A 144,179-nucleotide genomic window follows, 5' to 3' on the forward strand; every position below is an offset into this window, starting at 1 on the left:
GCCGGCATAGATTATTTATCACACTTATGAAATACGCATGAACGTGCTGCTGAAGAGATATGCCACACACTGCACTAGGAGAAAGATATAAATATGTGTTTTAATGCAATATACAGCACACTTTCTGAGAAACATTGCCTAAAAAGCCAGAGTGTTTGCAATTGTTTTGTAGGGTAACACTAATCCAATAGATGCAAGTCACCAACAGTGCACAGGAACATTAATACTTTGATATTAAAAATGCCATGCCACAATGAAAACATGTCTAACTGGCTACACAATGTAGACCGGTGTAGACACATAATATCATTACAGTAAAGCATGCCAGGCCACATTTAGACATACCTAGACTGGTTGCGCCAAAATGCCAGTCGAAGCATTAACACTCATCAAGAAGAGAACACACATAAAAGCCTGTGGGCTCTAACAACACGGCCAAACTCTTTAAAATCTGCAAGGAACTGGTCAATCCTGTTGCAGTCTTTGCCTCTCCTGTTCCCTCCCAGACCCACTGTATGGCTCTGTCATCTCACTTCTCTGCTAAAACTCCTGTCCTTCATCTCCTCTTCCTCCCCCTCTTCCTCTCTCGGCCCCTCTTTGGCCATCTCTACCTCTCTTCCTCCTGTCTCCTCTTTCTCTATGACAACACCTGACAAGGTTTCTAGACAAGTCCGATCTATGAAAGTGCCACCCAAACAGGTGCTCCCCTGCTCCTCCAAAACCATCAAGGACCATATTGACAACCTCGCTCCAGCCTTGGCCGATTTCTGTAAACACTCTTTTGCCCCTGGAACGTTGCCCTCTCCCCTTAACCACTCCCTTATGCACCCACTCCTCAAGAAGCCATCTGCCGATCCTGCCTGCCCGGCAAACTATCGCCCAATCTCCATCACCCCTTTCCTGGGCTAAATGTTGGAAAAGCTGGCCATCTCCCAGCTTACTCTCCACACAGAATATGTTGGTTGCCTCCATGACCTTCAGTCTGGCTTCAGAGCTTCCAGTGGCATGTAAACTGCTCTCCTGAACACCTATAAAGATTTGTATTTGTATTTATTACTCCTATATAGCGCTTTATACCAAAGCGCTGTACAGTTATCTGTACAAGATCTGCTCTCTAACCTTGATTCCAGCATTCCTTCTGTCCTCATCCTCCTTGATCTTTCCTCTGCTTTCAACACAGTCAACCATGCCATCCTGATCAATCCTGATCAATCGACTCCATGAGAACCGGGGCATCATGCATCAGGCCCTTGAGTGGCTGACCTCCTTCCTCTTGGACAGACCCTCCCAGGACCAACTTGGTCCCTTTCTCTCCACTCCATCCTCTCACCATGATTTTTCAACTTGTACTTGGCCCCCTTGGCCCACCTGAACTCTACCTTCTCCTCTAACTTTCAGTGTTATGAGGCTGACACTCCGCTTTCCTTCAGGCTCCCCTCATACTCCTCTACTCTCTCGCTCATTCCTGACTGTCTAGGATTGGTGTGCCTTCAACGATCTCTGCCTTAATGTCAGTAAAATGGTGATCCTTCTCATTTGGACTCCTGCCCCTGCTTTCCCTCTCTCACTCTGACTGCCCGCCTTGGGCCCTTCCTGTCAGGCAAACAACCTTGGTGTCATCTTTGAATCCACTCTCTCTTTCTCTTTCTATCCTCACATCTCGGACGTCGCCAAGAAGTCCCACTACCAACTGCTCCTCCTCAAAGGAACTCTTCCCTTTCTCACTTTCCCCCAGAAGCTCACAGTCTCCAGAGCCCTGGTTCTCTTTACGCTGGACTACTGCAGCAGCCTCTTTCTCAATCTGCCTTCCTCTACTCTCCACCCTCTGCAACTAATCCAGAACAGGACTGCAAAACTATCCTTATCCTTGGCCTCAAGCCCAGGGATCTTATCTCTCCAGCCCTGAAATATCTCCACTGGCTCCCAGTTGCTGAAAGGATCGAGTTCAACACCCTTTGCATTGTCCACAAGGCTTTCTGGGCCTGGGGCCCGCAATACATCCAATGCTCTCTTCCAAAATATCTTCCTTCTCAAGCCCTTCACTCAGCTACCTACAACTCTCTAAGGGTTAAACACTTCTCCAGGCAGAGTGTGGGGGTAGATCTCTCTTCTCTGCAGGTGCCTCCCTCTGGAATAGCCTCCCTGCCCCTCTCAAACTTGAGCTGGACCTCCTGAAGTTCCAGAAACAGCTCGAAACTTTCCTCTTCTCCTCTGCTTTCTCTCTCTTCCTCCCCTGCTGGCCTACCTGACCTACCTGTCTGCTGTACCGACTGGTTGCTTGGCTACCCTCAGGGTCTCACTGAGTCCAGAATCTTTCTTGATCAGTCACCTTTGCACTGCCTCTGGGCCTACCAAGCACTTAGGGGCTGTAACTGTAACCCTACAGTCCCTTGTTTGCTTTGCAATACTTGCAGAGCCATGCTGCCCTGGCTGCACTTACTCCGAGCATTGCTAACCTGTTTTTCCCTCCCCTCTCCCTTGCACTTCCTCCCTCCCTTTCACCTTGGACTTCTCGTTCTCGCACTTGCACGATCAGAATGACACAAGGCTTAGTAAGATCATTTGTCTTGTCCTCCATCTATCTTCCCTCCCTTTTCTTGTAGCGCCTAGAAACACTTGTGTACCGGTCCGTTATAAATGACTTATATCATATAATTTGATCACAGATGGCCAGGAAAATATACAATGCCGCAGTAAGAAACGGCTAGACTGGCAGCACCCAAATGGCAGTCTAGCCAGGTAATTCACTTAGCAGGACTGCTTTATCAGAAATTCCCAGTTAAAAAAAGAGTCATACCAATGACTAGACTGGCTGCACCAAAATGCCTCTCTAGGCACTAATACCACATATCATGCCTGCTTAACCTGGACATGGACAGCGTTATGATTTGTTGCACAATCCTGCCCCCCACACATCCGCTCTCCCTACCACCCCTACCCCAACCTCCAAAATAATCTCCTTGGCCCATAATTACCTCCATGTCACTCTTCCTTGTCCAGAGTTTACGTATGAGGCTCTTTGCCGCATAGGTAAGTACTGGGATGAGGAAGAGTGGGACTAGGAGTAATAAAGAGTACAGGTAGATAAGTCAGGCATTACCTCCATGTAACTCTACCTCATCCCAGTACTTGTGTATGAGGCAGAGTGCCTTATACACAAGTACTTTCTCATACACACTGGGACGAGGAAGAATAGGGCTAGGAGTAGTGAGTAATCAAGACATTAAACACAAGTATTGGTGAACACCATTGAGGTGACTGGGATTCAGCACTGCCCCTGAAATTTGGGGCTATGTTTGTTGATTTGACCTGGCTGACCTTTAGAGCAGTTGCCAGGCAGAACAGGGCACATATGTTAATTGGCACCTGGGTTTCCCTATTAACAAGAGCCCAGCTAATACTAACATAAAGCTTTTCACTGTTAGTACCTGCTTTCAAATGCCAAATGTTTTATGCAATTGCAATCATGATGTGGGTTTAATACTTACATGCCAGGGGAGTGATTGGAAGGGTAGAGTGGGAAAAGGAAACCACTCATTCTGACAGCAGTCCATAAGTGGGTGCTTTCAAACTTAAATGAGCGAGTTAACTGCTTGTAAAATTGAAGCTGCACTAGAATAGTCTCAATAAAATGAGGCAAGTAGTTCGGCAGAGGTCAGTCTGCAGTCGAGGAGTGAGGCGAGAGGAGCTGCATCAACTTTACTGCTCGAACTTTTCTGTGAATTTCTGTGGAGTGGCCCTTTAAGTTACAAGCTCCACCTGTCTACAAAACCCCTTGATGTGCACGGAGCGCGTGCAGAGTTCGGCAGAGTTCAGTCTGCAGGACGCAGGCGAGGAGAGGTGAGTAGACGATGCTAAACACCGGACCACAAACCCGCTTAAAAGTAAAACATAATCGAGGCAAAGTCCAAGAGGTGTCGCAAATAGACCCTTTACAAATGGCCTCTAAATTTCAGGATGACAGGGGTGACCTTCAGTTGCCTCAAACTAAAAACACAATGGTAAATTCACTGATAACTTTTCCTGAAAATCAATCGGCTCCCATACCTGCGTCGCCAGCTATGCAAACGTTAAACGGATGCTTAGAAGAAACAAAGCCGCATTAACCCCGGCAGAACAAACAAGCAGGGGGGGGAGTCCAATGAGGCAAGGGTATTGTGACTATCCGTGTTAGCAAACAAAAGCATGAATAAATGGGCTGACTCAATTGCGGCGAACGTTTCCACGGCCCCGAAAGCAAATACGAGTACAAACACTCTGCTTTGCCAAATGCTGAGGCACGAGTTGGTGAAGCCACCCCATAACACAGATGAGGCAAAAGTAAGCTCTGGCCGTTTGCCGTATGCGATGAGCCCAAAGGCACTAACAAGAAAAGAAATGCCTGAAGTTGGAGTACGTGACCAGAGTGAGCTGTCACTCCTCCAGTTGCAGGACATAACAGATAAAGACCTCCTAGAAGCCTCAGTGGCGATGTCCCCATCGAAGCAAAAGCAGCTCAACCAACCTCTTTTAACAGCTATTGTAGAGCCCGGCGTGCCAGAGTGTGGCAAGACCTTGAAACACGGGACACACCTGCATGAAGGTCGGCAGCCCAGCACGGCAGAATCAGTCTCACTACAAACAGATGATAGAGGGCCAATTTTCTATCGAGTAACACCAACGAGTATGAAAAACAGTTAGCCATCCTAACAACGACGGAACGGCTTGCCATGATGTCGGCAGCAAAAATAAAATGGAGGCTGGAGAATGAAGAAGGACTAGAGTTTCCATCACTCACAAGAAAAGAAAGCATCAAAGAATTGCTCGAACAGGACCAGGCTCGGAAAATCCTAAGCAACCTGGCATTGATTTCTTATTAGCGACATCAGCGCGTGAAGCGCGCCTAATGCAGAGACTAAAAGGAGACTTTGAGCTCATGAAGATGAAACTAATTGAAGCTTATCAAAAGCTAAAAAAAAGGAGAGAAGTGCCAGCTTGGACAATTTGGAGCCATGGACCCCCCATAGCCTCCATGACAGAGCATCCACACACTCTGCTCGAATTAGCTCACCACTAGCAATTACATCAAACGGGGATGAGCCTTTACACAATTCCAACATCAATCCAAGAACAAACTTAAGCTCGAGTGTCATGGAGAAAACTCTTGGGGGGGGGGCCCACAAGAACACAACCAGAGGGAGTCACGTGGAAAAAATACGCACGATGCAAAATCAGAAGAAGGATTACCCAAATCGAATCTATCAACAGCAGCGGCGATACAAGTTCACAAAAATGTATTAACCGCCACCTCACCAGCACTCATACCGTTTACCAAGTTATATGAAACACTAAGTGATGGATTAATTACACAAGGCGTAATCTTAAACAATGTCAACGAAAAACTAACAAAGATGAAAACTGTAAATACAAAATTGCTAAATCGCTTGGACAAAGAGTCAGAACTTACAGCAGCCTGGCAGTCCAGGTTAAGCGACCTTGCAATGCGTGATAATTATGACAAGTCAGCCCTAATGGAGGCGGTGATGGAATGCATGAAATGGCTCCAGCACAGAGAACAGCAGAACATCCACCCACTGAGCTGACCGAATTTATAGTGGCCCCGAATATACAAGGGCACTTGTTAAAAACACCAGGCAACCTCAACAAAAGTACAGACGACGCCAACAAACAAGCGCCAATGGGAAACAGAGAGTTACATTTATGGAATGAAAGTCAGCAATCTGCTGACGGAAAAGCTCTGAAAACAACGTTTGAGGAGATAAGCGAATGTGTGAACCAACAAACTCAGATTGGCAGTAAAGCTGTACCATTAGAACGAGAGAACGCCCCAGTAGCCCTCCAACAAAAGACAACAAAGTCCAGCAATGTGGAGAAATGTGCAGGCATGACTGGCTTGCCGGTCAAAAATGCGAATCCAACGTTTGATGTTTTCAAAGGGTCGGCAAAGACTACTCAAATCATCTCGAGTGAAGCTCCCAATGAAAAGACTGCAACAACAGTGAAAAAAAAGAAAACAACAAAAAGAATGATGCAAAAAAACAAACCACTCACACAAGAAAATTCATAAGAAATATAACGACGCCAGCAAGACCCTGTCTTTTTGCACGTGGGCCACCAGACCCCACGGAGCAGATGAAGAAGAAACTAAAAATGAACAACGCTATAAATTACGTTGGCGCAGCCTGCAAAGAAAATCCAAAAAAACGTCCTCAGCGAGACTTTGGAGAAAGCTCAAAAAACGCTACAGCCTCTTCGTTGGACCTTGCAGACCTCTTGACATAGTCAGTTCTGTAGAAGAACACAGTATACTCACACCTTACAGAAATGGCAGTAGTTCGAGGAAATCCGTGGAAGCAAGGCTGTGCTCAAAAAAGGAAACTTGGTGACTGCACTAACCCTAGTGCGGGGAACATATTGATTTCCCCAGCGTCATTAAAGCTAGCAAAATTTGCAAAGACTCAAAGAACGGAAATAAAATCGGCTATGTACCATAGGATTGACCAAAAACCAAGGGTCGATCCATTTCGTATTCTGGATAGAACGGGTCTCAACCTAAATCCTAAATTAATAATAGCACAAAGAACAAGAAGAAATAAAAGAGGTAACACAGAATCATTAGAGGTCGCTCACGACTCACCATGCAAACTGCGTCTTGAAAATGTTTTAGCTGACGAAGCCTCTTTGAACTTAAATCAAAGTAATATTATGAAATTACTTCAGAGTGTTCCGTCACTTCGGACAATAATTTCACACGACATAGAGATTGTCGAATATGTGACCGAAGCTTGTACTGATATAGTACTGCTGCATATCAAGTCACATGTGGTATGAAGAGCAATACTAGCAGCCACTGAGGGACTGTTGTTCTTTGGCTTTGAAGTCAAGATGGAAGTGTCATCATCAAATCTACATCTAGAGTGCGATAATTTAAAATGATTAAAAGAGAAAGACAAAGAAACAAACAGATTGAACCTTAGAGAAAAGATGCAACTTCCAGCTAAAACCTCTAATAATAGTGTCAAAGAAGATGCATTAAAAGGAGCTGGAAAATTTGATTGAAGACTTGGGAGACAATCCAACTAGCAATGAAATAGTGACGAGGAGGACCGGTTGACCGTTATATCTTGGAACACAAGGGGGTTCCAACACCTCTTTAATGAATTTCCCATTGAACTTGAGAATAACATGATGATATGCTTGCAAGAGAGCTGGCTACGTGAAACACCTACAAGAGACGGCTATCTAATCTTGTTAAACCAGGCTGTCAAAAATATTAAGCAGGGAAAAGGCTGGGCTGTGATAGAAACTTCCAACCCGAATCTCTTTGTACAAAGCACATTATTACAGTTCAAGCCACATGGAGCCGTGAAAACAAAACATATGCTGGTGGTCAATATGTATTGGAATCTGGCCAAGATCTCGACAAATCAGTTCATCAAGGCAAAGACAACTATAGTATATCAATGCCAACTGCAACACACAGACCTAAAGATCCTGCTATGTGGTGACTTAAACCTTGCGGAACTAATTGACACAAACCAGCACACGAATACCACATATGGCTCATCTCAAATTTAACGACAAGATGCAAGCACTGGGTTCTAGCGATGGAAATGCGTAACTGCGTCATGGCAAATGGAAACGTAGCCGGAGACTCACCACCACAACCAACGTGGCATAATGAGGGTTGCCAAAAAATATTAGATTATATATGGGTTTCCTCGAATTTATGGAGCCAAATTGCGAATTTAACAGTAATCGCAACGATAAGAAGCGACCACAATGCCCTAGTGCTATCTTGGTCAATTGAACAAAAAACTGCGGAAAGAATACTCGGAGGACAGCTGGAAATTAATCAAGGGGGAAATAGATTGAGACTAACCGGAAACAGATTGCAAATATGACTAACATATTGCGATCTACAGACGATTCTTTAGAAGCCCAGATAATCTATACAACCCTCTTGCTGCAATTTCGAACACCACAGGCGGGTCTAAACAGAAATAACTATCAAAACAAATATATTTGGAGCAAAACGCTACATAATGAAAACAAGAAGTTACGAAAAAAAATAAGAATGAAAAAATCCAGGAGACCTGACAAACAATTATGATCAAAAAAAGGAAACAAAAATATCGCAATTGGCTAAAAACATTTTCATCGATGAGAGATCAAGAACGTGGAGAACAGATGTTGAAACTAATTGTGACCCATAACTCGAGGAAAATCTGGTCTATTTTGAATAATGAGGTGATATCTCAAAGTGCTATGCTAACAAATGGCGTGTCCGAGGCCATCTGGACAAAACACTTTGCTAGGGTGTTTAATACTGTCGATGGTTGCAAGTCAAATTTAGACAAAGTGATCCAAAAGGAGTGGGACGACATAAGTACTTCAATTTCTGAACTACAAAACAAAACTCCCGAGCAGCAGGTCCGGATGGAATCAGTAACATCATGCTAAAAGCCAACAGAATAGAATGGTCAAAGTTCATTGAAACTCTTTTCTGGCACATTGCAAAGGTCAAATCATTGCCTTGATCATGGACAATGGTAATAATAGTGCCAATTCATAAAAAGGGTAATCGTGAAGAACCTAACAACTACCGGAAGATCTCGCTATTGGACACGATTGGCAAAATGATGGCATCCTTTCTGCAACAGAAATTGGCTAATTGGGCAGCAAAGACAAATCGACTGGATCTGAGACAAACAGGGTTTACAAAAGGAGTGGGCACTGAAGTGAACCAAGAGGCCTTGAATTTACTAAAACTAGAAACCCTGAGACAAAAAAGAAATCTATATTTGGCTTTTATGGACATGCGCCAAGCATTTGACTCAATCAACTGTGAGCTTTTATGGAACAAACTAAAAAGCTGGGCATGTCCCGAAGACATTCTGCAGCCAATAATTGCATTGCATGCAAATACATCAATTCAAGTGCGTTTAAACAAGAAGGGCGATTTATCAGAACCAATCGATACAAACACAGGTGTAAAACAAGGCTGTCTTTTAGCCGCACTAATGTTTAAATTATTCATTGCAGATATGCCAGCTGCTTTAAAATCTGTGAAATGCTTCCCGCCAAAGGTAAATGGCCAACAAATAAGTGGAGTCATGTATGCAGATGACATAGCTCTCATTGATTCAATGCAGATAGGACTCCAAAGGCTCCTATCTGCCTTAGACAACTATATGCTCCTAAATAAATTACTTATCAATGGAGCAAAGACGAAAGTAATGTTAATTGGGACCTCTAAAGGTAAAAGGAACAAAAACTTTAAGTGGTCACATACCACCGAACCCATTGAAAAAACAACTGAAATACGATATTTAGGAATTCTTTTTAACACTTCCAACTACATTTGCGCTTCAAGCTGCAAAACTGCACAGACTCTATGGCAAGTTCACGTTACTACCTGTACGTGAGTTCTATCAACTGAAAGTAACACCAGCCTTAACTTATGGTGCGGAAGCAGCCTGGAACCTGAACCACAAAATTTGGCCCTACTTAGAAGGTTTATTCTGGAGAAAAGTGTTAAGGCTCCCCAAGTATATTTCCATCATCAAAATTCGAAACAAACTGGCTCTAGACTCATTACAAGGAACAGTGATATGGAAGTCAATGTCATTGCTAAGGAAGATGAATTTAAGTACTCCTGAGCCGGCGTATGACATTTTCTCAAATTTCAGAACAGAGCAGCATAGTGTTTTGGCAAAAGAATGGGAAGCAAAACTTAAAGCTACACTATTCTGTGCCGACATTAAAATGGAAACACTGCTCGGACAGCCACAAATTGCAAAGAAAAAAATGAAACAATGGCTTTGGATACTGAACCAAGAACGATATATCAACTTAGCCTCAGCAGTTTACTTAGGCCGGGCAGTGAATAGTGTAGACTCGCTCCCTTCTTATCTAAAACAATTTCCCTCGAGACACCACCGTGATAGGTTCATGAAACTATGGTTGAATGCCTTGAGGAACAAGGAGCTACTCCACATGATACATGCTAAAGACACGGACGATAACCAATGCAGATATTGCAACGCTGAAGTAGAGTCAAGTAAACATCTAATAATTGAATGTGTGGAACTGAAAACTCAAATAACATTTTACTTGGGAAAATATGCCCTGGTAAATTTGAACATGGAAGACTGGTGGTTGACAATCCTTGGAGGGAAAAATGTGAAGTTGACTTGCGCTATCGTAAATTACTTGGACAAGATCTTGACCGAGCAAATCTAGATGCTATCGAGTTGAAATTGAATGTAAGTTCTTGTATTAGAAACCATAAACTGAACCATGAAAACGAAAGAGAAGAAAATACTGTTAAGTGATATTCAGATGAATTGCGAGAAGAGAACATTGTAATAAAAATGTGTATGATCAAACTAAAAATGTACGCAAAAAAAAATACCCCCAAACAAATAAGTTTGCCCCTCCCCCACCGGCCATGAAGTTAGAACCTCTCCCAACATTTGAAGGGTTAGCCCCCCAAAATGTAGGTTTTGTTGCGCCCCTGAATGCAAGCACACACACCAATCACCATGTACACACACACACCCAGCCATCCATACATATAAGTGTGCATTATTTCAGCATACAGTCACACCCAGGCAGCCATCCACATATTTAAGTGTGCACCCTTTCACCATGCATTCACACCAAGGCAGCCACCCGTACATTTAAGTGTGCACCCTTTCACCATACAGGCACACACACCGAGGCACCCACCCATAGATTTAAGTGTGTACCCGTTCACCATACACTCACACATGCACACATCATGGGGTTAAGTGGAGCCCTAATACTTCAAAATGAAATTGGGCCTCATTACAAATATGCCAGTCTGGAAACAACGGTGCTTGTAAGTTTACCGGCACTGTTGTTTCTGGACCGGCATATTACAGCTCTGGGGGCGGTTGCCGTCCCACCCGGCATGTCAGACCTGCCGGGCAGAATGGCCCCCACCCGCAGAGTTTTCATGGAAGCACTGGCACAGTTATTAACGGTGCTGGTGCTTCCGTGGTCCCCATTCCCAAAGACTCTATGGAAATTGAGACTTACCATTTGCCGGGAAGTTGGGCACCAATAAATCATTACGGGTCTGAGGGCAACCTGCCGGTTGCACCGGCACGGTTACCGCCAAACCCGTAATGAGGCCCTCTGATTTCCGTTAAGGACCAAACCATAATGGAAATCATTTCTTTGTGAAGGCAGAGTGACTTCAAAAATAAACTATTTCTTTTTGAAGTCATACGGCTCCCCCCACCCCATGACATGGAGGCCTCGAGCCTAGCGTCTTCCATGCCATGGGGAGGGCCGAGCCCTCGGACTTCAAAAAGAAATGTTCTTATTGTAGTCACTCTGCCTTCATAAAGAAATTATTTCTGTTACAGAAATAATTTCTTTATGAATGAAGTCTGAATTCAAAAAGAAAAAAAATATTTGAAAAACATATATATATTTTTTTCTCCAGTGGGGCCCTCTCCTAGGACATGTGCTGGCGGGGGACCCCGCAGCGCGGGGGCTTTGGGGGCCCCTGTTACGCCAGTGCTTCTAGGTAGTCCTGTATTTGCAGGTAGGCTACTCTATCAATAATTTTAAGTAAGAAGGAGACTGTGGTGATAGGTCTATAGTTGGTCGGGATGGAAGGGTCTGGAGTTTGTTTTTTGAGCAGTGGGAGTACCCAAGTTTCTTTAAGATTATTAGGGACTAGGTTTGTCTTGAATGATGCATTGATGAGCTTCGAAATGAAAGGGGCTAGGTCTCTAGCTGCATCCTTTATAATTTGAGCTGGGCAGTTGTCTCCTTTGCAGTTGGAGGGTTTTAGCGAGAGCATGATTTTTTCTGTCTCAGTGATAGACAATTTCTTGAAGCTGAAGGGTGGGGTGGTACTGTCAGGTGTGACTAGAGGGGGTTGCTGCTCGGGTAAGATCAGTGAAGCTTTCTTTTTAGCTATTTTGAGTTGGAGTGAGGTGATTTTGTTCGATAGCGCACTTTGTATGTCGGTACACTAGGGCTTATCCTTGGGAGTGTTATCAACCTGTGGTATCGGTGATTCCATTTCCAGAAGGATGGAGAATAGTTCCTTAGTGTTCAACTTCGCCTTAGAAATTCTGTCATTAAATATATTATTTTTTGTGCTAAATATTTAATGCTTGTACAGTTTAGATACATTTGTTAGCTTTGCTTTGTTCTCGTCAGTAGTCGAGTGGCGCCAAATAGATTGAAGCTTTCTTTTTTGTAGTCTTAGTTTATTGAGTTGGGGCGTGAACACAGCATTAAGGTGAGATTTCTTTTAGCCTTTGCAGAGTTTGACAGGTGCAATAGAGTCCAGGTCCTTGGTCATGGCACTATTGAAGACATCCATTAGTAGAGTGGGGTCTGTGTTGCTAGTTATGTTGTTAATAGCGGGGAGAAGAAGTGGGAGTATCTTGTCTTGCTTCTAGTGGGGAGTGGTGGTGCCATAACTATTGTTTTAGGGCAGATGAGGTCTAGAGTAGAAGTGAAGGTAACTAGATGGTGGTCAGTCCAGGATTGCGGGGTAGTATTAGTGATGGTGATGTTACAATTCAAGTCGGCGACCCAATCGAGGGTCCTTGCTTTAATGTGGGTAGGAGCGCTGACTTTTTGAGTCAGTCCATGATCCATCAGTAGAGCAGCGAATGATTGGGCATGTTTGTCACCAATGCCGTTAAAGCCCAGATTGAAGTATTCCAGTAACAGGATTTGTGCATGGTCTTTGGTATTATTGGCTAGGAGACACGTGAGGCCGTCCTCGAAGGTGCCTAATGGTCCTGGCGGTCTGTATACCAGGTGGATAGTAAGTGTGCGGTTATTGGATAGTGGAAGTTTAGCTGTAAGTATCTATCAGGATTGGTAAGAAGGAGAGGTGGCAAGTCTAATGGGAAGATTAGTTTAGGAGATAATGGCTAATCCACTGCCTCTGGCGTTTGGTCTATCAGCTCTAAGTATCTGGTAACCATCTGGTACAGCTACCATAAGGGCGGGTCCTGCAGCCTCGTGGATCCAGGTTTCAGTGATCGCCAGCAGGTCTAGATCTCATTGGTAAGGGTGTCTGCAATATCAGTGGCATGGGCTACCAAGGATCTGGCATTGATAAGCGACCCATATAGTGATAGAGTACTTTTAGGTTTGGTAGAAGGAGGATATTTAGTTGTTAGTGTCTTGACTTTTCGGGGAGTTTTCAACATGGTGGCAGGATGTGCTGGGGTCAGATTATTGGGATTATTGGAACTGTTATGCTGTGCACGTTTCATAGGTAGTTCTGCGAGTTGGGCAGCATTGCGTGTGAGGCGTTTTCTAGCACAATTTGTTTTTGGTTCATAGAGGCGGGGCAATCTTGATCTCAGTCTCAAGTTTCTATCCTTGGGTGGGCATGTGGCCAATGAGGCGAGGGCCATTATGGCAAGGAGGCCTAATATAAATTAGGTTATCTGAGTCCTCAGGATTTTGCTCATGATCATAGACTTGACAGGGGCAAGTGAAGTTCAGGAGGAAGACTATTTGGAAAGCCACAGGGAGACAATTTCCAGTAGAAATGAAGTTGTCACAGGGTAGGCTAGTGTACTTTCAGGTGTGGACAAATGGACAAATGTCACTTGCCCAGGAGTAGGCTAAATTAATTTCAAAATAGGCTAGTATCAGTTGCACAAGAATAGGTTACAATCAAATTAAAAAATAAGCTAGTATCAATTGCACAAAAATGGGCTAACATTATTTTCAGGTGTAGGCTAGTGTCAATTGAGTGAGCTACAATCGGTTTCAGAATAGGCTAGTATCAGTTGCACAAGATAGGCTACAATCGGTTTCTAGGTAGGCTAGTATCAGTTGCAAGAATAGGCTACAATCAAATTCAAAAATAAGCTAGTATCAATTGCACAAAAATGGGCTAAAATTACTTTCAGGTGTAGGCTAGTATCAATTGAGTGAGCTACAATCAGTTTCATTATAGGCTAATATCAGTTGCACAACATAGGCTACAACCAGTTTCTAGGTAGTCTAGTATCAGTTGCAAGAATAGGCTAAATGATTAGGGCAGTCTACGTATGTACAGGCAAATGTAAGCAGCAACTACTTTTTGGATCAACAACAAGGCAGTTTAGAGCCGTCTCAGTATGCACGGGCCAGTATAAGTAGCAAGCACTTTTGTGAGCAGCAATGTAGGAGGCATATATAAGCATAGACAGAAAATACTGGTTTGAAGCAACAATAAGGCAGAGTAATCCAATCAGAGTGTGCATGGAACAGAGTAGGAAGCATATACTTTTGGTACACAAATGAGAGATAAGGCAAACAGAGTGCACGGAGCAATATGGACAGGCAGTGGGGCGGTATAATGCACGCTACCTAGGCACAGCATAGATTTGATTTTTTGCTTTGGTATGGAACATGATATCCAGGCGTAGTACGAGACGTGTGCGGGCAGCGAGTAGGGTACTGTCCTCAAGGCTGGTAGTGTAGTACAGTCGTGCGGCAGCAGGTGGGATGGCAATGTGAGCGAAAGTTCGGGGCTCCAAGGGAAACTGTATTAGGGAGGCGGTTAAGGCGTTTGCATGCTGTAGGTGGCCTGTAGGAAAGCGTGCACAGTTGGCAGAGTGCATTTGGCCTACAAAGGTGGTTGGAGTTAGACTGGCCAAGAATGGTTTGTGCAGTAGATGACAGGAGGCTGCTTACCCTGTTATTTGAGGATGTCGTTGAGGTGGTAGCAAAGTAGCGGGCTTCTAGGCTCGGGAAAGTCCCGGACAGGTCCAGACAGGTGTGGGCTTTATAGTCATTGGGCCTTGCAGGAGGGGGGCCCGGCTGACGCCTTCCGGCGGTGTCAAGCGGCCTATGAGCAGGCCTGGATTGGTTGCCTAGCAACCATGAGACAATAGAAAAACGAAGCTCGCGTCAGCCCTTTTCTCTACTTCCACAAGGCTAATGGAGAATGGGACTGCAGTGGAGGCTCGCATCTGCCGGGGATGAGCCTTGCAGTGGCCAAATTGGGGCAAAGCGATAATTATCACTGAATCAGCTGAGTGGATGCTTCTGTGTGCTCCGGAGCACTGGAGGGGCCAGCTGCTCCTGCGGCTTCCGTGATCCGGCAGGAGCGGATTCCTAGCTGCTTCTGCAGCTTTGTCTACTACTGACCAGCACTGAGACAACAATTTCTGACCCCAAGCTGCCATGTATGCCAGCCGCCTGATACCCACAGCTGTCGCCTGTCTTGAACCCTGTTGCAGAAGCTGCAAAATGCCCTGAAACTGACTAGACCCAGTTGAGCACCAAGGAAATGTACAGCAAAAGGTACATTGGGGTTCTGTCCCCTTGGTACTTCTCCGAAGGCCCCTAGTGACATTTTATGACCCATTGATCCCTTTGTGTTGAAACCGAGTATCCTTGAACTATTGTGATTAATTACTATACCGACAATATCCAGAGTGCATCCCTTTTCCTTCTTGGAAACAGTCTGTCCTATACAGGGTGGGTAGTATTTTGTAGTGTGCTAGAACTGTCTGTTGTAATAATAAAGTAGATCTTTTTATACAACCTTGTCTGGAGAATCCCTTTTATCATTGGCTAATAATTGCATGGTCACTGTATCGCAACTAACCAACGATCCACGACCTTGCGAAGATACGCCTGCCGTTCCGTCCATGTTACCAAAATTGGACAAGGAGGTTTGTAATTGACTTGTGTTTCTGGTGTACTAGAGGAGTGGGACTGATTGTTTAGAAACTGATATTCATCCCTGGACCACTGCTGCCCCGGAAGTTGATTCGTCACACCTGTATTTACTAAACAACTTGACAATGTAAACTGCGGCTGTATACTTTAAGTTTGAACATATGTACACCATCCTACAGTGGGGAAGCAATAAACAATCCCCATTACTAAACGGGCACAGATTCCCTGTGAAAGCAGTAGGCGTGGTCTTCTGGGTGTCATGTAATATCATGAGAGACATTCTGCAAGTGACCATGCACTTCTTGCCCTTCTAAAGAGATCCCTCACTGGATTCATGCTGCTAGAGCATTCAAAATACTGCCAGACTTTATCTTGCTACCTCCCAAACGTAAACGAACATCTTGCAGCCTTGAGTGTACTCACATTTCAAGGAGATGTCTTACAACGATAGGCACATCGTATTAGGATGTGCAGTCAACTGGAACAATCAATTCCTCCAATATGAAGAACATGTCTTGTACCTATGGTCTGAATCAGGCCAGGGATTGTGTGTTTCACTCGTCTACTTGAGATGGACACTATTCTCAAGTTTTAACAATTGAAAAAGTGGCATAGTCTTGAGCATTTAAGCAGCAAACAAAGCATTTCTGTTTCATTTCCGCGAACTTCGAAAAACCTGTGAAAGGGATGGTAACTCGTCTTCTATATATACCCTTTGAGCATTGATATATTTGACAAGTGCTGCAGAGACTGGGGTGAAGGTATGACCTTGAAATTCTCGGAATGCCACTGGGAGTCTATACTGGTACTTAATGGAAAGTATTGTTAATTTTAATTTCCATGTGATTACAAAAAATATATATTGCCTACACTACTCTCCAAGGAAAATGCAACAATGTAACCCATAAAAGAAGAAGGAATCCTGGAGTTGTAGCACTGGCCCTGGACCCTGGCTGCATATTTTGTAGGATGTGATTAGATTAAGCGGGTGTGGGATGAGAAGTTTGGGAGGGTAAGTATAGTGACCAATTCTGAGGTCATGGCCAATCTTGCTTTGATCCAATTCAACATGTACCCTCAATGTGGTATGGACTAGTTCAAAAACATGTGGGCAAAGAAACAATTTCCTGTAACAGTAACCCCACCAAAATGTGGTAAACGCCCGCTGGTATTAAATTCTTGTCCCATTGCTTGTTTGCTTTGCTAATATTTGCAAGGCTGTTGCTGAATTTGGGGCTGTGGTTTTACTGCTACGTTTGGAAATGCCTGTTGCTACGTATATTCAAAGTGTTTGTCGGGTGTATTGAGTCTGCTGTGTTTGTGGTGCATTTTAGGGATACTGCATCTGGTATTGTGGGTGAAACATGCGTGCAGAATGTGCTACCCTACCTCTGTAGCTATGAGGTGCTAATCCATATGGGTCATTCCTCTATTCCGACATCCTCTTGCACAATGTCCTGCCATTCCATATGTCCAAAATTGTCCTCCAAAATTCCCAAAGGCCCCAAAACTAGGTCTGCCTCTGTCAAATCCTCCTCTGACTGTGTGTCCAAATCCATTTCCCCTACCCCTTTGTGACTTTCCCCTTGCTCTTGGGTAATACATCTGTTCTCCTCTCCTACAATATATCCCATTGGTCCTGCTTTCTGGTAACTTTGCTCATATTGTTCTTCTCCCACATTTGTAATCACTGTCCCTTCTACCGCAATCTTTACCAATTTCTTTTGCACCAATTTAGCTTATTCTTTCTCTCCCTCTCTTCTACTATCTTCCTTTCCTTCCACTTTTTTTAACCTACAAAAATGGACAATGTGCGATTGTGTTTCGGGCCACTATTTCATCTAAATCCATACCACTTTTTGCAATTCTGCCTGTACCTCTTCGGGAAGACCCTGGCATATAATATGGTGAAATGCAGGGACAGTCTTGTCCCATGCTTCTCTTGTTTCAAAACTCACATTTCCTTCATCTTTCATGCAGGGTCCTCATCTATTTGTGATTTCTACATCATATTGGCGCTCATGTCTGATGTATATAGAGCCCGACAGACTATCCAGAAGGCTTGCTCTGGTGAAGGTGGATGTCTGGGGTTTCGGGCGGTTGACGCAGGTAGCTGGAAAGTGGGTCAGTGGTGCAGGATTGCTAAAGACAGGGCCTTTGGCTCATGATATGATATGATATGATAAGTCATTTATAGTGCACCTGTACACAAGTATTTCTAGGTTTGACAATACAAAGGAGGGAAGACAGAGGGAGGACAAGACAACGATCTTACTAGGCCTTGTGTCATTCACATTGTGCAAGTGTGACAGTGCAAGGTGTGAGGGGAATGGAGAGAGGGGAAGTGCCAGGGAGCGGGAATGGGGAAGTACAATCAGAGCAGCATTGCACTGAGTAAGTGCTGCCATGGCAGCGCAGCTATGGGTAAGTGCTAGGAGGCAAGGGACTATAGGGTTACAGTTACAGTCCCTAGGTGCGTGGTAAGCATGGAGGCAGTGCAGGGGAGACTGATCATGGAGGAGCCTGGTATCCAGTGAGCCTCTGAGGGTAGCCCAGCAACCAGTCAGTTCAGCTGACAGGTAGGTCATCAGGGGAGAAAGAGAAGGCAGAGGAGAAAAGGAAGGTCTTGAGCTGCTTGCAGAACTTTAGGTGGTCGAGATCAAGTTTGTGAAAGGAAGGACGGCCATTCCAGAAGAGGGCACCTGCAGAGGAGAGAGATCTACTCCCCACTCTCTGCCCTGAGACGTGTCTAACCCTCAGAGAGTTTGAGGTAGCTGAGCGAAGGGCTGTAGAATGAAGGTATTTTGGAAGAGAGATGGGTGTAGTGCGGGCCTCGACCCCAGAAAGCCTTGTGGACTATGCAGAGAGTTTTGAACTTGATCCTTGCAGCCACCAGGAGCCAGTGGAGAGATTTAAGGGCTGGAGAGATACGGTCCCTGGGCTTGAGGCCAAGGACAAGTCTCGCAGCCCTGTTCTGGATTAGTTGCAGAGGTCGAAGAGTCGAGGAAGGCAGATTGAGAAAGAGGTTGTTGCAGTAGTCCAACCTAGAGAGAAACAGGGCTCTGGAGACAGTGAGCTTCTGGGGGAAGTGATAAAAGAAAGAATACCTCTGAGGAGGTGCAGCTAGTAGTGGGCCTTCTTGGCAAGGTCTGTGATGTGAGGAGAGAAGGAGAGAGAGTGGAGTTGAAGATGACACCAATGTTTTTGCCCCACAGGAAGGTGAAGGAAGAGGGCCTAAGGAGGGTGGCCAGAGTGAGAGAAGGAAAGTGGGAGCAGGGGTCCCAATGAGGGGTCAGTTAGTGCTAACATGCCAGTTTATGGATGTTTCTAAGAGCCCTGAAACTAAAAGCAAACTGGAGTTCAGTTTATCCGAGAGGGAGCCATTGTGAAATGGTATTTACCCTGACCCCCAATCACCATGGGAACAGTGACTCAGCAAGATTTTTAGATGGGCAGGTGAAATATTGTGTGATTTGAGACAGGTGAAAAAGATATGACAAAGAGAAATGGAGAATTTTGAATGACATTAATTACAGTGTTGTATGCAATTGAAAGGTCCTTAGCCCCCTGGAAAAGAAAGGATTTTCCTCTGGGACGGGAACACAGTGGCAGACAATTGTTGGATTTGAAACATGTCTATGTCTTGATGAAGGCCTATGGAAGAACTATGGAAGTGCTTGTGCTTGAGAGTACCCCACTAAAGAAGGCTGAAACACACCTGTGACGACAGTTTGTTGAGTGTTTTGTATTGCACATTAAACTAAGTGGGGTCTATGATAGGAATTTATTTTGCATACAATGAAAGAGTGCTGTAGATGGATACATCCTGCAGGCTACCTAACAACTTATATGAGCATGAAATAAGGGAGGCTGCTTTTGTCCTTTGGGAATAAGTGATAGTAGGGTCAATCTAGACAAGTGCAATAGTAGAAATAAACACTGTTTTAAAATGTGTCACGTACCAACCCTAGCACTTTAATTAAATGAGTTTTGTGTTTAAAAAGTGAGTAAAAGAGAATTTCATTGTTTAACTGTTTTTTTAGTGTGACAAAATTGTGCTATTTATATTGTTTTGATATTTGAGAAATGTGTTAAAATAAATTTTATCATTTTTATACAAAAAAGGCATAGTGTACAATCTGAATGTGTATGTGGAAAAGTGGAGAAAATTAATTTTGTCAGGATAGGTAAAAGTAAATAACAATACCTTCCAAAAGTAGTGTGTTTTTTTAGTAATAGGTATATTGGTGGAGGGGGTACTGTCTCTCCATGCCCCCACTCTTTTTGAATGATGTATCTGGATACATCACCCTTAATGCCTTCCACATATTCGCCCTACAGTTATTAAGTGGTGATGTGTCGTGATGGTTGCCATTTGCTGTTACTCTTGCATATCCTGCTCTCCTCCAAAGATCATCTGCCTGCTCTCCCAATATTGAAGCAACCTTTTCTTGTCACCTACAGCTAAAGTAATCCCTGCAGTTCTTTTTTCTAATTCATAAATCACCTTGCCTATCGAGCCAATCCCGTACCTTTTTGTAACAAAGGAAACTGCTGACCCTTCTTTCTGTGTGTGGATCCATTCCCTGCTGTCTTCCCTGTTACCACGGCCATGCAGTCTGATAGCCGCCAAAGTCTATCACTGTAAAATTATCTGGAGATAACTCTGTGCCTTGTCTGTCTCTCCTCATTCTCGCTCTTTCTAGCTCTTCTTGTGTCTTTCGCACTTGCCCTTCTAAACTATGCCACTCCTCACTCTCTTTCTGTAGTGCCAGTGCCCTTCTTGTGTTTTCTTTTACCTGTCCTGCCACTCTGTCATTGTCTTCCTCAGGAGGTAAAACTGGGGATTGGTATATCCCACAGCTGGCAATAAAGGGAACTGTCGCGGACACGGTCGATACTGGAGTGCATTGCAGAGGAGAAAGAGCCTTAGGCAGCACGTGCATTTCATCATGCTTCTTTTCACTGCCATCACACTTCCTTTCCTCCTCTTTCTCAAACATTCTCCAGAGCATGAGACTGCTTAACCTATGTTTCGATTTTTTCCCTATATATGTTGCCGTCAAATGAGTATACATGTGCTGTAGCACCTCCTTTGTGTGTGTTCACTCTATGGGTCGTGTCCTAAACATCCTACCCGCTGTCTCACCTGCCCACTGTGTGTTGTATTTTACGATTTTCTTCTGATATTGGTGGAGTGAATTACACATGTGGGCTAATGGCAAATCCATTATATAACACAATATTTATTGCTTACCAATTATAATGCACACTGTTCCAGAAGCTTCTTCCAACTTATCTCTTGTTCCCCTTAAATCAAATGACCCCTTCCACCTTTTATTCTATACCCAAAGCGTTTATACAACACATTCAACTGCCACCTTTGCAGACTTATCATCATACTCTCACAAAACCTCTATCACACAAATTACTTAATCCCTCCTCCGTGGGGATATGCCACTATTTCGAAACCAACTAAACACTTTTATTTACAACAGCCTTGCACCAGCCCTTAAATTGGGACAACACAATATGAACACGATAAATAAAATAATACCTTTTAAAACCAAAAACCAGGTCCTCATCTGATCCCTATTCTACACAACATGCTCTTCCCCCTCCTTAGATACAAACTTCTATACTGTGCATTGCTGCCTTCCATCATTATATGAGGAGTATCCTCTTCTACTATATCTCTTTATAAAACTACTACTCTAAATCAAGTGGCCTCCTTAGATCACTGAGATATTACTCCCTAGTTCACCAAAGCTATTCTGTTTTCTCTTCTTCTTCTCTCAACATTTAAATAAACAACAAGTCATACATATATACAATGCTGTCATTTTTCATGCATAGGTACACTCAAGTTCTAGGATTTCCGAGGTCCTCTGATGTCAAACCTCCCTCAACTGCCTGCACTTACTTGGATACAGCGTTCCGCCCGCAAGATCTGGCAGGACTCTCGTAGAACTCAGCTCCTGCCAACCTCTTCGTTTATGTGCACAGATTCTGGTCTTGATGGACAACACCCCTGTCCAAAATGTGTGACTAGGAGCCTTCGATCCTCCGATGACTGTAGAAATCTTGCTGGGTCCTCCAAATGAATTCACGCTTCCAAACATGAACTTATCCAAAAATAATGGAGCAGACAAAAGTGCAAAAAGAATCAGCTTTAATTACTTTATTAATAAAGTAATTTGGTCGTTAGAAGGTACACAAGGTTCTCAAAAAACTTCTATCACATCACCGGTTATAAACCAAATAAAATACATTGTCATAATTAAAAAATAAACACTACTCCAACCTGCTGATTGGCTATCAGGAAGCAATCACCTATATCATTCTATATATCATAAATGCTCATTGGTCAGTCCCTCATCTCTGGATCTGCCAATGGCCCTTCCCTCTAGAAGAGACGTCACTTCATGAACATAATCAGGACACTCTTTGTTTGGCTGCCAGCACAATGTGCTGGCACCATTACGGAAATGGTGCACCATTGGTCAGTTGTTACTCATACGGCCTTGGATGTTGCATTTGCCCACAACAATCCAATTATATTTCAATGTGTAGGGTGAGATTGAAATGCTGTCGTGGGCAGAAATAACAAATGTACTCACAACTCAGGCCCTAATCTCCCAGGCAGTTTGGCAACTTTGGGGAGTTTGTCATGTGTGCTCTCGCGGAACACACTATGCAGGTGCATGATATAATTGAATCAGCATTGTTACTATATAGTGGTGCAGGGACAATAAGCAAGGCCTACTTCACTCATTCATTCATCTTGCTACTGCGCTCTCTGTGTGCACACTAAACCTCTTCTACCATGGGGGCGCTGGGTGTTCATCTTGCTCTAGTATCTTTTGCAATGTTATTGTGTGCATCTGGCGATCAAAGATTTGCACGTTTTATTCTGCCATCAATATCAACAAACGAATTGCTGCATAGCCAGGCTGAAACCCAGGGAAAGCCAATTTATGCAGTTTCAGCTCCCTATTACGTCCTCCCTTCTTTCTCAACCCTGGCATCCTCTGCCTTCTAAACACTGTTGTGAAACAACAAAATCTCGATTCAGCAATGTAACCTCAAGGCTGTGTATTTTAACAGTGAATCCTGTAGGGCCTTCCTCAGTCAAAATGACAGTCCTTTTGTCATAAGCAATATACTTGTATGTACTCTAACTAGCTATGCCTGTCACTATTTACTATGTTCCCTCTCTCTGTATTCAGCAGCCTAACCTTTCCTATAGTGTAACACTAATTCCCTACAGTGTAGCAAAAAGTAACTGCATCCTACTTGTGTTATATTTCACTTAATAATTATGGTGGCTGCAGCAGACTTTTTCTGCCTCCTTATTCTATATGTCCTTTCTCATTTGGGGACTGCCGGGGGCGTGACCTTGTGCGTCACTGTTTTTGTCGGCATCATTGCAATTGGCTGGAGCTTTAGGTGTTGTGACTATAGTATATGAAAGAAGGTGCAAATCAGAGATGCTGACAGGCATATTCTGATTAGCTCCAGGGCAAATGGTTTTGACTCAGGCACTACGAGTCTGTTTGATCAGTCTGATATTCTAGGCTTGCTGTTAATTGAAATAAAAAATGCAGAGAAATTATGTATATCCCATCAAATGTAGAAAATAATTAATGGGTATAATATTATCCATGCGAATGATGTGGTTTGTCTAATAATCCTAGGCAAGCATATAAAACCGTGTGCATACCACACCACAGTGTATGCCTAGGTTTTACAACCCACCAGACAGGGATCACCTGCTAAGTGAGGTCTTTTTCTTTGTTCTCCTTTTCGAAGGCTGCACAAAAAAAGACTGATATATTTCGGTCGATTTTGTGAGGCCGCAAAAAGCCAGAAAAAGCACATAGGTAAGGCTTTTTTTTTATTCATGGGGTTTCGCCTCCCACCACGAACCCTCCTTTCCTCCTTACTACCCCGCTGTCCCACCTACACACAAAAACACAGACAAACACACAGTTTCATTTCACCCCAACCCTTCATTTTTAGACAAACCCACTTCCCCCGACACTCCAGCGACTCCTCTTCCGGGTCTCACCATGCCTGTCAGCCCCTGTGCGCACCCGTGTCACTTAGGACTGTTTAGTGTTGAGTGATGAGCCATGCCACACAGATCTTTAATCACTCACTGGTGACATGTATGTCCAGTGCTTTATTGGAATGCAATGGGGAAATTGCATTGCTCGAGCTATGGCAGGTTCTCCTCCATCCACATGGATGTGGCTTACTGGGTTCCATCCATTCAGGTGAGATGTGTCCCACGGAACTCCAATAGAACAAACAGCTGGAAGGGGTACCCTGCGGCCAACCCGGCCAGCACGTGGATGTTAATCAAACGTAAATTAAACAGCATTTATAAGTGCAACAGTGCCTTTGGGTTCACTAACCTTCATATTGGACTGTTTTGGGTTTCATTCACCCCACTTCCCCACCTTCTCCTTTAGAAATAGCTATATCACATCGCCTGCAAATCTCTCCTTTCAAACTGCACCGAGTGCCGTTGTCACAAATCATTGCAGTTCAGGTGAGCGTTCATGTGTTTTTGCTGTCAGAAATCTAGCGCAGTTATTTTGCCTTCTTGATGTAGCTCGGAGCTCAGGGTAGGTAATCAAAGCCAGGCCCTTCTGCGTCTCTGGCTTGTGGTGTGGTCTTTTGACTTCCTGTACGGGCACATTTACGACCGCAGAACTACATCATAAAACCCACTAAGTATGTCTTTGATCAAAATGTACTGAACATGGGTGAACCTTTTTAAACGTCAAAGAGTCGGTGACATAAAAAATGTTTTTATTAACAATATGAGTTGCCATTTTCAGCATGACATTTGTTGAACATCATTAAAGATACATTTTGAAATGTTAAGAAAAAGCACAACGGATTTGCTAAAAAATATTTTGCTGTTACAAAACTTTAAATTCGTGTGTTTGTGTGCGTTTGTATGCTTGTTGCGTTGGGTAAGGCTAGACGAACTTATAGAAAATTGACCAATAACTAATCCATGCACGTGGACCCACAAAAATGATTTCAATGGGAAATTGAAAGAAAAGTTGCACATGCCCCAATGCCTTGCTGCCAAGCCTCAGTGTGGCACTGGCATATGGTACATGGCCCTCTGGGGTGCCTGTAGAGCCCCCGTTTTGTTACCCCTGGGTGATCTCAAACTTTCCTGGATCATTTCTAGAAAATGTTCAAAGCATTTTATGGGGCTTCTACCCACTCATAATTCAGTAGTTCAAAAAGATTCAGATTTAAGACAAGGGGCCCCAGGAGCAAGACTGGCAGAAGGCCCTGGTAAGGGGGAGCGTTGGAGCAGAGTTTAGGGTGCGAGAAGTTAAGTGGTGTTATAAGTGTAATACATGTTCCAGGTTTTTTTTTAAGTGGTATTTTCTACTGTTGGAGTTGCGTGCTTAGAGCTACAACTCTGACAATACACAGTCTAGTCACATCACCAGGCTTCGCTGATAGTAAGTGATTTGTCCAAGATCACTCAACTTATTTCGAGTTGGAAATTTGCTCTCCTCTTCCATCCATTCAACCCTTACAAAATGACCTGCTTGCCCGCTCACCTTGCAACCCCTTCTGCTGTCCTCTTCCTCTTCCATCCACTCCTTTGTTTCCTTCTGTAAACCCCTAATCTAATGTACCATCCATTTGCTACTCTCTACAGCTTCCATCAGTGCCCCATCCCTATCACCTTCCATCAAACCCCCCATTCTCTCTAAGGAAAACTATTGCCACAGTTATGATGCATGAAAAGTGTGTACTGCAGACCCCTGAATAAAAGCCAAAGAGGTGACTCTGAATTAATCATGTGCTAAGAGTAAAAGTTATGTACCTTTTATTAAACGTATAGGCAATTCGTGAGCTATAAAATGTACAAACCTTGAGCAAAAAAGAAGCAAAAAAAATAGTGTGGCAACATCATTCTACCGATCTTCCCCTTCCATCTGCTCTCTCCTTTCTATTCTGTCCACTCCCCATTCACCTTCCAGTGCAAGGACTAAGAAACGTAACCCCCAGTCGTGATGTAGTCTCTGCTTCAGTCTGCTCCAACAATGCCTTTCTGAACACTCTTGCTACTCCTACAAATGCCCACTTCAAGAATACTGAAGCATGGAATGCGATGTGTTCTGGTGTACACAATTACATTTTGAAGCACAAAATGTAATTTTTTTGGCATTTTGTTAAGGGTGGGAGGGAGTGCTAGTGTGTACGAGAAAGAGCTGGGGGCAATGTAAGCAAATATCCTGAGGGTGACATACACAATTGGAAACAATCTCTGCTACGTTATATGGTGACTATAGAAGGGTCACTATTACTATATATTGTGCAACAATAGTCTATTAAACAATTTGGCTCTTTTGGAATAGATTATATTGCAAATGAAATAATTTCATGGGACACCTCATTTTGTCAGGTAAGGCACAGTGATATTACTTGATTTGCCCAGTATCACACACTTTGGCTAGGTGGCAAAGCCAGAATTTGAGCCTAGTGTGAAATGTAACTTCTTCACTGCATATATTTCGAGCTCAAATTGGTACACATGTGTTAATATTTGCTTTTGAATACCCAAAATAATGGTCCTTTTCATACACATTACGTTAAATGTGGACAAATCGTATAATAAACCAACCTGACAACGTACACTTATCATTGTAGAAACATGTTGATCAGAAAGATTAAGAGGGCATTTTGTTTTGAACCCTGATTTACAGTGAGGAGACCACTCCTGTTTGCGCCTGTTGCGCAAAAGGGTCCTTGAATGCAATTTTATTTCTTTCACCATGTTGTGGAAAAGTAAATAGTAAAACACAGGAAAAATCACCTTTGCGCTTCACATTTCCACTAGGTGTCTGAAAAAGTGTAAATCCCTTGTGTAATTAACAATTGTGGGAGCTATCTACAATGTATACATTTGGAATCTGCATGCTTTTACCAGGTGTAAAAGTCAAGAGGACTCGATAGGAATCCATTGATTTTCCACTGCATAAAATTCGACAAAATCCTGTGGTGCACGTTGTGGTAAATGCTTTTATTACCAGTTTTTCCACTCTGCAGGACTTGGAAAATGACCCCCATATAATTGCAGCTTTATGTTCTCCTTCCTGAAATCAGGCCTACAAGTCCCAGCATGCAAAGTTATGAGAACCTAGTGAAATGAAATACATGGCAAAGGTCATCGTTTCAAACAGCTTGCAGTTGGTTCTGTAACCCCATCTTTTTCTAATCACTCACCGGTGACAAACAAAGAGCTTATTGAAAGCTTGAACAATTTAAGAATGAAAGGAGCAATAGCAATAGTTACTGGCAGTTACATTTTCCCATCTCTAATTACATCCTGATGTAAATAGTCTGATGCAAAAAGATGAGACCTCGCTGAGCAGTCCCAGCACTAGTGAGGGGTTAGTGTGAGATAGCAGTGCAATATTGGTTGTCACACTCTACTAACCCCGATAATCACAGATGAAATGCTGTCTTTTCCCACATGTATTTCCTTAGATATAGGTTTAACTAGCTTCCTTTCGTCAACAGAATAGCAGTCGCTGATGAAGGTATCATCCCCAGATTGGATTCCGGGAGTAACCGCTATGCAAGGTCACTTAGTTCTGGGACTGTTGAGAATGCTGCATTCAACCAAACGGTAAATGCTTTTTTATTTTGCCATGTGTGCGGCTAAAATCCAAGAAGTAGTAGAGGTGACACGTTGTGTAAATGCAGTGCTGCCTGCAGACTGGCAAACCTTTTGCCCGGCGCTCCTTGTGCCAGTGGAGAGCAGGGGAAAGAGGCTATGTGCAATGGATTGTATGTACATGGGCAGCCTCGTGAATATTAATGAGATTACTTTTGCTGTGTGCGATATTGTGCACATTAGCGACTGCAGAGACAAGACTGCCATTCCCACATTTGTTTTCACAAATCGGCAGGATTTAGAATCCCAGCACAATGACTAAAAACTGTGCTCTGCCAACAGGCACTGGCAAAACCAACAGTATTTGCTTTGGTGCAGGCATGTGGTAGGTATTTGCCAGGCACTACCTTAAGGGTACAACCTGCCCAAAAAATGGCACAAAATGGAAAGTGATGTGATTACCTCGGTATATGATAGCAGAGTCTGGCAGATGTGTCTCTAATACCTATACACAAGCCAAAACTGTTGTCTTTGTAAATGCTTGTTTTTAACAGGGCTTTGGTGCAAAGAAAATACATAAATCAAGTGGTTGAAAGTACACTTGCTCAAGTCACACCACTGGCTCATTTGCAGGTGCAGTTAAGCCATCAGCTCTTGGCAGACTGATTAGAAATGATATACATTATGATATGATAAGTCATTTATAATGCACCTGTACAAAAGTTTTTCTAGTTTCTATAACACTGCCAGGCCAAAGTTTGATGTTACTGCTTGATAAAGGTAGCTTAAAGAGATCCAAGGAGGATGTGCTTTGGGTGGTGAGGTGTAGATAGTGTGTGGGAATGGGCATTACAATTAGCCTGGCCATGGGCAATCAATGGGTGGGTAAATATCCCAAACAACACCCACAAGCTTTGTGTCCCTCCCCATATGCCCTCTCCTTTCTAGCTATACTCCAATCCAATAGTTTTGGTTGATTGATGGCTGTAGGGATATATTCATACCTCTTGGCTGACTATGAAGAACCCCCGGATCTAGCACACCTCAAGGGAACGCAGTGAGTTTATTCAGAATACCACTGGGTTTCCTGAAGGTGTGCTAGGTCCGGGGGTTCTTCATAGTCAGCCAAGAGGTATCCCAATGATGGCAAGGAAAGATTGTAGGATTATGGGGCGGTAGTATAGAGGACATGCTCACACTATACCACAAAAATAAGATACCATTAAAAATTACTGCAAATATAAGCTAACCAAAATAGGGTGATACTGGACTATCTCTAATGGTAAGGCCAGTTCACAGCCAAAATACCACAGTAAGAAAATACTGCCAAATACAGAATCTGGCCCAAACGACAAAACCTCCCACATGGCATAAGTGCTATTTAACAGCCAAAAATAATATGAAGACAGGTTTGAGCATGTTTAGTTTTAAAAGACTACTGCCTGCAACGACAAGGCTCCCCACAGCTATATCCAAAAGTATTCATATGTGTATTTATTGGAGTGAAGAGTCAACCCAGTCTGCTCTCATGCACTTCTCCAACTTTCACTCTGATGCTCACCACTTGAACCTCTCTTCCATGCTCATCCTTTCAGCATTGTCACCCATTCCTCTCTCCTCCTCACTCGCCATGACCATGGGTTTCAAAAATCTCCTCTTGCCTAGATTACCTTCTACCTGGATGGCAGCTCCTTCAAAATCTCCTGAAACGCACAATCCTCTGACCCCTCCGCTCTCCCTGCAGGCAGCCCCCAAGGATCAGTCCTTGGACCTCTGCTCTTCAACCTCTATACCTTTGCCCTAGGGAAATTTACACTGACCCTTGACTCTCACTATCACATCTTTGGTGATGACACATTTTTTTTGACGTTTCCTCCTTCACCTCAGCCATCACAGAATTAATTACCAAATGTCTAGCTGCAATACATTTATTTATTTATTATTTATTTATTTATTCAAATTTGTTGAGCGCACATCAGCCCAGAGGCATCATGAATGTCTCACTGTGAACTCTTCAAAATATAAGTCGTCTTATTCGCGGCTTCCAAAGCCTTCCCTATATGACCCTCTCCTATCTCCTATCTCCTTCTCGTCTAACCTTTTCCTATCTTGCCCAAGTCCCACAACAAGCCCACAATGATGGGGTTTTCTTTGCCAGCAACCTCTGACTGTAAAAGACTCATCACTACCACTGCCTCTGATGCTTGTATAAACCGTCTGAAAATGTGTCCATTTCATACTCACCAGTCTACAAAAACTCAATTTTCCCCCTCCTAGTCAGCAAATTGGACTTCTGCTCATGTCTACTGCTTGGCCTTTCGCTCAACTCCCTCGCCCTTTATCCCTCTAGGCAAAGTCCTCAACTTTGCTACCTGCTCTCTCTGCAATGAACCTAGGTCCTATGTGACTTTTACCAACCGGCACCATGCTGATTGGCACTCCATACAGAACTGCTCATTTTCAAGCTCCATATTCTAACCTATAAAGCTTTCAACGTGGCTCATGACCTCTCTGACAGTATCTCTGTATTTTCACCATATCATTCCCTCCATTCGTCATTTGCACTCACTCTCATTGTTCGCTAAACGGGCATTTCGGCACTTCAGCATCTCTCTCCCTACTAGCCCCACTCCATTGGAACCCACTGCCCATCGCAATCAAAACCAGTTGACTGTGGATCTCGTCAAAGCTCGGCTTAAGTTTCACTTATTTGTTAAAGACGACGCCTCACTTCCCCCTCCCCATCCTCGTCACCTGACCTAACCACTTCCTCCATTGGAACATAACAATGTAATACGTTAATTTTTTATATTTGTACAGTACTGCACTTTAGCTTTAATCACTTGCCCCCTAGGTTGTAACCTGTCATATGTGTATCGGTTATTTTGTTTGATTTTGTTCCTGGGCTATGTCCCACTTTTTCCACACGCTTATAAACTGGCTCCCCACTTCTTCTCACCTTTGTGCTACTTTAGAGACACCTTTAAGGTGATTGCCTAAGCAATTTTATTTATTATTATTATTATAATTATTATAATTATTATTATTATTATTATTATTATTATTATTATTATTATTATTATTTCTAACCGGCTTATTGAAAGTTACTGCCGATGGAAATTAACATCACTGTTTTTCAAACAAATGCACTTCAGTACAATACAATGGATGCTAGTGGGTCACTAACTAAGAGCCTGAATAAAAGATGAGGACAACAGCAAGAGTGTGGCCTCACCACATTTTTATTTAACGTATATATGTCAAAACCCAATACGTTTTTGAAGCAGCTCAGAACTTTTCCTCCTAAATTATACCGGAACCATAGTGCATTGTTGTCCAATGCAGATGCTGTACTGGTATTAAATGTCACAAAGTTCAAACTGCAATGGGTTTCTTTTAACACAGTGGCTCATTTATCAACCCAGAATGCCCCATATATTAACATTGCCAAAATTATGTGCTTCAACTGCAAAACAGACACATGTAAATAGTTGAAAGTTGGGGCAGGTTGGTTGAAGTAATAAGGGTATTTCAATATGTGGGTTTCTATTTAGAGGACAAATGAAATAAGAAGAAATCACAAAATACTGTAACAAACATGGCAACCCAGTTAATGGGTGCCTTGTAGGACTTAATGGTCATCAGAGGGTCTATTCATCAAGGCCACTGAAGGAACGCATAAAGAAAAAATGATCTCTGCCGTTTTCTATGGGGCTGAGGTTTGGTGTCATACCAGTGATCTCGTTGGGCGTGCTAGAAGGACATGTATGGCCATACGGACACCTGTCCAATACATGAGACGAGAACTTGGCATCATTCTCTTGCACACTTTACCGAAAACCAGAGCAGTAATCCAATACTTTAAAAGGAGGAAATCTGAGAATGTTTCTTTAATGCGGAAGCAAACATGCATTATTGAGGCTAGCAATAATGATACAGTGCCAGGCTAGGTTAAGGGATATGAAGACATTCTTTCCCAAATATATTTGAATTCGGATTTTGTACTTTCTAGAAAGCCCTGGGTAAAAGAACAAAAATATAACATCAGTGAATGGGATATGTTGTCTAAGCACACATATGCACAGCCAAAAAGCTTTGTACCGGAACATTTGACAGCCATCTCCAATAATCTTCCGTCGTATTTTAGGATTTTCCCCAACTCAAGGAACGCATCAGAATTGCTTACTATTGTGTTGCAATCTGTGTGATTGAAGAGGTATTTCCCCAAGACTATAGCATTTGTAGACTCCGCCCGGCCAAGGCCAAGACTGAAACCGTTCAATACTTGTTGCCTGAATGCCGTGCTTTAGCTCTAGAAAGTGATTTGATAGACGATTTTGGGGTTTGGGCATTTCAGAAGGTCCTGAAGAGTTTTGGCAACTTTGTTTGGAATGTTTCAAGATTTCCTTGTCTTTGTCTATACTCAGTTTCTGCCTCGTTTCGAATCCTTTTGTTGAGTAATGATGTGAAAGGATTTGAAATAAAGAAGGGATTGGAAAACCTGTATTTTATATGTTTTTACGCATGTGAAGTTTGATCGTTTTATAATTAGAATTGTTTTTTATATTGCATTTATTGACAAACAGGACGGTATGTCTCACACAGTAGGGAATAACAGAGTGCAGAGGCAGTCCAAATATAGGGAATCATCACATAACAACATTGTTTGAGTGACGTAAACGGTGTGGTGAAGTGGTAAAAGTGGGAGCATGTATCAGGAATAGGGACTAGGGACATAACATTATTAACATCAATAGCCTGAGGCCAGTATTTACATCTTTGCACATTTCATAGAGTGATATTGAGGACAGATTTGAGGGGAGGCGGGATGGGTAGTTAGTTTGGATCGGAAGGTGGAAAGGTTTGGAGTGGCTCCTTCCATTGCTAACAGGTGGAACTTGAGAAGTGTTTTGAAATATTCTTTTGAAGTGACGGTTTTAATGGCTGCGGGAGAGCATTCCTTAGGATTTGGGCAGGTAGAAAAGGTGGGAAAGGGGGAGGACGCACAGGGTGGGTGGGGAACTGACAAGTTGTTAAAAGAAGAAGAGTGGCGACTTCAAGGAGGAGAATAAAGTGAGATGCAGTTAGTGAGGTAGTGGGTGGCAACGCCATTGATGGATTTAGAGACGAGTAGCAGGAATTTGAAGAAAGGAATTTGTATGGAGAGCTGTACAGCACTATGATGGTAGCTTTAGTTGGAGGAAGATATGCGTAGGTAGAAAAGAGTGTGTGTCACAACTCGAAGACTTAACTGAGGGGATCAAATGAGTAAGGGAAGTGTACAAAGAAGTAAGCCTGCACAGTAATTCAATTTCCTGAGTATAAGAGTAGTGAAAAGTGTTTTAGTTGACTGATGTTTGAGGTGTGGGGGAGTTTTTTAAAATGTTTAATAGCTAGAGTCTGGCTGCAGTGCAAGTTGCGATGATGAATGGGAAGATAATCTGGTCACCTTCAAAGAGAACCACACGGTTTCACCTAGGTGAATAGGGTGAGGGGGTCAGGGGTAAAGAGATGGGGGAGGGTAGATTGGGGTTGGTGTTGGAGTCACGGAGTAAGATGACTTCAGTCTTTGAAGAGATTAGCGTAAAGAAGCGTAGAGCCATCCAGAGTTAGTAGGGGTAAGGGAGGGCAAGGATAAGAAGATCTGTTACTTTCTTAGGGAGTAAGTGCATAGGATGAAGAGAGGTGGTTCTTCAATTGATCCTTGAGGAAAGCCCACTGGGGGAGTGTCAGCAAGGAGGCGCTCAAGTTTATGCTCAACTTCATGAGATGGAAAAGGACCGGTTAGAGATATAAGAGGATACCCAGCTGTGTACAGTGTCCTTCATACAAAGGGGGGGGGGTATTTGGAAGGAGGTAACAGTGACAAATGAAGCATAAAGGCTGAGCATGGAGGAGAGGTGAGTGTGAGGAGCAGTGTTAAGAAACTTGTTGACCTGAAGAATAGGTGTCTCTCTGGAGTGTTTGAGGTGGTAAGAAAGTAAGTGCACCAAGGGATAGTCGAAAACGTGGTTGAAGATAAACATCACAAGGATTTTAGTTTGATAGTGAAGGAGTGAGAAGAAGTGGGAAGAATATGGGAGATACAAGAAAGTCAATAGGGAAAGTGGAGGGATAAAGGGGGCCAAGAAACAGAGAAAGAGAAAGAGAGAGAGAGGGAAATTAGAGTAAGGGGTATGAACAATGTTGACAGGAAAATTATAGGCAGAGTGCAATGGGGTGGTTTCAGTTGGGGACCACAGGATCGTAGGTAACCTAATACACGAAGTTAAATCCACATGTCCTAGTCAACCAAAATGCCATTTAAAAACCAAGATCCTAGGTGTCCAAAAAAGGCAATTGAAAAACCTTCATGTTTCTAGCCATATTTGTATTTTCTATGTATTTTTGCCACTGTTATTTTAACAATAAGCCCCATCATGTTATCAGTTAAGCAATGGCCCAGGCTCAGCAGTTATTTTGGGCCCCTGGCCATTACCTAACTGGCAGTGCCCTCAAACTGAGGGGGTTTATTGCTATTACCACCCCAGGATGATTTTAGGGTTTCTAATGGTGCGTTTTTCTTAAGTTGTTTTTTCTTAAGTTGAGAAGTTGCAAGGTTGCCGTTGTCAATATAAAAAACAATAAAATTACAAACCACCATGTCCACCATGGATGTAGGGAGAAGGGAAGCACATATAGTCCCTTCTCCCTTTACATGTTGACCATTGCTACTGAGGGCCAGGGCTGGAACACCAAGTGTTGCGGCGAGGGACACAGAAGCTACAGTGAATTGGGAAAGGTGTTGGGGTGGGCAGTGGAATTAGTGAGAGGGAAGGGTCACGGAAAGCAAGGGCTTAACAGTCAGGAAGGGGCTATGGTGCCCTCCCACTTCTGAGGAGGTTCAGAACATGGCAGTACCATGAGGTGTAGTCCATCTTCTGAGCTTCCCGGGTTCGCTGGGGGACCCTATGGCCCCCCCTGACGGGTGCTAATTTGTGCATATGTATTTAGACAACGTTATAGTGTTGTATCTCGCATAATTACAAAGTTATTACAGAGCATTCCAGGCTGTGAATGTAGCACAGATTGTTCCACAGTGTATCATGGGACAATTCAGTAGCATTTTTCAACCACCTGTAATGCAATTAAACGAAAGCTATGGCTAATGTTAAGTTCATAAGCCTGTTTATTGTTTCCCAACATCCCTCTGTAAAGAAACTCCAGCAGCACATGAGCAGTAGAGAAAGGAACCTTAGTTGCCAAAATGTACCCAATGTTTACCCATTTCTTCATGCAAAAAACATAACTGTTGCTTTTCGCTTGTCCTCCTTACACATTTCTGTTGTTGTTAAGTCCTGTCCTTTTCACCTATTTCTTACTTCCCAAGTTGCTAGACCTTTTATATTTGCTCTTGTTATCCCCTGAGTAGACTCTTGTTGTGCTTTTCTTCTTGGCTTCCCTAATAATCAATGTTCTCCACTACATACAGTTCACCATTCTGCTATCTGCATTCTCTTTGGTCGCTCTAGTGGTGTCTCTATACATTCTGCTCCGACTTTTCTAGACTGGCTGACCATTGACTCATGTCTGTTATTTCACTTTATTTGTGTTATTTTTAAATGTCTTCTTGGCCTAGCCCCTCCTCATTTCTGCACTCTAATTTATTTGTATGCTCCTCTCCGTACTCCCTGATCACAGTCTCAGTTTATTTTTACTGTCCCCATCCTCTTTGTGCCGAATCACGTTTTATTTCTTGTTCTCTTCCTCCCCAAAAATATTGGAATGAACTTCCCCTTAATATCTGTTCTCTTTACTCTCTCCCCATCTTTCGTTCTCATTTGAAGAATCATTTATTAGTTCTCTCTCTTTCTTAATTCGATTATATTGATTGTATATTATTAATTCCTTCAACAAGTGCTGGTGGATTTATTTAAGGCAATATGGACACGCATTTTCTACCATCTTTGCAATGCCTTGGTTAACATGAGTTTCTTACACACCATTCGCTGTGCCATAGATCATGCATTAAGACACAAACTTCTTGTTTGGTTTAACCAAGGTTTGATCGTGGCCCTATGTGATGACACGTGTTTCAACACTACTGTGTCGTTCTCAAATCAGGGCATGTCTGTGGATTAAATCATCCGACATAAACGTAAAATTAAACAATACGAATTTCAAGTTTCAAAATAAAATAAAACAACCCTAACATTGTATAAAGTAGGAGAAATAATAAACAAGAGAAAAGAACATTGTACAGATCACAGTATTGTAGAAAAATCATATATTGTGTGTTCATTCATAATGGATAGAAAAGATCACAGATATTCGAGAGGGGGTTAGGGAGGGTCATTGAGGTTGTAGGAAGAAATCACAAAACAGAGGAGAAAAGAGAAGAGACAATAAATGAATGCGTGAGGAGTACTGGGAATAGTTGTTGTCATTCTACCGTAAGTAAGGCCTGTAATTATTCTGCTTTTCGTTACATTTAAGTAGATTGCAATGGCTATTATGTGCAGGTGCCAGTGATAAAGTACAGTAAATGACAGCCTAGTACCGGTTAGACGTTATGCTATTGCCTAGTACATTGCTTGGATTAATCGATTTCAATAGGTCCAGAATATCTTTTTATTAAAGAAGGGTCTTACCATGTGGCACTAAAAGGGATCATAACTCCACCCTTCACGTGGTCCACCCTGATAATAGATTTCTCATATCATGATTTCCAAAACACAGGCTGATTATGCATTAATGTATGCTTCTTATAACATTCAGACATGTAATGTAATCAACACAAAAACCAGGTGGGACTCTTACCCATCTTTTCCTTTTAGTAGGCAGAAGGATTAAGGTCCTATGCACATAGAGTCCAAATGCGTAAAGATGCATAACAAATAACAGCGTATACTGGAGTTTAGAAATATTTAAATGTTCAAATTGTATTAAAAAAAATACACAAAATGATTCAAAATCCAATTCAATAAAAAACCCCAGTGTGATCCCAATTCATTATACACAATTCATAAAAACAACACATTAATACACAGTATAAAACACCTCAAAAACTCAAAATTGACTTATTCTATTAGTTATCCACACTTGAATCTACGTCACAAGATATGACCGGGGAAAGATTACATTAAAGGTAGTCCTCCCTTTCTTGATGCTCAAAATGTTTCAGTTCTTGAACCTTTCGTGGTGAACCTTCTTCAGGAGCTCTTCATTCTGTCACTTCTCAACAAGCTATATTGACTTGCATTAATTTAGAGCCTCTTCCTTATTTACTACAAAAGAAAAAAATGGGATACTCATTAGCACTTAATGCTAACATTTTAGGAGTGACTGGACCTTATCCTGGCACTCACATCACTCACCTTTCTGGTGTAATTACCTGTGGGGGATGTCTGGCGATCACTGGTGGGTTGGGCATCCACAACTCTGTATGGTCTCTCACTGCTGGTTCACCTACAGTAAAGAACCATAAGTAAATGTATGGTCTGTAAATTGGGGTAACATAATATCAACTCCTAGCTCTCTCTTTATTCACAAAACTCCCAGTCCGCCCACAGAGGCATACCTCTATAATTAGATGGAGTGCAGGTACTCTTCTGCTTAGTCTAATTTTCATAAATATCTGCTGTGGTTCTTGCATGTGGCGTGACCCTTCCTCTGTTTTTTTCTGTGGTCTGCTTCGTTCATGCATCTAGAAGTGGAGGACATGTTTATATTTTAACAATGCCGTGGGGGTGTCTAAGGTGCATGTTCCTGTTACCCTTTAAGACTCTGGTACTTGCCTTGATAGTCTATCGGTGTGTTTTTCTGCTGACTCGCTGCTCTATCAGTTGTGCCCCATGATGGTGCACCTCGCATTCCCTAGTACCCAGGGTAGCAGTTAATACAACACAGTGTGTGTCTATACATGTAACTACTCTATGGTCCTGCAGACTTCTAATGTGGCCATTTTAGTAGGGGGAAAAAGAGCACGCCACGGAAACAGTGGTCAACTCTATTGTACTCTCAAGTGGCCCCAATGTTATTGTATACGACCCACAGTCTGTTATCTCTTAAATTATGTTAAGCCTTACATATGTTCCTCAAATTAGGACACAATAAGCAATGCAGAATTCAATTCAGATTTTTATAGACTGAAAAGCCACATGTCTGTGGGGTCTCATGGATCAATCTTGTGACTGAGCCGGGCTAGTGCACGTCTCATAGTGGTGCTCCCTAGTACCACCAATTCGTGGCTATCTCCATCCACCTTGTTGACCCATTGTGTAGACCCTAATAAGGCTCACTCCTAAATAGCTAATGTGGGTCTCAAAAGCAGCCCTCATCATCAACAGGTGAGTTTAAATGTTATGCCACTCATTGAGGCCTCTGCTGTAACTTTTGATCATAAAAAGTAATTATGGTTCCCCTCAGATCAAGATCTCACATTGGATCCATGAATTTGTTGCAAGATGGTCCATGAAAAATCATCCAGTTATGTGTTTTCATCATAAAGTGTTTAACCATAGGTGCCACCTCAATTTTATTTTTCAAACAACTTTGGTGTTCCATAATTCTTACTTTCACTTTTCTGTTGTTCTTCCCTATGTAGTCAAGTCCAATAGGCCACCCCTTTCATTTTTGCTTGTAGGGGGGGTCTGTGGTGTAGCAGTGTAGTGATAATGTATTGAACACCAATCACAGACTACCCCCTCCTCCTGTTTTTTTAAGACTTACGGCAAAACCTAGCTCATATATGCTGATGTATACATTCACGCATAATCAAATATCCCAAACCCTAGTGTCCATTTTATACAAAACCTTAACTGATTTATTCACATGGACCCCTCCTTTGTGGAAAGTGTTTTAACTAAAAAACATAAATCACATCAAAAACAATACATGGTGAAATTCATACTCATATTCCATCAATCAAGGGTTAGTATAGCAACAAATCCTAAGAAACAAAGATTTTTTCCGATGTTCAAATAGTACACACACATCTAATCTCAGAGAGGGCAGAATGTACAAAGAGAGGACCAAAAAAACATGCTCATGATTCCCTTATACTTTGGGACAGTGCATTCTTATACAACCATTCTTCTATTGTAGGTTTCTCATGTATATAGACCCTTCTACTACACCTTGTATCACTCTCTTTTGTCTCTCTTAATTTCTGTGGGATTATAAGTGTCCGTTATCCCCAATATTTGCTTCTCAAAGGTACAGATAGTGTTATGTCGACACTCTGCATTTTGGCCCGTTATTCCAAGCATAACCCCATCCTAAATAAGGTTTCCCCGCTTTCTTCCAGATAGTCTTCGTCAGGACACAAATTTATTATTCTTCCACTGGTCGTGACTTTTCTAACCCATATGTTCCCAGATGACCTGAAAAACTAGACACAAAACACCATAGTTTTAGGACCCATGTTAGTGTATTCACACTTTGTATTAAAATTGAGCTAAATGGTTTTCCTATTGACCTTATCCAGTAGGCTTGACAGGGGAGGACATTTCTTGTTGACCACGTTCACCTTAAGCTGACTCTTCCTACATAACAAACCATTGAATTCATCAGAAGGGGAAGATACCCATCATTGAAAATCATAACAGGTATAACATTCCTGCAGTGCATGCTTAATAAATAACATGCTGCAGACTCTACCTCTGGCTTGTAAATGACGATTTACATGAGGAGCTGCATATATCTCTTCATTGCTGTGCTGCAAAAACGAGATGCAAGATTTCACTCTTGTTCACTCACAGGACATCCTGCATGGTCTCGACCTGTGATAAACAAACCGTGGGATTGTTTTAATTTCTTGGTCCAGAAAAATCAATATTCTTTTATAAAGGAGAAGGGACCTAACAGGCTCCCACTCGGCTAAGCAGCAGTGTTTTTAAATCACTGCCACCGTGGAACAGCAATAGGTTTGGTGCTGTGAAATACAGTCTAGTAGTGTGGCCAAAAGTCGTGTCATCCATTTGCACATGTTGTCTTTTACCAACTTGCTTTTTTTACACGACTTTCCAATTCATATTGCCATGGAAAAGCATTATCATCAGAAGTGTTGTAAAGTGGACTGTCTCGTCACATGGCTCAATGAGGTTTCTAATCAACGTATCCTCCACTGCAACCACGCAGGACATATAATCTGTTACCCTCAAACAACCTTGCTGTGGACTATGCTGTGGACTATGCTATCGTGATATGGCACAATTACATTTCTATTTAATGTGTCCTACATGTCGGGCATACATTCTCTTACCAGTACAGTGTCTCAGCGCGTTGCACCTGGAAAACCTCAGGGCGTTGCACACAGAAAACCTCACTTTGTCTTACACACTGCGGGATCACTCGTTACTGATGCAAGTTTCACTATTGACTAGCACGTGTTAGGAAAGCAAATGAAGGACTCCATCAGGCATGTCACATAGTGCGCCATTACTAGTCACTCCCTTCTGAAAATATCTTTACAGCATCACGGCACTTTTTACCTACAGACCCCAAGGCTCTACTTAGAAAACTGAGCCCTTTTCCTTCTGTCGCCTGGCTGTATTACCTCCTATATTTGGGATTAATGTGACATGTACATCTTTTTGTAATCATTGGCCCAAAGGACACTAATAAAGGACATTCATACAGTGTCATGTCTCAAAACCGTGGCCATTATTTTGTCAGGCATTCATGCATGTTGTGAGGCATATTTATTTAGTTTGGTCGTCCTCTTACCAAATCAAATTATGAATGGAAAAATATGAATGGAAAATTAGAGGAGCAAAAGCACACATGACATTTTTAAAGGTATCAATGTCCCTTGCAAGCTTACACTTTTTATTTCTGTATTTGAACATTTTACAATTTACACAGTTTGAATGTATTGGTGCTATTGGTTACAGTTTCTTAGTTCATCGGCCCCATTTTATTCAAGGGGCTCACATCATAAAGGCATGAGTACTAAGATTGCTGATGTATCGGAAATGCCCCATTAATGACAGGTTTTTCTTAATGTGCTGACCAGACATATAGTGTGCTCTAGTCCAAAGTCTGTCTAGGTTAATGGTACAACTCTTCAATATGGTTTAGAAAAACAAACCCCTTTCTATGATTGTATTGAGGCCATTTATCACACTGTCCAGCTTCTGGATCCATTTTTGTTCCAATGTTCTGAGTGCCTGGTACCAATGTAGGTCTGTGTAGCTCTGCTTTTGTTTGCATAGTGCTCCACAAGTGGTTTATCTACTACTTTATTTTTCAGGCATGACCTGTGTTTGCAGATCAGATGTTGGACTTCCCTCTCTGTCTTAACTAGGTACAGTAAACCACAAGGGCACTTGATCCCATAAATGGCCCATGTGGTCTTGCAATTCGGACATTCTTTTGTCTCCTATTGTATTTCCTTAAGGGCAATCGTTCTCATTTTACTGGTAAGCGCACATACCGAGCATCGGCCAGAATACACTGTCCCGAAGTATAAGTGAATTATGAGCATGTTTTTTTGTTCCTCTCTTTGTACATTCTGCCCTCTCTGAGAATAGATGTCTGTGTACTATTGGAACATCCACTTTCAACCTCAATGCATCTTGGTCTTTGACCAGTTGTACATTCTGTTGTTTCAGAATATTTACATTCTGACGTATTTCATCAAACTCCTTTGTGAGTCCATCTCTTTGATGATGGAATGACTATTTTCACTTTCCAGTTCCCTAATTTTGTATTTGAGGGCCACAATGTCATCTAACAACCCTATGTTATGAACAGTCAGGTCATTCAATTGGGAATGCAGGTGACGAACAGTGTCTGCACCCTCAGTGCATGCATTATGCAGTGCAGCAAACTCTACCTCTCTATCTGCACTGGCATGCCTTCGTGTTTTAGCTCAACCTGTGGTTGCTCAATGAGCCTTTTCTGTTGTAACTCAAAACTTTCGCTGTGATGCACTTTATCCCCAAGCTGTGTGAGTTCTTTCTGAGCCTGTTTCCAGGCCTCAGTTTCTTTCAACACATCAGCTTCATTCTTTTGCACTCGCTCTTCCACTAACTGCAAGTGGAAGTTTAAATAAGCTATCAGCTGAGCCATTTGACTCAGTTCTTCATGAGCAAGATGGGTCATATAAAATGCCTCTAATGCGTTGTGCAATATCCCACCTTCACACCAAATGTCAGTGTTCAGTGAGGTGACCTGTTGCACCATTTTAGTTTGCTAGCTCCCGGCTTTGCTGACACCCCAGTCTCCTTGAATGAATAGCTTGGCCAGGAGGTGCTTCCTTGCATCACACAATTCAATGGTAGTCATTTTAAAGTGGCCTTTTGCAACTTTTGTAAAACTTTCTATGCGCAGGGGCAAAAATCCCCCTGTTCCTGTTTGATTTCTACAAACTATGCCAATTCAAAAATTCATTCTTACTCAATCTCCTTTGTGTTTTAGCACACCAAACCTATCTATACCAACTTTGCTGATGACACGCAGGTCCTCCTCAAACTCACCGGCAATAACAAAATAGACTCTGACAATATCCCAACCACATCTACAGCATCATCAGGTATGGATGGAAACTCATCACCTCTGCCTAAGTGATGACAAATAAGCCCCCGATTGGTCTCATTATATTGAGACTACCCTTAACCTGGGGATTTCCTTCCCACCCCCACTGAAGGAGCTTTGCAACACTCTGCATTTGCCTTGTGGTACTTTGCGCTGTACTATACATATATTATTTTTGCACTGCTGCTTTATCTGTAACCTGTGTACCAAGAAATGTACCCAGATGCCTCAGGGCCAGGCACGCAATACAAATAAATAAATAAACTGAAATAAACTAAACTAAACAATCACACATTTATTTAGCAATGGCCTTACTGACGACTCATATCGAGTCACACAAATCTCCCTCCATGCAAACAGTGCGCCAAGAACCAGGCTCGGGTATAGGAAATATATTTGTATTTATTTGGAAGATAGGTAACAGAGATCACACTAAAACGACACACACCACCTTCTTTGTGGCTCACAATTAAACTTCTTTCTACACAAATAAATAAATCACGCAAGTTAGTTAGGAAAAATACAAATTACAATACTTTACTTTATACAGATTTCACTTCAAGAAATAATCAAACTGGTCAATAAATACAAGCAATTTACATATGAAGTGCTGTGCAATTTCAGTTTTCCTGCACAGTTAGGGTTTAGAGATTGGTACAAATGCATATGGCAATTATGATTTCACCCACACCTTTGGTTTAAAATAAACACAGGGTGATTTAGCAGTTTGTTTTCAGACCCCCCTTACTGAAAGGTTGGTGTTGGGGAAGTTGGACGGCCAAAATTGGGATGATTTGATACTTTGGATTTCAGAGCCCCCCTCCACTTAAAGATCTGTGTTGGGGAAGCTGGACAGAAATAATTGTGATGACTTGAGAATTTCGGGTTTCAGTACCCCTCTACTTAAAAGCCTGTGTTGGGGAAGCTGGACAGAAAACAATTTAGATGTTTTGTGAATGTTGGATGTCAGCCCCCCATCCACTTATAGGTCTGTGTTGGGGAAGCTGAAGAGAAAGATCGGCCAATTAAATTACAGAATATCATTTTCAGTGCACACTGGGAATGAGCTTTGTTAAACTAGAATTTTAACAAAAATCATCCTAATGTGTTCCACCAAATGGGGAATTAAATAAATAAATATTTTAGTTAAATAGGCTAAAGATCTACATCATTTTACCCCCACCAACCCCACTATTATTTAAGGTAAGCCAATTCCCCCACATTTAGTTTCAATAGGCTCAATTCTACTCACAATTAAAGACTCTATTTAAAGTCCAGGAAAGCCATCTGCATATCTGGACCCTCTTGGAGGAAGGAACAGGGGTCTGGTCACTCCACTCTCAAGGATGGTCCCCCACTCCTCACCACAGTGCCCAGTTGGCTTTTTTGGGCCTCCCCAGCAATGGACAGATACGCATTGGGACAGCAATTTTTGGCTGGTCTCATTGGATGTGTTTTTTGTACATGTCAATACAACACCAGTATGGTCTATTGGGATGCACATTCTTTCTTGATACAAGATCTGTTAGTTATACTCAACAGAATGAAATGATTATGGAGTTACTTGAATTCCGTCTGCAACATAAAGTTTGGTCAGAGCAGAATGATTGATTTATAAACCAAATAGTTAGTTGGTATAGATATATTGATGACCTGTTCCTGGTTTGGAATGGGAGTCAAGAGTCTTTACAAGAATATATTAATATAATGAATGGTAATTACATGAACTTGAAACTAACTTGTTTGTATAAGTACCAAAGAAAATTTGGTTTTCTTAGACTTAGAGCTATACATTAGAGCCAACAAAATTGAAAGTAGACTTCACAGAAAACCTTTGTCCTCTAATTCGACCCTGCATGACAAAAGTCATCATCCAGATGAACCCAAAGCTAGCATACCTTATGATGAGATGACGCAAGCTAAACGAAATTGCTTGACTGATCAGGATTTTCAAAGAGAAGTAACTAACATGAGTGCGCGGTTTCTAGAAAGAGGATATAAGAAGAAAGACATAATTAAGGCCTACAACTGTATTTCAGACAGAGAAAGAACAGGTTTACTGAAAAAGAAATTGCCTAATAACCCAGACAAAGAACCAATTAGGTTTATCAGAAAATTCTGTAATCAAGCTAATGACATTAGACAGATTTTGAAAAAAACATTGGCCCATTCTTTGTGCAGATACTGATATAGGGGAAACCATTTGTAATCCTCTGGTAAGGCTAAGTCATTGAAAGACCTGATATCTCCCAGTATGGGGGATGATAACAAATATCCAGAAAATTATCTAAATCAGATAACAGGTTTTAGATAATGCAATGACTACAAAATGTGCAAATATGCAGACAAGAGAAGTGCAGTCAAGTATGGACACAATTTAAACAAAATATGGAGAATTAAGCAAAAAAAAGTAATTGTTTATTTAATGAAATGTGTTGTCTATGCTATAATATGCCCCTGCAACTTGATGTATATTGGGTCTACTATTTGTCATCTCAAATTGTAGATTTTACAGCACTATAGTGCCATCCTTAATCAAGATGCCACCTATCCGTTAACCGTACATTTGGGAAAAGAATTCTAGTGATGCCACTGGGATTAGATTTTTTGAACTAGCCCATGTACCGCCCCATAAGAGGAGTGGAAACAGGGAGCGAAAAATGGGGAATTTGATAAAACAATATTCGGGTCCGCAACATGTTTCATGGCCGTGTGGCAATATTGAGCCATTTTTACTAGACCCATAATCTTTCAGAACATGCAATTTATCCCCCACATTCCTAATTTTACCCTTCACCAGTTTGCCTACTCTCAAATTCGGAACATGTTCAGAGCAGCAAGGAGCACATTTTAGCTGGTCATTACAATTCCCTAAATTGCAGGTGGAGGGATTTTATAACAACAAAATTTCCTGAAAATTATCTAAAAAACGAAACATACATATAAACATCTTTCTGGGAAAATACGAACATTGTAACAGTCCCTTTAAACAAAGGGAATATTCATATGTGCACATATGAGGTTCCCTTCCTTCATGCCATTTGCCACTCTGGGCCAGTGTTTTTATCAGTGTTTTTGGTGTTTGAAGTTAGTTCATCCTTGATTGCAGCCCTTCTTTTCACACCTTCCCGACATTCCGATCTTGAATCACCTACAACATTTGGCCTGCATAGAACTACCCTCAGAGACAGCATGTCTAGTGAAACTTGGTTTTCGACACCCTATGGGCGGGCCAGATTTTATTGCGGTTGTCTATAGTGGGGATCCAAGTGAGGCTTTCAGTGAGGGAGTCTTTTGTGAATTTTGCCGAGAGACCCACCATTTGTCTTTGGCTGAAAGGAACTCACATATTGCATTTTCTAACATCAGCCTTGCTTCTTTGATATACGGTGTGTTTTACTGATCAGGTTTCACTTTTGATTTTGTACTTAAAGTACAGGGCTGTTTCTTACATTCATTAATAAAATGCACTTTAAATTATCTGCTGTTCGTTCTTCTGCTGAAAAGTGTGTCTGAATTGTCACAGTGCACTACCTTTTGATAGTTGGCAGCTTCAGTGAAAATGCTGCATTTATTTCTCAGCCAGTAATGTGATGTGCTGTTCCAATCTGCACTTGGATTACATTTTTTGTTTTAACTTTCTCTGGATTTCCCCTGCAGAACAACACCCACACAGTCTGCCTTGGTCCTGTACGACATTTTTCATGGACACAAAGTGAGATTTTCTTTTTAAATGTTTGCTGGTTTTTGCATGTGACGCATAACTACATTAAGTTTTGTCAACAATCACCATGTCATTTTCCTGACATCTTTATGTTACCTGTGGTCAATTTTTGTCATGTCTTGCTTTGAATTGCAAACCCATATTCAAAGCCGTTTTGGTGTCAGTGGTTAAAAATCCTTTTTTCATGCGAAAGTGACCTTTGAATTTCTTCCACCTTTGTGAATTAAAATGCTGCTTTTCCTTTTGTAATGACAAGTCAGACTTTTTCACATGGCCCTTCCTTGTGTTACTTGCAGAAACCCCACAATCTGCCTTAATAGGCCTTTTTTCAGTGTGAAGGTTTTGTGATATATACTGGCAGGTCATTTCTTCCGTGAGCCCTTCAGTTCTGTTGGTTTGGGGCCTTTGATTACACCCACAATACACGTGAATATCAATGTGTATATAATATGTTTCAGAACTAAGAGTGAAAAACAATCTGAAGACAGTTTAGGATTTGTTTGTAATTTTGCAGCACATCTGGAAATTAACAGAATAGATTGCTATGTTAAGCCTTACTAAATATCTAGTTAGCTATGAATTCAAAGTACACTTATAATCTGAAATCAATGTCTGAGCTGTAAACATAGTGGATCACATGATAGTGTTGCAGGTAATGAACTGGGCAAATAGGTAGTATATTATAGTTCTATTTTTTTGCCACTAGTCAGTGTGGATAGTGTAAAGCAATAGGCCGATGGATGGTACAGGGTATCAATGAGTTTGTGTTCACTCCCTGGATTGATCTCCTTAAGAAACATTGTTTGTAGGTCTATGAGTAACGAGCAAGGGTTAAATCGTTATGACATAGCATATTGCATATAACCTAACAGTCGGTGAGATTGCAAAACATGTTCATACCTTTTAGCCGAGATCTTTGTGATAAAAACAATTTGTGGATTCTACAGTGCTTCCAAACCTTTGATTCAAAGCGCTGTGATAACTTCTCCTCTAAATGGTACTCATTTTGTCACTATCGAAAGAATAAAAGGCTGAGTTGACCTACTGCGAGTTGAAGCCATGACATTCTAATTAGATGCCTCAGTTACCTGAGCTATCTTTCCAACTAATGCTTTTTAAAGTCACTGGAAAATCTTTTTAGAGCCAATATATGATCCATTCATAAAGTAATAGCAAAACCGGTTCTGGGGATTAAGAGAATCATTCTGATGGGCCTATAAAGATGGATCAGTGTTGCCTGTAGGATGCAGGACGTTGAATTGGAAATCCACTATGTGCGTTTCACTGCTCCAGGGAAGAAATCCACCTGCATCTCCATCCCCCTCAGAGTTTTGATTCAGGTGGAAGGCACAGATTACTTATGATTCTGCCAACACTTTTTACTTAGAAAAGGACAATGTCTACAAGGATCCAACGTAACGTGTTTACATGGTGGCTTATACAAAACAGAAGAGTGATGACTCTCGTGTTCAGAATGAACAGAAGACCAGATCACTGCTTTTCAGCCTGCCAGAAGATTACAGAAGGACAAAGGCCATATGCAAATCAGTCTCGGTGCCATCTCCAAGCGGCCAGTCCATCCGAAGTGGTAGGCCATACACCTTTTGCTTGATACCACAAGCAACCCCAGACATGGTCTGACCACACTGTACGTCATCAGTGAGGTGTATCTTGGGTCTCTAGTCATGGCAAGCGTGGCACCCACATTTGGGCAAACCCATCCCGCTAGGGTTGAAAGGCCATGTGCAAATCATGCTCTGTCTCACCGTAACGTGTGAGTACAGCTGAAGTGCTAGGTCACACCCCTTCTGCGTGGTACCACAAGCAACCCCTGGCATGATATGGCCTCATTGAGCCACATCAGTGAGCTGTAGCTTGGGTCTCTATGCATGGCAATCTATTCACCCACATCTGGGCACTCCATTTCCGAATGTAAGATGCTCTTTAAAATGAATATGACGCCCCTACTTCCTGGGCATATTATCCAAGGGCTCTAGAAGGGTATATAGATACAGGAATGTGTCTATAGTGTACACATTCAGGTGCCTTTTGCAGTTGGGGGGCATGTTTTTGGAGCAAGTGAGGAGATTTAGCTGGAGCATGTCATTATTGCAGCAAAATAAAATTCATTAATTGGCCCCAATGACTCATAATATGCCCCTTTCTATGCTTATTTCAAATAGGGTGCAATGGTTCCGGTCCCTGATTACTCCTTAATTCCCGGAGGAGTGTGAGTGAGCTGTTTAGGGTACATCTGCTATTGTAGGGGCAAAGGCCTCTCTCTTGTCTATTAGATGTGAAGAGTATCATGTTGTTCCTGCTAGAATGATCTTCAGTTTCCTAGCTTTGTCATCAGGGACCTTATTGTGTGTTCCACTCATTGGCCAGAAGAGATGATGTGATTAGTGCATGATGCTGTTGGTTTCAGCTTGGTCACAGAGTCTTTGGTAGATGTACTTTTCACTGATATTTGCATTGATAGGGTGGAAGCCCAATGGATTGTTAAAGGTTAGGTGTGATCTTCTGGCTAAAAGTAATCACATTTGAAGGCTTCCAGTGCAATAACACGGAGAGATGAGCTGAGGAATTACTGGGAGAGAAATTCCTAGTTGTTCTTTACTGGTGATATAGATGTTTGGGTAGAAAACAGTAACAACATCCATTTTGCAATAGTGACTTTAGGATTTGAGGTATTTATTCACAATACCTGATAAATATTATAAGGCTAAGATTTGAGCACAAGCAATTTCAGCTACCTTATGTAATCCAGAGCTGTCCTTAATGTTTTAACACATTGCAGATACATTTGAAAATGACAATGTGGGCTAAATAAAATATAATTAAATACCACTGACAAACAACTATAAAAAACAAACCAAAAAAATAAATAAACATACATGAACACACCGTTAAGGAATTGATGAATGCACACAGTAGTTGGACAACCTGCAGTGCACAAAACATTGTGCACAGTGGTTTGATTTGAGATTTAAGATGGCGACCACAGATGTCATAAATGAATGTATCCATTGATTGCAGCATACCAACTTTGGTGAAAAAAGGACAATGCAAGTGCATTGCCGAAGAAATGCAGCAGATACTTTAGCTGACAAAGTACATTGCATACGCCTGAGATGCGCAGTATCAATTGCAGGTAACGTAGACTCATTTCAAATGCTAGTTGAGCTAGACAAATAGAAATGACTCTGAAATAGTACGTTAGCATTACCAATATTAAGAATGCTCTTCCTAATGTAGTTCCCTTCTCTTCATATTTCATTGTCCGGTTCTATACCTTGGTTGCATGTTTTATTTTCCTAATCCAGAACTTTAAAATACTTGTAACTAGTACTGCACAATTTAATTTAACGCAAAAGTCAAATGGGTGACTTTTAACACAAATTTGCTTTATTTACGAATCGCTCCTATTTCAGGCAAAAGGGCAACAACAAAAATCAGTGTGTTGCTTGGATTGATTTGTTAAGCAAAAGTGTTTTCTTTTTTACGAAAGCAATCCATGCATTGAAGAAATAAGCATTTCTTTGAAAGTGAATTGTCATAAAAAAATGGATGATCTAATTTAATGGTCCCTTTCTGTTCCAAACATATGAATATTTATGGCCTTTCCAGTAAACACTGACACACAAGGCAAACATTGGTCACACAGATCTTCAAGTGCACATAAAATCCGGCCTGTTCTTCATCTTCCAGAGGGACAGCTGGCGAAATGATGTAGAGCGCATTATATTTGACGTCAAGAACATCTCTATATGACGCAGGTTACATTTCCAATGCTTTGAAGCTCTCAGATAGCGCCGTTCAGGGTGATTTAGTGCTAAGTGAAGCAGACAGCCTGCAAAGCAAGCGTCCATTAATCTCCCGAGTCTGAGTCCAGCCACTGGAAGCTATTTTTATCAGTAGCATCGGCCCTGTTTTGGCGCGCGCAAACTCAAATATTATGACTGATCGCTTTCCTCAGCTTTGTGGCTGTGCATTCTAACAACTGTGCGCTGAAAGACAATGACGCATAACTACCGTGTTATTTTAATCGATGTATTAAAATAACTTCGAAATTGGGCAAAGACAGAAAATAGACTTCTGTGACGTGCCATTCACCTCTTCACAGAAAGCACACTGATACACAACAACGGAAGTACAACCATAACAAAGACGAGCAAGTTGCTGATTGAAACAAACAAAACAAAAAATAAAGCATTCGCAAAAGCAGGGTAAGCGGTAAATCCCGAATTTCACGTGGCACGTTTCATTATTGGGTGCTATCAGAAGGAGGCCTACTTTAGGCTACTTATTTAAACAAACGTGATGTAATATGAGAGACTTATAGCACTCATATTGAAGACTCGATGCACAATGTAATTGTTTACAGACATTCATATGCACACAACTGTTTCCTGGGCAATGTGGGGCTGTCCCGAGGGTCCTTGGTTTGAGGGCACAAGATCGCTCATGACCTTCCACCTCCTGGAGATTACCTTTGAGCAGAGGCTGTTTTCGTTTGCCTTCTTTTGTTTTACATTTAAAGTACAAAGAGAGAAACAGAGTGGAGCAGAGGTTGGTGAAATACCTTTTTATCAAGTCTTTATATTATCAGCTGAACATTTTAAAACTGAAGCGTTAAATGTTAGAAGCCTGCAGATACAGCAGTGTGTTGGAAATGGGCAATTGTGAATGACTGTTGTCAGTGGCAAACCCCATAAGAAGTGTGAATGATGAGTGTTTGGCAATGGGCACATAGCAAGCTGCATTCGGTGTGAAGCAATGTCCACAAGCAGATTACCTTATTATGCATGCATTCTCTTTCACTGTGTAATTTAAAACATATATAGTTTTAGGTCCATACAATCGTACATTAAAAACAGGAATACCAAAATGACAGTAGTGTTCCCCTTCAAAATCACACATCTCACCCTCAACTGTTTCCAGCAATACAATTAAGTCAGAAGCCAATGTTCCCGCCTCATTGTAAGCTCAAGCACAACTAAAACACACCGCAAGAGGAATGGCATGCAACCCGACACACACACAAGAAATAGAAAAAGCAAAACAAAAAGAAAGTTAGGGTGGGCAATTGGTTACTAAAACAAGCTTTGAGGTGTGGCTTAATTTTTGGGGGTGGTTGCCGGTGCCCAACACCGGCACTCTTTTTTGGGCACCGGAACTCATGCGGGGCCAGCGCACGTGCAATTGCTTTGTTTGTTCTTCCACTTCGCTTTGCTTAGATTATAAATCATTATGATTTCTCATTCTGATCTCGATCTCTCTCGTGCTTGCAGGTAGCAGGCCATGGCTGGCTGGGCCTGGGAGGGGCCAGCAATAGCAATGAACAACAAACTGTTACAAACAACAACCAATGAAAACTACCATTCTGTTGTTACTATGCAGTATTTTATACATTAGTATATATTAACACAGAATGTGCTGTTTTCATTGGCTGTTCTTCTGAGCCAGTGAAATTATATGGTGACGTGTTGTTATTGACACAGGAGGCAGCACGGCGCCACCTTCATTTCACAAATTACTGTGAAGTGAAGGTGTCGAGGCGTGGCGTCGTCAGTCCTGACTTGTAAGAGAGAGAGCCTCCGTGGTGCGGCCTAGTTGCTTCCTGGGTCCCCCTCTGCCTGCTTTTTCATTTATGCGGGTGCCAGTGTGCACAAACCCTGAGGCCCCGACAGGAGACCAAGTCCCTGCCGGCAAAGCAGGTAAGTCACTTGTTGTTGCATGCGGTGCAGCCTGAGCCTGTCACAGTCAAGTGATCAGGCAAGGTCCAGGTCGGGGCCCGGGTTGTGGCACGGTCCCCTGGTGGTGTCCTGACTGCCCAGGAGTCAGGACCCCACCAGGGGCCCATCCATGCCCGGGCTTCTGTCTGCGTGACCTGTGTGCAGTGTGCTGCTGACTGCAGTCAGTGGCAGGCCCAGGCCAATTTCTGTGACCAGGGGCTGCCGGCTGCCGCAGACTGATTCGGATGACTTTGCTGCGGGCGGCCGGGACCGTGGATTGTGCCCAAAAGTACGTTTTTAACTGTAACCTTCTGTGGGGCCGGTGGCTGGGGCCGCCCCATGGAAGTTAGGTTTTAAAAGAAATAACTTATTTTGAGTGGCGGCTGTGGCCCATCACTTCGAAAGTGCCCAAATATACGTTTTTTCTTTTAAAATCGTACCTATTTTTGTCATCATCAGGCTCAGCATGGCCGTGGCGGTGGCAGCCCCACGGAAGGTAGCCTAAGTGATTGAGGCAAGGCAGGGCACGGCCCAGGACCAGGCGGGGCACGGGTGGCAGCGTGGTCCCACTAGTCTGTCACAAAAGGAATTAAATGTCATTTGCAACTTTGGCCACTTTTTCATTGGTGCCGAGCCCGACTCGAGACAATTGTATGCCCCAGTCCGACCATGGATAGCATTCATCTAAGTGAAACATGAACTGTGAATTTTTGCCTGGGTGTTTCCATTCTTACTTTTAATGTTATCGTCCTCATTAGTTCACAAACGAGCTTCAGTGAGGGGACCCGGAACGGTGCACGTATTGGGCCGAAACCGAACCGGCTGCAATTTGTGAGAAAATCTCATGCAAAGACGAACCTCTGAAATCCCATTTCAGGCTTATAGATACACACATGGAAACTAGACAGGGATAAACATGGTGCACGTGTCCACTAATCTGTCATCATAAATAAAAGCACTAGTTGAGTATTCGTGTATAATTCTCAACTGTCTTTTGCTGTCATTTTTGACATAATTCCAGTGCATATTTTCTATCCTGATGTGTGGTTTATACACCAGATGTGGCCACTTAACCTGGGTACAATACGCACCGAGTATGTGCTCCGAATGAGAGCACATGCAATCCTCAGATAGGAATCCCCAGATAGAGGTGGGTGTCTGTTACACCCCGCAGTTTAGTGAAGTATGTCAAGAACATGTCAGTGGGAAGGAGATGTCCGAATATGCATTCTCCTCTGGCTCCTGAATATTGGGTGACAAAACATATTTAGTTTTTTAATATGTGATAAGGTGGAAAGAGGCCCTAAAGCAGAAGTAGCACAGGCAGTTAATTTCACAACAATGTCTTGCAGAAATTACTTTTTCCAAGTTATACAACACCATGCTCATGCTTGAAGGAAGTGTGAAGGGTGATGCATTTATGAGATGTGATGACTGATAAGGCTTGAGAGTAAATTGATTACACAAAACACCTGGATGAGGTGACTGAGGAACGGGCTGAGGGGGGAGGGTGCTCTTCCTGAGGGAACCGATTAACAATACTTGGTGTACTTTAACAGACTGTCAGATGGGGCAGGAGGGCTACAAAATTGACAAATAAGATAACATCCACAGGTTTGCAGCATAATCATTGCGAGGACAGCAAGTATGGTCCAGACGTCTAACAAGTGTGGTCTAGAACCTAGAAGTGTGTTCAAATGACCTCTTTTGCCTCTGGGTTTGCCGGAATGCTGGAACCACTACTCCTACCATAACAAGTTTTTTCCACCTTTAAAGCATTATACTTTCTCAACCCATGTGTGCTCTTCCCCATCCATACCACTACTAGCCTGTGCCAGCAGTGGCTGCAGCGCCATAAAACATGTGACATGGAGCAGCAGCAGTGTGATGGGCTGGTGGTGGGCCGATCTATGTAGGTCTAGTACTGAACTGGCGTGGCGGCGCGCCCGCGCTGAGGGTGAGGTGGCACCCACGCTGAATGCAGCACTGCGACTACTCTGAATGTAGCACCGCGCCCGCACTGCGGGTGGCGCCACGCCCGGCATTATGGGTACAATATTTTTTGGGCACTGGCACTTATTTTTTTACAAATTAAGCACTGGGTAGTGTCAGGATCCAATGTAGTGTGGTAGATTATTCCGAGTTACTGAGATAGTTTGTTAAAGCTGCCTTATATGGCCTATATTCCTGCTTTATGTTCTCTTTGTGAACGCACTTTCCTCATTGCCAGAGAGAAGCAACAAGCTTTCAACCCAGTCTTGTATTGCAAGCCATTTCTCCAACTTCCTAAGTTTTAAGGTTTCTTTCGCACCTGTGACCACCCTGTTCAGCCATCTCCTCATTTGGGTGGATTGCATCACCGACCCATGGAAGTTATTAAACCATCAAAATTCAGGGGTATATCTATACCAGTCACGAGCTGTGTCCTCTCAAACAACGTTCCCAAAGGCCCTAACAACAGCATTCATTTCTAAAACAGATTATTTGAGATATAGGGGCCACCCAATCATTATTATCTATTCTCGTTGTCAGCTCAACTTTGCAACATTCCCTGCACATGCCCCCTGTCGGTTTGGATCATGAGCCAGTATTCTCAGAAGCATCCCCACCTGTTAGGGAGAATTCTCATACATGTGCTAATTCCTTTCACCTTAGAGACCCCCAGAAAACTTGCTGGATTGTTGAGGACTTGATTTTCTTACCTGGAAAGAGTGTGAGCCTTTTTTCCAACTCTTTCATGTATTTTGATGTGTGTTTTACACTTGTGTTGTTTGATTATGGAGTTTTAGATAACTCCATAGGCATCATCTTTTCATGTGTGTTACACAGCACCCTCAGTGCAGTGACACAGGGATGTCTTTTAGACTTTCCAAAGGTTTAAATACCTTCTCTGGGATAAACTACTGTTTCCCAGAGAATGTAAAGTGAAATTGACTTTACTAGTCTTTCCAAATTCCTAGACCCAGCACACACATCTTACAGTGGAGTGCTGGAGGGGTGACATAGTATCCCCTGTGTCTAAATACTCATGTAGCCATGTAGCAGTCATATGCTACCCTTTCCTATTGAAAAGGCTGGTGGCAGTGGTTTTACAACAAACAACCATGATTTTTCCTGACCGCGAACACCGGTAGCTAAAAAATCACGAGAGCCATTTTCTTAAGATGGCACCTTATGCCCCTTTGTTTAAACGGTCCCGGTCTTCTTTTTGTGCCATTTCTTTTTGGAAAGGTCCTTCTGGTGTTTGTCTCTGTGCACCAAACCAGGTGTGGTCCCTTTGTTTGTATGCCTTTGGCGGGCTTCAGGACTGAAGACTGCCTCTGGTGTCTGATTGTCTGGGATGGGCAGGAAGTGACAGAGGTTCCTGAAACCCCCTGTGCTTAGTCTCCTAAGTAACACAAATGCACACTGGCAGAAATTGGCTGGCTGACTGTCCAGCAAGGACAGCCACCCTGCTGAGTGAGTGACAGCTAGGCTGGAATGAAAGGGAGAGAACTGTTTAAAAGGCAAATCTCTTGGACTGGAAAGCAGAGACGACCACTGGAACGAAAGAACCAAAGACGAGCTGGAAGAGGACAGCTGCTGCAACTCCTGGGCTGTTGGTTTGCCCGGTGAAGCCCTGCTGCAGGTCCAAATTGCCAAGTTCATTTCGACAGAGAAGCCCCTTCAAGGACGACTTCTTCGTTTGAGTTGGTTGGACCAATCAACTCATAAGCCACGTGGATACCATTCTCGAAGCTGGTTAGGTTTAACCAGGGGGAAGGACACCAGCTTGTGTGCTTGAAGAACAGCTGCTCAAACTGAAGTGACTCCATTTTGTTTGCGTTTTCCGCCGATCCCCTGCAGTGCAGGAGTCCCCCGACATCCTCCCTCTTGTCCCCACAACTGAGGCTCAGGAACAGTGAGATCTGCAGGAACTGCCAGGAACCAACAACTTCAACTGCATTTGTTTCTTCATACTAAGGTACTGTGCCAACCCGTTTGAGAGGACGCCACTCTTGCGGTGAAAGTTCATGAAACGTTCCCAACTTACAGGCCTATTCAGCTTGTGACCCAACAAATGATTCTTTTTCGCCTAAACTAGTTCGGAGAACTTTTGCAAAGGCTTTACCGTTTGATACCAGAACTGCTCTTTCCTATCCACAGCACTAGCCCATTGACCTTGCCCTATGCCTATTGACTTGAATTGAACTGGTGAACTGAAACTATTTGCACTGTCTAACAAGTATATGTGATCTATTCTACTTACCTTGTGCCTTTTTGCTCATTTCTAACTGCCAATTGGCTCCTAATTCAGGGGAGCTCAAACTGTCTTAAAATCTTAGAGTTTTGTATTGAAATGTATTGGTATATAATATTAAGTTTCCTCCTTCTAGTGAAATGTTTTCTAAATGATTGTGTAATAAATTAATAAGTGTTTTACCAAGAAACCTTGAGTATAAGTGTCTACTTGAACCACTGTGATTGAAAGTCCTCTATGTAATGACTTGTACTGCTCACATTCTGTCATGATGCCTACCCCCGGAGCACCAGGCCAGGCCCAGCACCCCCGGGAACAGGCATCATGCCCCCGGGTAAAAGCCCAGCGGCCCCTTATAGAGGCTCTTTGGACAAGCAAGATTTGAGGGTCCTGTTCAGTCGGTGTTCCGAGTTCTGCGCATCACGCTCGAAGAGGCCACAGCAACCCAGACCAGACCAACGCCTCCGTGGGAGTCAGGTGAGCGTTACAGAACGCGAAGCCTTCCTAGAAATTCCCACCCAGGCGCTATGGAAACTTCTGAGACTGATCAGTTGGCCCAACTACTGGGGGAATTACGGGCCGAAGTACACGCCGCTCGTCAAGAGACTAATGCTCTCAGGAGGGAAGTGATTGTATCAAAGGAAAGAACTGATGACCTGGCTAGACAGTTTTTGCAAGGTCAAGCTGGACACACTCCTCTACCCGGTTCCGGGGGGAATCCCGCTCCTGTGGTTCCCAGTAACCCTGTGCAGATTAATCTACCTGGAAACATGCCGCTGGCCCCACCCGAACGCTTTGCTGGGGACCCCAAACGATTCGCCGTATTCATGAATCAGTGTCGTTTGCACTTCCTATGCAGACCTGGGGCCTTCCCTAATGACCAGACCAAGGTAGCCTTTGTATTGTCATATCTCAGCGGCTGTGCTGCCGATTGGTCAGTTCCACTAGTTACTCAAGATGACCCGATTCTCCGTGATTTTCAAGGATTTCAAGCAAGCATGGAAAGGTTATTTGCTCGACACTCTCAGGGGCAGGCTCTGGATGACGAACTCCTATCCCTGCGACAGGGCAATCAGGACCTCCTATCCTACATTGCAACCTTTAATAGACTAATTGTGGAAACTGGGTGGCCAGAGGATAAAAGAATCACGTTATTTCATCAAGGTCTACGTGGAGAATTTAAAGATGTCCTGGCCCAAGTTGTAAATCCGCCCCAAGAATGCACAGAATATATAGACTTAGTGGTCCAATTGGATCACAGACTTCAGAACAGAAAAGCAGATTGGTCCAAGTTTGAGACCCACGCTAACCCCAAGGGTGCTGATGTGTCTGAGCCTATGCAAATCGGAGGGGTTAAAGGACCTTTAACTCAAAAAGAACGCGAAAGAAGACGGCAGATGCAATTATGTCTTTATTGTTGGTCCTCTGGACACTTTCTACGAGATTGCCCGGCAAAACCGCCCAAGAAGGTGGTAGGAGCCGCTGATAAAAACCATGAAGACTCTGTTTCAGGAAACGACCATGCCCGACAAGCGTAGGGGTCCACTTGCCGAGCTTGAAAACTAACTCTCAGACCTCGCATTTCATTGTGCCAATGGTCCTCGTAGATCCGGAACAGCCTAAGCGGTTGCATGCAATAAAGGCATACATCGATAGTGGGGATATAGGAAATTATGTGGATCGTGAATTGGTCTCTAGGATTAACCTCCCTCTGTGTCCTAAAACCAGCAAAGATGTCATCACCACAGTCGATGCAACCGAAATTGCCTCTGGACCGGTAACACATTCCACTGCTGAGGTGACACTTGTAGGTCCGGACGGCCTTCGGGAGGCAGTTGTGTTTGATGTAATCAAGGCTCCACAGTTTCAGGTTATTCTCGGAATCCCTTGGTTAGAGACACATAATCCTCGAATTGGTTGGCGAGCAAAGAGAATAACCTTCCCGGATTGTGCACAAACCTGCTACCCAGAAAATCTGAAGATTAGTCTAGAGCCTGTAACCTCTGTCTCCATGCAACTACCTCCGGAATACCAAGACTTTCAGGACGTCTTCCAAAAGGAACAGGCCAACACGTTACCTCCCCACAGATCGTACGATTGCCAAATCGATCTGGTGCCCGGTGCACAACCCCCTTGTAGCAGGATTTATGCCCTTACTGAACCTGAGAATCTGCATTTGAGACAATATTTAGATCAATACCTAGCCAATGGTTTCATTCGCCCGTCAAAGTCTCCGGCATCCTCGGCTTTGTTCTTTGTGCCCAAAAAAGAAGGCGACCTTAGAACTTGTATCGACTACCGCGCATTGAACCAGATAACTGTTAAAAACCATTACCCTCTGCCTCCGATCCCTGAACTCCTTGACCAGGTGAAGGACGCTTGCGTATACACCAAGTTAGATCTCCGGGGGGCTTATCATCTGGTGCGAGTAAAAGAAGGCGACGAATGGAAAACGGACTTCCGTACAAAATATGGATTATTCGAATACCAGGTGATGCCTTTCGGGTTGTGCAACGCGCCTGCTGCCTTCCAATTCTTCATGAACGATGTCCTTCGGGAACTCATCGATGTTTGTGTTGTCGTATATATCGGATGACATTCTTGTGTACTCCTCTTCGGAATCTGATCACAGAAAGCATGTCAGGGCCATCCTCGAGAAATTGCGCCAGCACAAACTGTTTGCAAAGCTGGAAAAGTGCATTTTCCATACCACCGAGGTTGAGTTTCTTGGATTCATCCTGACACCTAAAGGGGTCCGAATGGACTCACGAAAAGTGGATGACATCCTCAAATGGCCATCACCTAGTTCGGTGAAAGGTGTCCAAAGCATGCTTGGTTTTGCCAATTTTTATCGCAGATTTATCCAGGAATTTTCACGTGTGGTACAACCCATCACTGCACTCTTGTGGAAAAATAAATGCTTCGAAAGGACCGAGGAAGCCGAACAGGCCTTTCAGGAATTGAAAACTAAATTCACGTCCGCACCTATTTTGAAGCACCCGCGTCCCGATCTCCCACATATAGTCGAAACCGACGCGTCCAGCTTAGCCATGGGAGCTGTCCTGTCTCAGAGAGACCCTGAAACCAACCAACTGCACCCCGTAGCATTTTGGTCCACCAAGTTCTCGCCGCCTGAGGTAAATTATGCAATCACCGACAAGGAATTATTAGCCATTAAGTCCGCCTTTAAGGCTTGGCGGCATTATCTTCTTGGCGCCAGGCATACATCACCGTGATCACTGATCACCGAAACTTACAATATTTAAAAACTGCCAAGGCTCAATCATCACGTCAGCGGAGTTCGATTTTGTAATCACTTACCGCCCCGGCTGTAAGAATGGCAAAGCGGACGCGCTATCTCGAATAGGAATGGGAGAAATAGACACAAACTCAGAACCTGTGCTGATAATTCCCGAACAAAGAATTTTGGGGATAACCTCTTTACGAACCCTTGAAGACATTCAAGCACGGGTAAAACAACTCCTGGACTCTACAGCCTTGCAGGATTGGATCCAAAGGGGTCTTACTTTTCGGTCAACGATGGCCTACCTTACTTCCAAGGACGCTTATTTCTGCCAGAAAAGGAATTGCAAGAACTGGTTATTTCCCGTCATCATGATACCCTGATGGAAGGACATCCTGGCATTGCCAAAACTGAGGAAAAAATTAAACGACAATTCTGGTGGCCTTCCTGGCGAAAGGATATTAAATCTTTCGTGATGTCATGTGGAGTTTGCGCCCAAAACAAAGGCCAAAAGACAAAACCCACCGGTCTTCTTCAGCCTTTAGACATTCCACCAGCACTTTGGCACACCTTGTCACTCGATTTTATCACGGACCTGCCCCCTTGTAATGGATACAATACTATTCTGGTTGTGGTGGATTTATTTTCCAAGATGGCCCATTTTATTCTGTTGAAAGGATTACCTTTAGCTTCTGTCCTAGCCAAGGAATTCCTCGAAAATATCATCCGTTTGCATGGATTCCCGTCCATACTAGTCTCCGACCGAGGAAGCCAGTTTATTTCTCACTTTTGGAGGAAGTGTTGTCAACTGGCTAAAATCGACGTAAGACTCTCAACCAGCCACCACCCACAGACCGATGGTCAGACGGAGAGAACGAACCAGACCCTTGAACAATACTTACGATGTATGTTGCACCAATCGGAGGTTAATTGGAAGGATATTTTATGGGTGACCGAATATGCATACAATAACTCGGTACACTCTGGAACTGGACAAAGCCCCTTTTATACCCTATATGGACATCACCCTCGTACTTCAGACCTGGACTCACCTGTGAGCCTTCAAATGCCCGCAGTGGACCATTTGCATTCCACGATAACTCAAGCCTTCAAGGATGCAACTGCAAATTTGCAACAAGCGAAAGGGAAATACAAAAAGAATGCGGATCTGCATCGGAGTGAGGCGCCTCCATACCAAATAGGGGATCAAGTATGGTTGGCTACCAAACACTTATTGCTCAAGGGACCTCAAACTTTTAATCCAAGGTATTTGGGCCCTTACTCGATCAAAGCTATAATTAACCCAGTGGCAGTCAAGCTCGATCTAACAGCTAACATGTGGATTCACCCCGTTTTTCATGTGTCACTTTTGAAACCAGTGCAACCAGGAACCAGATTAATAAAGCCACCAGAACCAATCCAGATAGATGGGGAGCCTGAATTCGAGGTGAAGAACATTTTGGATTCTAAGATCTCAAAATCAAAACTTTTCTATCTAATTGATTGGAAAGGGTACGGGCCTCAGGAAAGGTCTTGGGAACCCAGTGACCACGTACATGCCCCTCGGCTGGTAAAAAGGTTCCATTGGAATTTCCCAAACAAACCTAAACCTCCAGAGGGAACAACCTTGGGAGGGGCCTTGGGGGGGAGTGCTGTCATGATGCCTACCCCCGGAGCACCAGGCCCAGCACCCCCGGGAGCAGGCATCATGCCCCCGGGTAAAAGCCCAGCGGCCCCTTATAGGGGCTCTTTGGACTCTGTCCTGGCGCCTTTGGCACCAGGCTCATGTTGGACATCAGTCCTGGCGCCATAGGCACCAGGCTCATAAAGGAAGGTGTTTTGTGCACTTACCTGATGCAGACCATGCTGCAAGATTCAGGCCTCCCTGAGACCTGAAAGGGACTATTTTTTAATTGGGACTATTTTGCCACTCGGGCGTGGCCAGGGAAGGATACTTACCTGGAACTACTTTGGGGGCTATTTAAGCCACGCCCAGACAGTAGCTCACGCTTCGCGTTGTTCTGCATCCAAGCAGCTGAACGCTCACTGTGTCTGCTCCTGCATCTAGTCTCCAGCCACACCCGCCTCGATCCTGGAAAACTTGTAAGGAAAGAAGAGAAGAGAAAGGTGAAAACCAAGAATTTTATCAAACTTCTTACCTGCATCCGGAACCTTCACACCAGCGTTCCTGAGAAAAGACTTTCATTTAAAAGCACTGCGTTGCTCGCTGCAGCGCCGCGTTACACTCACCTGTCCTTGGGAGTTCTTCTGGCTCCACCGCGACTGTCTGCACCGGTCGCCACATCTCTGCGCCTAGGGGAGAGAAGAAGAGACAAAAGGTGAGCAGAAGGAACATATGAGGAAAGCCTCATTTTCCGCCATAACACTTACCGGTCATCTGTTGGTGGATCATTCCTCATTTCGGGTCGGCGCCGCTTCATTAGCAGGTACCGCACCCCGGCCCCTATGGGGAAAGGACAAAAGACATTACTGGAGGAATATAAAGACATTAAGAGGGATCGCCCCCATCGCTAACTCACCTGAGTTTACCATCGGCAAGTCAATCCCTCAGCGCATCGCCTTCATTCTGCACCTGAAATAAAGGACAGATCACAGGTTAGGAAGGCAACAGAAAAGGAGGCTCAACACTTGAACTTTTGTAATCTTCATACTTACGGCGTTCTGCTCGGAAAAGTCAAGTGGATTTTGCCAGCGCCATTCTGAAAACCAGTGAAGTAACTGGACAAACACGCACCCCTGCCCCAGAAGCAGGATGGAGAGTTCATCCTTTCAAACCATAAGGTGAGCTTCAACCGGGGATTTCGGAGGAAGTTAGAGAAGAACGAAGGGGGGAAGGAGGGTGCAAGCACACTGTTCTGCAGACTGTTAATCCCCTTTCTCATCTGCAGAAGGATATTCCTACGGGCCGGACAAGCAAGATTTGAGGGTCCTGTTCAGTCGGTGTTCCGAGTTCTGCGCATCACGCTCGAAGAGGCCACAGCAACCCAGACCAGACCAGCGCCTCTGTGGGAGTCAGGTGAGCGTTACACATTCACTCTTGAGATAAGTCTGGCAGCTCAGCTCGCTACCAAGAACTGTGTGGTACAGACTTATTCCAAAGGTTAGTTTGTCTTACACCTGTAGTCCTAATTGTGTGTGGTCACCCCAGACGGTACTGCATGCAATTCTGCCTAACACCACTCTTGAAAAACCTGAACTTGTAAATATCTGTCAAGTGTGATACTCCTACTGTCATTTAGGTGCTGCAGGTCTAAAGGAAGCCCTTAAAAAAAAAATCTCTCTGCCTCACCTAGCATTCAGCTTTTATTTACACTTCAACATTTCAAAAGTTCTTATCTTATTAACACACAAAACATCATTCAGCCACCTAATCCATAGAGACCTTGGTTGCAATAGGTAATTAAAGTTCAACCCAGATATGCATTCTTTCCAATTCTTAAAATCAAACTAGACCATCTCATGGGTTCTCCCTGACTTCAGAAGGAATTTCATTGACAACAATGCCTCCAACCTGAATGGTGTTATTGATTTCTCTTTCTATTTATAGAATCTGAGAACTGTTTCATTTCTCACATTTCCCATGCCTATCTGGTTTTGTGGGCTGCTAAAATGTGTCTGTAGTTTATAACAGCCTCACAATTACTTCTAATATAATTCTGAAGGCTTTGGTTTAGGGAAGTATTTTTATCAAATCAGAACACACAACATTTCAGTTCCCCCACCCAAGCTGCAAGAATTGTTTTAGAATTGTATTACATTGGTATATGTGCCCCTTCACTCTCACCTCACTATTAGATTCCCACTATCCATATCTTCCCTCTCGAGCTCTTCACTCATTCGCCTCCAACTACCTTAGGGTCAGTCGCTTCTCCAAGCAATGAGTTGGTGGTAGATCTCGTTCTTCGGCTGGGGTCTTCCTCTGGAACAGCCTCCCTGCCTCCCTGAAACTTGAGAACCATCTCCAGTTCCCGAAGCACTTCAAAACCTTTCTCTTTGCTTCTGCCTTTCCTCCTCCTCTCCCCTGTTGACCTCCTGGCTGAAACTGAATCTGCACTGGTTACCTGGCCGCCCTCTGTTCTTAGGCCCAGGTCCCTTCCCCACCAGTTCACACACACCAGCACTGCCTGCCTGGCAACCCCTGCATTTGGGGACTGTTTCTGTATCCCTATAGTCCCACTACCAGCACTTGACACCTGATGTCTGCACTTACCTTGCACTTGCACCTGTTGGCCGTTACTTTACTTATTGTTATTATTCTATGTCCATGTACTGCACTGTCCCTTCCCCTTCCCCTCGCAATTCCCCCTTTCCCCCATCCCATGCACTTGTGCGATCTGAATAACACCTGGCCTAGTAGGATCATTGTCTTTCCTCCCTTTGTTCCCCATTCCTTGCCTCATCGCACCTTGAAACACGTGTGTATAGGCGCGTCACAAATGCCATATCATATCATATCATATCACTGGGCAGTTCTAAGAATGATGGGTATGCAGGATTTACATTCACATTATTTTTATGAGAATACAAATGACTACTTTAAGCTCCCTTCCAGCCCAAACTAGCTCTTTAAATATATATGGCCTTCAAAGGACACACATTATCAAACTGATCCTCAGGAGGCTATGATACAGGGCCCTCAAACCAAAGTCTTAAGTTGACTATATCTGTGATACCACTAAGGGTTACATTTTATTGGACTAGATTTACAAAAAGAAACTGTGCTTAGTTTGCACAAAATTGCTACCAATTTGACTTTACACTAACAGCACAATACAATTTGTTTTCTTGAAAGGTAATCCGACTTGACACCTAATTATAGTGAATATCAAACTGAACTTCACATTACAATACTCCCATATTCTACTGGGAATTAGTTCCCCCTAACACTTTCAAACCTCCCACTCCACGGATTTTGCATAGAAGAGGCTGAAGGGCAAACCTGATTTACTTTAGGAGATGTGTATTCTTAATTTGGGTTAATATTTTAATTCATGGAACCAGCATCAGATAGGCATATGGTTCCTCATGATCTCTGGTCCCCTCTGGCACAGCTGAAATCTGTGACCACCCAATTCAGTCTCCATCCTAGACAAGGCTCCTAGTTTCAGAATATTCTCAGTTCATCACCCTCTCAGTTGGGCAGACAGCTTGTTGTCAATCATGAAAAGCCTGTCTGTTCCGGCAGCATTATCCAATATCAGAATGCTCTCCTTTTTAAAGTTTCCGAAATAACCACTTGATGTCATAATGCTGTCATTCATTGTGATTGGCCAAGTTCTTCCTTGGCCTACCTCATAGTTAGGCTCTTCTATTGAATACACGACCCAATCTTAACTGAATGACTATAATTTCTATACTGGTGATCAGCAAAAGGTGTGGACCAAAACTACTCAATACAGTGCATGGTAAATAGTTTTTTATAATCCTAGATCCACCACTGTCGTGGGTGGCCTTGTCAATTGTTGTTACTGCCTCTGATATATTGAGTGGGCTACTTTGATACACACACTACACACACTCTCTGTGCTTCTTCTTGGTTGGCTTTGATGTAGGAACTAGTGTCAACGCTATTTTCACTTGCATTTCATTCTCTGCAGTTTGCTATGGTATATTCATAACATGTTGCTGTTGCATACAATGCCTACCAATAGTTTGCACTGAGATAACTGAGGGATGTACTAAGGGATGTATGCACATGGTGTCGAGAGGAAAACAAATGCATGGCCGAAATAACAAAGACAGTGATGAAACAAAAACAGTAAAACAATTCATGGCTATAGACATTAATGATGAAGATGATGCTTATGATAGCATGAAATGTTCAGACATAGATACCCCAGACTTATCCTCATCAGAGGAGGATACAATGAATGAATGAGACGTTTGGCATACGGCCAAAAGGAGGGTTTGTCAATCTGGAAAAATGAATACCCTTCATTTGGATGATAGATGTATCTTGATGGCCGAAGGCCAACTGTCTTATGCACAGAATTATAGAAATACAGACTGATCTGCTTGACCAACAAGCGGCCATTTTAAACGTAGCAAGAATTGCCATTTTGCTTGTTAACCATTGCTCATTGCTTTCTGTCTAAACTGCTTTGCAGCTTGCAATTCTTGCGAATTCTGCTTACTCTGTTCAACTGTTAACATTGTTGTCTGAATATGAAAGGGCAAGGCCGCGGGACTGAGGAGTTCGTTGAAACTCCTCATGAGCAGCCTAGAAAGGAATGCCCACGCTCCCTCTCTGTAGCCTTGAGGGAGAGCTGCAGGGCATTTAATCATTTCACAGCTGCCAGCCAGTCTCGTACTGTGGTAGAATTTGTTAGAATAAAGCAGCTAAAGGCTTGAATTATGCTCTTCTTACGGCCCCCCCCTCACAAAACCCTTTAGAGCGTGTCGGCTCCCAGGACACGAATAGCACCTCATAGATAGCAAAGCTTGGAATGTGACTCTTCCCCCGTGTGCAGCTTGCTTCCAAGAACAGAAGCACCATGTTCTGTTCAACAACTAGAAAATGCCTCCGCACTTTATCGAAATTAGCTTCCATCCCCAGGACCGCAATAGTCCCCAAAACCAGGATCCTGTCCCCCAAACCCCTTCTTCAGTAGAGAGTGTGGAACTTAGGACATGTAATTTCCGGATTGCTTCAAATATCGTAGGGGAGTAATCATCTATAAACTCACAGCATGCAGTTTTTACGTGTTTGCAAACTCCCCCACGATCAACTAATATTATATCAAGAGCCATTCTGTTTTGTAGTGCCATTAGCCTAATTCCTTTTTCTTCCAACGTCATGTTGTATAAGATATCCGTTGTTGTATCTATTGTATTTTGTAGTATTCTGGACAGTTTCCTTATGCTATAGGAGTTTTATATTTAGGCCAAGAATGTTATAAACGATTTGGCTACATCCATTGCTATTATTCCATCTTCACTACTCCTTCGGGTTCTACCTTTTAATCGCCTCACTACTTCTGTAGTTTCTATGAGGAACACTCCTGGGAATAGTAGACCCAAGTAACACGTACATCCCCAGTTTCTAGGTAACCATGGATATGCTTTTTCCCCACATATAAAGTAAACAGGGTCCCCTACGTACACGGGTTCTATTTCGTGCTTTAAAACCACTGTGTTCAGGCAGCTGCTAAACGTTCCTACTTTATAGGAACCTTTTTTCTTTAAACATAGCGGAGCAGTTTTAGGGCTGTAATCCACTGTATAGGCAGGGGACACAGCATCGTTATTCCATTCATCCCTTATTCGAAATGTCATTACTGATGTTTCTTCTGCTGGCGGAGTCGGTCTATTCTGCCCATGTAATCTATCTAGTCTTGTTGTCTTTCGTGTATTTTTACTCATGAGATCTGGTGAAAACAAGCAAGCTTTGTGGAATATGGAACAACCCACAGGTCTCATGATCACTTCCTCAAATTCATTCATATTGGTCTCATCTAGCTGACCCGTATTACTCTTGTTCCATTTCCCAAAGAACATTGCACTCAATGATACTTCACATGAATAAACTAATGATAGCGGTTGTACATATCAGCCTATCCCTTTCCCACCGTTCTGTGGTAAATGGGCACAAACCCTGCAATCTTTTTTTTTTAAAACCGCATGGGTCATGTTCATGATGAGCAACAATGTATTGTTGCCATATCCTTCTCTATGTCTTTCTTCCATTGGGGACAAAGCACCAGTGATTACATGAACTGGGCTTTCAGTAGCTGCTTTTAGCAAAAGTGTTTCTAATGGGTGCGCGGACTCCAGGAACCATAGTGTAATAGCTATTATTGTTGGTACTACCATACTTAGAGAACACAGGACCAATGTCCAAATCATTACCTTATTCCTTTTACCATGCTTTTTTCCTAAATTTACAGTCTCTCAAACTATCATCTTTTCAGCAGGGGTGCAGGAGGAGGCTGAAACCGGTCTTGATTTGTTCTTCATCGTCCTTCTTCTTGTTGGCAAAGTTCGTCGCAAATGTCTCTCATTCTTGATGCCAAAAGTTCAATGAAAATGTCACAGTTCAATTCTGCCAGCCCTTTCACAGACTAGATCACTTATCCCCTCCGAGCAAGATTAGTTGTTCTTTCTCCCACTGCTCAGACGATTTCTGAACAGTTATTTATTAGCAGAGTACTATGTGCATCCAGCTTGTCCCGCTCTGGCTTAGGACACATGTACTCTATCAGCCTTAGTACTTATGTGCATTCAGCTTGTCCTGCTCTGGCTCCTGAAACATGTACTTTATTATAAGCGCACCGAGGAGCCGTGAGTCTTGAATTGTCCGACTTGCACAACTCTCACACTTCTCTCCTCTACGCCCCTGGTTCCTACTCCATCCGTGAGTGGAACCAAAGGCAAAAGAATAGCACCAAAGATCTGTGGATCACTTTGCCAGTCGAGGCCGCAAATTATACTGTTTCACTCCTGGTATTGTATGATCCGTGAATAGTGCCGTTGCACTTCCAGTATCAGGCTCAGTGTCAGCCTGCGGCACAATGATGGGTAGCGATGAGCGCCGTGGCAATGATGTCATTTCTTTCTCTGGACTTGGTGCGTTTGCAGAAGCTGGTGGGCGCCAAAGGGGTACACGCGTTGTTTCTGCTCGTGTTTGCAATGCAGAGTTTGTGTCGCTCGGCAGTGATGTTGTTTCTGCTGAGCAACGTTGGGGCACTTTTCGCCCTTTCCCCTTCCTGGCAGCCTCCTCAGGCTCTGTTTCGAGTTTCACTTCTCGCTTAGGCTTTGTTTAAATTTTCACTTCTCGCTCAGGCTTATGCTGTGGCAGTGGACTGGCAACAGTTTCTTTCGTTTCCAAGACTGTTTCCTTTCTCTGGTCGTCGGAAGTTGTCAGCAGTCCTGGGAATCTTTTGGCATGTGTCGCATGGATCCATGCTTTGCGACCGTCCACTCGAATGGCCGTCTGTGTCGCCAAAAGTACTTGGTAGGGGCCGCGCCACCTGGGTGCTAATGACGTCTTCCGTTGAAAGTTTTTAATCAGGACCCAGCTTCCAGGCTCCAGCGCGTGCCCCGGTCCGGTGTATCGCACTGGTAACACCTCCTGCACCTGCTGATGAATCAAACGCAACTTCTGCATTAAAAGGCTACAGTATGTGCTTAACACAGGATGCTCGACCTCACATAATCTTTTGGGCTGCTGTGCGCACCATACATTTGCCGGTCTCCCCATTATAATTTCATAGGGGGAAAGCCCAGTTTTAGCCTGCACAGACGTGCGCATGCACAATAGCGCTAGGGGTAATGCATCCACCCAACTCAACTTGCTCCCAGCACAGATTTTAGCTATCTTTGACTTTAAGATACCGTTATGTCTCTCAACAAGCCCGGCAGAACTAAGATGCCTGGAGCTGTGGAATCGCTTGTCAATCTGCAGACCTGCACAGATCTGTAGTACTACTGCGCTCACAAAGTGTGGGCCGTTATCTGACCACAGGACAAGGGGCAGCCCGAAATGGGAGAAATACTCCTTCAACATTACTTTTGCCGTTGACATGGCAGTACAGTCTTTTAAAGGATATGCCTCCACCCACTTGCTAAATGCACAAATCACCACTAACACATATTTGTAGTTCTGGCACCTTTCCATTTCTATGAAATCAAAATGGATCACCTCGAATGGCATAGAGGGTGGGCCAAAACTACCTACTGGAGTCACGGTTCCCTTCCCTACATTGTGTTGCAGGCACGTAACACAATTCTGCACTAGCCTTTCTGCATTCTTTTTTATGTGCTCATTTTTCCATACTGTGGATAAATGCTGTACCATCTTCTTGGCGCAAATGTGGGTAGGGCTATGCGCCATTGTAACCATTGCGGTTACGTGACAATTTGACAACATTCAGTTCTTGGTCTCTTTGTCCACCCAACATCCTTCCAAATCTAACTCAGCAGAGCCCTCAGCCCACCCCTGAATTTCTTTGGTCATGGCCTCAGCCTGCATTTCTTTGACTGTGGCAACTCCATTCTCTATTATACAAGGTACTTCCTCAGTCTGTACTGTCATCATTTTATTTTCCAAATCAGTGGCTGTTTGTTTCGCAATCCTGTCTGCAAATGCGTTTCCCTCTCCCACTTTACATGTTACTTTTTTATGCGCCTCGCATTTTACTATAGCTAGGCGCTTTGGAAACGTGAGTGCAGACAACAATCGTACAATCAAAGGCCCATGCTGAATCCTGGCCCCATGTGATGCCAAGAAACCCCTCTCAGCCCAGAGTCGACCAAAGTTGTGAACCACCCCGAATGCGTACTGACTGTCAGTATATATGTTTACATTCAAATTTTCAGAGAGTTCACAGGCTCGGGTCAGTGCTATTATTTCTGCGGCTTGTGCCGAATTGTAGGCGATTCTTCTGCTTTCTACAACACTCTCTAGGGTAGTAATTGCATATGCGGCAATTGATGTGCCATCAGGTAATTTAAAACAAGAGCCGTCACAAAACAACTCCCCATCCGGCTCTTTTTGTGGGGTGTCGCTCAAATCAACTCTTCCCTTTGTCTCTTCTTCAGTGACCATTAAACAATCATGGGGTGGTGATTCATTGTCACCAATTTCTGCTATGGGCAGTGGCATTAATTCTGCAGGATTCAATGCGCTACACCTCATAATTTGGATGTGGGGTGCAAACAAGATGAGCTCATAGCTTGTTAGTCTAGCAGAGGTGAGGTGTTGCGTCTGTGTTCTGTTTAATAGAACGTCTATGACATGTGGCACCATCAGAATTAAAGTATGCCCCAATACCATTCCTTCCGTTTGTTTCATTGACGCAGCAGCCGCTGCAACAGATCGCAAACATTGTGGTAGTGCGCGCACTACAGGGTCCAGCGCAGAAGAATAATAGCCACACGGCCTATTTCTTCCACCTTGTTCCTGTGTCAAAACCGCCAATGCACATCCTTCACTCTCGCTCACAAATACTCTAAATATTTTCTTGTAGTTTGGTGTGCCTAAAACTGGCGCGGAACATAATGCAACTTTCAATTGTTCAAAGAGCTTTCTGACATTCCTCATCCCACTGTAAAGGCATCACTGCATCCTTTTTAGTTAATTTTATCATCGGCTTCACAATCAACGCAAAATTACTGATCCACTGCCGACAATAAGAGGCCATGCCTATTACAGCTCTCACTCCTTTTTGAGTTTTTGGAATAGGCATACTAGAAATACTTTCTATGCGTTCTGGTGTTAATCTTCTCCCTTCTTTCGAAAGTAGGTAACCCAAATAAGACACCTCCTTTTGATTATACTAGAATTTCTTCAAACTTGCCTTGTGACCATGGGTTGCTAGGTGTGTCAATAGTAATATAGTACATTCTTTGCAGATCTCTTTGTGTCAGCTGCTAGTACCAAGTCATCTATGTACTGCAAGAGTGCGCAACCTGTTGGTAGTTCTAGCATATCTAGCTGTTCCTTTAGTGCCCTGCTGTAAATGCTCGGGCTTTCTGTGTATCCTTGTGGAATGCGTGTGAATGTGAATGATCGACCTCCTAGAGTGAACGCGAACAGATATCTACTGCTTTTATCCACTGAAATGCTAAAGAACGCGTTCTTCAAATCAACTACACTAAAGTATTCTGCAGTGGCCGGTATCATTGTCAGTATTGTTGTGACATCTGGGACCAAAGGGGATTGTGGGTCTACCACTTTGTTCAATGCGCGCAAATCAATTATGAAACGATATGGTACTTCATTGCCTCCTTTCTTGTGAACTGGAAGAATCGGGCTGTTACACGTGCTACCTGCAATTTCTTCAACCACCCCCAATCTCACCAGGTCAGTAACAATACTCTTTAATCCCTTCTCACCTTCAACAGAAATGTTATACTGGGGAATTTGTGGTAATGTAACACATTCTTTCAAAGTTATTTTTGCTGGGTCTATTTTCAAGCATCCTACATCGTTATCATGCATTGCCCACAGACAGGTTGGTACTCTACTTAGCTCTTCTGGTAACGCTTTTGACATAAATTCCGTCACCGGTGCATCGTGAGGCCAAATCGTGAGGAACACCCCATCTGCCGTACAATGTATAACTGCCCCCAATTTTCTCAACAAGTTTAATCCTAGCAAGTTCTCCCCACGATTTTCTGTCAGAAGAAATGGACACTGTTCCGTAAATGGTCCTATTGTAATTGGGACAGCTTCGGACACGGGGTTAATTACTGGTGTACCTGCGAACCCTACAGAAACACTCTTTTGCCCCGACAGTGGGATCTCCGGAACCAAGTGGTGGTCTATCGAACACTTTTGTGCCCCTGTATCTACAAGGAAACGGTGTTCCTTATTCCCGACTCTCATTTCTACGTAGGGTCCTCTCTGATTAACGGGAATAGACATTGGTTCCGACCCCTGCCCTGGGCTGTCCTATTGCGAAAATAACACATCGTCCGATGTGTAGTCACCGCTGCTGCTATAATACGTGTTTGGCTGTGTATCAAAAATATTCCCATTCCCCCCTCATTGTCCTCCACTCTGATCATTTCTCTGTTGGCCCTGCCCACCCTGATTTTGGTTCGGAACACTTTGGTTCAATGCCTGGTTCTGTTGAGCTTGGTTTTGACCATAGGATTGGTTTTGATTACCTCCATTGGTATATCCCTGCTGCTGCTGCATGCTATTTCTGCTTGGGCCATTTGACCCCTGATGTCCTCTATGAGGCCTTCTCTGGCCAAACCCACCTCTATTCTGTAGGTGCGGGCATTGCGCTCGCCAGTGTCCTTCCTCTTTACAGTACGCACATTGATTTAATCCCAGTGACACCCCGTGCATATTATTCAAATTTCCCCTGCCTTGTGCATTTCCTCTACCTCTATTGTATCCAATTACCTGCTGCAGTAACACCCTCGTTTTTAAATTTACTCTATCCTTCATCTCTCTTTCTTTCGCCACATTTACCCTGTTCTCGTAATATTGGGCTATGTGTAATATCTCACTCACCGGTTTTGCTGCCCAGGCACTTTCCGACGCCATTAACATATCTTGAATTGGTAATATTAGTCCCCCCACATATTTATCAACAAATAGCCTTTTCCCCGACTCTGTGCTCACATCCTGCCCACTGAAGTCTGTGAATACTCCTTCAAATCTATTGAAATAATCCATTACTGGCTCATCCTTGCCCTGTACACAGGTAGTTAATTTGTCCCACTGAATCCTTCTTTCTGGAATTATTTCTCTCAATCTCTGCATTATCCGTTCTGGTAGATCTGCCATGCGGGTTCCCGGATTTTCCCCTACTTTTTTATTTTTATCCTCCAATAATAACTCCGCCCATGTGGCGCCAAAAGCCCCCACATCATCTACCGTCCTTATCTGTTTCCATATATCTGCTGGCAAAATGACTGGGAAAATCAAATCTATATCGCTCATAATAAGCACTGCTGATCTCAGGGTTGACTCTACTTCCTTGTAGAAACCTGCTGGATTCTTTCTTATATCGGGAATCGTCTGTTTTATTGTATTCACCTCTTGCCTGGAAAAGGGGACATGCACATACTGGGCGGTGAAATGGGCTGGTGTTACCTGCGCTCCTACTGTTCCCGTCGCAGGGACCTCTACTTTTGGTACAAACGTGGGCGGAACCTCTCTCATTGGAAATGCCCCACTCACGATCCCTCCCCCTTCTCTTAGATTCAATAGTATTCCTAAATCCAGTGATAGGCCCGTTTCTCCTGTACTTCGCTCGAATGCTCTCTTGTATACCGCTAGTATTCCAGGTGAGCTAGCCTTATTGTTTTTTATATCCTTGTCTATTAAATGTTCAGCCATTGATTGCAGTGCCTTTCTTTTCATTGGCATGGAATATTCGTCAAACATGTCATGTATGACCATTGTTGGGATACTAGGATTCGACATCCACTTTATCGCTTCCCGTATACATACTTTCAGCTTGTCGCCCCTCTGTACAGATGACATTGAATGTCTCTGCTGTATGTCTCTGCTGTATGTATGGTTCTACCGTCCCTCTCCCATCTCTTCCAATATCCCAACCCCTGTGCCCAGGTGCAGCAAACATTTCAGCATAATCATTATCCAACTCATTTTTAAGATCAAAAAGTCCATTCACATGTTCCTTTACTTCTTCATCTTTTATTCTACAACATGCTAATTGGTTCAAATCTAACAATCGTTGTGGCTGTAATTTCTCAAGTAGCTTTTTTCCATTCTCCCACCAAAAGTTTCTCCCATGTATTCCAACACTACCTGTCTCTCGTGGCTTCTTCGGTACCCATATAATGAGACCAATGCTGCCGTCCCATCATTTCCTTCAATGTACATTTCTGCCTCTTGCTGTAATTCAACCTTTCTTTCTTTGCTGTTCGCGCTGCGAGTTACCCGTCCAAATCCTGTACCTTCAGCCCCGCCTCTCGCCTCCCCAGTCTCAATTTCGACTTTGGGAGGGGCGGATGGTGCTGAATCTGTCTCTGGAGCGGGAGGTGCGGATGGGACAAGTGACACAGGTGGCATCTTTGAAGGGCCTTGCTGGGTGCTGGGAAATTGCGCGTCTGCGGTCTGCGCTTGTGGGAGGGCTCGAGCTGTGGGTGGGGCGTGGGTTAATGCTTGCATGAGGGGAAGTGCTTGGGCTGCGGGAGGGGGTATGAGAGCTACTAGTTGGGCCTGCGCAGTCATTACTGGCGTGTTTGGTTCCCATCCTGGTTTGGGCCTCGACCCTTATGGGTTAACAAATGTGCCATTAATTTGTCTGCTATGTGTAGTTCCCGCTGCAGGTATATTCCTTCTATGTTCATTTGCTCACGTCTCCCTTCCTGTCTTATACTTGCCGTCCACTCCTCCTCCTCCTTTTCTTCTGCTACCTCAAGCTTCGATTTGTGCCTACGCGCATGCTTCTCTCTACTCCTAAATCGGAGCATTGCTTCCCTCCTCCAATCTTTGATAGTCTCAAAAGCTGCGGGTCGCGCTTTTTCCCTTTTCAACATCCTTTCTAAGTTATCTATCCTCGCAATCTCAAAGCTACCATTAATCGGCCACTGATGGTCCTGTTGCTTTCTAGTTTGCCTATGCCAAATTTCACAAAATATTATCGCACCCACACCATATTTTGCATACATGTCATAAGCCGGCGTTCCCCCTGGCGGTGCACTTTGGCCATTTTCCAAGGACTGTCTACCGCAGCTGAAAAGCCCCGCTAAAGTGGACAGTACTCCAGGCATGTTTTTAACCTTCCCCTTGGTTAACCAACCTTACTCTGGATGTTTGAATTTGCAAAATCAACACTCTACCAATAATCAGGGTTTCGTTTGAATCGGGGAATGACTCACCTGATAAAACAAGTCACCTGTGTCCTGACGCAACCTCTCCCAACGTCGTGTCTGCGCTTCTCTGGCTTCTGCCTCGTTTCGGGACCCTCGCCTCCTTTGCCCTCTGGCCCGGTACACCGATCAGGGATCAGATGTGTGCAGATCTGCGGAAGGAATCTCTCCTCACTTCTACAGGGCGCCCCCTACACCTCTTGATCCCGGCTTGATCGTCCCGTCCTCGCCATTCTTCCTCCTCTACTCCGTTACAACGTCTACGAAGGGGCAATTGGAGGAGGGTCCCTATTCAGGCGCCTTCTTGAAAGGGGCCCTTATGGGTCCCTCGCGATATGGAAACAAGGCAATAACCATACACGAAAGGATGCACCAGACACAAGGTTCAAATTCCCAATGCTAGGGTTTATTGCAAGCAAAAATAGTCCCAATTGGCCAACTGTGGTCTCACGCCCCGCGACGTGTATTCTCTAGACCTCGAGGGACGCAAGAGAGCGAATTACGTACATCAGTTACATATATACAAAATGCATATCATACAATCAGCTATGTCATGTTTAACACCCCCCTTTTATTGAGTTTCTTTGAACTCGGGATGATGATGGACATTTCCGACGAGTATGACAATTATGACACTTTCGATGTCTATTCTAGTAACAATGTTCAATTTAGAAAGTGCGGAGGCATCTTCTAGTTGTTGAACAGAACACGGTGCTTCTGTTCTTGGAAGCAAGCTGCACACGGGGGAAGAGTCACATTCCAAGCTTTGCTATCTATGAGGTGCTATTCGTGTCCTGGGAGCCGACACGCTCTAAAGGGTTTTGTGAGGGGGGGCCGTAAGAAGAGCATAATTCAAGACTTCAGCTACTTTATTCTAACATATTCTTCCACAGTACAAGACTGGCTGGCAGCTGTGAAATGATTAAATGCCCTGCAGCTCTCCCTCAAGGCTACAGAGAGGGAGCGTGGGCATTCCTTTCATGGGTGCTCATGAGGAGTTTCAACGAACTCCTCAGTCCCGCGGCCTTGCCCTTTCATATTCAGACGACAATGTTAACAGTTGAGCAGAGTAAGCAGAATTCGCAAGAATTACAAGCTGCAAAGCAGTTTAGACAGAAAACAATGAGCAATGGTTAACAAGCAAAATGGCGATTCTTGCTACTTTTAAAATGGCTGCTTGTTGGTCAAGCATAGCAGTCTGTATTTCTATAATTCTGTGCATAACACAGTTGGCCTTCGGCCATTAAGATACATCTATCATCCAAATGAAGGGTATTCATTTTTCCAGATTGACAAGCTATTACAGTCGGTGGTGGCATTAGCTGCGGCACAGGAAGAATAGGAGCAAGCAGGCAAGGTGAAATGTAAGGCTGCAGACGAGGGGGGCATGTGGAGACCACACTATTGTTTTTGAAATCAGCAAGAACCACCATTTACTGCTGCGCCTGCAGTGTGTGGGTGACATGGTTGTCCAATATTACTCAGGAGATGAGGGTTAACATCAGGCCAAACCCCCGGTTAGTCTGGTGTGTCCTCTAAAGACCAAGCTTTAGGGCAATAAACAGCAGTAGAAATGACTAACTAGTGAACTTGCACTGAGTGGGCCAGCAGGACTATGCAGCATGTCAGGTGCCATAATACTTCTTCCTGAAGCACACCAGCGGCTGGCTGGAGCAGCAAATTGATATGTGCAGCATACACTGTGACTAAATTGTCACCCCCTTGTTGCAGTAAGTGAGTGTAATGGGACTGGTCACAGAGCATACTGGGCGATTAAGTGAACTGAATGCCCAACTGCTCATAAATAAAGAAGCTCAAATGACATATTTTGTAATCATGCAAAGGTAGAGTTGTTTCCACCTTGCATATCATTTGCAAGTGATACAGGTGCTGGGGCAGTCCTATCTCAGAGGGGGGGGTGGAAAGGAATGTGTCATTGCCCATGCCTCGAGGATGTTGAGGGGCGCTGTAAAATACATTATTCTCTGCAGGCGAAGGAGGCCCTAGCATGTCACTGGTGGCGGAAAAGTTCAGAAACTTTGTGTGGGGAGCAGGGTTCATGATTAGAATGGATCATAAAAAGGTAAACGTTGAAGATACATTTTGAGAAGAAAGACTTGGATAAGGGCTGAATGAGAGTTGGGGGTGTATGGCTAGAATGCAGGGCCATGCATTTTCCATGGAAGTAATTCTTGGAAGGGATACTTTGTTGACAGACAATCTGTCAAGTTTGGGTGGGGAGGAAGCAAATATGCAGCCAGAAGTGATATGTGAAGTGATAGAATAGTAGTGTCCAAAGAGGAGTGGAGAGAGGCTGTGAGCCAGGGCCCAGAGATGAGAAGGGTTACATAATTTGTGAGCCAGGGATGGCATGAGAAAAGTTTGTTGAATGAAGAGGAGAGAGCGTATTGGGTGGTTTGAGCAGAGTTGAGTGTAGAAGGAAGTGTATTGACACATTCAGACCGTGCTGTCATGGTGAAATTGGTTGAAATTGCCAATGAAGGGCCCATTGGCGTCATTGGACTAAGGCTCTGATAAGAAGTGACTATTGGTGATCGTAATTTGACAGAGAGATCGAGAGGTGGCTGGGAAAGGGGTTCATGTGGCAGGATTCTTATATTATACTATACTCTACCATGCAGAGCTATCTCTCATACTTTAGGCGCAGGCTATTCGATCTTTGCTCAGCCTAAAGCCATACACTGCACACGGCACACATGACACATGTCACATCTAGGTCTCGCAATGCACAACCCGCAGGACCCCAGCAACAGCAAATCGTAAATGCATCAGAGATTCCCAAACGGGATCCCTCAAGCACACACAGAACAAACTGGCGAAAGAATTCGAACAATAGATGTATCAAAGGACGACAAAGGTACAGTGTTATACCCAAGTTTACTAGTGGATCCTAGCACACCCACCAAACATGATGTGCCTAGTGCTTTGCCAGAATATTTTCTAGACAATCACCTACCATACTCACCTTCCCTGGTGATTAATAACCCTGGCCCAAGCACTTCACCTACAACTCCACCAGTCACACCACCCACTACCCCATACCAGTGTATCTACCACCACCGCTCCACAGCTCCCTCTCTCACAATATTCCACACATTGGAAACACTATGCCACCAGACTACCACCTCAGGCAACCTTCACCTCACTCCCTGCGGTCCGCTCGGACGACATGCCGACCTCGCACTCACTCCATTGCATGTCTGCCTCCATTATGCAAAAATATCTCACGGAACTCGCAGAATTGGCAGAGTCGCTGTCAGTCTCTCCCAGGGCCAGTACTGCTAGGCAGCCGCTTACAAAGCAAGACATTCAACTGTCACATACCACCATTTCCAAATCACCATCTCTGACAGCATCCAGCTGTTAGAGAACATCCAGCTCCACATCTGGCACCACCACTGACATTGCCCTCATGCCCGTGCTCAGTCATCTAGCGAACCCCACTAATGCAGCAGCATGGTCAGTGGAAGTACACGCACCTTGGAGCTCCACCAATCACTATCATATGACAGAACAATTCCTGTCCCTGCTTGATAATCCTAACGCTTTCATGGAACATTCCAATGCATTCTTCATTGGTTATGACCGTCCTATCGGTGACCCGAAGCTACTGCTACACGCCGTCCTAAAATACACACTATGCAAACAAATTATGGATCAATGGAAATGGCCAGAGACCTTGGGAGACATGTCAATTTTAAAGGCACTGTCCAGCACTTCGAGGAACTCTTTAAAACAAAATATCCTGTTAAATGAGACTGTTTGAAAATAGCAGCCTGCAAACAACTGCAAACTGAGCCTCCCTCTGACTAGCTTTCATGTCTCACTGACTATTTTAATAGATATTCTGGTATTTCAAGCGCAGAGGAACAGGCTAAACCACCTATAGTATCTCATGTTGTGACAAGCCTGCTCCACGAAATTTCTAATAACATTTAAAATGTTCAAATAGGATGGCAAGTAGAATCCATTGAGAAGGCACTGCAGGCCGCACAACACTTTTATGAAAACATGAAGGGACAGGAACAGGTTGATGTTGCTCACCTCGTTGCACTACAAATCCTGCATGCTCAACAAAAAACGTCCTCAGGGACTCTGGGACGCCCAGGACCCCCTCACCAACCCTTTGTCCAGCACTGGCTATTTTTCCCCAGGTTCAACATCCACAGCGATTTGCACAACCATTTTTGCTCTCTAAACCAGAACAAACTGATGAGCCATTTTGTACATAGTGCAAGCAGACTGGCCACCTCATTCAACAATGCCCAACTAGACCACCCCACCCCACCCATGAACATATGGTCCACCACCATTGAATAATGACTATGTCCCACATGCAGATTCTGGTTTCCAACCACATCCCCCTCTCACACCTCCCCTGTTGTCTTCATCCCCCAAATATGATTACCAGGAAATGCAAATATCCTATGGCCCTCAATAGCATTGCCAGAGGACACCTGCCATGATATCTGCTTTGCTCCCGCTGGACAATTCTGGTCCATATGTAAAGTTTAACATTCAAGGAAAAAGTGTAATTTTTTTAGTTGATACAAGGGCCACTGATCCATGCTCTGTGCTGCTGAATTTCGAGTTGTTTCAGTTTCTGATGAAATTATCAATGCTGTGGGTATCTCTGAACTCACCATTACACAATCTGTGACAGATTAGTTATCGGTCTCCATAGGTCCGATAACAGACCAACATGCTTTTCTACTTAGCCCTTTTCAACTGCAAACGTATTGGGTATTGGTCTTTTATGCAAAATGCATTGTACCATTTATTGTTCTCCTGATGGTATTTACTAAGAGGTACAGAAAAGCGCAAGAAGTGGGCACCACAATGTGTGTGTTCTTATTTCTATTTAGTTCGTATCGTAGTTTGGTGTATATTTCCAGGAGCTTTCAGGTTAAAGATGACCCTTTGACACAGGGATCCCCATAACTCTAGAAAAAAACAACAACCAGGGGTAACCACCTGGTAATACCTGATGCTCTCACCAAGCTCAATCAGACTGAGGCTCAAAAGGCAAAAACGGATTCCAAAGTCAAAGAGTGGTTATGTGCCAATGCATTTGCTTAGAAGTACCACAAAATAGACAGGCTGAATGTCTCTTTCTTTTGCAACAATCTGCTCCTTCAGAGTCTCCCTCCCTCCTTTCCTCACTCCCACACAATCCACACAAGTAAAGCACCACCTTCAGTTTCTACCTGTTGCCCTATGGGCTTCAGTGTTAATGATGTGGGTCACATTCTTTCTGCTAAACCTGTACACATCACTCTCAATCCTGATGTTCCTTTGCCAAGAATCTCCCACAAGCTGAGGAAGGCAAAAAACCTGTCATTACCTCACTCATTGACTTAAGCATTCTCCACTACACCACAAATAATACTCTGGTTCTTCCTATCTCTAAAATGGGGACTGATACATTTCATTTTGATCATGACTTGAGGGCTCTTAATAAAGCTGTAACCTCCTCCCATCCAGTTGTTCTCAACCCCAATACCATCCTTTCATGCATTCCTACCAACACACAATTTTTCACATGCATTGATCTGGCTTAAGTTATTTTCTCAGTACCCATCCACTGTGATTCTCAATACCTCTTTGCGTTCACTTACAAAGGAAGACAATTTACCTACAGGTCCTTCCCTATAGGATTTGTGGACTCACCCTCTCTCTTTTCCCAAATACTTCAGGAAGACCTTCAGGATCTCACTTCCCCTGCTTGCTCCACCATGATCTAATCGGAGAATTACCTCCTGCTTGCATCACTTCCTTTGAGGCCTCACTTTCAGATTCCCAGGTCCTCCTTTCTGCCCTGACAGCCATTGGCCAAGCTCCAACTGTGCCTTCCCACAGTTTGCCCTCTAGGCCATGACATTTCTCAAGGTACCTGGTGCCTCGCCCCCTCCTGTGCTTCCTACATCCTACAATGGCTTATTCCAGCCACTAAGAGACAATTTCTGGCCCCTGGATTGTTGATTATGCCTCCACTGTTGTTCCTATGCAGAAAATGCTCTTAGGTGAGCAGCCCAACAAACTTACAAACTTATTTGATAAATTGAGGCTGCAACTGCCTTTTCTAAAATGAAGACTGCCCTCTGCATTGCCCCAGCCCTCGACTGCCGGATTACTCCAAGTCATTTACCCTGTTCTGTGATGAGAAAGAGGGGGATGTCTTAGGGGCACACAGAAGTACAGGGATCTACAATACCCAGTGGCGTAATTCAGCTCACAGTCAGACCCGGTAACCTCTGATTTCCCCAGGTGCCTCAGGTCAGTGCCTCACACCATATTAGCCCTGCTTCTTAGCGGTAAACCTCAACACATTTCTGCCCTGCCACAAGCATCACCAAGTATGAGAAATTGCTCCTCTCTGCCACCAACATTACCCTCATTAGGTGTGCCCCACTTAATCTGGCCTCCATTTTGCCCACTTCTGATGACAGTCTCCCACATGATTGCCTTGCTGCGGTTGACATAGTTTCATCTGCTCGATCTGACCTCAAAGATGCCCCCCCACCAATGCCGACCTAGTACTTTTTTTGAATGGCTCATATTTTAGGAATTTGCCAGGGATTCTCCACGCAGGATTTGCCATATGAACTTCTTTTGAGATGTTAGAAGCATTCCTACTCCCATCAGTATGACCAGCACAAGTTGCTGTACTCCTTGTCTTCACACGGACAAGCACAATCATCAGCAATGCTCAGCCATTATATAGACAGACTCCAACTACACCTTTGCCATCTAACATGACTATGGGACCCTCTGGAAACAGAGAGGCTACCTAACTGCACAGGGTACGCCCATCCTTAATTCACCTTATATTGAAGTACTGTTTAATGCTGTCTTGTTGCCTGCCGTGCTGGCCATTGGGAAAAGCAAGGCCCACAAACGTTTTTTTCTGTTAATGTCACATGGGGTAACGCATTGGCAGACTGACATGCGAAGAATGCAGGCTTACATGGTGTGATGCTGGAAATGCATCGGAGGGACAGGGCCTCCGTATCCTTGTCCTTTACTGCTTTTTATCGTGTGTTCTGTCGTGTTTTCCGCGCAGGAGTTCATGGGGGACTCCTGGCAGTGCCGCTCTCTTTCTTTTGGTTTGGTGAACGGACCCGTGGGATACCCTTATGGCACCCATGGGTGGGGGTACAACCCGCCCCTAGTGTATGTTTTTGGGCACCTGTGGGTGGCCCACAGAGCAGGGTATGGGCTGGTGGCAGCTCCATGCTGAATTTGACAGGTGCGCGAGTATCCTCCATTTTGGGATACCCCGGCCCTGCCATTGGGATCAGTTGATCCCTGATGGAAAACAAGATGGCCCTGGTGGCCTCTTGCTTTCTATTACCCATTACCTTGTTTTCCCAAAGTCCTGGGAAGCCCTGACTCTGTCCCTTCCCCCTGACTGGCTGTTGGATGGAAGTGCCATATATGGTGTTGTTGTGAAGGACCAGTCAGACTAGCTGGAGCCTTCCTGGTGATGTATGTTGTGGGTACCTCCTGTGGGTGGGTCCTGGGTGAATAGAGTGTGTGACGAATATGCATTATGTGTTGTGGGTGTCTAGTATCTGGTGGCTGACACAATGACTGAGACAACCCTGCCCGAAACCAGTATGAATGCAGCTTGGAGTGTTGAATGGCTCGGTACTTGTCCCAATACACATAACTTGTTGTGAGTGTCTGGAGAGAAGTGAATGGCCTGAATACCTTGTGTGCCTGATTGGCTGCCTGCCTGCATGAATGCCCATAGTCGTGATTGGATGCTTGAGTGTGACCAGCGGAATGAATGGGAGATCAACAGTATATCTGGGGACCTCTCACTGCTAGGAATCGTGTTCAGAAGCTGAAGTCGACTATGACGAGTAACTGGATTAACTGACGCTTGACCTTGAAGCCCTTCTGGACGAGAAGAAGTGCTGTTGCTCTCCTTCACAATCGGAAAGCTGCTGTGCCTCCAAGGACTGACCCAGAGAGGACCTGGTAAGGCGACCTCTTCCCGAGCTACGAGGGACCATCGTGCACAGCTGATCTTTGCCAACGCTCCCTGGTAGACAGACCTACGACAGGCTGCCGACCCGATATGGGGACTGCTGCGGAACTCCAAGGAGAAGCACTCGGACTGTTGTCCGCCATTGTCGACGACCGCTCTCGCCGACTGGAGCCGCCGTGCTCCCGTTTGCCTAAGAACTTTCATTGATCATCGGACGCTCTCGTCTGCATCGCCATCTGCTTGTCTCCCGCTGGAGAAGGCCCGACCGTCGACGCGCTGAGGAGCATCCACCGGTGGGTTTCCCGCCACCTACAGACTGCAGAGACGCCGACGACTCGACGCCCTTGCTGGGCCACAGTTCTTCATCATCTCTTTGCGGTCCAGAACTATTGTCACCGAGGTGCCCCGCATGCCTCTTCCTTGCAGGACACCAACGCTCTGTCATCGACGAGCACCGCTAGGAACGAAGCTGCCACTTCCCTGCCATAGTTCACCCTGTTCACCGTCGGACGTTCAAAAACCCGTGACTCCTGCCTTAAAGGGAGGGCACTCAAGAAGGACCGTCGATTCCCCGACACCGAACGCCAAGTTCCCTGACACCTCTCGATGATCCGTGGCTCCCGCCTGAAAGGGAGGCACCCAAGAAGGATCGGTCGGTGCATCCTCGGAGAACTCTACTCCACCAGGTACATTGGGGGGGTAAAACCTTAACAGGAAGAAGTAAGACTATTGAACATTTGGACTGGGCTTGTGCTATATATCTTTATTTACAGGTTGCCCAGGTGGGGGGATCTCCCCACAGAACTGTGCCTAGCAGTAGGGGTCAGTATTCTACCTATTGTTTCAACCATCTCGCGTTCCTTCCTATCTCTATTGCTGGTTTCTTCGTTATTGATCTGTGTGACGTTTTAACCATACAGTTGATGCACTTTAATGAGATTTGATAACATTAGTGGTACCACTCTAGATGTGTATATATTTATCATTATTGACTTCCAAGTACAAAGTGCGTTATTGTGATCGTGTACATATCTTTGAATATTAATTATATAAAGACTGTGTTTTCAGTAATACAGTGTGTGGACATTCCTTTGTGGGGGTTCGGGGACCACACTTTACTTAAGAACCAGCCCGCATCACCTCCTGAGAAGCTAGGCCTTGATTGCTCGTCCATTGCTACCTTATAGAGAATCTTGGCTGGGGTCCGCTGTGCCTCTCCTCTACCATATAGAGAGCGGAAGTACAGACACCCCCCACCGGTCTTTACACTGGTGGCAGGGGTGGGATGCTTATGGTTTTAAGAATCAGTGTATAACCGTGCCACTTACAAAATATCTGCACTTTATTCGATTAAGGTTTGGGTGTGTACAAAATAACTGCATTACAAGCAATGGAGTCTATTGCGAATGGTAAATTGACTCGGATGAGCTTAGAGGCTCTCCAGAGTGCTTGTGAAGCCAGGGAGTTAGACTTTGTGGATAAGTTTAGGGCTGAGCTGATAGCTGCCCTGGTTGACTACCAGACCGATGGTGAAACTCTTGATGAGGGGGGGAATGCAACCAATGAGGACTCTGCCCCTGGGGTTTCTACTGAATCTGTTTCTGGGAATGCTGCCATTCCTGCTGCCTCTGTTCCGAACCCCAGCAATACCTTGGAGCTTGAGTTATTAAGGATGAAATTGGCTTTTGAATATCGCAAATTAGAGATAGATGCTGAGCTTAAGAAGGAGGAGCTGGCGCAACAAGTGGAACTAAAGAATAGGGATCTTGAACTCAAAGACAAGGACACTGAATGTCAGAGAATCCAGCTAGAGAAAGCTTGAGTGGAGACTTCAGCGAAACCCAATGAGAGTGTCAGGTCCCCAGCCACTAAATTTATGAAGGATTTGGTTGGTGTGTTTTTGGAGGGTTCTGATATCCTCCAATGGATTGAAGCGTTTGAAATGGCTTGTGCAATTCATGATGTTGACAAAAGAGATTGGGCTAAGTGTTTGCTAAGCAGAGTGCCTCAAACTGGATCTGACTGTATTCTGAAGCTGAGTGTGAAAGAACGGGGTCAGTATGAGTGTATGAAATCTGCTTTGATTGCCAAGTTTGGCAAGACACCTACCCAATACCTTAAAAGGTTCAGGGATTTTAAGAAAATAGAGAATGTGTCTTGGGTTGACTGGGTGAGTGCTGGGTGAGTGCTGCACACATGAATATGATGGGGTGGATTGATGGTTACAAGGTGAAAACTTTTGTTGAATTGTCCCACCTGTTGTTTTTTGAGCATTTTTCCGAAGCCTGTTCACAGTAGGTTGCTGACCAGAACATTTTGGATCCTTTTAAGCTGGCTAGGTTGGCTGACAAGTGGGTCTCCCACCGGGTGTCCCCTAAGGACTCCAGTGGGAAGGACAAGGACAAAGAAAAGGGGGCCTCTCAGAAAGCTGAGGAGTCCCCAAAGCAGTCACAGTCGAATAAACCTAAACCCTCCTCTCCTAAGACCCAAAAATCTAGTGGGGATAAGTCATCTGTGGGTGGGAATAAGAGTAGTGGTCCACCTGCTGCAAAGCAGGCTCCCGGTGGTTCCAGTACCGTACCCCTCACTCCTGGCACTTGTTGGGACTGTGGGGCTCTGGATCACAAAAGGGGTGACTCCAAGTGTAAAGGTAAGGCACTCGGAGTACAGGCTGTCAGCCTGACCTACCCTTACCCCATGTCTGAGGTGGAGGCCACCGTCCTCCCCTCCACTACTGGGATCACTTTTGGTGCTCCCGTAGAGATTTCCTTAGTGTCCCTTGGGGCCTGGGACCAGTACGCGGAAGTACTGGCGACTATCCCACAGAACACCCATAGATTTTTGAGAAGTGTCCTCCTGAATGGCCAGCCTTCTACTGGTTTGAGAGACACTGGGGCAAGCATGACAGTGGTGGACAGGACCCTGCTCAAGCCAGAGGACTATGAAGATGCTCCTCTGAGAACCACCAGGTTAGCTGGTGGGCCTCCCAAATTATCGCCTGTAGCCCGAGTCACACTCGTAATTGGAGACAAAACAGCAAAGCTTCCTGTCCTGGTTCAGGACAACGTCCCTGCTAACATTCTGTTAGGTAACGATCTAGTCGAGTTGGGATTGATCGCGGATGGTCTTCCCCTGACTGCTGCTGCGGTCACTAGGTCACAGGTGACACCGGGTCTGGCTGTGAGTCAGGTACCCGAGCCGAAGACACGGCCTAAGGCATGACGAAGGAAGAGCAAGAAGGCCACCTCTGTGGAGGGAGCCCCTTCTCTTCCTGCTGTTCCTACAGCACCCATTGGGATCCATGCTCCGGATGGGCTGGGTCCAGTGGCAAACCCTGTCTCAACTCCTGTGGGAGAAGAGCCAGAAGACTCTCCTGTGGGAGAGGTTCTCAACCCAGAGGATCATCCCGATCTTCAATGCTTGTTAGCTGAAGGGGGACCCTCCCGGGCAGACTTCTGCAAAGGACAGAGAGAGTGTCCCTCTCTCGAGGGTCTGAGGAAACAGGCCCTGTCCCAGGCACAAGGAGAAGTACCTAGGACGTTCCGGATTTATTGGGAGGGTGAGCTCCTTGTTAGTGAGCCCACTAAGCCTGAACCTGGTGCCCTCAAGAGGTTGGTGGTACCCCAGGTTTACAGGCCCTTCCTACTGCAGTTGGCGCATGAGGTGACCTTGGCTGGTCATCTTGGTACCAAGAAGACTAAGCAGAGGCTCTCTGCCCATTTCTACTGGCCCCGGATGGGAGTAGAAGTGGAGTCCCACTGCAGGACCTGCCCAACCTGTCAGTTGTATGGCAAGACTGGAGGCAGTGTCATTGCCCCACTTCAGCCATCGCCAGTGGTTGGCACACCATTTGAGAGGGTGGGCATCGACATCGTCGGTCCCCTTGACCCTCCCACGTCAGGTGTACATCAGTTCATCCTGGTTTTGGTGGATCATGCCACCAGGTACCCTGAGGCTATACCCCTTTGGACTGTTACTGCCAAGGTGGTTGCCCGGGCCCTCCTGGGCATTTTCACCCGCGTTGAATTCCCCAAGGAGGTTGTCTCTGACCGAGAATCCAACTTCATGTCTAGTTACATGAAAACCATGTGGAAAGAATGTGGGGTAACCTATAAGTTATCCACTTCTTACCACCCTAGACCAATGGTCTGATTGAGAGGTTTAATAAAACTCTCAAGGGCATGCTAGGTGCTTTGGAAGAGCCCCTAAAGGAGGAAATGGGATCTCCTCCTGCCATGCCTGCTGTTTGCTTACCGAGAGGTACCTCAAGAGGGTGTTGGTTTCAGCCCCTTTGAGTTGCTCTTTGGACATCCCGTGAGGGGGCCCCTCGCCTTGATCAGAGAAGGTTTTGTCAGGGGAAAATTCTCCCGGGGTCTGCTGTGCCATCCGCGGACCCCCGGGCAGGGAGGCCCCAACTCCTCCCGAATATCCCAAAAATGAGTATGAGGCACACGCAAGAAGCAAGGTGGTTCTGCTGTTTATTAAGCAACGGCAGGGATGGGTCAAGGATCGTACGCGTCCGTCCTGACTCTCTCGCTCCAAATTCGTGGGGCTCGCAGGCCCTTTTTACCTCAGTATGACGCGCTACTCGCGTCACCTGGGAAAGTTAGTAAAAAACCTATCGTCACTCTGGATTGGTTCCTCGAGTGGTAGGGTTAGTATAGCATACGTATAGAGAACGCTGTTAGTGGTTAAGGGTCAGTCAGGTGGTATACTTGGGTTGTCCCTTCTATTAGATACATGAAAATTGTTACATGAAGACCCCTGATGATTGGCTAATGTTAATGGCGTCAGTGATAAGTGCCCCATGTTCTGATTGGTTCACTCGCGAGCCCCCCAGCTTGGGACCATCGTTGTTCCCAGCTCGCGGTGCACCTGCCATTTGCAACAATGTGTAACTATGTGTTTGTGCAGACAATGCGTGGATTTATTCATATGCTTGAAAGCAGGCTACTCCCACCGCCGCAGATGTCCATTTGAGTGGCTTCATTGTTGATGCCTGTGTCTCAAAAACGTGGGACCCAGGCGCCTCCTCCCTCCTGGGTCTGGCACCCTGTCAGGTTCGGCTTGGTCACGTGAGGAGAGACCGTGTTTGAGGCAGAATTCTGCACATTTAATGTTGCATTTTCCACTGTGTGTCTGGCTTAGTTGGCAGGTGTGACCTTGGCTTCGGCTTGTGGCATGCGAGTTTGCAACATTGCTCCCTTGGCTGTCTGTTCTCGCCAGGCTCATTCTGCAGGGTCAGCAATTGTACTCTTGCTCATTCAATGTTCATGGAGGCTCTTGCTTGCGGCCTACTTGGGCCTGGTGCATAGGTGGGGATGTTTGATGCACGGCGCTTTAAGTTACGGTATCATATTGCTTTATCCCCAATATCATATCTTTGTTATATTTCTCATTGCAATGCATGGGTTTAGGAGAAGCGTCAGCAAGCAGTTTAGATGAGTTCGTTGTGCGTCTTGTGTTTCTGCATTTGAAAAACCTATGTGAAAAATAATAAAGATGTGCGTCAGTGGGTGTGTCCGTCAACTACGTCATAGCACTGAATATGTTCTTCGTGTGGATTGGTGTGGGAGTGTCCAGTGTGCCTGTTTGCACGGGTGTTCTGACCGTTGGCTAGGTCATCATGGCATTTCTAACGATGTGTTCATTTACTGTTGAATGGTTCAGTCGAGTTCATCCATGCCGCAGGTGTTAGCTTGGGCAGGGCAGGCTGATGGGCAGGCTGGTGGGCACATCCGTATGTTCCTGTACCAGGGTATTTGGTCGTCTGGTAGATAGGCAAACTCCTCTCGTGGCGGGTGTCTGGGCCGCGATCCTCTAGGCCAGGGGCGTGAGGGGATTGGTGGGAGTCTTTTGTTCCATTCTCCCACTTCAGTCCCCCCTCTGGTCGACTTGTCGACCACAAACATATCTTTTTCCTTATATCCTCTTACTCTCCATATTTTAGTTACTCCTCCCATGTGTCCATAGTGGTTGACATGGTCTTCAAATGACCAATACATATATACACAGGTTCCTCCAAGTGTGCAGTATACCCATTTCCCTATGTAGCTCCTTGGGTTTCTTGGGTTTTCGAGCTTCACAGATGGTGGGTCCAGGTGGTTGGTGATGATCTGTTTGCACAGTTTTTATCTTTCTTTTATTATTGTGCCTGTGTGCTGGTCATCATCTGTCAGCATCAAGGGGTGCATACCAATCATTTCGATAATTTTGTCTGTAGTGCGTGCCTTCCGGGCCTTCCAAAATCTTATTATGATCAGTGCAGCTCCAGCCAGTATTATGCATCCAACTATAATCTTCAGTCCGTCCGACAGCCAAGATGGCATCCATGACCATAACATTGAAAACAAGCTGTCATCCTTCTTCACTCCTTTACTTTCTTCCATCATTTTGGAGTGCATCTGGGCCAGTTGTGATACTGCTTCTGTCAGTGTACCATTGTCAGCATCGTTAGCAGGAATGAATGTGCAGCATGATTGTCCTATCTTTGCGCAAACTCCTCCTTACATTGCTGTAAGGAGATCTAATACATATCTGTTCTGTAGTGCTACCATCCTCACTGCACGCAGTTCCTCTTTTATTGCGTTGAATCCATTTACTGTAGAATTAATTGTCATCATTAGCTCCCATCGAGTTATCTGGAGCCATTTTGTGTTTGCGTAAGCTTGTAGTCCCGGATGTATTATTGACGAGAAGAACATTGCTGCTCTGCTGAATAGTCTGTGTTCTGTTGGGATTGAAGTGAGTGCTGTTTCCGACCTTCCCCATAGGTAATTTCCTGTCAGAAGTTCTCCTTGTCTCTTCCTTCTATTCAGGACATTGTTGTTGTTGTTGTTTTCGTTCTCTGACCCCTTCTGAGGTTTTACAGATCTCTTCTTCCTCTTGTTTCCTTCATCCATTTTAGGGAAGTTCGCCATGTTCACATGTTTCTGGGGCACCACTAGTGATAGTACATTAACGTGTACCATTGTGCATATACCATTCCACAGCGGGGGCAGTGTGTGGTACGCCTTGTTTCCGCAGGCCCAGTAATGGTCTATTAATACTGCTGTTCCTGCTTCCCCCTCAGGTGACTCTGTCACGCTTGCACAGTTGGTGTTGTATCCCACGTCCACTTCTCCTATATGTTGGTAGCATATCTTAGGTGCAGACAGCGGCAGTATGCTTATTGGGTCTTCATCCTTCTCCATCCACGTCATCATGGGTACGTACTTGCCCCAAATCGTCCAACATCTGTTATTGTGTTCATCAATAGTTGTAATATTTTCTCTTGTTACCATGTTGCTGCCAATCACTCCTATGTCTGATTTGTTGTCCATGTACACCTTTCCTGTTATTGTTACCAGTGGTCTTTCCCAACATCCTTGTTTACCAGGAACTTCAGTGGCGTACCAGTCACATGGTAGGTATTGTGTTACTTTCTTTGTTTCTCCCTTTTCAGGACCACTTGTCACGTATCTGAATGCTTCAGCATGCAAAATGCTTTTGTGGTAACTCAAATAAGTCTTGAGGAAGTTGTTTTCGTATGGATACGTGTCTCGCGTTTTCCACACCAATTTCACCACCGTCCCTTGAAATCTCCCTTTCGTTTGGAACAGTGCCAGGTATATTATACATCGTGCTGTCTTTTCATCTATTTCCGTAGCAACGAATGTTCGAGAAGCGCTCATGGCATATGGGATCAATGAACAGACGTAGCAGCTGTCTTCTGTTGTCTGCTTACCTATTTGGGTCATGCGTTGGTACCACATGTTGTTCGAGACGTGTGCTGAATCTGTTATGTAATTATCAATACCTTTATTATCTGAGTATGTGCTACGTTTAACTCTATTTCTCTTATGTGGAGGCTTGCTAGTACCACCTGACGTAACACCTGTTGCAGCCATTGGTGGGGGTACATTAGGTTTGGGTACAGCCAAAATATTGATAGCATAACTTTTCTGCCATACAGAGGCAGCCAAAAACCCAGTGATCATCAAAATCCCTATCATCTTTATTACAGAAGCTAGTCTCACTGGCATTTTGCTCTTAACTTGCTGCAGTCCGGCAGCTTATTCTTGCGACGTTAAAGTTGCCCGCCTGAAAATTCTCAATATGCTTGTTATTAGTGTTACTTGTTGTTTTCAAGCTCTCCCTATCAAGTAGTCGTTCAGTGCCCAGGCGAAGAGCTGTTCCCACGCCAATCTAAGCGATCTGTCTCTTAGGGCAGGTGAGTGTTGGTGAAGATGGGGCATTGATTGTTCTATGGCCAAGATAAATGCTGTGTAGTAGACACATACCCTCCTTCTTTTTAGGTACTTTGGCCTTTTTATGTGATAGACAAATTGGTGTGATAGGGCTTCAGGGTAGCTATCGTCTGAGGGTAGCATCTACTCCTGGGCAATGAACTTTATTAGTTATCTGTTTTCTTAGCAATACAATAATACGCGGTACCTGCATGTGCGAGAAAGAAAAAAGAGAACATTCAAGTGTTTACATGTGTATATGTGCAAAACAATGTCCTTCAATTGGGTGGTTACTGTAGTGGGTAGGAGGTCGATGGGCAGAGGGTTTGGGGTTCAACTGGTGAAGTCTCTTTACTCTTTGATCGTGTGACCATGGGGTGGGCGGTATGAGAATTACCAGTTTCTATTTCAGTAGTTGTCTCTGGGGGATCTGGGGGGTGGCAGGGTATGGAGACACTTATGTCGTCAGCTGTGGTAAAAGTCTCTTCCTCCGTGGGTGACGCTGTTCTTCCAATGGCCCTGTCGGTGACGCTAGGGCGGGTCTGGAGTTTGCAGATCTTTACGTCGTGTAGGTGATTCCAAGCACGCTTATCCTGCAACTTTACTCCTCTCGTAGATACCTCCTCTACAAGGTGGGGACCAGTGAAGCGTGGGCTGTTCCACTTTCTATTGAAATTGCGGAGTAGCACGTGGTCACCTTTAGCAATTTTGCACAGTTTTTCCTTTTCCGATCCTTGGTCCTCGTCTTCTTGTTGATAACTCTTAGACCCGCCCCGCGTGCGCTCGAGCTGTTGAGACACAAACACTACACTAGTAATCAAAGAAGACACATATTGGTACATTTCATCACCAAGAACAGTTGCAGTGTTTTCATAATCTGTGAATGCCCTTGATGTTGGCGTTAGAGGAAGGCGCATTTGACATCCGGTCACCACCTCATGAGGAGTGAGGTGGTGGTCGGAGCTTGGTCTATTCCTCAGCTCAAATAGAGCTAGCGGAAGGCAATACAACCAACTCTTCTTTGTTGTTTGCTGTATCTTTGCAATTGCCTCCTTCAGTAGGCCATTCAGGCGTTCGCATACACCGTTGGCCTGCGGGTGATATGCACATGCAAATTTATGTTTGATGTTCAGTAAGGATGTGATGTGCTGGAACATTTCATTAGCGAAAAGCGGGCCGTTATCCGACCGCAGTACCTCGCACACTCCGCACCTGGGGAAAACCTCCCTCACTAGAAATTTAGCTGCTCTAAATGCATCTGGATGTGAGCAGGGTCCTGCCTCAATCCACCTGGAGAATGGGCATACTACTACAATCATTTACCTATTTCCTTGGCATACGTTGATCATATCAATGTAGTCAATATGGATGTGCAGGAAGGGTCCCTCTAGCCGGGGTATAGTACCTTTTATCACTTTCAGCGTGTGACCGGCCGTAAACTGTTGACATGTGAGACAATTGCTGATAAAATTTGTCACATGGGAATTTAACTCGGGACAGAACCAATCTTCCCTAATTCATGCTGCAATAACTTCCTTGCCGGTGTGGGCTGGGTGGTGGAGTTGGCTCAGGGCGGTGTTCAATAGTGCCAATGGCATTACCTTTTTTCCAGTGTTACCCTGGCGCCATAGTGCGTCAGTTGGCGACATTGTGCATCCTATTTTTACCCATATTTCTTTTTCTGCCCTTGGTGCAGCCGCTTGTAACTCCATTATCTGTGTGGCTGGGTGATGGGTGTACCCTTCTCTCATCAACATCTCTTTAGCTATCCCCCTCCCTCTCCCTCTCTCTGACTCTGGGGGGTTCCATATCTCACCAAAATATGCGGCATACTTGGCATGTGCGTCTGCTGCTGCATTTCCTTTTGAGATATGATCTTCTCCGTTAGTGTGTGCGAGACATTTGACCAAAGCTAGTTCTTGGGGATCATTTATTACTTCAATTAACTCAGCTAACAAGAGAGCATGTTGCACTGGGGTGCCGTCAGCTCTCCTAAACCCTCTTCTCCTCCATTTGGACAATCCTGAGAGGACAGTAGACGTGACATATGCGCTGTCAGAATATATAGTCACTCTTTTGTCAAAGCTTTTCTTCAACGCCAAGATCAGTGCAACCAATTCTGCTGCTTGAGCAGAGTAATGTTGTGGTAATTGTACACATTTCACCGCCACATACACCAATTCCTCTGTCATTTTTACCACTGCTGCCCCAGTTCTCCTTATCCCATCACTTTGGTCTATTGTTGATGACCCATCAATGAACAAGAGCTCTCCTCCATTTAGCAGGTCCTCTTCAACTTTTCTAGTACATGAGTACATTTCGGTAGTCTGCGTACAATCATGTGCATAGTCGCCTTTTTCAATCACTTCCGCTATAAACCTTGCAGGATTAACTGTGCTGCATCTAACAATTGATAATTCTGGTCTAGATAAGATGATCTCATAACCTGACGCCCTCTGCGTGGTTAGTGTGGATTTAGGCTTGTTCAATATTGCAAATAGTGCATGTTCCACAAATAGTGTGGTTGGGCACCCCATTGTAATTGATGATGCTTTCTCTACCGCGAAGGCAGCAGTGGCGAGACCTTGTTCGCAAGGGAAATGTCCTAACATTACAGGATCCAAGTGACCGCTGTGAAATGCTACTGGTTTGTAACCCATGCTCGTTTTTTGAGCCAACACTGCTTTCATTACTGCTGAGTCGCAATGTAAAAATATAAAGAATTGTCGTTCATAATCTGGGATGGCCAGTACCGGAGCAGTTGATATTGCATCTTTCAGTTCATCAAAGGCCTCTTTCATTTCCATTGTCCACCCCAATTTCTTCTCCCCTTTGTTAGCATCTCTTAATGCCTCAAGTAGGGGTCCTATGTATGAGCTGTAATCAAATACCCATGCTCTACAGTAGTTGCACAGACCCAGGAACTGCTGCAGTTCCCTCACTGTTTGTGGCAATGGCGTTTTTTATATGCCCTGTGCTCTTTGTGGTGCAATCTTTCTTCCGTATTGGGATATGAGCTGACCAATGTATAGTACCTGTTCCTGGCAGTACTGTAACTTTTCTTTGTCTACCTTGTAACCCTTTTCAGCCAATATTGTCAGCATCTTCAATGAGTCTTCTCTGCATTTTTTTTCGCTTGTGCTGCAAATTATTATATCGTCAACATACTGCAACACTGTGATTTCCAATTCAATGTTTCCCAAGTCCATCTATATTACTCTGTTGAAAATTGAGGGTGACTCGCAGTACCCTTGTGGCAATCTGGTGTGTTTCCATTTTGTGTTTCTATACGTGAAGCTTGTTAGATCTTGTGAGTCTGGATGCAGGGTTATTGAGAAAAGGGCATTTTTGAGGTCAATCACTGTAAATCGTGATGCCTCTGCTGGAATGCCACACAATATTGTGGCCGGGTTTGCTGCTATGGGGTATTCTGCTTCCACTATGTTGTTCAAGGGCCTGATGTCCTGGATGAAACGCCAAGACCCTCCTTTAGCTTTGCGCACTGGATATACGGCTGTGTTACATAGTGATTCTGATGGTACCAATATGCCATTATTTATAAGGGCCATTATTGTTTCATATATGCCCTCATCTGCCTCTTTTGATAGTGGGTATTGCTTCACTCTAGGGAGTATTGCACCTTTTTTCAATTTTATTCTTACTCCCCCTATACTCTTTATGCACCCCACGTCATATGGACTAGTAGTCCATAATGATGTTGGGACTTTTGCCATATCCTCCTCAAAGAAGGGAACTGGGGTGGATGTGGGTGCTTCAAGTGCCATTGCAATTTTCTGTGCCACTTGTTTGTATGTCACTCTTAGCCATATTTCTACACTCATCATAAATACCATTTCACCTTCTTCCTTTTCTTCTGAAAAGAGCTCCTCGTCTGACACCTGGGTGAGCCTGCATCCCTCAGCTAGGACTATCACTGCCCTCCATGCTCTTCCTTCCCTGTCTTGGGCATGTACCGCGATATAATCAGCAGTTGCTATAATGCTCTCCATGCTCACTGAAATAACCTTTCCTTCTGGTTCATTGGCTGGGGTTTCTGGTCTAAACAAATAGGCTGGTTGCCTTCTCCAAATCTTTCCTTCTATTCCTGGCATCCATGCGAATGCCATGTCTGTTCCGTACTGGAACAGTTCACCATCTACTGGCTCAGCCCTAATCACTGTCTGTCCACAGTATGCTTGCATAATTTGCCGTGCAGTGAGCATGTTTATTCCAGGAGTGGAGCAAATTATGCCGTCCTCTGTAAAGGAGATCGTCATATTCAACCTGCTCATTATGTCTCTCCCAAGTATGTTTACTGGTGAGTCCCTAGAATATAAAAGCGGGACGGACATGTCATAATCCCCTATCGATAAGGGAATGTTATCAGTAAAGGGAACCAACCCCCTAGCCCCAGAGAATCCTTGGGTGTTCATGGCCTCACCTGACATCTTAAATTTACCTTCCCTTATGCAAGACCGGGTCGCCCCGGTGTCAACAAGAAATGATAATTTTTTGTCACCTATCGTTACCTCTATGCATGGTTCCTCCGCACTGTTAGGTGTTACCGACAGGATGGGACACACCAAGGCCGTCTGTGGGCTGTCCTACTGTGGGTATAATGATTGACCACTTCCTGTGTAAGGGTTGTGTCCCAGGACCGTCACCCTTCCCAGTTGTGTTTGCTGTAGTTGTGTATTGGTAGAGGTTATTTTATGGTCTTGAATTTGGGCAGGTTGCTGTACTTGCTGCACTTGATGTTGTTGTGTTATCGCTACCTGTTGTTGTGGTAGTGAATATGTCTGTGGCTGTTGTTGTGTTACTAGTTGTTGCTGCACATTTCCCGGTTGCAGTGCCTGCTGTTGTTGGATGCCCTGCTGTTCCCTTGTAGGCCCTTGTTTTCCCTGTTCTCCCCATGCTGGTGTGCCGGGTCTCATTCTACATGTGCGTGACATGTGCCCTAGTAATCCACAAATCCAACATACCGGTGGTTCCCTGTTCTGCCAGGGAAAGCTCCCTGAATTGTCCTGGTATACTGGTTGCCCGGTGGGGTAGAAATTTCTGAATCCTCCCCCTTGCTGTTGTGTGTTATAGCCGTACCCCCTCCCCCTCATCATTCCTCCCCTTCCCCTGTTATAATTATAATATCCAGATCCTGGCGTTGAGTATCCTCCTCCCATGTTAGTTGTGTATGGTTGGGGTGGTGGCGGCTGTTGTGCTACGATCTGTGATGATTGTATTTGGGAGGGATCTTGTGCAGCCACTACTTGTGTGGGGTTTTGAGTCATTGTTGTAGGTGTAGTTATCAGTGCACCTTCCATCGTGTATTTAGTAAGTTTTTTCTGTACCAGTTTAGCCTCTTCCGCTTTTCTATCCTCTTCCTTTTGTCTTTTCTTGCCATGTCCTACAATGATGTACTATCTTCAGTTGTATTTCTGGCCATGCTTTTGCTTCCATCCCCACTACCTTCTTCAGTTGTTTCTGAACTGCTTCTGGGAGCCCTTGTATTAGTATATGATAGAATATTGCTGGTGTTTTTTCCCATTGTTCTCTAGTTTCCATACGCCACTTCTCTTGAATTTCCTGGATATAATCAACAGGATCTCACGCATCTTGCGTGATGTAATTGCTCCTATGTCTGATGTGTCTGGGTACTGTACCCTCAGAGCTTGCCATAATGCATGTCTGCAGTTTGCGAATGGTGCCCAATCGTGTGATGTGTTTGTTATTGTGACCCCGGGGAAGCCTGCACTCTTCCAGATGTCATCTGCTGCATCCCCCAGTATTGATATTAGAAGGCCCTTTGCATCCCCCACTGCCAGTTTCTGTCCTGCGGTGTGTTTTTCCATTTCATATATCCATTTTCCCGCACCTCCACTTAATGATGGGAGCCTGCACTTTATATTTTCCTTGTCTGCATGCTTCCAAGGGACGTATTGTGGTCTAACCCCTCCCCTCTCCAGAAGTGGCATTAAGTTGTGTCCTGTTTGACCCCCTGGGTTCCACAAAATCGAGTCCGTGTACCCCTCCTCTTCTTCCGTGTCTTCTACATCGTCAATTGTGTCCATATTTCCCCTGCTCGTAACTGTTTCTCCTCCATCTCTTCCCCTTCTTTTATCATTTCCTTTATTTGATGTGGGCGTGTGTATTCGTTCTTCCTGCCTTCGTCCAGGGAGATCTCTAAGCCTTCCTGCATAGGGTCTCAGTTCGCGAGGGGCAGGTGCGGGTGTAGGTGGGCATGTTGCACGGGATGTGTGTGGGGTGGTGGAGCATGTTGGACGGGATAATGAGGGTGTAGCTGCACGTGTCTGCCTTCCCGCCATTCCTCGCTCTTCCCCCTCACTTCCCTCCAGTTCTTCCATTCTCCTGCAGGCCCATGGTGATTCTCTATTTGTCCGGGTGATGTATAATTTATATGGGCTTTCCCTTTCACTATTTCTTCCTTCCTTCTCCATTCCTTCTTCTTCCTCACTACAAAAGCCATCCAGGAGTGACAATCCCCAATCTGTCTTTTTCCCTCCGATCGTTACTGTTTTTAAGTCTATTAGATCCGTTCCTCCCGTTTCTTCTTTACCAATTGCCCCCCTCTGTGCTGATGTTTTTGCTACTTCTGTGTCTCTGCGTACATACCTCCTTTCTTCACTCTCCCCTCTCCTATCTTCTCTTTCCCCTTCTTTTTTCTCTGCTATTTCTCTACCAATTTCCTCTCTTTTCTTTATTAATTTCTCCATTACTTCACTACTCATCTTTTCCAATATCCTTTCTTCTTCTCTCTTCCTTTCCCATCTCGCTCTTTCCCGCTCTAATATACTCTCTATCATCCTCCCTTCTTCGTATTTCTTTGTCGTTTCTGATAGTAATCTCCTGTTCCATATTTCCATTTCTTTCTCTTTCTCTTCTTCCTCTCTTTTCTTGTCACGCAGTGCTGCTCTGGATTCCCTTTCTGCTACTGCCTTTACCCTTTCGGCTTCTCTCTTTTGCTCCTCAGTTCGTTCCCTCATTTTTTCCAACTCATTCTTACTTTCTTTCCTTTCCCGTGCTCTCTCTCTTTCCTCTCTCTCAAGCTGCTTGATCAGTGCATTTTGCTCATCCCTTAATTCTGCTAATCGTTCCTCCAAAATCTCTTCCTTTTGTCGTAACAGCTCTTCATCCTTTCTTTTCCTCTCTTCCCCTTTCATTTCACTCTTTCTGGTATTATCCTCGTCCATTTTCCTTACTACCTCCTTCTCTTCTCCTGTTAATGAACCTCGTAATTTTAATAGTACCTGCGCAGCTACCCACTCATCATGCCCTATTTCTGCGATCTGCTCTTCGCCAGTCCTCCCCTCCCCTGCGGGCATCTTCCTATGAGCTGATCCCGTCGTACTAGTCTGCTCCCTTCCCGTGTGGCCACCTGTAGCTGTATATGGTGGCGGGCTGTATGCCGGGTTCGAGTACCCCTCAGCCGCCCTTAATTGTTCTCTAACAATTTCTCCTAGTTCTCTTAAAGGATATAACCCCCCTCCCTCCGTTTTCACTACCTTTGCTAGAGGCATATCGTCGCTCTGTTCATTTTTTATTTCCTTTTCGTTTAGGTTGTTACTCTTTTCTCCTCCCTCTTGTCCGTTCCTCGTGTTCTGTGTGCCTTCACTCCTTTTTCCCCATTCTCTCCTTCCTCCTTAATCTTCTTCTCTTCCGTGTTTCCCCCATAGTGAACATTCCGTTTGGTCCTGGTCGGGACCCTTGGAACATCCTCCATAAGTTAAACACCTCCACGTGGTGTGTCAACTTCTTCCCCTTGTATGTGTTATGCAAATGGGTTAATAGTGAATGTTGGGTGTATGGGTCGAAACTGCCATTAGGCGGCCATGGTGTCGTCATTTTGTTGTCCGTCCCCTGTGTCCATTCTATGCTGTATTTGATGAGTTTCTCCCTATGGGGTGACAGTGTTTTACATATATGCTGTAGCGGGGTAGTGAGGGTGTTCCCCCACCCTCTCGATCCTGTCCCGTATGACATAGTAGCACTTCACTTGTTATCCTACCCCTATTTGGTAGCGGTTATCTTGCTAACAGTGTACGCTATACAATCTTAGATCTTTACCTGGCCCCGTAATTTTGGGTACTTGGGATTGTCCGCTAAGGAAAAATAGTAGAATATAGCATTTGCATTTGTATATTCTTTTCTTTCTTTTCTTCCTTTACCCAACACCTTTACGGCCTCCTACGGCCGAGGCGCACGTAGCCCCCTGCGGCTGCGTGCCCTGTGTGACGTTCTTATACAGCCGTCCCACTTTGTTTTACCCCTCCTCCTCTTTCTTCACCTGTCGTGGCCGTCGTTCTCCGTGCGCGGTCACGTCCCCCTTTTCACCTTGCCCCGATCTACTCGTTACCGTTTATCTCCGTCTCCACTCCCTTACCATTATTCTCTTCCCCACCACTCTCCGAGAAGAAAAAAAATGCCTCGTGCTCGAGATATCCTATGAAAGCCCTACTGGTGACGTCACTGATCTCTTCCACAACTACCGGTAAGTTCTTGACATGTTTTTAAAAGTTCAAAATACGCTTGCAATCTACCCCCGTTAACCCCACAGCTGTCTTCTTGTCACGCCTGGAACAAGGTAATCAACAATATAATCAGACTGCGCACACTGCGTCGCCTCGCGTGTGATACGCCCCTCGACAGGAGGGTTTAACCAGCCAATTATCTTCCGTATTAGGCAACCAGCTAGCTACCGCCTACAGGGAAACGTCATCTATCTATCGAGTTTTCTGCTCGATCAATAGGGATCCTCATCTACTCATTGATCAATAATCACCAAATCGTAGGAAACCGCACACACACACACACCCTTACAGGTGGTCGCGACCTAGGCCAATCAGTGTCTACGAGCGGCCGCACATGATGTTTTCGTGCTCCGCCCCTCCTCTTCCGTAACGTAGCGGACTGCTCTCGCACTTGTCCAGCTACCATTCACTTCACCGTCAACACTAATTTATCAAACCTTCGCCGCGCACCTGTCTAACACCTCCCACCTCCCGTATTCTATTCTTCCCCCCTCCCTCACAATTTCACATTGCTTGTTGGGCGTGGCATACTCACCAAGTTCTCTTGATGCGGGGCCGCTCGACTGCGTGCACCCCTCCAAGCGGCTCGCCACCTCCCCTCGTCTGGACCACGTCTGGACACTCGCCAACCGCGGGCGGGATACTTCTCAACCGGCTCCCGAAGGCCAATATCCGGATTGCGCTGTCCGGTCTTCTCGCAGTTCCGCGATGGTTCTGTAGTCCTCAAAAAGGGGGCAGCGGCAGAGGGGGCCGCGCCGCCGGGCCTCCTCACAACGAGAGCACTCGGAAAAATAAAATAAAAGCAGATCTTAAACAGATCTCAGCAGTGCCTCCAACTTGTCGGGGGGAAATTCTCCCGGGGTTTGCTGTGCCGTCCGCGGACCCCCGGGGAGGGAGGCCCCAACTCCTCCTGCGTATCCCAAAAATGAGTATGAGGCACACGCAAGAAGCAAGGTGGTTCTGCTGTTTATTAAGCAACGGCAGGGATGGGTCAAGGATCGTACGCGTCCGTCCTGACTCTCTCTCTCCAAATTCGTGGGGCTCGCAGGCCCTTTTTACCTCAGTATGACGCGCTACTCGCGTCACCTGGGAAAGTTAGTAAAAAACCTATCGTCACTCTGGATTGGTTCCTCGAGTGGTAGGGTTAGTATAGCATACGTATAAACGCTGTTAGTGGTTAAGGGTCAGTCAGGTGGTATACTTGGGTTGTCCCTTCTATTAGATACATGAAAATTGTTACATGAAGACCCCTGATGATTGGCTAATGTTAATGGCGTCAGTGATAAGTGCCCCATGTTCTGATTGGTTCACTCGCGAGCCCCCCAGCTTGGGACCATCGTTGTTCCCAGCTCGCGGTGCACCTGCCATTTGCAACAATGTGTAACTATGTGTTTGTGCAGACAATGCGTGGATTTATTCATATGCTTGAAAGCAGGCTACTCCCACCGCCGCAGATGTCCATTTGAGTCGCTTCATTGTTGCTGCCTGTGTCTCAAAAACGTGGGACCCAGGCGCCTCCTCCCTCCTGGGTCTGGCACCCTGTCAGGTTCGGCTTGGTCACGTGAGGAGAGACCGTGTTTGAGGCAGAATTCTGCACATTTAATGTTGCATTTTCCACTGCGTGTCTGGCTTAGTTGGCAGGTGTGACCTTGGCTTCGGCTTGTGGTATGCGAGTTTGCAACATTGCTCCATTGGCTGTCTGTTCTCGCCGGGCTCATTCTGCAGGGTCAGCAATTGTACTCTTGCTCGTTCAATGTTCATGGAGGCTCTTGCTTGCGGCCTACTTGGGCCTGGTGCATAGGTGGGGATGTTTGATGCACGGCGCTTTAAATTATGGTATCATATTGCTTTATCCCCAGTATCATGTCTTCGTTATATTTCTCATTGCAATGCATGGGTTTAGGAGAAGCGTCAGCAAGCAGTTTAGATGAGTTTGTTGTGCGTCTTGCGTTTCTGCATTTGAAAAACCTATGTGAAAAATAATAAAGATGCGCGTCAGTGGGTGTGTCCGTCACCTACGTCATAGCACTGAATATGTTCTTCGTGTGGATTGGTGTGGGAGTGTCCAGTGTGCCTGTTTGCACGGGTGTTCTGACCGTTGGCTAGGTCGTCATGGCATCTCTAACGATGTGTTCATTTACTGTTGAATGGTTCAGTCGAGTTCATCCATGCCGCAGGTGTCGGCTTGGGCAGGGCAGGCTGATGGGCAGGCTGGTGGGCACATCCGTATGTTCCTGTACCAGGGTATTTGGTCGTCTGGTAGATAGGCAAACTCCTCTCGTGGTGGGTGTCTGGGCCGCGATCCTCTAGGCCAGGGGCATGAGGTGATTGGTGGGAGTCTTTTGTTCCATTCTCCCACTTCAGTTTGGAAGCCACCCCTCCCGGTCCCGCCAAGCAAGTGGGGGACTATGTGTTAGGCCTCAGACGGAGGATGACACAGATGATGGGACAAGCAACAGCGAGTCTCAAGGCCAGCCAGGAATTGAACAAATACTGGCATGACCTTAAAGCATTGCAAGTGGATTGGCCTCCGGGACAGGAGGTCCTTGTGATGGAGCCTACCAAGCCTCGGGCATTGGCAGATAAATGGACTGGACCCTTCCTGATAGTCTCCAAGATGGGCGAAGTCAATTATCTGGTTGACATGGGAATCCCAGGGGTAGCCCCTCAGGTATTCCATGTTAATAGGCTCAAGCCGTTCCACAGGCGAGCCAAAGTCTCATGTCTCTTGCTGGCTTCAGAGCAAGAAGAGGATGAGAGTGAGCCCTTTCCTGATTTGCTGCATAGCAACCCTCAGGATGGCTCAGTGGAGGGAGTACAGCTCTCTCCAGATTTGACAACCGAGCAGCAGAGGGCCTGCCGGGCTTTGCTCCAGCAGTATGCCTCTCTGTTTTCGCTGACGCCAGGCCTTACACCGTGGTGTAAGCACGAGATTGACACTGGTGACAGCGTGCCTGTCAAGAGCAGGAGCTACCGAATGTCAGATACGGGTAAGAACCACATCCAGGCTGAGGTCGCCAAGATGTTGGATCTGGGTGTTATTGAACCCTCAACCAGTCCCTGGTCCTGTCCAGTGGTCCTTGTCTTCAAGGCAAGTTCCCAGGCCGGTACCAAGGATTGGAGGCTCTGTGTGGACTACCGAGGAGTCAATGCCGTCACCAAAACTGACGCGCACCCATTGCCCCAGGCTGATGAGCTCGTGGACACCATAGGTGCTGCCAAATTTGTGAGCACCTTTGACCTCACCTCAGGCTATTGGCAAATAGCTCTGATGGACAATGCCAAGGAAAAGACGGCGTTCTCAACACCAGAGGGACTCTACCAGTTTAGGGTCATGCCTTTTGCGTTAAAGAATGGCCCTGCCACCTTCCAGAGATTGGTCAATCATGCTCTCAGTGGGCTGGAAGCCTTTTGTGTGGCTTATTTAGACCACATTGCCGTCTACAGTTCCACTTGGGAAGAGCACTTGACACATCTGGGTAGAGTAATGCAGGCCTTAAAGAGGGCAAACCTCACTATCAAGGCCACCAAGTGCCAGATAGCTCAGGGGAAAGTCACGTATCTTGGTCATGAGGTAGGAGGGGGTCAAATACAACCTCTCCCCAGTAAGGTACAGGATGTACAGGACTGGGAGACTCCCACTACTCAAACCCAGGCGAGAGCCTTTTTGGGTCTCACTGGGTACTATCGCAATTTCATGGTGGACTATGGAACCATAGCTGCACCACTGACAGCGCTGACTTCACCCAAGCAGCCTAGGAAGGTCAATTGGACTGAAGACTGTCAGAGGGCCTTTAAAGGCTTGAAAGAAAGTCTGTGTCGGGCACCCGTGTTGTGTGCGCCTGACTACAGCCGACCCTTTATCGTCCAGACGGATGCCTGCGACACCGGAATTGGAGCTGTCTTGTCCCAGTTAGATGACAAAGGGAGAGAACATCCTATCATATTCATCAGTAGACAACTCAAGGGTAGAGAACTTAGGTGGGCTACTGTTGAAAAGGAATGTTTTAGTATAGTTTGGAGCCTTAGGCTTTTTAGGCCCTACCTTACCGGGTCTACCTTCAAGGACCAAACAGATCATAAGCCCCTAAAGTGGCTTATGCAGATGAAGGGTGAGAATCCGAAACTGCTCGGGTGGTCCATTAGCCTGCAAGGGCTAGACTTCACCATAGAGCACAGACCAGGGAAGAGTCACTATAATGCAGATGGCCTTTCCAGAAGGTATGTTGACCGTCTGAATGAGAGTGTCTATCACGTGGGAGATTAGGCACCCTCCACCTCAGTCTGGGGGGGGGCGACTGTGATGCTGGAAATGCATCGGAGGGACAGGGCCTCCGTATCCTTGTCCTTTACTACTTTTTATCGTGTGTTCTGTCGTGTTTTCCACGCAGGAGTTCATGGGGGACTCCTGGCGGTGCAGCTCTCTTTCTTTTGGTTTGGTGAACGGACCCGTGGGATACCCTTATGGCACCCCTGGGTGGAGGTACAACCCTGTGCCCCTAGTGTATGCTTTTGGGCACCTGTGGGTGGCCCACAGAACAGGGTATGGGCTGGTGGCAGCTCCATGCTGAATTTAACAGGTGCGCGGAGTATCCTCCATTTTGGGATACCCTGGCCCTGCCATTGGGATCAGTTGATCCCTGATGGAAAACAAGATGGCCCCGGTGGCCTCTTGCTTTCTATTACCCATTACCTTGTTTTCCCAAAGTCCTGGGAAGCCCTGACTCTGTCCCTTCCCCCTGACTGGCTGTTGGATGGAAGTGCCATATTTGGTGTTGTTGTGAAGGCCCAGTCAGAGTAGCTGGAGCCTTCCCGGTGATGTATGTTGTGGGTACCTCCTGTGGGTGGGACCTGGGTGAATAGAGTGTGTGACAAATATGCATTCTGTGTTGTGGGTGTCTAGTATCTGGTGGCTGACACAATGACTGAGACAACCCTGCCCGAAACCGGTATGAATGCAGCTTGGAGTGTTGAATGGCTTGGTACTTGTCCCAATACACATAATTTGTTGTGAGTGTCTGGAGAGAAGTGAATGGCCTGAATACCTCGTGTGCCTGATTGGCTGCCTGCCTGCACGAATACCTGTACTTGTGATTGGATGCTTGAGTGTGACCCATCGGAATGAATAGGAGATCAACAGTATATCTGGGGACCTCTCACTGCTAGGAATCGTGTTCAGAAGCTGAAGTCCGCTACGACGAGTAACTGGATTAACTGACGCTTGACCTTGAAGCCCTGCTGGACGAGAAGAAGTGCTGTTGCTCTCCTTCACAATCGGAAAGCTGCTGTGCCTTCAAGGACTGAGCCAGAGAGGACCTGGTAAGGCGCCCTCTTCTGGAGCTACGAGGGACCATGGTGCACAGCTGATCTTTGCCAACGCTCCCTGGTAGACAGACCTACGACAGGCTGCCGACCTGATACGGGGACTCCTGCGGAACTCCAAGGAGAAGCACTCGGACTGTTGTCTGCCATTGTCAACGACCGCCGTCGCCGACCAGAGCCGCCGTGCTCCCGTTTGCCTAAGAACTTTCATTGATCATTGGACGCTCTCGTCTGCATCGCCATCCGCTTGTCTCCCGCTGGAGAAGGCCCGACAGTCGACGCGCTGAGGAGCATCCACCGGTGGGTTTCCCACCACCTACAGACTGCAGAGACGCCGATGACTTGACGCCCTTGCTGGGCCACAGTTCTTCATCATCTCTTTGCGGTCCAGAACTATTGTCACCGAAGTGCCCCGCACGCCTCTTCCTTGCAGGACGCCAACGCTCTGTCGTCGACGAGCACCGCTAGGAACGAAGCTGCCACTTCCCTGCCATAGTTCACCCTGTTCACCATCAGACGTTCAACGACCCGTGACTCCTGCCTTAAAGGGAGGGCACTCAAGAAGGGCCGTCGATTCCCCGACACTGAACGCCAAGTTCCCCGACACCTCTCGACGATCCGTGGCTCCCGCCTGAAAGGGAGGCACTCAAGAAGGATCGGTCGGTGCATCCTCAGAGAACTCTACTTCACCAGCTACATTGGGGGGGTAAAACCTTAACAGGAAGAAGTAAGACTATTGAACATTTGGACTGGGCTTGTGCTATATATCTTTATTTACAGGTTGCCCAGGTGGGGGGATCTCCACACAGAACTGTGCCTAGCGGTAGGGGTCAGTATTCTGCCTATTGTTTCAACCATCTTGCGTTCCTTTCTATCTCTATTGCTGGTGTCCTCGTTATTGATCTGTGTGAGATTTTAACCGTACAGTTGATGCACTTTAATGAGATTTGATAACATTAGTGGTACCACTCTAGACGTGTATATATTTATCATTATTGACTTCCAAGTACAAAGTGCGTTATTGTGATCGTGTACATACCTTTGAATATTAATTATATAAAGACGGTGTTTTCAGTAATACAGTGTGTGGACATTCCATTGTGGGGGTTCAGGGACCACACTGTACTTAAGAACCAGCCCTCATCACCTCCTGAGAAGCTAGGCCTTGATTGCACGTCCATTGCTACCTTATAGAGAATCTTGGCTGGGGTCCGCTGTGCCTCTCCTCTACCATATAGAGAGCGGAAGTACAGACACCCCCCACCGGTCTTTACACTGGTGGCAGGGGTGGGATGCTTATGGTTTTAAGAATCAGTGTATAACCGTGCCACTTACAAAATATCTGCACTTTATTCGATTAAGGTTTGGGTGTGTACAAAATAACTGCATTACAAGCAATGGAGTCTATTGCGAATGGTAAATTGACTCGGATGAGCTTAGAGGCTCTCCAGAGTGCTTGTGAAGCCAGGGAGTTAGACTTTGTGGATAAGTTTAGGGCTGAGCTGATAGCTGCCCTGGTTGACTACCAGACCGATGGTGAAACTCTTGATGAGGGGGGGAATGCAACCAATGAGGACTCTGCCCCTGGGGTTTCTACTGAATCTGTTTCTGGGAATGCTGCCATTCCTGCTGCCTCTGTTCCGAACCCCGGCAATACCTTGGAGCTTGAGTTATTAAGGATGAAATTGGCTTTTGAATATCGCAAATTAGAGATAGATGCTGAGCTTAAGAAGGAGGAGCTGGCGCAACAAGTGGAACTAAAGAATAGGGATCTTGAACTCAAAGACAAGGACACTGAATGTCAGAGAATCCAGCTAGAGAAAGCTCGAGTGGAGACTTCAGCGAAACCCAATGAGAGTGTCAGGTCCCCAGCCACTAAATTTATGAAGGATTTGGTTGGTGTGTTTTTGGAGGGTTCTGATATCCTCCAATGGATTGAAGCGTTTGAAATGGCTTGTGCAATTCATGATGTTGACAAAAGAGATTGGGCTAAGTGTTTGCTAAGCAGAGTGCCTCAAACTGGATCTGACTGTATTCTGAAGCTGAGTGTGAAAGAACGGGGTCAGTATGAGTGTATGAAATCTGCTTTGATTGCCAAGTTTGGCAAGACACCTACCCAATACCTTAAAAGGTTCAGGGATTTTAAGAAAATAGAGAATGTGTCTTGGGTTGACTGGGTGAGTGCTGGGTGAGTGCTGCACACATGAATATGATGGGGTGGATTGATGGTTACAAGGTGAAAACTTTTGTTGAATTGTCCCACCTGTTGTTTTTTGAGCATTTTTCCGAAGCCTGTTCACAGTAGGTTGCTGACCAGAACATTTTGGATCCTTTTAAGCTGGCTAGGTTGGCTGACAAGTGGGTCTCCCACCGGGTGTCCCCTAAGGACTCCAGTGGGAAGGACAAGGACAAAGAAAAGGGGGCCTCTCAGAAAGCTGAGGAGTCCCCAAAGCAGTCACAGTCGAATAAACCTAAACCCTCCTCTCCTAAGACCCAAAAATCTAGTGGGGATAAGTCATCTGTGGGTGGGAATAAGAGTAGTGGTCCACCTGCTGCAAAGCAGGCTCCCGGTGGTTCCAGTACCGTACCCCTCACTCCTGGCACTTGTTGGGACTGTGGGGCTCTGGATCACAAAAGGGGTGACTCCAAGTGTAAAGGTAAGGCACTCGGAGTACAGGCTGTCAGCCTGACCTACCCTTACCCCATGTCTGAGGTGGAGGCCACCGTCCTCCCCTCCACTACTGGGATCACTTTTGGTGCTCCCGTAGAGATTTCCTTAGTGTCCCTTGGGGCCTGGGACCAGTACGCGGAAGTACTGGCGACTATCCCACAGAACACCCATAGATTTTTGAGAAGTGTCCTCCTGAATGGCCAGCCTTCTACTGGTTTGAGAGACACTGGGGCAAGCATGACAGTGGTGGACAGGACCCTGCTCAAGCCAGAGGACTATGAAGATGCTCCTCTGAGAACCACCAGGTTAGCTGGTGGGCCTCCCAAATTATCGCCTGTAGCCCGAGTCACACTCGTAATTGGAGACAAAACAGCAAAGCTTCCTGTCCTGGTTCAGGACAACGTCCCTGCTAACATTCTGTTAGGTAACGATCTAGTCGAGTTGGGATTGATCGCGGATGGTCTTCCCCTGACTGCTGCTGCGGTCACTAGGTCACAGGTGACACCGGGTCTGGCTGTGAGTCAGGTACCCGAGCCGAAGACACGGCCTAAGGCATGACGAAGGAAGAGCAAGAAGGCCACCTCTGTGGAGGGAGCCCCTTCTCTTCCTGCTGTTCCTACAGCACCCATTGGGATCCATGCTCCGGATGGGCTGGGTCCAGTGGCAAACCCTGTCTCAACTCCTGTGGGAGAAGAGCCAGAAGACTCTCCTGTGGGAGAGGTTCTCAACCCAGAGGATCATCCCGATCTTCAATGCTTGTTAGCTGAAGGGGGACCCTCCCGGGCAGACTTCTGCAAAGGACAGAGAGAGTGTCCCTCTCTCGAGGGTCTGAGGAAACAGGCCCTGTCCCAGGCACAAGGAGAAGTACCTAGGACGTTCCGGATTTATTGGGAGGGTGAGCTCCTTGTTAGTGAGCCCACTAAGCCTGAACCTGGTGCCCTCAAGAGGTTGATGGTACCCCAGGTTTACAGGCCCTTCCTACTGCAGTTGGCGCATGAGGTGACCTTGGCTGGTCATCTTGGTACCAAGAAGACTAAGCAGAGGCTCTCTGCCCATTTCTACTGGCCCCAGATGGGAGTAGAAGTGGAGTCCCACTGCAGGACCTGCCCAACCTGTCAGTTGTCTGGCAAGACTGGAGGCAGTGTCATTGCCCCACTTCAGCCATCGCCAGTGGTTGGCACACCATTTGAGAGGGTGGGCATCGACATCGTCGGTCCCCTTGACCCTCCCACGTCAGGTGGACATCAGTTCATCCTGGTTTTGGTGGATCATGCCACCAGGTACCCTGAGGCTATACCCCTTTGGACTGTTACTGCCAAGGTGGTTGCCCGGGCCCTCCTGGGCATTTTCACCCGCGTTGAATTCCCCAAGGAGGTTGTCTCTGACCGAGAATCCAACTTCATGTCTAGTTACATGAAAACCATGTGGAAAGAATGTGGGGTAACCTATAAGTTATGAATGCTGGGTTACAAAAGTACTTATACGCTCCCAGGTTCCTGTCTCTTGCACAAAAGTACTGTGCTCACTGTCCTATAGGTCTCACTTTCAACCTGGGAAAGCCTGTGAAAACAACTCCCGTGGCACACAAAATCCCCATGGTCCCTTTATGAATCTTCAAATAGATTTGATCTCAATGACCAAATGTGCATCCTTTGAATATGTATTAGTGGTTATTGATAAATGTTCAGGTTGGACTGAGGCCTACCTGTGTAAGCATGCAAATTCCATTACATTAGCAAAGAAACTGCTCAATAAATTCATTCCACGGTTTGGCCTCCCTGTGTCTATAAACTGACAGAGGTATTCATTTCACAGGACAGATTGTACAGAACATTTTTACCAATTTAGGCTTTTCCAGAATTTCTACTGCTCTTATCACCCACAGAGTTAGGAGGCAGTGGAGAGAAAGAACATGGATTTTAAAAACTGCCTTGCAAAGGTGTGCCACGAGACTGGCACGTGCTGGCCAGAGGCCCTCCCTCTTATTCTCATGGACATAAGGAACCCTGCCAATAGGGTACATGGCCTTTCACCCCACAAAATACTTATGGGCAGGCCCATTCCATTGCCAGCCACTCCGCCTCAGAACTTTGTGATTTACAACTTAATGGTGATCTTGTTGTTTCCTATTGCAAAAGACTAATGCTCTGTGTCAGTTCTCACATCCAGCAAATACAACAAGCTCTTCCGTGACCACCACAGAAGCCGTGCCACAGCCTCTGGCTGGGGGTTGGGTGGACCTGAAGGTTCATCATCAGAAGTCCTCTCTGCATCCAGGGTAGAAGGGAACCTACCAGGTTCTGCTGACAACCCACACCGACATTCGCTGCAAAGACTACAACTCTTGGGTCACACCAGAGAGTGTGTGAAGACTGTTCCGCTAGTCAACAACAACAGCTCTCCAGGGGCCCAGGACAAAGAAACCCCACTGTCAGCCAGTGCTGAGAACCAAGACATTTTGCAATCTCCAGGGGTCCAGGACAAAGAAACCCCTTGTCAGCTCTCCTACAGGGACCAAGCAACAGCCTCTCTGATAGCACCTCAACCAGCTCACCTCAACGACAATCCTCTGCTACCTGTCCCGAGGTATAATTTGCAGAGTGCTCCTACCAAGTTACCTGTGTCCCACAGGTAAAGGATCTAAACAGATGTAGAATTCAGCTACACCTGTCTCCTACGGGTGACCCAAATCTCTCAATTATTATTCATCAAGCAGCCACAATAGCGCTACACACCGGGAGTGTAGGTGCATATGTCAATCCTGCCCAAGACTTGGTGTCCTGCTGAGAGTGCCCAGCGCCTCAGCTGTGGGACTCATTTCTTTATTTCTTCATATGCCACCAACACCAGACCCACTTCATGACTCTGGGTCTCCTCATTGGTGTGTCTATCTGGTCTGCATTTTCTCAGTTGTTCACCATTCTTCACCCTTCCTCATCCCACAAGGAGAATCTAGTGTGCCCACCTGTGTTTTCTGATAGCATGTCACCAAACTGACATCTCTGAACATTGGCCATAATTCTTCCAGCTCTAAGCCGTTATCCTTGTCATTCCTCGTCATTCCAGCTGGCATCATTTACTTTATCATCAGCGTCATCTTCGATTGTTGAGTACATCTAGTATGCAGTATTTCTTGGAACCTTTGGGCACAAGGCCCCATTCACCGTAGGGCTGGACTGTCCAAATTAGGAGTAACGCTACTGCCACTTATCATCATCATATTTACACTTGGTTTATAGTGACTATTTCGAATTAAATAATTTCGAATGCCAAAATGTCGAAAAAATGATACCTAAAAAAAAAATTCAAATGTCTTTTTTTCATTTTTTGTTTGAAATGGGGGTTTCCCCCACCCTCCCCCTTTTTTTAACCCTTTTTTTTTACTCGCGAAACAAAAAAAACATGTAAATTAAAAAACAAGACATCTGAAAAAAAAATGTAGGTATTGTTTTTTCCACATTTTTGTCAATCGAAATTATTATTTTGACATATTAACTGGATACCTTTACACTTGTATGCTGAATCCCTGAAATGTAATTCGAATGTTACCCAGGGACACTGCTGTCATTCTAATGATTACTGCTCACTTCACCCGCTCTAAATCAACCCGTACTAAGATCACATGGAGAAGTTACTGACATGATTGATGGACACAATTCCTAATAACTATCTGTCTCATCCACCTCATTGCCTCCTGCACTATTGCTTACATTCTCAGGGACTGAGCACCGCTCTTCCTGTCACTCCAAATGGCCCTCCACACTTCTTTCTCTATGTACATGGCTATAGAATATGCAGCCCCAACAAGAGAGTTTTTGAACTAACATTCAACTCAACCATTAAGGGGTTGTGCCCAATAAGGATCACTATTCTTATCCTACTGACTGTATTGCTAGCTTGTGCACAGCCTACAGCTGCACACATATTCCCGGATATTAACACCTTTATGAATTTTTCTTGGTCCTATGCCAAACTTATGAATGCCTCAGATTGTTATTTATGCTCTCATACCCCTATGTACGCAAGTGGGAGCATCCCATACATCCCTGTCCCTTTGGACTTGGCCGAATGGTGTTATGTATTCAATTTAATAGACCCTGCCTGCTCAATATATAACACCCCCTTGTCGAGGACATTCTTCTACCCCAAAAACAAAAGGCTGCTACCACCCAGGATTCCAATGGCAATCATACCTACAGCAATCATTTCCATCACTGATAATGGCACTAAACTTGTGGGGCTTCCACCTTCCACCTACCAATATGACCAAAGAACCGCTCTGGTCCTCTATAAACACAACAATATCACGCTGAAAAAGTGTCTGAAGACTCTATATAGCCCACTTTTCACATACATGGGGTTATATTTCCTTTGTGACTTTGGTGTATACCAGTGGTTGCTTTGGAATTGGACCGGTTCCTGCAACCGCGGTTTCATCCGGCTCGCCATTAGACTTACTTCCCATTTTCTGGTCATGCCGTCCATTCCCCGGTGTACCAAATGTAATGTCTGGGAATGGTTCAAAGGGGTCCTTGGATTCTTTATCCTAAGCATTGGCACTGCAGTTAATAAGGCCGATTCACATGCTTTCTCTTTCCTCCCAAAGCAGGTTGCTAACAACAAAGTGAGGGGTCTTGCAGTACTCACGGGAGAACAGGTAGCCCTCCGAGCGATGGTTCTTCTAAATAGAGTGGCCCTTGATTAGATCTTAGGGGCACAAGGAGGAACTTGTAAAATAATAGGACAGAAATGTAGCAAATGGATTGCCGATAATTACTCCCAGATCCGGGACATCATTACACACCTCCAAGATGTTGGGAGCACTCTCCATGACATTAATGAGGGATATTCAGGATCACTCTTTGCCTGGAAGCAAAATAGTTTGGGGTCACTGGGCTCCTTTATTTTGCATGGGATTCTGATCATTCTGGTGATACTAATTGCTCTCGCCATGTTGGGATGCCTCATCCGTTGCCTACTTTCCTGCTGTGCCAAACAGACTTGCTACCTGCCCGCTGAGGCAGAATTTTTGCCCCTGACAATCGAACTGCAGCAGGAGCAGCTAGAACTAGCTGACGAAAAGGAAATGTGTGAGGTTCTGGGACTACTCTCCAAATAAGAGATGTATCAAATTTTAGGCATCAGATCTATTGACTTGTATGATGACGCCCACACACATGAGGTATCGATCAGCTAAGGGGTATGTTAAACTGACTGCTTGTGCTAATCCTGCACCCTATGATCTAAACCCTGTCTCAGGGATGACCAAACAGGGGGTTGATGTGGCAGGATTCCTATATTATACTATACTATACCATGCTCGGGAGGATAGCTCAGGGGCAACGTTCTCACCTTGGAACCAAGACGACACAGAGCAACACAGGTTCGATCCCCGGGTTCGTGCGTAGAAATCTGTGGGTATTAAGCGCATCATAAATAACCAATCATATCATATTATGCTAAGCTGGCTTTCATAATTTAGGCACAGGCTATTGGTCAGCCTAAAGCCACACACTGCACATAGCACACATGACACAATACACATCCAGGCCCTGCAGGACAGAACCCACAGGCCACCAGCAAAAGCTGCTGGGACACGTCACATCCACCACCTGTGCCCAGTTGCGCTCCTCTACTAGCCGCGCTATAACCACATACGTAACATAACAGTTGCTTTTGAATATGCTGCTTTTCTGTAGAGCAAAAGAATGTACGCAGGGAATCGCAAGGCCTCTTTGTAACCCGGCTTTCAGTTATTGCAATATTCCAGTACCAATATGGAATGCACAACCTGAATGTATGCCAATGTCATAAGAAACTAGTGATATGATATGCCTTTATAAGATGGGGTCCAGGGCCAACAACCCAGTGCTCCTTCTTGTCACTTCTGTAACTTGTCATGATGAGCTGCCGAATCTCAGCTCATTATTTGGTGTATTCTGCCTAATACGAAACTTGTTTTATTCATCAGTTGGCTTTGTGTCTATTATTGCTGTGGGTGGTGGCATGGGTTCTACCCAGGACCCAGAGTACATTTGAGGCTTCATCAGGATGGAGGCACACCCCCAACTGGTTGTGAAGGTGGATGTCGCAGAAAGGTTGTGGAGTGAAGTGGCCATTGTTGTTTTGGGTCTAGTTGACTTGGTGGAGGACATGGTAAATTCATGCTGATGATGGTGGGTTTCCTGTCACGTTGTACAGAGTTTAAAATTGTGCATGAGGCCATAGGTGAAGTGATTGTGGAGTTCTTGCAGGGTGTGTTTGAGCCAGAAGGTTTGCCTAACTCCATACTGACAGGCAATGGTAGGCAGTTTGGTGGGGGCTGTTTTGGTGAGTATTGGATGAGGTGTGGGATTAAGCCCAAAAAGACTGCAGTGTATCACCCGGAGGGAAATGGAACTGTAGAAAGAATTAAAAGATGTATAATGGAGGCTGTGAGGATGGAGTGTGAGTCAGCCGCAGGAGCAGGATGAGCAGAGAAAGTAGAGCCAAAGACATCCACTGACACACGCTTCATGGGCCGAATGACCGAGAAAGTAGAAGGCAATGCTGGAGTGGGCTTTGCCTGAGGGACAGGGAGTTTCAGGAGAGAAGAAAGCAGAAAGTGGTCAGTCCAGGAGAGAAGTGTGGTGAGAGGGTTAGAGAGGGGGATGGCTGAGAAGATGAGGACATCCAAGGTCTGTCTGGCAGAGTGTGTCAGACCAGAGGGTAGACTGGAGAGAGAGAGAGTGTGGCAGAGGTTGCGGAAAAGCCCAGAGGAAGGATTAGAAGCATCCAAGAGGATGTTGCAATCTATAAGGAGGAGTGGTTGAGAGGTAGACGCAAGAAGAGAGGTCAGCCCACTCTGAGAGGAAGAGGGCAACCTGTCCAGGTGGCCTGTAGAGAGTGGCCACAGTCTGAGAGAGGCCAGGAGAGATGGAGAGCCTGCAGACCAGGAATTCAAAGGAGAATTAGGCCTGCATGGGAATGACAGAATCAGGGACCCACTCCAGAAAGAACAGAGCTACTCCAACTATGGGACGGTTGGTTCTCGGCTCGGAGAGGACCTTCTAGCTCTCAGGGAGGAGAGTGTCAAAACTTGTGACAGAGCGGGCTGTGATCCATGAGGACATCCCGGTCAAGTTCTTCGAGGAGGTGGCAGATGTCAGAGGAGTGTTTGACAGCAGAGCAAGAGTTGAGAGTAGCAACGTGCAGCAGGTTGCCACATTTGAAAAACTTCTGTGGTGGGGTACAAGCTTGTGGTGTACCCAGCAAAAGTGGTAGAGGGGCCCAAAAGTGGGCAGAGGTGGTTGCAGGAGGCAGCAGAAGAAGGAGGTGGCAGTGGAGCCAGAGAGGTGCTAGTAGGAGTAGCAGGAGAAGGAAGGAAGTTGATAAAACACAGGAGACGCCTACCGAAAAGGAGAAGATTGAGCTGTGGGCCCTAGTCCAAGACAATGCCATTCAGATAGACATTAATGATGTTCTTGGAGGAGTGGAAGAAGATTAAAAGGACCTCCCACCGAGTGCCACCATTAGTGGGAGAGGAAAAGATAGAAAAGAGTGTCAAGACCAAATGAGGGGTCCATAGGTATGGAGAAGGAACGACAAAGATGATGTCAGTTATAGCCTGTCTGGAGGATGAGCTAATGTGGGTATCAGACATAGGGAGGCCAAGATTGGGGACCAGGATATCCCTCTTGAAATTTGTCCTACCAGACTCAGTGAGAGGGATAGGATAGGAGATAGAGTAGCAGTTTGAGATGATGGGAGCGATTGAGAGCACCATAGAGGGTGCAAGGAGACAAGAAGGGAGTGTGATGGAGGAAAGAAGCAAAGCTCAAATCCGTGGACCATGGGAGGCACCAAAGAGGAGGCTTCAAACAGAAGGAGGCACACAGGAGGCAATAAGGAGCTGTGTGGCAGGAAGACAGGGGGTGGGGGAGCGCACTGTAAGCACACCCAAATTCGACTTTCCTAGAAAGAGGGAAAAGGCCTAGTTTCAACACAAACAGCAATGTATAGGAAGGCAAACTTTCCTAGAGAGATGGCCAAGCAATGCAGTTCACTGAGATGATTTTTTTGGTGCAATATAAACAATACAGTATTTAGATGGGTGGTCATTTTAGTGAGGTGCAGTGATTGCTGCAGCCCGTGACCCACCGCAATTCCTTTAGCAGTTGAAGCAGGGTGACGGTTGGAGGCTTCTTGGTTCCCTGGCTGACATTGGCAGATACCATCGGGACCTGCTTCTGAGGGAGTTGCCCTTTAGAACTTGGGGCCATTTGCTGCATGGGGGCTGCAATGGGCATAGGGCTACCCTGGGAGAGACACCTATGAGAGGCCAAAGACCCAATCCGGGGGGTAGGTCAGGCTGGGAGGAGGCCGTGGGGAGGGGAGAACAGGAAGAGGTCACAGGGAGGGGGAGATGGGGGAAGAGCGGTCGCAATGCGGTCCAAGGCCCTGATTCATGGAATTATTTGCGTGTAAAACAGGGAAATGCGTGCCATTCTGGCCAGAAAATCCATGTTCATCAAACGGATTTGCGGGCAGAATGGCAGACAAATCCCTGTTACACACTCAGAAAATTCCATGAATCAGGGCCCAAGAGATCAAAATTGGCTGCAAAGTAAAGTTCACAGAAAAAACACAAGCATGGAGTAACACCTCGCCCAGGCTGCTGGGGGGGAAAAGTGCTCTCTTGGTTGCAGTATGGAGCTTCCAGGCCTCCGATAGTCAAAAGGCCAGACCCAATCCGGGGGGATGGCGGGCTGGGAGGCGGGAGCAGGGAGGGAGAACAGGAAGAGGTCACTGGGAGGTGGAGGTGAAGAGCGGCAAGAGCAGGCCACAATGCGGCCAAGAGATCAAAACTGACAATAAAGTAAAGTTACCAGAAAAAACACGAGCACGGAGCTCAAGAGTACCACATTACCAGGGCTGCTGGAGGGGAAAAGGACAGTGAAGCACTGTTGATGAGCAGTCTTGCCATCGTTGACAGTAATGAAAGGGGCAGAGAGATCAAGTAGGGCGTCGAGTTTATGGAACAAGACAGATGCTTGGGACGGAATGCTTTACTGCCTTATGACTTCTCGGGAGAAGCACTGGCATGTTACGAGAGTGTTCCTAAGATCTTATAAAGCGTGTTTAAATGGAACACTGGAAAGTACAAGGATCAGCTATGCATATCCGATTATCGTGCATAGGAAAGCAGCTCCTATACAAGGTGTAAACGGCACTTGTTACCCTAGAGGAGTATATTGCAGTTTTACTGATTTTCTTTTTTGGGCGTGTCAGCTGGTTGACGGGAATTCAAATTCCCGTCCAAACTATTGTGGCAGCTATTGGAACAATGCTTGCTATGTCAGGATAATCTGTAACAGGCCCAACACTTTGCTTGCTCTTTGCTGAACACAAAGGAGCCTCACATTACCACTAAAGTGTGATATTCAGCACACAATAATGTGTTTCCAGACCTCGATGAAAGATTTTTCAAGACAAATGGAGCTCTGGGGAGAGAAGCTGTTACGATTGGTAGGTGTTGGTATGCAGTGTTGAATACACGAGAACCTCTAAAAATAATCCGATTGTTTTATTTATACTTGCCTCTTGTTATTGGCTGGATGGGAAGGATGTTAAATAAAGCAGAACTTTATTCTGCATTGAACGATTTTTGGGAATTACCCCCTTTTCTGAAGTCATTGTAGTTTGATTGCAATTTAGTGTAATTTTATTGTCCATTGTTCTGTTGTTTTTATAACTTATAATCGAGAATCATAAGGCAATGTTTTTTGTTGTTGTTGAACATCCATCCTTCTCAAAGCCACTAGTAATATGTCATGATGCCTACCCCCGGAGCACCAGGCCAGGCCCAGCACCCCTGGAGCAGGCATCATGCCCCCGGGTAAAAGCCCAGCGGCCCCTTATAGGGGCTCTTTGGACTCTGTCCTGGCGCCTTTGGCGCCAGGCTCATGTTGGACATCAGTCCTGGCGCCATAGGCGCCAGGCTCATGAAGGAAAGTGTTTGGTGCACTTACCTGATGCAGACCATGCTGCATACTCACCTGATGCAGACCATGCTGCATGAAGACCCAAGCCAGATGAGGCTAGGGAGGGACTATTTTACTGAAGGGACTATTTTGTTACTTGGGTGGGGCTGTGGAAGAATACTTACCTAGGACTTCTTCCAAGGCTATTTAAGCCACGCCCGGACAGCCACACGTGCTTTGCGTTGTTCTGCATCCCAGCAGCTGAACGCTCACCGTGTCTGCTCCTGCACCTGGACTCCAGCCACGCCCGCCTCGAACCTGGAACACCTGTAAGGAAAGAAGAGAAGAGAAAGGTGAAAACCAAGAACTTATTCAAACTTCTTACCTGCATCCGGAATCTTCACGCCAGCATTCTTGAAGAAAGACTTCCATTTAAGAGCATTGCGTTGCTCGCTGCAGCGCCGCGCTTCACTCACTTGTCCTCGAGACATCTCACGGCTCCATCGCGGCTGTCAGCACCGGTCGCCACATCTCTGCACCTAGGGGAGAGAAGAAGAGACAAAAGGTGAGCAGAGGGAACACAGGAGGAAAGACGAATTTTCAGCCATAATACTTACCGGCTTTTCTTGGTGAACCATTCCACATTTCGGGTCGGCGCCGCTTCGTTGGTAGGTACCGCACTCCGGCCCCTATGGGGAAAGGACAAAAGACATTACTGGGGAATTATAAAGACTCACCTGATTTTACCATCGGCAATTCAACCCTTCAACGCATCGCCTTCGTTCTGCACCTGAAATAAAGGACAGATCACAGGTTAGAAAGACAACATAAAAAGAGGCTCACACTTGAATTTTTGAATCTTCATTCTTACGGCGTATCGCTCAGAAAAGTCAAGTGGATTTTGCAGGGCCATTCTGAAAACCAGTGAAGTAACTGGACGAACGCGCGCCCCTGCACCAGAAGCAGGATGGAGAGTTCATCCTTCCAAACCATAAGGTGAGCTTAAACCGGGGGTTTTGGAGGATATCAGAGAAGAACGAAGTGGGAAAGGGGGGAGCAAGCACACTATTCTGCAGACAGTTAATCCCCTTTCTCATCTGCAGAAGGATATTCCTACAGGCCAGACAAGCCAGATTTGGGGGTCCTGTTCAACCGGTGGTCCGAGTTCTGCGCATCACGCTTGAAGAGGCCACAGCAACCCAGACAAGACCAGCGCCTCCGTGGGAGCCAGGTGAGCATTACAGAACGCAAAGACTTCCTACAAATTCCCACCCAGGCGCTATGGAAACTTCTGAGACTGACCAGTTGCCCCAACTACTGGGGGAATTACGGGCCGAAGTACACGCCGCTCGTCAAGAGACTAATGCTCTCAGGAGGGAAGTGATTGTAACAAAGGAAAGAGCTGATGACCTGGCTAGACAGCTTTTGCAAGGTCAAGCTGGACAAACTCCTTTACCCGGTTCCGGGGGGAACCCCGCTCCTGTGCTTCCCAGTAACCCGGTGCAGATTAATCTACCTGGAAACATGCCGCTGGCCCCACCCGAACGGTTTGCTGGGGACCCCAAACGATTCGCCGTATTCATGAATCAGTGTCGTTTGCATTTCCTATGAAGACCTGGGGCCTTCCCTAATGACCAGACCAAGGTAGCCTTTGTATTGTCATATCTCAGCAGCAGTGCTGCCGATTGGTCAGTTCCACTGGTAACTCAAGATGACCCGATTCTTCCTGATTTTCAAGGATTTCAAGCAAGCATGGAACGGTTATTTGCTCGTCACTCCCAGGGGCAGGCTATGGATGACGAACTTCTATCTCTGCGACAGGGAAATCAAGACCTCCTATCCTACATTGCAACCTTTAATAGACTAATTGTGGAAACAGGGTGGCCAGAGGATAAAAGAATCACGTTATTTTATCGAGGTCTACGCAGAGAACTTAAAGATGTCCTGGCCCAAGTTGTGAATCCGCCCCAAGAATGCTCAGAATACATAGACTTAGTGGTCCAATTGGATCACAGACTGCAAAACAGAAAAGCAGATCGGTCCAAGTTTGAGACCCGGGTGTTGGTCAAGACCCACGCTAACCTCAAGGGGGCTGAAGCCTCTGAGCCAATGCAAATCGGAGGGGTTAAAGGACCTCTAACTCAAAAGGAACGTGAAAGAAGACGGCAGATGCAAATATGTCTTTATTGTGGGTCCTCTGGACACTTTCTATGAGATTGCCCGGCAAAGCCGCCCAAGAAGGTGGTAGGAGCCGCTGATAAAATCCATGAGAACTCTGGATCGGGAAACGACCACGCCCGACAAGCGTAGGGGTCCGCTTGCCGAGCTTGAAAACTAACTCTCAGACCTCGCATTTCATTGTGCCAATGGTCCTCGTAGATCCGGAACAGCCTAAGCGGTTGCATGCAATAAAGGCATACATCGATAGTGGGGCTATAGGAAACTATGTGGATCGTGAATTGGTCTCCAGGATTAACCTCCCTCTGCGCCCTAAAATCAGCAAAGATGTCATCACCACAGTTGATGGAACCGAAATTGCCTCTGGACTGGTAACACATTCCACAGCTGAGGTGACACTTGTAGGTCCGGACGGCCATCGGGAGGCAGTTGTGTTTGATGTAATCAAGGCTCCACAGTTTCAGGTTATTCTCGGAATCCCTTGGTTAGAGACACATAATCCTCGAATTGATTGGCGAGCGAAGAGAATAACCTTCCCGGATTGTGCACAAACCTGCTACCGAGAAAATCTGAAGATCAGTCTAGCATCAGTAACCTCAGTCTCCATGCAACTACCTCCGAATTACCAAGACTTTCAGGACGTCTTCCAAAAGGAACATGACAACGCGTTACCTCCTCACAGATCGTACGATTGCCAAATCGATCTGGTGCCCGGTGCACAAACCCCTTGTAGCAGGATTTATGCCCATACTGAACCGGAGAATCTGTATTTGAGACAATATTTGGATCAATACCTAGCCAATGGTTTCATTCGCCCGTCAAAGTCTCCGGCATCCTTGGCTTTGTTCTTCATGCCAAAAAAAGAAGGCGACCTTAGAACTTGTATCGATTACCGCACATTGAACCAGATAACTGTTAAAAATCGTTACCCTCAGCCTTTGATCCCTGAACTCCTTGACCAGGTGAAGGACGCTTGCGTATACACCAAGTTAGATCTCCGGCAGCTTATCATCTGGTACGAGTAAAAGAAGGCGACGAATGGAAAACGGCCTTCCGTACAAAATATGGACTATTCGAATACCAGGTGATGCCCTTCGGGTTGTGCAACGCGCCTGCTGCCTTCCAATTCTTCATGAACGATGTCCTTCGTGAACTCATCGATGTCTGTGTTGTCATGTATATCGATGACATTCTGGTGTACTCCTGTTCGGAATCAGATCACAGAAAACATGTCAGGGCCTTCCTAGAGAAATTGCGCCAGCACAAACTGTTTGCAAAGCTGGAAAAGTGCGTTTTCCATACCATCGAGGTTGAGTTTCTTGGATTCATCCTGACACCTAAAGGGGTCCGAATGGACTCACGGAAAGTGGATGCCATCCTCAAATGGCCATCACCTAGTTCGGTGAAAGGTGTCCAAAGCATGCTTGGTTTTGCCAATTTTTATCGCAGGTTTATCCCGGAATTTTCACGTGTGGTGCAACCCATCACTGCACTCTTGCGGAAAAATAAACGTTTTGAATGGACCGAGGAAGCTGAACAGGCCTTTCAGGAATTGAAAGCTAAATTTACGTCCGCACCTATTTTGAAACACCCACGTCCCGATCTCCCATATATAGTTGAAACCGACGCGTCCAGCATAGCCATGGGAGCTGTCCTGTCTCAGAGAGACCCCGAAACCAACCAACTGCACCCCGTAGCATTTTGGTCCAGAAAGTTCTCGCCGCCAGAGATAAATTATGCAATCACCGATAAGGAATTATTAGCCATTAAGTCTGCCTTTAAGGCTTGGCGGCATTATCTTCTTGGCGCCAGGCATACCATCACTGTGATCACTGATCACCGAAATTTACAATATTTAAAAACTGCCAAGGCTCAGTCTTCACGACAGCTCCGATGGGCTTTGTTCTTTGCTGAGTTCGATTTTGTAATCACTTACTGTCCCGGCTGTAAGAATGGCAAAGCGGACGCGCTATCTCGAATTGGAATGGGAGAAATGGACACAAACTCAGAACCTGTGCCGATAATTCCCGAACAAAGAATTTTGGGGATAACCACTTTACAAACCCTTGAAGACATTCAAGCACGGGTAAAACAATTCCTGGACTCTTTAGCCTTGCAGGATTGGATCAAAAGGGGGTCTTACTTTTCAGTCAAGGATGGCTTACCTTACTTCCAAGGACGCTTATTTTTGCCAGAAAAGGAATTGCAAGAACTGGTTATTTCCCGTCATCATGATACTCTGATGGAAGGACATCCTGGCATTGCCAAAACAGAGGAAAAAATTAAACGACAATTCTGGTGGCCTTCCTGGCAAAAGGATATTAAATCTTTTGTGATGTCCTGTGGAGTTTGCGCCCAAAACAAAGGTCAAAAACAAAACCCGCCGCCGGTCTTCTTCAACCCTTAGACATTCCACCAGCACCTTGGCACACCTTGTCACTAGTTTTTATCACGGACCTGCCCTCTTGTAATGGATACAATGCTATTCTGGTTGTGCTGGATTCATTTTCCAAGATGGCCCATTTTATTCCGTTGAAAGGATTACCTTCAGCTTTTGTTCTTGCCAAGGAATTCCTCAAAAATATCATCCGTTTGCATGGATTCCCGTCCATACTAGTCACCGATCGGGGAAGCCAGTTTATTTCTCATTTTTGGAAAAAGTGTTGTCAACTGGCACAAATCGACGTAAGACTCTCAACCAGCCACCACCCACAGACCGATGGTCAGACGGAGAGAACGAACCAGACTCTGGAACAATATCTACGATGTATGTTGCACCAATCGGAGGGTAATTGGAAGGATATTTTATGGGTGGCTGAATATGCATACAATAACTCGATACACTCTGGAACTGGTCAGAGCCCTTTTATACCCTATATGGACATCACCCTTGTACGTCAGACTTGGACTCACCTTTGAGCCTTGAAATGCCCGCAGTGGACCATTTGCATTCTACGATTACTCAAGCCTTCAAGGATGCAACTGCACATTTGCAACATGCGAAAGGGAAATACAAAAAGAATGCAGATCTGCATCGAAGAGAGGTGCCTCCATACCAAATAGGGGATCAAGTATGGTTGGCTACCAAACACTTATCGCTCAAGGGACCTCAGACTTTTAATCCAAGGTATTTAGGCCCTTACTCGATCAAAGCTATAATTAACCCAGTGGCAGTCAAGCTAGATCTACTAGCTAACATGCGGATTCACCCCGTTTTTCATGTGTCACTTTTGAAACCAGTGCAACCAGGAACCAGATTAATAAAGCCACCAGAACCAATCCAGATAGATGGGGAGCCTGAATTCGAGGTGAAGAACATTTTGGATTCTAAGATCTCAAAATCAAAACTTTTCTATCTAATTGATTGGAAGGGGTACGGCCTCAGGAAAGGTCTTGGGAACCCAGCGACTTACATGCACCTCGGCTAGTAAAAAGGTTCCATCGGAATTTCCCAAACAAACAGAAACCTCCAGAGGGAACGACCTTGGGAGGGGTCTTGGGGGGGAGTGCTGTCATGATGCCTACCCCCGGAGCACCAGGCCAGGCCCAGCACCCCCGGGAGCAGGCATCATGCCCCCGGGTAAAAGCCCAGCGGCCCCTTATAGGGGCTCTCTGGACTCTGTCCTGGCGCCTTTGGCGCCAGGCTCATGTTGGACATCAGTCCTGGCGCTATAGGCACCAGGCTCATAAAGGAAAGTGTTTGGTGCACTTACCTGATGCAGACCATGCTGCATACTCACCTGATGCAGACCATGCTGCATGAAGACCCAAACCAAATGAGGCTAGGGAGGGACTATTTTACTGAAGGGACTATTTTGTTACTTGGGTGGGGCTGTGGAAGAATACTTACCTAGGACTTCTTCCAAGGCTATTTAAGCCACTCCCGGACAGCCACATGTGCTTCGCGTTGTTCTGAATCCCAGCAGCTGAACGCTCACTGTGTCTGCTCCTGCACCTGGACTCCAGCCACACCCGCCTCGAACCTGGAACACCTGTAAGGAAAGAAGAGAAGAGAAAGGTGAAAACCAAGAACTTATTCAAACTTCTTAACTGCATCCGGAATCTTCACGCCAGCATTCTTGAAGAAAGACTTCCATTTAAAAGCATCGCGTTGCTCGCTGCAGCGCTGCGCTTCACTCACCTGTCCTCGAGACATCTCCCGGCTCCATCGCGGCTGTCAGCACCGGTCGCCACATCTCTGCACCTAGGGGAGAGAAGAAGAGACAAAAGGTGAGCAGAGGGAACACAGGAGGAAAGCAGAATTTTCAGCCATAATACTTACCGGCTTTTCTTGGTGAACCATTCCACATTTTGGGTCGGCGCCGCTTCGTTGGCAGGTACCGCACCCCGGCCCCTATGGGGAAAGGACAAAAGACATTACTGGGGAATTATAAAGACATTTAGAGGGGTCGCCCTCATCACTAACTACCATCGGCAATTTAACCCCTCAACGCATCGCCTTCGTTCTGCACCTGAAATAAAGGACAGATCACAGGTTAGGAAGACAACATAAAAAAGAGGCTCACACTTCAACTTTTGAATCTTCATTCTTACGGCGTATCGCTCAGAAAAGTCAAGTGGATTTTGCCAGCGCCATTCTGAAAACCAGTGAAGTAACTGGACGAACGCGCGCCCCTGCACCAGAAGCAGGATGGAGAGTTAATCCTTCCAAACCATAAGGTGAGCTTAAACCTGGGGTTTTGGAGGAAGTCAGAGAAGAACGAAGGGGGAAAGGGGGGAGCAAGCACACTATTCTGCAGACAGTTAATCCCCTTTCTCATCTGCAGAAGGATATTCCTATGGGCCAGACAAGCAAGATTTGGGGGTCCTGTTCAATCGGTGGTCCGAGTTCTGCGCATCACGCTTGAAGAGGCCACAGCAACCCAGACAAGACCAGCGCCTCCGTGGGAGCCGGGTGAGCGTTACATAATAGAAGGCATTGACATTTCCGAGAAAAATCCCAGAAATGGGGATGATCTTGATTCTGTGATACTTAAATCTATTAGGGTTTCACTTGCATGCAGGTATATCCCCCCCCTCCCAAGCAAAAAACTGCTGTTTGGTTGATGCAAGGAGCACAGAAAGACAAGCTGGTAATTAGGGGTGCCCAATTGTGTTGGACTAGCGTAGCAGTGTGTTTCCGATATTTGCCAGCAGATGCCCCCTGCTTTAACACATCCTTGTGAGGGGCGGGCTCTTACTACGCACACATTCCTCCAATAATAATTAAAAAATGGTCAAATGTCTGTGTGACAAGTGCGTACCTAGTGCACACGCATGTATGTGGACAATGTGTTATCATAGCGATTTGTGTGTCCATCTTAATGCATTCCACCAGGCGCTACACAGAGGTGAGTGAGGCCCAGCACAAGACCCTCCTGACTCTCGTTTTTATGATTAAGAGGCCCGGTGTGCCTCCTGGTACCGGCGCCCACGTGTTTTAGTATCCCCGTTCCGCTTCCCATTCCTCCCCTCCCTCCTCCCGCCTCCCAGCCCGCCCCCGGCCCTTGATTGGCCTAGAGGCAGTGTGTTGCAGGACTAGGGACCTCACTCGCCGTGCAGACGCCATTCCACCAGGCGCTACACAGAGGAGAGTGAGGCCCAGCACAAGACCCTCCTGACTCTCGTTTTTATGATTAAGAGGCCCGGTGTGCCTCCTGGTACCGGCGCCCACGTGTTTTAGTATCCCCGTTCTGCTTCCCATTCCTCCCCTCCCACCTCCCAGCCCACCCCCTCATCTACTAAAGCCACCCCCCCAGGGCAGCCCTCTGCCCGGCAGCCCCGCGGCTAAGGGCGGCTCCAACAGAGGCGGCTCCACAAAGTGTCTGCAGGTGTCCGCAGGGGGACGCCAGGGAAGCCAGCAGCCAACAGACACCAACAAAAAAACCGTGAGTGTGGCATGGGTGGGGAGTAGAGCAATCACTCTACTCCGGAAAACCCTGCCACTCTATTTTACCTACCAATACCATAGAGTGCCATAATACTAGCACGTCCACCACAGACGGAATTGTGAATGTTAGCATGTCCACTCTTAGACGGAATTATGATTGTTAGCATGTCCACTCTTAGACGGAATTATGATTGTTAGCATGTCCACTCTTAGATAGAAGCGCCAAATCTAGACAGAAATGTAATTGTTAGCATATACCACACTTAGATGGAATTTCAGAAATTTGATTCTTGGCATATGCCACACTTAGATGGAAATTTCAGAAATGTGATTATTAGCATATGCCACACCTAGATGAATTCTCAAATTTAGCCTGCGCCAAATCTAGACAGAAATATGATTGTTAGCATAGGCCACACTTAGATGGAATTCCAGAAATGTGATTGTTAGCATACACCACACTTAGATGGAATTCCAGAAATGTGATTGTTAGCATATGCCACACTTAGATGGAATTCTCAAGCTTAACCCGCGTTGCATCTAGATAGAAATATGATTGTTAGCATATGCCACACTTAGATGGAATTCTCAAGCTTAACCCGCGTTGCATCTAGATAGAAATGTGATTGTTAGCATATGCCACACTTAGATCAAGTTTAGCCTACGCCAAATCTAGACGGAAATGTGATTTTTAGCATTCACCACACTTAGATGGAATTCCAGAAATGTGATTGTTAGCATATGCCACACTTAGATGGAATTCTCAAGCTTAACCCGCGTCGCATCTAGATAGAAATATGATTGTTAGCATATGCCACACTTAGATCAATTTTAGCCTATGCCAAATCTAGACGGAAATGTGATTGTTAGCATACACCACACTTAGATGGAATTTCAGAAATTTGATTCTTAGCATAGGCCACACTTAGATGGAATTTCAGAAACGTGATTGTTAGCATATGCCACACCTAGATGAATTCTCAAATTTAGCCTACGCCGAATCTAGATAGAAATGCTATTGTTAGCATATGCCACACTTGGATGGAATTCTCAAGCTTAGCCCGCGTCGCATCTAGATAGAAATGTGATTGTTAGCATATGCCACACTTAAATCGAATTTCAGAAAAGTGACTGTTAGCATATGCCACACTTACATGGAATTCTCAAGCTTAGCCCGCGTCGCATCTAGATGGAAATGTGATTGTTGGCATGTGCCACACCGAGATGAAATTTCAGAAATGTGATCGTTAGCATACGTGATTCTTAGCATGCACCACACTTAGAATTATGAACCTATTTTACGAGGCATCTAGTTAGAAATGTGACTGTTAGCATGTACCCGACCTAGATGGAATCCCACAATTGCAAGGACAGCAATGCCAACTAACCAACCAACTAACAACTCCATCCCTCTGCATACACCTCTCAAACTATAACCAAACACAACCACAAGCCTTAAACGCAGCAATCCGCACAAACTTCACAACAATGCAACAACAAAACAAACCACACATAGACTTGCACAACAGCACACGACGACTACAGACCATAAAACACCCCAAGCCCAGCCGACGGACCCACCGGGCTGAGGCTGCCAACAGCACATCACTGCTCTCTTGCACTTTTCCAGCTTACTCCCACTAACCCACCCCCTCCACTCCCCTTTTTCAGAGCCGCCAGAGCGCCAGGGGACCACTTCGGTGGTGATAGTGCACGGTACAAATGTCCTTTAACATTAACATTAACATGTGAGCTGAATACATCCGATAAACAAGGGCAATTTGGTACCATCTCAGAGTCTTGACTGCTGCCTGGCGCAAGTATCCATGCTGCTCCGAGTGTGGTGCCAGCAGAATTAGTGCTTTCAGGGCTTAATGGTATCCTTGTTTCCGTCTGCTGGTTGTGCCATGGGTAATCACCGAGCAATGCCTTCATGTAACATTGTCTCAGCATGCGTTCCTGTTGCCATACTGTTCCCAGCACCTATATCCTTTGCCATTTCCCCACATCTGAGCTAGTAATACTCAGCGAGTGAAACTCTCGCAGACAGGATGTGCACATTACTGCGGGCCCTAATTTCAAATCTCTAAAGGGCTCATTGATTCCAAGAACGTTTCAAAACCTATTCCAGGGTTTCTTGTAATCGATAGAAATCATCTCTAAGGCAGGGTAGATATCATGGGGGTTGGCAAGTGCTTTTTGGCCCCAGTACCATCTACCTGCACATGAAGGCAGGCATCTGGTATAGTATAGAAGGTTTGGCCCATCCAGAGAAAAAATCGAATAACCAAAGGTGACTCCGGTGTCTGCCCTACCCCCCTTGTGTGTTTCTATTTCTGATTGCTTTTTAAAACAAACACAATGGCAACACCTGATTTATACCTTTGAGGTTTTATGAATTCTTCTTCTGTGTTGATGGCACAACCTAAAACATTGGCATTCGTCTTTCTTGAGTCAAGACAGACTCTATGGAGCGGAAATTAGAAGCAAAATTGGCAAAGGCGGTCTGTTGCATAGAGCGAATGGCATGGTAAATAATACGCGGCAATTAGTTCAAAAAGGGATTGAAAAAGTCAAAACATACTTATATGTAAGCTTAGGAAATTCTGGAAAGAGTTAGGGGAATAATCATGCTGAAAAAAACAACAAACAAATAAACAGCAAATCACCGAAAAATAAACAAGTAGAGGTATATCGAATGAAATATCTTAAGTATAAGGAACACATTTTGGAGCAACGCTTGAATATCTATGAAACAAATATGAATGTTTCGAATTTGTACTGCAGCAACGTCTGGGTGCCTCCTCAGTGAAAAAGTTGACAGATCAAACCGGCTTCCTAAAAATATTGTATTGGTCCTTGCGGGGTACCTTTCTACGCAAAGAGATTGAAGAAATAAATGTGGTAACTAGTTGTACAAGTTAGAATGCTACCACTATCAATGCCCTTTAAGTGAAAAAGTGCTTTCTAAATACCCCAAAATAATATCTGTATTTAAAGACACATGGGCCCAATTCATGGAAATATATGCCTTGAAAATAGGGACTTTGGAATAGACTGTGTGGTACTTTTTGGTACTTGGCAGGGACTTCATGCAGGTTCAGCACATCACTACGAGGGGGAGAGTGCCTTGCGAAAGACACCACACAGGGCGTTGGCGTGGCTTGCGCAGAGGGCAGGGTAGGGGACGGAACTCAGAAAATGAGCAAGAACAAGGGAAAATGTGGGCTTTACGAGGGACGGCCTGCAGGCAGTCCATCGCACGCCCACTATTGCGTGGAACGATACGTATTCATGGAATCCGAGAGCGCAATCTCTGGGCAGGGAAATGGGCATACAAAGCCCTCATACTATCTGCCACTCGAAGGCAGGCGTACAGACACTTGCGCATAGGATTCACCGCGCAGAGATAAGATTGAATGTTGGATTTAGGGGTGCATGCATGCCGCTGGGGTTCAGATCTGACTTAGGGGTGCACGTATGCAGTGCAGCGGGGTGCAGGAACAGTTTACGGGGGTTTGCACACAGATTTTCTGTGTTTTACCGGAGTTACGATAAATCGTATGCCTGTTGTCAGGGTGCCGGTAACAGTTACAGGGTACCCCGCCCAGGGTTCTCTAGATATGCAGGTCTGCTTGCGGCGGACCCCTTGCACTGTTTGAAGGGTGCATGTATTTGCACCGGGAGAGCATGCAAAGGAAGCTGTTCTGGTGTTTTTGCTTTGCGTGGGGCGTGTTAAATGCGTTCCAGTCGTGACTTGCGTACATGGTTACTTTGCATGAACAATTCCATGAATACGCAGTGCGCAGAATAACCTCTGCGCACAGGGTAGCGCACAGTCGTTCTCGGCGCACAGGTTTTGTGGGATCTCTGTGCAGTTTTCCATGAATCAGGCCTATAATGGATTCACCGGTAATGTACAGTACGCGTGTTCTTCTTTCCCACATACAATACAACACTTACAGAAATGAAATAAATTGACATTGTTAGATGTGTGGGAATTCGGTATCTGTGGAAATACAAAAACATAGCTTAAGGAAATAATTGCCTCACAGGATACGGTAGATGGCTACAACAATTGTGTTTGGCAAAATTAATGGGTTGTGCATACGGGAAGATCCTACTGTATTGGAAAATAAAGATTTTGCAGGGTGTCCAACCACCCAGTTTATGTTTCAAACAACTTCCATTGATTCCATGTAGATTTCCAAGCAATAGGATTCTTCCAAGTGGAGTACTCACCTGTAGAAAGATATGTTTTATGTAAGCAGAGGTTACCTAGTTCAGTCAATAAACTGCGGTTGTGCATTAGAAGTCGGGAGAATGTGGAAGAAACTATGTTGAACTTCAGTAGGCAAATGCCTTTTGAAATATCTGCCGCGTACAAGCTTGTGTAAGGACTAACATGACTGCTTCATTTCCTCCTACCCTCATCATCAAACATGGGTGTTCCCAGCAAACCTAGAGCTGAGAAGGGTAGAGAGAGGATGAAGCTTTATTATCCTCCTTTTAGTTTGAATTGCAATAGCCAAGTCTAGACAGCACTACGGCCTAGATCATTTCCCTTTTCTGGGGCATTTTAAGGAAGGAAGGGGATACTTTCTTGAGCAAGTACAGCTCATCCTGCGATTTCTTGCAGTCTTGGTGGGTTTGAGGGATGCATGATATGTGATTGTCCAGTATGATTCCCAGATTATTAGGTTTAGCAATAGGTAAGCATGGTATCCCAAATGGTTTGGAAATGTGCAGGGAAAATCTTTGGGATATGTTGTTGCCAAAACAGATGGTTTCTGTTTTTTCTGCATTCAGAAAGAGGTGATTGTCTATTGTCCGCTCTTGTAGTATAGTATTTCGAGTATAAAGATGCCAGAGTTATTCCACAATTCATTGGGGGAGGTCGTCAGTAGGATATGGGAGTTGTTGCCATACATTTGGACTATCGACATGAAGAGTTTGATTCAGTCACCAGTAGGTGTAACATACCTATCAAAAGCCTTGGTGATACGGGTGCCTTGCAGGTCATTGTCGATTAATGGCTAGATGATGTGGTGAAGCCAACAGATGGCTTTGGTCATGACGTATAGAGAGCACACCTCATAGGTGCTGGTGTTAGGGCCCCTGGTGATCAGGGTGCTCCCTAGAGCGCTCCCTACATCCAAGTGCAGTAGGACCTGTGCATGCACGGTGGATTTAAAGCGTATTTTTATGGTAAGGACTGGATTATACAATGGAGGGATAAGTGCCCTATGTGCCACTTGTGTAAATAAGAACATCTTGAAGGAATGTAAGAAATTGGTAGGTATATAAGCAGTGTGAGCATGCATGTGCAGTGTGTGTGCGTGTGTGTGTGTGTATGCGTGTGTGTCACTGTATTTGATAGTGTGGAGATGTGTGTGGAAAACTCTAGTCCAGAAAAGCACACACTTTGCCATGGACAGACTATGCATTCACTGATGATGTGTTGGGAATTAGCAAGTGCCAGATCAATAGAGTGAAGTGGCAGAGTGCATGTCACACCTGTTCTTAAATGTGCCCAATGGGGAGGCATCAGTGACTCAGAAGAAAGAGCCAAGAATATTGTGTTTGACTAAAGAATCCTGCATCCAAATTGCACACAACACAGGGAGTGGGTAGAATAGACTAATAGGGTGATGGAAAGAGATCACGGCACCACCACACACATGTCCTAGCTCACAGAGATCCCTGGGAAAACAGCAGGCCTGCGTTCTGTCAAAAAGGGATGTGACAAAATGGGCAAAAAGGCAGGCTTGCTGAAATGGTAGCAATGGGAAAGGTGAAGATCGAGGAACGTCACAGGCTGGGTGCAGAGTGAAGGCTCTGTGGATAGATTGTATTTTCAGCGGCATATAGCAGCTCCCGTGGTCAGCCTGCCGTCTCAGGGACAGAGTGAAGGCACTGTGGACCGACTGCATGCTGGAAGGGCAGACTGCAGGCTCAGAAGAAGACTTTACTTTCTGGTAAGTGATTGCAGACTCTAGGGCAGTCAGCATATACCTGGCAAAGATTCCTGGCGAGCAGACACACAAGTGGGATAATGGTCCATGATTCTAGGAAGTGTCAGCATGGTCATTTTATGGGCACCTGCGAATCCCTTAAAGTGAGAGGGTCAACTGGGGCGGTTTGGTTCCCCCCAGGCAGGGAGTGAGGGGGCCGAGGCCCCCTTTAGAGAGTCCTGACACTGGCAGAACTGCACTGCTGTCAGCAAGGCAATGTGCCCTGTACCCCTTGCAGCAGCATCCCTAATGCAGGCCTACCCCTGCTTCCTTTGTGAGCAGCCAGCACGTTGGCACAGCCCATAGCGATGGCTAATAGAATGATGGCATCACGCTGGGAAAGGATTGAACAATAACAGCAGAATATCAGGGAGGGTTGGGAATCAGAACCCAGGAAGGAGTGGGAGTCACACATGTAAGATGTGAGCGTGAGATGGAGGCAAAGACAAATGTGAGAAATGGGCGGTGGCATTCCTACCAGGCTCCTTACATTGTTAATGACGCATTAATTTAAAAACGCAGAACAAAATACCAATAAGGCGTCTCTTCAAGTACAGCTGTCGAACCGACTAGCCTGACGTGCTTTCAATCAGGTGCCTGGGGAGACCGCCATGACAGACACTGTGGAGAAGGACTGCTGCAATTGGCACAGTGCCCAACACGGAAAGCCCCGCCTACCTGGTTAAAGGGGGGGGGGGCGCAGCTTCTGCACACTCTCCTGCATAGAGTGACTAGGCCATTTCGTAATCAGCATTTCTGTTGAATTGAAAGAGTAGCAGATTCCAACTAGCCGTGGGAAGAAAAATAAAAATATATTTTCTGAATTATTGACACGGAGTGCTTAGGAATGCCACTGGGTACTTAAAAACACTGTGACTGGGCTTGCGTCTTTAGGGATGTCCACATATAGTTTGTGCCATCATTGAATAGGTGTGGAAGTGAGTGTAGTTTTTCATATTTTCACAATCATGATTTAATGCAATTGTACATTCTTTCAAACTTTTGATATGTGATATCCTATTTGCAAATATTTTCCTTTAGACTGTGAACCCTTTATTTTTATTTTTTGCTGCATAATTCAAGTTGTTTACAATTATACTGTATTGGTGTTTTTTTACAGATCACTTGAAAGCCCAGAGTGGAGAAGGGGGCTGGGGAAATCATCCTGCTTTGCCAGAACGCCCGAGGCCCACATTCCAGAAACTTCAAAAATGGATTAGACAGAGAGATGAGAGGTCAAAGGGTGGGGTCATCGGACATTCACCTGTGAGCTTGAGGGCTGCAGTGCAGATCTACAATCCAGAAAACAGCGGTGCTGGGAATAGTGGGGAGGGCAGGGCTGGAAGGACAGTCCTCTGATGACTGCTGTTTTTACTCCAGATGCTCCTTATGGGAAGGGAGAAAGATGTAGGACAGAGGGAGATGAGAGCTTGAACAGGGGTCCGGTGCTCATAAGTGTATTGGGTGCGTAGACATACGGGGGCATTTACAAGGGAACAGGGGAAGTTGGAGTGACAAAAAAAACAATGCAGTGTCAGCGACTATGAATCTCTCCCATACTGAGAAGAGATTGCTCTTCTCAGTATGGGAGAGATTCATAGTCAAGGTCAAACATCTCAGGTATCAGAAAATCATATATACAATAAGGTCCAGAAAAAGAAATGAGGGAAGAAATACATTCTGGGATGCGTCGGCAGAAACAAACAGTGCATATCATTATTCCACATTATGACAAGGCTCTTGCCAACTTGGTGTAGGAGGGCCCTGAAATCACGGTAAAGTGTCTGATTTTGTATGTTTGTCTGCAGTGTTGTAAACATTAAAACTAGGATTCGCTTTGAAGGCAGGCTGGGACTGGCGTGTACGGCAATACGGAATGCCCACACCAAAAACGCAAAATGCTAGCGTGGGCACGTTTTCTTTTGGTCAAAGTGGGCCCTTCCTTTGGCCAATGTCTGCCAGTTTGATGAGTTACTTCACTATGTGGCTAGTAGTTTTGACCGATGTTGATGAATAAATATTCTTTAAATTGCACAATTTGCTACGCATTTTATCAACACACTCGCCCTTGGGTACTGTTCAAAAAGTATGTCACAAAAGGAATGAATTGTCATTTGCGACTGTGGGCCACACCGAGACAATGTTATGCCCCAGTAGGACCCTACTTCAAGGTATGTTGCCTTGAAGGGAGATCAGGGCAGGAATAGCAGATAGAGGGTGTGCACAGGCAAGGCATCATCGGAAAGGTCAGGGGTCACCACGTTCCATCAGGATTGGGTCCAGGCGAAGTAGAGGGGGGCACAAGCTGGCAAGCGGGCAATTTGACTGGCACCTGTGGCAAGTGTCCTCCTCGCAGCCAATCAGTGCGCCTGAAGGCATGGTGAAGTGGCTGAAGCAGCATGCAGGGTGCGAGCGGTTCTTCTGGGATGTGGCAGCCAGCGGTACATTAGTCCATTCGTCTACTTTGGAAATATTTGTATTTTGTATTTTATTAAATTTATGTAGCCCTTTAATCCAAAGTGCTTTACATGAGAACAAGAAAACAAGCTGCCAATTGAATCACAACTCGAAAACAGTATAAGGAACCATTTACATTATTGCTGAGGTGAGGAGGGAGTGGACAGGGACATAAGTGTGAGAGGGGATGGGCGGTAATAGTGGAGGTAGAAGCAGAAGTTAGAGGAAAGACAAGAGGGTGTGATGAAGAAGAGAGGAAAGAAGACTAGATAAGAGCCGGGGGTGGGGTAGAAGGGAGTATAGTCGATGGAGAGGGTAAGGAAGTACAGGAGTAAGAGGTCAGGCATGAGGCGTGGGAGAAGTAGGAGAGGAAGCGAAAGGTATTAGGGAGGGGAATGAAAAAGATAAGATTTTAGAGAAGAGTGAAAGGAAGGGTAGGAGGGAGAAGAGCAGATGTGGAGTGGGAGGCAGTTCCAGTGGAAGGGAGCGAGGAGTTGGAAAGAGCGGAAGAAATAATTAAGATGACCTGTTCATTTTCCAGCGCATCATAACACTAAGGGAGTTTCTACATCTCTGATGGGTACTGGAGAGGATACAGAACACAAACATAAAATCCCAGCAGGAATTAATTAAATATTGTTTAGTCAAATAATTTCATGTGCGAATAAATCAACGCCTTAGTAGTAATAACTTGACTAGTATGTTACAAATAGAAAACAGCCCAATTTTATTTTCAAAACATTCACTAAATGGAATAAAATTGAATACAGGATTTGTTTCAAACAATAAGAAAAAGAGGGTAGAGGCACCTACTACAATTTACTGTTGGGAAGTAAAGGAATATATATATATATATATATATATATTAGGGATAAATATATAAACCAATAAATTAGAGCGAAAGACAAAGTTGAAGGTGTGATTTATACTTCAGAAATACCCTTTCTGGTATGTGCAAAGTTCATATTGTTAATTGCTACATTAATACCTTATTAAGACACATTATTTCTTTGTGGGATTTTAAAACAGGTGTGGTGAGTGTTAATGAACATTGTATAGCCAGTTATAGACAGAATGTCCTCTACCGGCAGTGGAGTGCACATGATCTCTTTCTTGACGCAATATTGTGAGTGGTCCTTTCTCGAGTACCCATTGTGATCCAGGTGTTTGGGCACGTGGATGACGTCAGCAGGGCTGTTGTTAGAACAGTGCGTCCCCCTTTCTTTCCAGTAAACCTGGAGCCTGCAGCTAGACGGCTGACATTAGGAACGTTCAAAGCACTACATCAGCCCAGTGGGTTGCAGTGACAGGGGCGCGCTCCATCATTTTGACATAATTCGTTACTTGCAGCGGTAGCCTAAACAGTACATCCAGGGCTGTTCTCTTGCGGGAACTTCGCCATTGGGAGAAATGCTCCTGCAAGCCAGCATAACTGCATTACTTTTACTTGCTCCGGGCACGGAGAGTCACGTGCTGCTTCCCAAGCCGCCAGTTCCTGAGCCTGGACCCTGGGAGATATAACTTGGAGTCTTTTAACACATTTCTCTGATGCTCTGTTTGATGTTATTCCTGGAATGGCCTTACCTTTCACAAACCAGTCATGAAGGCGATTAGTTAAGTGAAGGCATGACGTTAAATCTAGTTCTAAGGCTTGCAGTCACTCATACAAACTAAAAAGGCATTTCAAAGTCGGAAAATTGACAGCTTGCCAGCCCAGCCATGGCAACACTAACACAACAACAATGGACCTCATTACGGGAATGGTGCGATATAAATGGCAGCAAACTGGCATCAATTCTGTTCCTACCACTCTAACACTGCATTAATGCACCACCATACTATGGGTTTGGCGGTAAAGTGGAAGATCTACTTCCAGCATTTTGATGAAAAGTAATCCGCCACTTTACCACCAAAACTCTGCAGGTTTACTGTGGCAAATTACTGCTCTAAAAAAATCTGATAAAAACCCCATTAAATCCTAAGGACTTCCAAAATTGGTGAAATTACACAACATTGACATAATTTGTTCACAGGACTGAGTGGTGGTTACGATATTCAAGTTTGGCAGAAATTCAGTGAAGTTGCTGCCAAATTACCACAGGGACGTCATTTCACCAAAATGCCAGGGGTAGCGGAAGTGACATCACACGACCCTTCACCTCTGATGACATCAGAGGAAGTGATGTCATTTGACCCCACACCAAAGTCACATCACGGGAAGCAATGGAACACAATCTTTCACCCCTTGACAAAACAGGAAGTGGCATCACATAGCATTGTTTCTAAGTACACTATGAAAAGATATGGTTCTGCTATCACTGTAAAGTGATATACATTTCGTACAAGAATGGATCACAATATGTATCATTAATATCACTGCATATAGGCCCATTTACCAAATTACTAGGAATACAAGCAGACACACAAGGCCAAACGATAATTATGTGTCATTATATAGCACTTACGTGTAAGCGCTTCATATAGAACACATATACATACAATATCACCCAACCTGTGTTGCTACTCATTTATTAACCTCAGCAGGATGAAAGGCAGAGTTGACCACGCTGTGAGCCGAACCTGTAACCTGCAGAGCACACGCACATTGCTGCATCGAGTGCTCAACCCACTGAGCTGTCGTAACGGCTATAGCTATCAGAAAACGAGCCACTCACGAAACACAGAGCCACATGCTGCTAGCCACAACCCAGGAGCCTCCATTTTTTTACAATTCTTTTTTTCCTTTTTTTTAGTGGTAACAAGAGAGACCACAGAGTTTGCAAGGGAGACCTCAGGGGTAACACAACAACTAAATGACGTCCCTGAATTACCACCAGACCCAGAAAGAGGCTCAATGTGCGTGCCATGTCTTATTTGTTCCCATGCCAGTCCCCCTAGCACGTGTTTTCACAGATCCCTTTATGTCTCTGGCACCTCCTTGGCAAATGGGACGATATTTTCTTTTACACACGAGCTGTAGAACAAAAAAAACAGCTCGTTCAAGATTGTATTACCCTGGAAAGCAGGGTCCATGCTCTTTGGAGAATTCCTCTCTATTTTCCTTTTTAAATCGGAGTCGACCGACTCTAAATAAGTCTGACTCGTGTGTGGCATATCAGGCATCCGTGGAGTTTTTCTGATACTTCTATATTTTCAATTTGATTGAACATGATAGCCTAATGAAATCACTTCTGTAACGTTGAGTTCGTGCCAACTCTGGCAAATCATACTGATGTTAATCTATAATGGGGTTTATTATGGGTCGTAGAGTAAGGGGAAGCAGTGTGTGTGTGTGTGCGTGTGTCAAATCATACTGATGTTCATCTATAATGGGGTTTATTATGGGTCGTAGAGTAAGGGGAAGCAGTGTGTGTGTGTGTGCGTGTGTCAAATCATACTGATGTTCATCTATAATGGGGTTTATTATGGGTCGTAGAGTAAGGGGAAGCAGTGTGTGTGTGTGTGCGTGTGTCAAATCATACTGATGTTCATCTATAATGGGGTTTATTATGGGTCGTAGAGTAAGTGGAAGCAGTGTGTGTGTGTGTGTGCGTGTGTCAAATCATACTGATGTTCATCTATAATGGGGTTTATTATGGGTCGTAGAGTAAGGGGAAGCAGTGTGTGTGTGTGTGCGTGTGTCAAATCATACTGATGTTCATCTATAATGGGGTTTATTATGGGTCGTAGAGTAAGGGGAAGCAGTGTGTGTGTGTGTGCGTGTGTCAAATCATACTGATGCTCATCTATAATGGGGTTTATTATGGGTCGTAGAGTAAGGGGAAGCAGTGTGTGTGTGTGTGCGTGTGTCAAATCATACTGATGTTCATCTATAATGGGGTTTATTATGGGTCGTAGAGTAAAGGGAAGCAGTGTGTGTGTGTGTGCGTGTGTCAAATCATACTGATGTTCATCTATAATGGGGTTTATTATGGGTCGTAGAGTAAGGGGAAGCAGTGTGTGTGTGTGCGTGTCAAATCATGCTGATGTTCATCTATAATGGGGTTTATTATGGGTCGTAGAGTAAGGGGAAGCAGTGTGTGTGTCAAATCATACTGATGTTCATCTATAATGGGGTTTATTATGGGTCGTAGAGTAAGGGGAAGCAGTGTGTGTGTGCGTGCGTGTGTCAAATCATACTGATGTTCATCTATAATGGGGTTTATTATGGGTCGTAGAGTAAGGGGAAGCAGTGTGTGTGTGCGTGCGTGTGTCAAATCATACTGATGTTCATCTATAATGGGGCTTATTATGGGTCGTAGAGTAAGGGGAAGCAGTGTGTGTGTGCGTGCGTGTGTCAAATCATACTGATGTTAATCTATAATGGGGTTTATTATGGGTCGTAGAGTAAGGGGAAGCAGTGTGTGTGTGTGTGCGTGTGTATCAGCGCTAGTGGTCGTGTAGTTATGGTTAAGTTGCTAAACTCATAGGAAGAGCACTTTTTCAGCAGCTTATAACTTCGCTCTCCCTGGGCGAATCCTCACCAAACATTGCAAAAAAAGTGTATGGCCCGCTCTGAATTTTTTCACCAAGTTGGATGAGGTTTCGTGCAGGGGGAGGCAAAGTTATAGGGGGGTCCCAAATATTTTTTAATATCCATAGACTGAATGTGTAAAAACTTTGCGCACGGCTACAGGCCAAACGGCTGGATGGATTTTCACCAAATTTGTGGCAGGTGGGGGCTTGAGTCAGAAAGTGTGCTTTTGTGTGTTTGGTGGAAATCTGACCAGTACTTTTGTTGTAAAGAACTGAAATGTATTTCTAAAGAAATTAGTGATATCACCCCGTTCGCTCCGTGAACTGAAGTCTCATTAGCCTGCAGTACGCCGTGATGTCAGCGAACATTGGACGCAGCCAGTGGTTGGCTGGAGGGAAGCATGCTGTGCGTCAATGTTTTTGGGAAACGCTGAAATGGTGTATCGGAGGACAGTGTTGTGGTGTGTGTGCCAAGCCCCTAATGCATTGTGTTCATGGCTAGGCCTCTTGTATGTAACTGTGTGGCCACTAAAAGTAGTCATATCTGCCTCTGCTCTGGCGTCCCTTTTCCCTGTTCACTGTGCGGTGCAAAATGTGATTGTACTGCAGTGTGCAGTGGCGTGTTGTGCGTGAATAGTTTGCGATAACGCCAGCATATTGTTTCTGAGGCAGTGTGGAGTTGAAAGGGCCTGGAAAACATAGTTTACGGAATCTGGTGGTGGGAAGAAGGGATGGAAAGGGTGGGGCAGTGAGAAGTGCTGCAAGTGATATATCTCATTAGAAGAAGACAGTGATGTGCCAGCGGTATCTGTGCATACTAGGCCAATTTGCGTTTACCTCAACAGGCAACAATCATGTGTGGTCATTACAGGCAGCCTTCGTTATGGCATGTCAGCTGCAGCACCGATGTCTTTTTGTGGTGAGTGGTGGCAGACACATTTGCAGAAGGGGGGTGCATTCCACAAGACATGAACATTTACAGATAGGGTGTACTATCATGTGCCGTATGTGGAAAGTCTGTAGCCCCTTTAATGCATGGCTGCAGCCCTTGCATGGAAATGTATGTCCACTGGTTGAAAAGGTATGTCCACTGGTTGAAAGTGGTGCCGCATTGTCACTTTGTGTGTGTGATTTGGCCGCATTGCACGAATTGTTGGTTGCATGGGTGTGGTGATTGGTAGAACATCGTACAGTTGCCGGTGTATGGGTGGAGATGCTGCAGTGACCAGTCGTGTACTGTGTCTACTGGGTGCACTAATGAAATATTGTAAATATGGAAGAGGTTATGGTACAACTTGTTCTTACATGTGCTTGCATAGTGTGCATTGCGCAGATTAGCAAGTGTTGCAGTGCACTATGCCATATTGCTTGTATGCACGTAGTAGAGTTTGGGGAGCAGGACCAATGTTGTAAAGATTGTGTTGTTTGGTTGGAATTAGTACAATGGTTTCTGAATGAAAGTGGGTAGTGGTGCCAAATCCTGCGGTATGTTTGTGCATTACGGTAAGTGGAACATGTCTGCTTGCATTCCTGCTTTAGGGTGCAGAGGTTCGGTAGAAATGCTGGTGCCTATGTTGCCTTTCTGAATTGTGGCAGGCACATGCCTACATGTTCGCCGGCTTGGCTTTGTTATGTTGTGGTGGGTGTTGGCAAGGCCTAGACTGCTGGGTGCATAGCCGAAGGCCGTATGCCCTAGGACATACACCCAACAGGCTAGGCCTTCATCACAGCCACCACAATGTAATGCATTCATGCACTAGTTAGTCTGCATGCATGTCAGGTTGGTGACTTTTACGCAATGGTTGTGGAGGACATTGTAGACTTGGTAGAGCAGCAGAAGTGAGGTGCTATGCATGCATTAGTATACGGTGCACATCACTGCCCCTGTTGCACAATAGGGAGCCACATGTTACCATTTGCATTTGCTATGGTTAGGCCCTTATAAGACCCTTGCTTTAGGAAGTGCTGTAAAATATTGCAGCATGAAAGGACATGCTCAGCAGCACACATGTAAAATATGGCCAATGTACACAGCCTCCTAGATACCATTCACCACACCTGCACCAACAGCCTAGGCCTTCATCACAGCCACCATAACATAATGCAGCCATGCAGTTGTAACTCTGCATGCATTTGAAGTTGGTGACTTTTACACAATGGTTGTGAAGGACATTGTACACTTGGTAGACCAGCAGAAGAGAGCTGTTATGTGTAAATTAGCATATGGTGTACATCATTGTCCCTGTTGCACAGTAGGGCGCCACATGCCACCATGTGCATTTCATATGGTTTGCCCCTTATAAGCCCCTTGCTTTAGGGAGTGCTTTAAGATATTGCAGCATGAAAGGGCATGCTCAGCAGCACACATGTAAACTATGGCTAATGTACACAGCCTCCTACATACCGTTCAGCCCACCCAACGGAATGTTAGGCAGCCATGCATGCAAATATGTGCCCAGGGTGAAAGCTGGCAGGCTCAATTGCAGATGGGGAGTGCAGTGCACAGGGCATGAGCATTTAAACATAGCGTGTACAATGGTGTCTGCAGGCATTTGAACTTGGTGACTTTTACACAATGGTTGTGGAGGACATTGTAGACTTGATAGAGCAGCAGAAGTGAGCTGGTATGCGTACATTAGCACACAGTGTACATCATTGCCCATGTTGATCAATAGGGAGCCACATGCCACCATGTGCATTTCCTATGGTGTGGCCCTTATAATCCCCATGCTTTTGGGAATGCATTAAGATATTGCAGCATGAAAGTCTGTACTCAGCAGCACACATGTAAACTATGGCTAACTTGCACGGCCTCCTACATACCGTTCAACATACCCAGCACAACATTATGCAGCCATGCATGCAAATATGTGCCCAGGGTGAAAGCTGGCAGGCTCACTTGCAGATGGGGAGTGCAGTGCACATGACATGAGCATTTAACCATAACCTGTACTGTGGTGTGTTTTCTGTGGTGAGGGCCTACCGCCATGCATGCATGGATGGAGTTGAAAGGGAAAAAGAAGTGTCCCTGCTTTACTGGGGTGTGGCACATGGCACATCCTGCCCTTTTAAGGATGGTAGGCATGGAAATGGAACTGTGCGATTCACCCAATCAGGTGTGGTTGACAGGAAGAGGCGGTGATATCATTCCCCAAAAGTTCACGCAGTGAGGTTGGTAGAGATGGAGAGATGCAGAGTGCTCATCATGGGTAATACTTTTATGCAAGATCTGCACAGGTATGCCCTGGAAAGAGGCCTTGCTGCTAACTTTCAGTTGGAAGGAGTGGAGGGTTTTTGGGGCACAGTCTATGGGTGTGGTTTTGGTGCCATGGTTCTTCGTTGTATATTTGTGGCCTCTATCGGTACTGTTAATGTAGTCGTTGTGCATTATGGAGGCCTACATTTGGGGTACATGTTGTGCTCACGTTTGCTCCGTCACCTCAAGAAGTTGATGACAGCAGTGACAGAGATTTTTCCCACTGTCAAGTTGATTTTCTCAGCCATACCACCAAATGGAGCATGGGACCATGCCGTCGTAATATGTCCACAGCCAGAGGTCGAGAGATGTTTCATAAACAGAAACATGTGTGACTTCCTGTGCAGTGCTGGGATGTTCTGCACCAACTATGACAGCATTGACGAGCGAGATTTGCAGTGGTTTCAAGGAAATGGCATTTTCTTTACCTCCATTGGCAATGCTGTTTTGTTTGCCACTATGGACGAAGCGTTGCAGAGAATCCTGTATAAATGTAAGAGAAGCGTTTACCTTCAGTCGGTAGAAATTTCAGGAGGAGAAGCAAACAGAAACGCATTGAAAGAAATAAAAGAAAGAAATTACATGCATACCAAAAGCAGGACAAAGAAAAGAAAACCAACAAAAAACACATCTTTTCAGACACAGTATTAAACGGTTGCCACTCAGATTGCCCAAGTGCATGGGGAGGGCGAGGCAAAAGTGCAGTACATGGGAAGAAGAAAACATGACAAGAAGGGAAAATACGGCCCGATGGTGGCAAGTGCAAAGATAAGTGCAGACAGCTGGAGGTGGTGCAACTGTTAGGGATACACAAACAGCCTTCACGCAAGTGTTTTTCCAGAAAGGCAGTGCAGGAGTGCAACTGGCAGGGGGGGTTATGGGGGTGGTGGACCTGGCCTGACATCAGAGGGTGGCTAGTAACCAGTGCATATTCAGGTTCAGGGAGTAAGTCAGCAGGGGAGAGGTGGAGCAAAAGCAGAGGCAAAGGGAAAGATGTTCAGTCACTTCCGGAACCGGCGATGGTTCTCTTCAAGTTTCAAGGAGGCAGGGAGGCTATTGCAGAGGAAGGACCCAGCCAAAGAAAGAGATCTACCACCAAGTGGTTGCTTGCAGAAATAAGCGACCCTGAGGGAGTTGGAGGCGGATGAGGGAAGAGCTGGAGCATGCACATATTTACGAAGTGGCAGTTGCAGGTATTACATTACATTACATTGCTTTTATAATGCGCACTATAGAGCCACAGGCATGAAGGCGCGGACAAGTATACATAAAACTAAAGACTCTGAGTCATAGGAATTCCAAAACCAGGGAGACACAGAGCTACCTACATGGGGTCTAAGTGAACTAAGCCACTACCAGATAGAAAACGTATCAGGTAAAAAGTAGCATTTTCAAATCTTTCTTAAAATCTATTAATGACTTGTGGTTATGCATATATCCTGACAGTTGTTTCCACAGAATGGGTGCTTTCAATGCGAACGCTCCATTCTCAGCTTTCGATTTTCTAGATCTGGGTTGCACCAATGCATTTTGTGACCCAGATCTCAAGGTTCTGGAATTAGCTTTCTCATTAATGTGGAGCTGCAGGTAGGATGACATCGTTTGCATTTTGCACTTGAAAGTAATAACTAGAATTATGAACTTGATTCTCAATTCTATAGGCAGCCAATGAAGGGAGTGCCTGGCCTCAGATACATGGTATCACCTAGAAAGCCCCAAAACAACTCTGCACGACCTGGAGTCTTTTTAAGTCCAGTATACATGTACCCAGCAATAAACTACAACAGTAGTCCATCTTTGCTCTGATTATGGCTCTCGCAATGGTTTCGGCACTTTTTTGTAAAATTAACAGTCTCAAATGTGACAGTAACTTGACATAGTAGACCGCTGATGAGATGACCGAGGTAACATGAGCTCTCATATTGAGTGTCTGATCGAAAGTTACCCCCAGGATTTTAGTTTTTGGCAGGGGAGCTATGATTTTGTCCCCTAAATTGAAAGAGCTGTAGGAATGGTTCAGTTTATGCAAGGTGAGTGAACTGCCCACAATCATTAACTCTGTCTTGATCCTGTTAACGGCAAGATAGTTGTCCAGCATACATTTCTCAATAAGGATGAACATTCTATTGACTTCAAGCTCGTTCTGATCATGGAATCCCGTCAAAGGATCTGCGCACTGTGTGTCTTCTGCGTAGTTCGAAAATACCACACCCTCATCCTCTAACATAAAGAAAAACTGAGCCATAAATAGGTTGTATAGGCATGGAGATGTACTGGCCCATTGTGGGAAGCCATAAAGGACTGGGGCTGGTGAAGCTTCAGCTATGTCTGAACAGACTCTGCTGCATCTATGTTCAAGAAAGCAAGCAACCCATGAGGCCGCAAAATCCCCAAAATTGGCAACTTCCTTCAACCTAGTATTGAGTATGGACTGTTCAATTAAGTCGAAGGTCACTGATTGGTCTAATGAGATGACCAAAGATAGACCACTCTTATCCATCTCGGTTAAAGGTTTTGATTTCAGCTCCAGAAGAGATGTCTCTGTGCTAAATAGTTTTCTGAATCCCGACTGATGGGAATGTAGAATGGGAAATTGGTTCATGTGCTCGGCAATTTGGTTATATGCCACACAATCCAGTATTTTTAATAGAAAAGGGGTGTTTGATATGAGATGGAAATTCAAAGGGTTGTGCCTGGCTAATCCAGGTTTCCTGATGATCGGAGTTACCGTGTTTTTTTTAATTCAATCGGCACCTTGCCCTCCATCAAGGAGGCGTTTACAAACATGCAAACTGCCCTGATAATACTCAGGGCACAAGTTTTAACTACCATAGATGCACATGCATCTCCTCTACAATATGATGGTTGCATCTGTTCTATGATTTTTGCTAGATCAGGTTCACTTATTGAATGGAAGTTAAAGGGGGGAACGTCCAGGTCCCTTTTAAAAATCTTAGTTGAGTCATTGTCCAAAAGTAAGGAAAGCAACTCCTTTTTTTTATCAAGCATAGAAGAACGGA

Source organism: Ambystoma mexicanum, chromosome 7p (genome assembly GCF_040938575.1).
Source record: "Ambystoma mexicanum isolate Mex_15411 chromosome 7p, UKY_AmexF1_1, whole genome shotgun sequence".
Lineage (NCBI taxonomy): Eukaryota > Metazoa > Chordata > Amphibia > Caudata > Ambystomatidae > Ambystoma > Ambystoma mexicanum.